The 113,685-nt window shown below is 43.3% G+C and overlaps 1 protein-coding gene across 5 annotated transcripts; it reads right to left on the bottom strand.

The window, feature by feature from the left end:
- Positions 1-2,618: 2,618 nt before the first annotated feature.
- On the bottom strand, positions 2,619-97,784 carry tspan18b (tetraspanin 18b). Of its 5 annotated transcripts, none has more exons than XM_068007374.1 (10): positions 97,613-97,784; positions 58,909-59,019; positions 20,471-20,719; positions 14,623-14,723; positions 14,070-14,264; positions 11,187-11,261; positions 10,995-11,093; positions 9,965-10,144; positions 6,924-7,007; positions 2,619-5,601 (listed from the first exon to the last, which is right to left on the bottom strand). In XM_068007374.1, the coding sequence occupies exons 4-10, from the start codon at positions 14,680-14,682 to the stop codon at positions 5,554-5,556; spliced, it is 741 nt and encodes a 246-aa protein (XP_067863475.1). In that variant the 5' UTR covers positions 14,683-14,723; positions 20,471-20,719; positions 58,909-59,019; positions 97,613-97,784; the 3' UTR covers positions 2,619-5,553. The 5 variants fall into 5 exon arrangements, with proteins under 5 accessions (XP_067863475.1, XP_067863477.1, XP_067863474.1 ...); XM_068007376.1 differs by lacking the exon at positions 20,471-20,719 and adding an exon at positions 15,165-15,446; XM_068007373.1 differs by lacking the exon at positions 20,471-20,719 and adding an exon at positions 84,572-84,621 and having other exon boundaries at positions 97,613-97,783.
- Positions 97,785-113,685: the final 15,901 nt, after the last annotated feature.

Below are 113,685 nucleotides of genomic sequence, written 5' to 3'. Positions count from 1 at the left end.
GTTATAAATTGTTTTAACCAACAGCCAAAAATATTATAAATTACATTGCAATTACTGAAATGAATTCAGAGTCATCAATTTCATAAATGTGATCACAACCTAGAGGGAGGTCAACGATGGCCCCATTTCAATGGAATTTTAAATGAGTATTCATCGGCCTTCAGAGTCAGACTGGACGGTCGAGGCTGGCTGCACTGGTGTATTCAGGATCAGGAGGCAGCACTGCTGCTGGGGCCGGGCCAGGCCAGGTAGGAATGTAGCTGCTGGACTCCGGGCTGAATTGGGGAAGGGGAGCAGAGCTCATGGTGGGAGGGAAGGAGATGGAGCACTTTGTTGCGCCTGCGATATAGGAAAGAGTGGAGGCTGAAGCACTCTGGGAGGGAGGCAAAGCTAAAGCACTTCTTCCCTCCCGAAAGCCTCTCATTCTGAGTTATTTACATTATAAAATGTTATTATTCTACCTCCCACAGTAGATTTGCAGCATTTGCTTATTATACAAGAATTTGTTTGTTCTTCCCTCCTCTTTCCTCAGGCTTTCTTCTTTATTCTCCATTATTATTATAAAAAATGTTTTCATCTACCCCTTTATCCCATGAAGCTCTCATTAATGTAGCATTGCTGAGTTAGTCTCCGACTCAAAGTGCCTCTGGGGCCACACTTTCAGGTGTAACACCTTTTGAAGCCTGTGATGTAAAAGGTGAATACTAAATCATAGAATCATACAGCGCAGAAGGAGGCCATTCAGATCATTGTGCATGTGCCGGTTCTTTGAAAGAGCCAAACAATTAACCCCATTCCCCTGCTCTTTCCCCATTGCTCTGTAAATTTTTCCTTTTCAAGTATTTATCCAATTCCCTTTTGAAAGTTACTATTGAATCTGCTTCCACCATCTCTCAGGTAGTGAATTCCAGATCAAAACAACTTGCTGAGTAAAAAAAGAAATTACTCCTCATCTCCCCTCTGGTTCTTTTGCCAATTATCTTTAATCTGTGTCATCTTGTTATCGACCCTCCTGCCAGTGGAAACAGTTTCTCCTAATTTATTCTATCAAAATCCCTCATAATTTTGAGCACCTCTATTAAATCTCCCCTTAACCTTCTCTGCTCGAAGGAGAACAATCTCAGTCTCTCTAGTCTCTCCACATAACCAAAGTCCCTCATCCCTGCAAGACTTTAAAATCTATAGATTGTGAAAAGTCACAATTATACTTGTTTAACATGGCAGTATCATGGCCTTATTTTACAGTTCTCTTGTAGGGTGGTGTAATTCTTCCATTAGTCACATTGAGATTTTGCTTATGCTAGAAAAGGATATAGAGTTTCCAGTTAGCAATAGCCAGACTTGTCAATTTTTGCATTCAGAGTAAGATTTGCTCATTTTAAAAGTACGAGTCTAACTCCCCCGATGGCTCAGCGAGTTTATCCAGCCAATAGCTGGATTATAGAGACCAGGAAGATCTGTGGTTCAATCACCAGTCAATGGTGAATCAGATGATCTCTGCTATGGTAGCAATAAAGGTGCTACAATTAGAGAGGGGAATATCAGCCAGCATTCCCGCTTCTGATCCTAATGTGTGACTTCTCCTGGAAGCAAGCCCGTGTGGCTATCCGATGAGGACGGGACCCCCCAGAAGTTGGATAGCCTGTTGGCACTCATTGTCAAAGCTCACACATTAATGGTCACTTGGGCGGGTTATCAGAAGATATCTGGAGCCTGTGAAATTATTACCGAGCAAGGAGTCAAAATCTTCAGGAGAGATGGGGATGGCACAAAAGTGGAGAGGGGAGAATTTATTAAATGTGACCATATTCAACCCACTCTGGAAAGTGAAGATTACTCCATAGTTAAACAGAGCGTAAATGGGACTACTATCTATGCCACTTTTTTCTGGTCATAAATCTCACTCCTAACACTTCCCTGCTCTGATAGCTCTGAGTACAAACACAAAGCTCTGCTTTCACCAAAGCCAACTTCTGTTAAGTTAGATACTGGGCTTAAAGCTGTAATACTTACTGATGCTGTCAGTGAGAATAGACGGCATCAATAAGTACTAATAAACTGAGTGATGGTTATTTTTTAGGCCAATTATACTGCACATTTTGTGTTGATCCAAAGCATCTTTGCTTGAAGTCACTAAATCAAGTTTAGGCAGTACTGCAAGGCTTTGTGCTCCACACCAACTGCAGTGTAACCAGGCCCAGGAACTTTTTAAAACAACATTTTAACCTGTCTACTTTTAGCAAAATGCTGGCTGACCCAATGGCTCGCTGGTAACATTACAGTTTAATTGGCATTTGGGTGCACAAACAGAGCTCCATTTTCACTGGCCAGAGAACATTCCAAATTAGATTGGCTAGGTGAATGAAGGAAAAGGGGTTAAAGGGATGTGGGACAGGGTGGGTAAATATGATCAGGACTATTTACTCGCATGGAAGGTAAATGCAGACATGGATTGAGTGGCCGAGTGACCATCTCTTGTGTTGTATCTTCCATGTATGTAGTTATTCATGGTAACGAACAGAGAACCTTTACAGATTACTTCAGCTCCTGATTCTATCCCGTGCCTTCACGAAATCTTCTATACCTTCCGAAGGCAGCAGAATAACACTACACTATAATTTGACTTAAACTTTATCTGCTTAACAGATTTATTAAACAGTAATACAACACGTGAATGGTAGCAGTAATACAATGTATATTTTTACAATTGTTGTTAAACTTAGTTAGCACCTGTATAGTAAAATATAATAGTTTGTAATTGTGTGAAACTATGATAAAAGTAATTTCCTTACATAGTGTTTCCACTCTTTTTCTCGCCATCTATGGAAACTATCTGGCTTGATTAACTCTCTTCGAAGGTTCCAGGCGGACTTACTGATTTGAAAAAGACAGGTTGATAAATACTTTCAAAAGCATTAACAGGGACCCAGTGAATTAAATAATGGAATATTAAAAGGAGCTGTTAATCAGTAATGTATTTGAACAAATCACACAACATGTTTGTATTTGAATTGAATGACTTAGCTTCTATCTTTGCCAAATGCTAGACAACAATTTAATTTTTGCAAGTAATGTATCAAATTAAGCTGGCACATGATTTCCATGAGTGCCCCCTTATGTACCATTAAAGAAGTCGATAGCATGCTAAATCTTATAGACTGAAATGATTCTTATATGTCGCTGTTCATTCAATACAGATTGAGCACTTTTTGTGTGAAATACCTCCTGACATCATTCCTAAATTTGCCTTTTACTAGTTCAAACCTATATCCTCATATCCGACTCTCATAATTTAGTTTGAAGTAACATTTTGGGGTTTACTCTGAATAAGGTCAGCTGGAGAATCCTATAGATATAATTGCAGCACAGATGAAAAGTAAAGAAGGGCAAGACAAAACCAAAATGGCTAAATAGTGATGTCCAAAACTAATTAAACTAACATAGAAATATTTTATCAGGTGCAAGGTAAACAACTCTCAAATGAATAAGGATGGGATTCTGATTCAGTTGAGGACAACAAAATCTGTTACCAGATTTGTGAAAAAAATTAATGGAAAAGAAGATAGTGGATAGGAATGGCATTGATAGCTATGTTTTTGAGCTATGTTAGGAGTCAGAAAGCCATCAAGGATGGTATAGGTCCACTGCAGGATTCTGCAGGGCAGATTTGGGTCGAGTCCCAAGTAATTATGATCTGGAATGCCTGAAAGGGTGGTGGAAGCAGATTCAATAGTTACTTTCAAAAGGGATACATACTTGAAGGGGAGAAAATTGCAGGGCTATGGGGAAAGAGCCGGCGAGTGGGATTAATTGGATAGCTCTTTCAAAAAGCCGGCACAGGCACGATGGGCTGAACGGTCTCCTTCTGTGTGTTGTAAGATTCTATGATTCTATATGGGTGAGGTTATAAATGGTAACTTTGTATCCGTCTCCACTACTGAAGAATGATGCTGAGCCAGTGCTGTACTTGGAGATGATGCTAAAATTTAATATGGAGAAGTGGATGTAGAAATAATTCTCATCTCGTGAGAATTAGGGCTCTTAAAACAGATCGGGCTGCTGGGCCCTGACGGTATTCACCCTAGGGTGCGCGAAGAAGTGGGGGTTGTATTATGCATGCCATCAGCTCATGTATTTAACAGCTCCCTAAAGTCTTGGATTGTTCCATTGGACTGGAGAGAGGCCGTGTGATGTCTGTATTTAAAAAGGGCAATAAGTCAATCGGAAAATTATAGGCCCACGAGTTTAACTTCAGTTATAGGTAACTTGTTACGAGAGAAGAGACATACGATACAATCATCCAGTATGTTCTGTTAGTTTTTAAAAATCCAATTGATAACCCTGATATCAGACACCTGAGAGCCCTTGCTGCGCTGTACATGTCATCAGAAAATACTGAGGCAAGAATTCTAAAAGAACATTTGTGATGTCACTAGAAATATTATAACAAGGAAATCTTCACAAATCTATTTCTGATGTTGTTGCCCATGGTGACCAGAGGAATGCTTACCTCATTATGCCCTGGTCTGAATTTTCTAGCCATTTTCAAAAGCGTTTATTACTCAGAGGGCTCTCCAGCCTTGGGAACAAGGTTCCATTTGCATAGCATAATAAATTAGTTTTAAAATGTGTTATCCTCTACTGCTTTTATATACTCTACACAACAGCTAGTTTTCAGCCGTTTGCAAACCAAGACAATGGAATACAACCAGTGTGTGAAACAAATAATAGAATTCTCCATTAGCACTGAGAGAAAATCTCAATGGGAAAACACAGCTCCCACAGTGGCAGTAGGAAACATAAAGTAGGGTCCTTGCTGCTTGTTACTGTCGAGCACGGAGTGATGGTGCACGGGCTGTATGATGGGATTCTTGGAATGGCAAGTCTCCAATCCCAGCAGGCAAGCTGGCGTGGGGAAGTTGCCAAGCTGAACTCTCACCGGGAGGTGGAGGGGTGGTGGGGGAGCTGAAGTGGACAAGATGACCCATATCACCCGTGTCCTTCTCATAACCACCTCAAAAACAGAAGGCTGGGAGCTGGTCATCTGTTGCGGGGGGGAGGGAGAGAGGGGAGGTCTAAGTTGCAAAGTACAGGGGGATAATAAATTAAAAGGGCAGCTTTAAAAAGATGTTTCACTACAGACTTTCAGGTTTAAGGTCAAAAATACAATGGAGATATTACAAATATTCAAACAGAATTAGCTCCACATTACATTAGTGCCTCACTACACAACCATTTAAATAGGGCCAGTAACACAAAAAGTTAAGTAGCACATTCTTAATGGGGCTAAAACAAAGAATATAAATGTGTAGACTGAAATATAAAAATGGTTTGGTTTTATCTTGTGTGTTTTTCTTTGTTGGAGTTTGCGTCTTTCCTTCTCAAACCCGATTTTAGCCGTTATTTGAATACAGTCTCAGTAAATCACTGCGGGCTACGCACAGCCACCCAGTCATTGTCCAGCAAACGTAGGGTGTTTCTTGCTGCCTGTTTCTTTTTATTTTGTTCAACAACCAGTGGGTCTTTGCCCCTTCCTCCTGACGATGGTCAGTACTAGTTATAGGTCCGGTACACGAAGATTGCAAAAGCCATAGCGCCAAGCTGCAAAGGAAAAGGAAAACCGGATTTGTTCTACGTCGTAACACAAAGTTTGCTCTGAGTTATTGAACTTTTCTCACACATTGCTTCCCCGGGGGACAGGGGATGTACAGTTTGTGGTGCATAACAGGAAGTAAATAGGGAAGGAAGAAAATGGGGCAAAGCATCCACATCACACAATCTAATTGGAGCTGAGCACCTCAATCGGACGTAATTGTGCTTTTCTGAAAATGAATTCATAACATCAAATTTCCCAGAGATTATTATATTTTAATTTATTGCTAATCTTTTCCTGCCATTTTTCTCTCACCATGGGATAAGTTTGATTTTGGACGATAGTGTAAAATGGGTAATATCTGATCAGCCGCCCGTTATACATCTCTCCTGATTTTACTTTCCTCTAATAGGGAGAGATTGCACAGAATGAAAGGAAAGGGGAAGATTTCCTTTGTCCTCTGATCTGACATCGCCCGTCTTACACTATCGCATAAAGTCAAGATCTGCTTCCCTGTGTCTGTCCTTCCCCTGCTTGAAAGGTGATCTGCCAACAGGAAAAGTCACTTAAACACAGTGCGGACAAAAAAAAAACCCTTTAGATAGTGCAAGTCAATTGCACAGTCTACTACGTAGAATTGGAAAAATTCACCCAACTGAGGCACAGCAGTTTGAGTTACAGGCACCTTTCTATTTGGGAGACCTTTCTATTTAATGCTTGGAGCTACCAATTTCATAGTTGCATAAATCAATTTCTCTCCCATCCTCTCCTGAAGACACAAACTCTTGCTGCAGTTCCACAAACAGCAGCCATCCTCTGGTATCTCTATGGCGCCGCTGTTAAAGCACATTTGGAAGGAAAGTGCTTTGAGCAGAAATGCCTCCAAGGGACTTTGCACAATTGTTTTTTTTACAGTTTTGTTCGATGTGACAGTCATGACAAAACAACCCAGATGTCCAGAGTTGGTCTTTTGGTTCATTAATACTTTGGCTACTGGTCTCAGGCTGGTGCCATAAGGCTTCCAGTCAGGCAGTGCCCCATTTATACTGCCTGACTCAAACCACAACTCTCCCGCCCGTGCATGTACAGACCTCCTCACCCAACGATTAACATGTACATGTTTAGACAGCAACAGGAAAGCTCCTTTTATGCAATGATGGTGATACCAGAACACCTTGGAGAAAGATTTCCTCATTTGCCATTTGTAAACGTATTTGTAAAAAACATGCTTACAGTTTCACGACAAGCAGTGAACAGAGGAAATCTTCCACTTTCCTTTTAATCTGTGCAGCATTTCAAGGTTTTTATATCTGCATAAATGTGACCTTACCTCAATTAAAAGCACTATTATACTGAACGTTCCAATCAGATGAACGTAATTCCGAAAATTCTCTGCAATCATTGAGAAACATCCCTGAAACAACAAAGGAGAATGAAAGCTACAGCTATGAAGAGTCAACATTGTGCTATAATCTCTAATTTACTTAAAGTCTTGAATACAGCAAGCATTTCCTGTATATGTCACACTTCCTGTAAGACTTTCCCACGACACTTTGTTGATAATACCCCCATTGCTCTAAAAGTATGACCCCCCCCCACCAATTCACCATGAGAAATGCCGCAAGAGATCTACTAGTGTCATCAAACAACCGCAGGTAAAATTTTCTTTCTTCCTGTCTCTACCTGCAAACGTGTATGTGCTTCCAGTTATGTTCATTACTATTCTTCTGCTGTTTCTCTCCTCATACTGGCCTTCTTTCTATTTGTCTGCAACCACAGAAGAGTAACTCATTGGGGTAGATTTTCGGGTGTAAAACGGGTGCAAAGCATACCAATTTAGCAGTGGGACGGCTTGCACCCAATCTGCACAGGCATTGCTCCCGCTCCTAAATTTGAGGGGACCATTTAAAAAAATTTTTTAAGTGTTCCAGGCAGACGCCTAAAACAGGCATTAGGCCCTTCATTATCATATTTAAGGGGACTAACACCTGTTGATGTACTCCTCTATAAAATGTGTTACTGAAGAGTGAGGCAGGCATGGGGCCTGCGGCCACAAATGGAACATGAGTTTTGAAAACTTTTTTTTTAAAAAACCTTTCTGTGGCACCAGAAGGAGCAGGAGCATTCCCCCGAATCTGCAGTCCTGGTGATCGCCCCCCCATCCACCCCCAAGTTGTCCGATCCAAACCCCCTCCCACCTCCCGAAATGTACATGAGGGCCCTTTTATCTTGTGGGGCGAGTTGCCCGTGGAGGAGAAATAGGCGCCGGCAGCACCCCCGAAGAAGTAGATGGGGCCCATTTTCAGCTCGTTTTACATCAGTGGACTTTACACCTCTGATTGAAGAAACAAGGATGCCAATTTTGATCCTCCTACCGCCTTGTTTTTTCAGCAGGAACGGTAAAAAGACTTATCACCCCGTTGCCACTGACGTCTGGCCTGCCCCTGATTTTGTCCAGGCCGGGAAATAGGCAGCCAAGACTCCAGCCGGAAATGGAGCATGCCATTCTAGAGTTCCATTGGGCACACGTGTGCTGCTCAAGCCCCACCCATTGGAACTCTACGTAGAGCAGCCTAACTAGCGGTCCTTAAATCCGAACATCAAAGGCAAGTTAATTTAATGATTTTTGTGGGCCCAGGTGGAGCATTATTAAAATTTGGCCTGACCATGAAAATGGTTTAGGACTCCATAGAAGTTCAACAGGCAGGCAGCGAGCTTACGTGGAAATCGACCACAAGGTTTCATGTGACTAGTAGAGTCCCGCAGGGATCTGTCTTGGGGCCTCAATTATTCACAATATTTATTAACGACTTAGATGAAGGCATAGAAAGTCTCATATCTAAGTTTGCCGATGACACAAAGATTGGTGGCATTATAAGCAGTTTAGATGAAAACATAAAATTACAAAGGGATATTGATAGATTAGGTGAATGGGCCAAACTGTGGCAAATGGAATTCAATGTAGGCAAATGTGAGGTCATCCACTTTGGATCAAAAAAGGATAGAACAGGGTACTTTCCAAATGGTAAAAAGTTAAAAACAGTGGATGTCCAAAGGGACTTAGGGGTTCAGGTACATAGATCATTGAAGTATCATGAACAGGTGCAGAAAATAATCAATAGGGCTAATGGAATGCTGGCCTTTATATCTAGAGGACTAGAGTACAAGGGGGCAGGAGTTAAGCTGCAGCTATACAAAACCCTGGTTACACCGCACCTGGAGTACTGTGAGCAGTTCTGGGCACCGCACCTTCGGAAGGACATATTGGCCTTGGAGGGAGTGCAGCGTAGGTTTACTAGAATGATACCCGGACTTCAAGGGTTAAGTTACGAGGAGAGATTACACAAATTGGGGTTGTATTCTCCAGAGTTTAGAAGGTTGAATGGTGATCTGATCGAAGATTATATATTAAGAGGAACAGATAGGGTGGATAGAGAGAAACTATTTCCGCTGGTTGGGGATTCTAGGAGTCGGGGGCACAGTCTAAAAATTAGAGCCAGACCTTTCAGGAGTGAGATTAGAAAACATTTATACACACAAAAGATGGTAGAAGTTTGGAACTCTCTTCTGCAAACGGCAATTGATACTAGCTCAATTGCTAAATTTAAATCTGAGATAGATAGCTTTTTGGCAATCAAGGGTATTAAGGCATATGGGCCAAAGGCAGGTATATGGAGTTAGATCACAGATCAGCCATGATCTTATCAAATGGCAGAGCAGGCATGAGGGGCTGAATGGCCTACTCCTGTTCCTATATTCCTATGCTGGCAATTGTAATGTAGACCAAAGATAGATTCTTTCATACAACCCTTTTGAAGGGTTTTGATAGAGTAGATAGGGAAAAACTGTTTCCACTGGTAGAAGGGTTGGTAACCAGAGGACACAGATTTAAGATAATTGGCAAAAGAACCAGAGGGGAAGTGAGAATTTCTTTTACGCGGTGAATTGTAATGATCTGGAATGCACTGCCTGAAAGGGTGGTGGAAGCAGATTAAATAGTAATTTTCAAAAGGGGAATTGGATATATACTTGCAAAGGAAACATTTGCAGGGCAATGGGGAAAGAGCAAGGGAGTGGGACTATTTGGATAGCTCTTTAAAGGAGCCAGCACAGGCACAATGGGCCGAATGGCCTCCTTCTGTGTTGTATGATTCTATGAACCCAACTTGGTCTCATAGACCCCTGCTTAGCTTACTGAACCCCATCAAAAATGTAATCATATTTACATAATTTAAGAGATAAACACATCGTATAAATCCTGAGATCTGACTGGTTGGAGCTACCAGTATGATTTGTAACAATCCTACCAACTTGTTTGGTAAGAATTAGTGCCTCTTTACAACAAATGCTTCATGGAGATATTCCATTTACCTTGTTGTTCATGTAGCCAGTGTCTCCCTGTAAACATTTGTTCTTGTCTAGAAACACCTCCGCAAGGATTGTGCTGTTCCTCTTACAACATGCTTCAGGTAATAGCATACGGGGGAAAAGCTCGTGAAAAGTGGAATTCTGTCCAAAATCGCGAGGCCCATTTACACCACAGCAGGAAAACTGAAACGACAAGTCATCAACTTTGATACTAATAAGTCTTTGATACAAATTCTACTTCACAGTGAAAGGAACATTAAAGGGTACAGGAGGCAAGCAGGAGTCTGGGTGGAGAAAAACACCAGCACACAACTTGATGGGCTGGATGGCCTGTTTCTCTGCTTGGTCAGGCCGTGTACCACAGCAGGGTTCAACTCTATTGTCACCCGACACCCACACACAAGCACTTTCCAGCAGGGCTCACTGGATAATAACACTGAATCCAGTGGAAGAGGTTCTGCAACATAAACAGTAAGGTACCCGAGGTTGTGTACCCTGTGACTCTTAACATAGGTGAGCCAACAGGTCAAGGAGATCCAGATTCAAACCCACGCAGTACTGAGTTAGTTGGTCTTGCCCAAGGCATCAGTCAATGTGCTACAACCAGCACCACTGCTGCCGTGTTAGGGAAGAGAGAAAGGTTCTTGCCCCAACACACCATCCTGTGACCCTGCTGAAGAGTACAAGTGTGGGAGTAAATGAATATAGAATCACACTCACTTGTGATGCATCACGTGGCCAAGCAGCCTGTTGTCACTCACTCGTGGTGCATCACACGGTCAAGCAGCCTGTCAATTCTCATTTTTGTGATGCATCACACGGCCAAGCAGCCTGTTGGCTCTCATTTGTGATGCATCACACGGCCAAGCAGCCTGTTGACACTCACTTGTGATGCATCACACGGCCAATTAGCTGGTCAGCACTCACTTGGGTGAGGCACAAGTTGGCAACTGGTGCCTGCGGAACTATAGGCAGCATAAATCAGTGTCTTTGGGTGGTGAGGAGGAAGGAGAGAATTTTTTTTTAAACTTACGCCTATCATAATGGTATTCCAGGTCTTTGAAAAGGCATCTGTAGAATTGTCTCCTTTATACTTCATCTGCAATTCCTTTAAGAAATAATCCTTTCTTATCTGAAAATAAATGACAGTATTAGTATACGGTGCACGGTAATTTCTAACAAATAGCTGAAAAGTAACAGTTTTATTTCTGGTCATTGTACTTACCTGCTTTCTGAAGACTAATGCAAGGGCAGCTGCAACCAACTCCAGGATGAAAATGATCAGAATCAGCAGCAAAAACTGCAATTAACAGCACACAATCAATTAATCCTAATGCCTTTAACTATCTGTTCGAGTCGCGATGTGGGGAATATTTACGCTGTTTGCCATTTATAGCAAAGTCTTAAATATGCAATTACGATTTCACTAACACCAGAAATCTAAAATCTGACACTTCAAACCAGAGATATTGAACCTGATGCACTGCTTCTAGTTTCTGGGTATTTGCTGTGATGCTTTACACAGGCGCCTTGCCTTCGATTTTCACGAGGCTGTGTGATTCTGAAGGCGTTCGAGCCAGGCTGGAGAAATTCAGTTATAAACTGACTAGCAGTTACCTTGTCACATTTACTCATTTATTTAGGGGAGGACTTAAAACAAACTCATGAACATTATTGAATTATGGGCGTAGCACACAGAATTCATTTTTTTATTCATAAATATACAATTTGGCTTGAGCTCAGTGAGTTTTAGAAAACGCAAGGAAGTGATCCTCGTTTTTTTAGTAAGTTTCTCTCAGTATAGGATGGAATACTGTGTAAGAGAAGCAAGACACAGTGTGGATGAACTGGAATCACCAGCAGGAGCTGCTCACAACCTAGGTCATTGATACACTCAAGGACAAGCTTTGCATTTCTGCTTTGTAAAGGCAAGCCCCCAAGTACGTAAGCGCATGAGCTCGATAATTTCAAATTACTCAGGTTTGCTATTCAGTCAAATTCATTTTGTAATAATATTGGGCCTTGGATGAAGGGTCGAGAGCCACTGAAGAATTCAGCACCAAAGAAGAAAAGAGTAGATGACAAAGAAAATGAAGAAGGGCTGGTTAAACTTTGTTTAAAAGCTTGTTGATTGTAGGAGGAAGGGAAGACTGAAGGGACAGGAGGGGAAGGAGTCCCACAGTTTTGAGGCAGTGGGAATGAATGAATTAAGAGTAGGAGAAGTTGCAGTAAGTCTTCATTTCAACACAGTGATGATGTAGAAAAGAATGTGGGGACGGCTCATTTGCAGTTTTTAAAATAAGCACAAACGGAAAGTTCAAAGGAAAAATTATCCTAGTTACATTGACACATTGATAAAGAAACATCACTTTATATGGAGTTATGATACAAGGGGCTTTAAAAATACTTTAAGGCTGGCAAATCTTACAAAAAAGATAGGACTAATGCAAATCTGTAAAACTAGTATGGCACAAGTCTTTAAACTGGAGGTTACAGGTGGTCTCAAAGAGTTGGTTATTTGTTAAAGAAAAAGAAAAAGAAAAGATTTGCATTTATATAGCGCCTATCATGACCTCAGAACATTCCAAAGCACTTTACAACCAATTAAGTACTGTTGTAATGTAGGAAACGCAGCAGCACACAGCAAGGTCCCACAAACAGCAATGAGATAATGACCAAGTAATCTGTTTTAGTGATGTTGGTTGAGGGACAAATATTGGCCAGGACATCGGGGAGAACTCCCCTGCTCTTCTTCAAACAGTGTCATGGGATCTTTTACATCCACCTGAGAGAGCAGATAGGGCCTTGGTTTAACATCTCATCCAAAAGATGGCACCTCCAACAGTGCAGTACTCCCTCAACATTGCACTGAATTGTCAGCCTAGATTATATGCTCAAGTCTCCAGAGTGGGTCTTGAACCCACAACCTTCTAACTTTGCAGTGACAGTGCTATCAACTGAGCCAAGGCTGACACTTAAGATGATTCCTGGGAGTGTTTCAATATTTACACGGGTCCCTGAAAGTGTCAATATTTACAGAGCATCCGTGAGAGTGTGACAATATTTTGCAGGGTCTCCCTGGGAGTGTGCCAACATATTACAGGGGGTCCCTGAGAGTGAGTCAATATTTACTGGGGGCCCCTTAGAATTTGTCAGTACTTTACAGGGTATCCCTTGGAGTGTGTCCATATCTTACAAGGGTCATTGGAAATGTGCCAATATTTACTGGGGGGCTCTTGTGGTTTGTCCATATTTTATAGGGGTCACTGGGATTGTGTCAATATTTTACAGGGGGTCCACCAGTCAGAAAAGTTTGAAAGCCACCACTTTCAACAATTATCAGACCACCAGAAAAGATCCGTGTTGTGTGCGGCATCTTAGAATGAAGGAGTGTGAAACGTAAATATGGTGCAGCATTGATTCGTATTTCTAGAGATGAGCACACTACATAATCACCTTTAATTTATTAAAATAATTTTGTCCAATTGGCTGGTGAGCAGACACTAATCCCTGACATAATTCTAATTCGTATGTTAAGAATCTGAATTAAATTTAAAAAGGCAATGTTCTTACATTACCTTTTGATTATCTGAGGTAATGATGCATTCGAGACTGATTTGGAACCAAGGCCTGTACTGAGCCAACAGCATAGCTACTACAAATAGCCTCAATGCTCCTGGACCAGAGAGGGAAAACCTCAGCCACATGGTCCTGGTCCTCCTTGCTACCCAGTGAATGCTTGATGGGAAGTGCAAAGGTGCAGACTTCAGACCTGGACCTGATTGGGTTTTGGCTATGATGCTCCCATGGCCAAATGCTTGCCGCCACTCACCAGGCACAAATGTGACGAATGGCCAGCTGGGCAAGGGACCGGAGGGCGGATGGCGTATGTGGAACAATACCCTTGGAAACCTAGCACCTTCAAAAGAGAAAATTGGGTGTTGCACATGTTGGTGTTACCCTATTGAAGGAGTAATTTGCAATTTATCTCATTGATTATAAATTTCGGGGTGGGAGGGGGTGGGAAATTAAGATTGAATTTTAAGCATTCTCACACCTCTGTACATCAATCAAAAAAAATCTGAAAGAATCAAGTTGCTGTACGTACAGTCATAAGCAGTTGTTTGCTCTCTCGGATGGCTCCCCAGCAACCTAAGAACCCTAGGAAGAAGAGAATTACCCCGACTGACAGGATGATGTAAGCCCCAGTATAGATCAAAGGGTTTGCGGTCACAATGTTCTTGAAGCCATTAGGGTTGGTTGTAACCCAGATGCCAACTCCCAGCAGACAAATACCCCCTGCCTGTAACAGACCATAGCAAGGTTATTACAGTGAGTTGCAGCATCCTGCATTAAAATTCATCAAGAATCCTGCAATAATCTCCACAGCTCCTGGATATTATTTCATGACTGTTTTTAAGATAAAGTACCCTTTACCTCATAATACAATTAAGCTGCATTCTAGACTTTAATAAAATTACACGGCATGTATTTGATTAAAGTTATTGAATAACATTGCCTGTTGCCATAGACACAGGTTTTAATATCATCTCTTGTAATTACCAATCTCATGAATATTCCCAGAGTTTTCTACCAAGTGCCTGTCTCCATTCAAATAGCCATTCTTATCTCTCCAGAAATATGACCAGCCAGTTACTTACAAAAATTAAACTATTGGACAGAAACATGAGGTACTTGATACAGGTCCGAGATTTTTCCATTTGGAATCCAGTAGTTTCAATCTTTTTAAACAGCTTTCGGTCTGAAATGATAAGTGAAAGAACGTTGCAGTTTATACTTTGCAATCATTTAGTTACCAATTGAGTTCAGGTTAATGCCTTTACAATCAACCTCCTAGTGAATGGATTACCACGATAGTAAAAAGACTAGTCAATTCGTAACAGGTCAAAAAATAAATAGAGAAACTGTCCTTTAATTTATGAATTTCAATACAGTTAGGAATATGGATATGATATGGGGCTGAAAAGGTTGTTTCAGACAGCTGGTCGGTGGCAAAATTCCAAAGAAAACATCGCAAAAGGGATGATGCCAAGTTAATTTAAAGTCTTTTTAAAGCTCCATCATCCCATAATTTTCATCAATTCTAAAGTACTTCTGAAAACAACCTGAAGCTGGGAAATGTCAGCCTCCAATTTTGCTTAATACTCCTGAGACATAACAAAATAAAGTTTGTTGTACTTACTTATTCCTAAGACTCTGTATTCACAATGTGGATGTGATTAGGACCACAGGTCACTATCAGATTGGAGAGGTGGGCCCCACATGTTTGACTGCCAGTTGGTCAGATAACACAAAACAAACTTTCCATTATCAGATTTTGTACTAGACATGGAAGGTGATTTATTTGTCAAGTTAGGATGATTTTGGTTCTTCAGAATATAAATTAAATGGCACAGATTGAATGGTAGTCAGCCTCCTCCATCCTGTTATAAAAACAGAAAATACTCAGCAAGTCAGGCAGCATCTGTGGAGAAAGAAACAGAGTTAACGTTTCAGGTCGATGACCCTTTGTCAGAATAATTTCTCTCTCCACAGATGTTGCCTGATGTGTTGAGTATTTCCAGCATTTTCTGTTTTTATTTCAGGTTTCCAGCATCCGCAGTATTTTGATTTTCCTTCATACTGTTCTTGTGGCAAGGGATTTCATTGCCGATTGATTTCAGCCCATGATTCACCATATAATGAGTTCCTAATCTCAGGCAGAATGTGAGCAAAGGAACCAAACAAGAGGCAAGCCATCTCCCCCAAAAGTGGATCATCTCCAGAGAGAAATGGGGGCCAATTTTCATCCCCCTTCCCCTGCTCCCCACTGGTCGGGGACGGGGCTATAATATGATGAAAATAGCAGCACAGTATTTACTGCCCCCGTTCCTGGGCCGCCCATTTCAAGCCCCCCACCAAAATGGCGGCGATCTGGATCGCCGCCATTTTGGTGGGGGGCTTGAAATGGGCGGCCCAGCTGCCTGTCGGGAACAGGTGGGAGCCTCATTAGCCGATTCGAAACATGGTCCGATGACATCAATAGGACCCTAATGCAATTAAGGTACCAATGGTAGAAGCATGCACCAGGCACACTCTTCACATTGGTATTTGACGTGGAATGGCCTAACCAGCGGTCCTTAAGGGGGCCACAGCAGGCCGCTGAATTTTTTTTTTTAGAAAAAGGCTTTTAAATGATTTTTGTGGGGCTAAGAGGAGCAGTGCTTTTTGCTAATATTAGCAGAGGAAAATATACTCTTCAGTTATAACCCAAGAGTAACGCTTCAAATCAACCCCCCACCCCGCCCAATGCCCGACTCTTCCCCAGGATCGCCTCTCTACCCACCTCCCTTTAACTTACCTGGCCTGGTTGGGTTCCATGGTGTGCTGCCAGATTTCACGTCTCCCCCTAAAGTGTAAACAGCTCACAGATGGAACGCTAATGAGGCCCGACTATGAAAATGGCTCAGGTGTCGAACTGCTTCCACTCGCTCCATCCGCCTCCCGCTCGATGGAAGCGGTCACGTGAAAGCCAACCCTGTGGACCGTATATTAAGCCAATTTAACATTCCTTTCTGCTTCGATCAGTTTGTTTCCTGGAATTTTAGTCGTACACGGTTTCCGTCCTCAACAACAAATTCCTGTGAAGCTTCAACCATCTCCCCTTATATGGACAATGACTAAATATAGCCTGAAACGTTTTTGTAACTTTTTTTTTTATTCGTTCATGGGATGTAGGCGTCGCTGGCAAGGCCAGCATTTATTGCCCATCCCTAATTGCCCTTGAGAAGGTGGTGGTGAGCTGCCTTCATGAACCGCTGCAGTCCGTGTGGTGAAGGTTCTCCCACAGTGCTGTTAGGTAGGGAGTTCCAGGATTTTGACCCAACGACGATGAAGGAATAGCAATATATTTCCAAGTCAGGATGGTGTGTGACTTGGAGGGGAACGTGCAGGTGGTGTTGTTCCCATGTGCCTGCCGCCCTTGTCCTTCTAGGTGGTAGAGGTCGTGGGTTTGGGAGATGCTGTTGAAGAAGCCTTGGCAAGTTGCTACAGTGCATCCTGTGGATGGTACACACTGCAGCCACGATGCACTGATGGTGAAGGGAGTGAATATTTAGGGTGGTGGATGGAATGCCAAAGCGACCTGCTTTGTCCTAGATGGTGTCGAGCTTGTTGAGTGTTGTTGGAGCTGCACTCATCCAGGCAAGTGGAGAGTATTCCATCACACTCCTGACTTGTACCTTGTGGAAAGGCTTTGGGGAGTCAGGAAGTGAGTCACTCGCCGCAGAATACCCAGCCTCTGACCTGCTCTTGTAACCACAGTATTGTGGCTGGTCCAGTTAAGTTTCTGGTCAATGGTGACCCCCAGGATGTTGATGGTGGGGGATTCGGCGATGGTAATGCCGTTGAATGTCAAGGGGAGGTGGTAGAGCTTTGAGCTATTTTCCTAAATATAACTGTCTGTTTCATTTCTGATTATTATTCAGTTAATTGATACTCAATAACGCACCCTTCCAGACTGTGTGCAGCCCATCACTCCTAAATTGGAGTACCAATTCAAGTTGCTGGTAGGGTATTGGTGTTATCCGAGTACAGAGCAGATCTTCAGCACCATTTTCCTGTGCACACAGGAAATTCTGGGATGTTGGAAAGCACTGACTGTGTTGCTGATGTCACAAAATCCCACTAAGTGCTGGGATGACCCTGAAGTTATGCAGCTTGTGGACCAGAGCACAGGCAGGAAGCCTTGGTTTGATTCACCATAACGTTCCATATCATACCGCCATAATGTTATAACCACTCACATCTCTCCATCACCATATTCTTCAGTAAGACCAAGTTTTAGAAGCAAATACTTCATTTTTATCTTTGATTTGAAGCGTTATTCTTGGGTTATAACTGAAGAGTATATTTACCTCTGCTAACATTAGCAAAAAAGTTGATGCAATTATAAAGCAGGGAAGCCTATTTTTTCACTAACAGGCTAAAATATTCCTTGAAGTGGCTTTGATGTAAATATTTTGCATCCAATGTTAGTCGATCTGAATTGCAACTGTAAAAAAGTTTATAAAAGGCAAACCATAAGAACAGAGATATCTGGCTATAAATTCTTACCATTCAGGGAGATAAATCCATGAACAAAAAGTATCTTCTAGAAAGTTGAAATTTGACTTTTATAAACAGATTTTGAAGAATATGAGGGAGCACTCTTATAAAACATAATAAAAATCCATAGAATCTGATTGATGAGCAAAGGATAATGCAGACTCTTCACTGGAGAACAGAACTAATTAAACTGGAAGCTATTTGCTTCTGTAAATGAAGTGCAAAGATCTCCCTAAATCTAAATTCATAAAATCTATGCTAGCAAAATGTTAGAATCTTTTTTGCCTCTTGTGCAACAAGGATATTGGATTCTATGGATTTGAGTTAGGTTTATATTTAGATTTGTACTGTAGTTCAAGTGTCACAAACTGCTGCTCTCATTGAAGTTACTCCTCAACAAATGGCTTTTGTTCTGCTTAAATTGTCTATCTGGTTCTGCAAATGGGTGGTGGTCGAGGTTTGTGATTACAAGATGTGTGTGTTCCTAGTCACAGCATAGTGATCCGTTGAGTAATAGAATCAAAAAACTTGGGAACCCTATGAAGGCAACATAGAAATTTTTAGAAGCGGGGAAAAGCCATTAAGGCCCAAAAAGCTTGTTCCACCTACCTGCCTCTCACCATATACTTCAATCCCTTCTCTCTCTAGAAATGCATCTAATTGCACCTAGAACCCATTATAGTGCCTGACTCAATAAATTCCTTCTTGGGTGAAAAATTCCCATTTGACTTCCTTTCCTACTCAAACTTCCTAATTTTTAAACTTGTGTTCCCTGGTATTTGAACACCTCCCCCCTCCCCTGCCTCTTCCCCCCGCTCCCCCACCTCTCCCCACCCCTCCCCCTCACCATGGTGAACAGGTTACCTGGATCAACTTTGTGAATTCCCTCCATAGTCCTCAAAGCCTGAAAACTGAGGGAAGGTTGAGTCTTGTCTCAGACCCAATATGTAAATAAAGAGGTTTTAGTCAGCAGATTGATGTTTTCACATCTTCACACTCTTCCCTTGGAGCATAGTGTGAAGATTCATGGGCTGATTAACAGTCTGACACGATGTGACCTCACCTACCACGGCCATAACCATCTTTACACCAGCCGCTGGGGTAGTTAGTCCTATACAGCGGGAGGGTTTTATGGACTCTCACAACCTATGCGATGAGGGGAGGCCATCCACACCCACTGGACACAAGTATCACGCTGGATGTCAACACAGAATTCAGAGCCAGAGCTCCAGTCTCCACTCGCCAGGACTGTCTGGACTTCTGATTTAGGAATAGGTATACTACCTAAGCCAAAGACTCACTCCTTGGGCAGTGTGGTGACTTGGTGCTTTGACCTGCTGAAGCCCAGCACCACAGTGCAGTGAGACAGAGGCTCGTCACTTTGGGGAAGCAACAAGCAAAGCCCAGTTCCATATCCATGGGGGGAGAGGGAAAATTGGAGGAAAGATCACCCCTGCCCTGGCTGCTGGTTCACAGGAGCATTGGTGGTGATGGAGGACCAGGTTACCCAAGTGTCTCGCCTGGAGTTAGGACATGTGGTGAGCAGAAAATGAAATGGGAAAAAATAAACAGGATGGACACATTTCATTCTGTCCCCTATTTTCCTTTTCTCAGTGCTGGAAAATAGGCACCTAGAAATAAAAGATTAATTGTGATGGGGGAGCAGGTTAACATCGGGACACGGCTTGAAGGCAATGGGACCAGAAGGGGCAAGTGACTGCCAGGAGGTTGGGAGGGGGGTGGAGGAAGAGTTAAAATCGGGGCCTGGAATCATTGTAGTCCCTCAGTGATGCCTTAGATGAGATAAGCTAGCTCAACAGAGACTGGAAATTAAATCGGAAGCATTCTGACTGCATGGTACCCTTATGAAGTGAGAAACTGGGGGAACTGCTTGACTGTCCTTTTCTATCTCTGCACTTTGTTGTCCTCCGCGCTCATCACACTTGCGTGTTCCTTTTAAAGGCGGGGGGAAAATTTGGTTCGCAACCCCCCCTTACTGTGCCCCCTCCCCTATATAGCTGCAAAGCTAGCTGCCAACCAACACCTCTCTGGAAGAAAGAAGGTTCCAGACGTTCAAGCAGATAAAAGTGAGTAACTTCAAAGCTGTAACAATCTTACTGTTTATATGATGTTTATAAATCACTCGTCTAAAAAAAAATCCTGTTTTTAAAATAATCACTCAAGTTTCACTTGTGATATAATCTGACCCATTCCTCCCACATCTCTAATAGGCTTACAGTGTACTCACAGGTATCCATTGTCTGTGTAATTCACTTGTATCTATTATCTCTTATTTACAATCTATGTATATAATTTTTGTAATATTGTAGTGTGCCAATATTGGTCCACTGTGTCATGCTGTTAGTATAAAGGAGAAAGAAAGAACTTGTATTTATACAGCACCTTTTACGACCTCCGGACATCCCAAATTGCATTACAGCCAATGAAGTACTTTTGAAGTGTAGTCACTGTTGTTATGTAGGAAACATGGCAGCCAATTTACACACAGCAAGGTCCCACAAACAGCAATGTGATAATGACCAAATAATCTGTTTTTTTAGGTGTTGATTGAGGGATAAATATTGGCCAGGACACCAGGAAGAACTCCCCTGCTCTTCTTCAAAATAATGCCATGGGATCTTTAACATCCACCTGAGGGGGCAGACAAGGCCTTGGTTTAATGTCTCATCCAAACAACAGCAGCTCCAACAGTGCAGCACTCCCTAAGTACTGCACTGGAGTGTCAGCCTAGATTTTGTGCTTATGTCTCTGGAGTAGGACTTGAACCCACAACCTTCTGACTGAGAAGGCAAGAGTGCTACCCTCTGAGCCACAGCTGACTCCAATCCAATCTCACTATTGATCCAGGTTACACCACAGATTGTTTTGACCCACTGTGATAATTCTCCCCATTCCTTGGTTGATTAATCCCCCACTCACTCTGCCTTGCCTCTGCTCCCTCCCCATATTGAGTGCTCCAGCTCTGGCTTCCCTCTGCCTCTCTCCCACCTTCACAGTAGTTATGGGAACAGCGTCATCCCTTGCCACTATCCCAGGTTCTGTGCCCGCTCTGCTACTCTTTGTGGCCACAAGCCCTTCTCCCCAAGCTGGAAGTGTAGCAGGTGATGCAGGAGACCAGGGCTACAAAAATACACACCAACCTTGAAAACAGGCATCGGCTAACTGACAGCCCCCAGAAAAAAGGCTGGCAGACCAAGAATAGGCCTTCTGACATATGAAGACCAGGAGTTAGACTGAAAATGGAGTAGGATACAGGCTTATCATAACTCGATCTGCCGTTACAGCCAACATTCCATTACTTTTAACAGAAAAGTGTAGTGGATTGAGAACTTACTGAAGGGAGATGTGAGCGCTGAAGGCAAAAGATGTCTTTTCCAGGGGGCCCTGGGACCATCTCCAAAAAATTTAGATTTTGATACATTTTCTGACATTTTGGAGCCTCCTGTAACTCTGCCAAAAATAATTTCTCCTGGAAGAGCTACAGATAACTTAAATAAGAAAATGAAAATAAAAGTAGTTGTACAGACTTCAATACAACCATGCAGGCTCCAGTAAGTCTTACCACTATCACATCTGCCCCTTGTTCCTGTCCCAGACCCTAGTGAAGCCCAGAGGCAGGCATGAGTTTACAGGAATTGTGGCTGTACTGATTTAGCTAGTTTAAATTAACAACTTTTATTTTTTAAGTACCTTCAGATGGGGGATAAGGGTAAGTCAGTAACATTAAAACTAAATCGTGGAATGGAATTCTGGTGAAGGGCCGCACCCAAACATTTCCCCTTCGAGATGCTGATCAACTCACTGTGCATTTCAAATATTTGGTACCAGTTGAGGCTTGAAACAGTTGGTGATAATAGCGGATAACTGCTTAACACACTCATCTGACGGTCCTCTGTCCTCTGTTTGAACAGAAGGGTTAACCTCGTTAAAACAAATGGATTAATGCCCTCCAATAAAACTAGCAGAGAGAGGAAAGTCAGTCAAACGTGTCGAGCATTCGTCTCCTATTATCACTGTCAGTCATTTCTGGCCAATACTGCTCTTTCGCCTCTTGTCAAAAAGATTTATTTTCTTCTACTGGAAATAACAAACCCTTTTCATTGCAATCATTAAAAACACTATCAAACGTACAAAAAACATGGTTTGTAGGAGTGGGAGGCTGTATTTTGTGCTCTCAGGTTGACCTGACTGACTGCCTCCAGGCCTGGGTTTGTGATCTATTATATTTTCATTGATTATTAATGTCACTCCTTACATACTTGGGCTAAATCATTGACTTTTAAAATTCATTCATGGGGTGTGGGCTTCGCTGGCAAGGCCAGCATTTATTGCCCATCCCTAATTGCCCTTGAGAAGGTGGTGGTGAGCCACCTTCTTGAACCGCTGCAGTCCATGTGGTGAAGGTTCTCGCACAATGCTGTTAGGAAGGGAGTTCCAGGATTTTGACCCAGCGACGATGAAGGAACGGCGATATATTTCAAAGTCAGGATGGTGTGTGGCTTGGAGGGGAACGTGCAGGTGATGGTGTTCCCATGCGTCTGCTGCACTTGTCCTTCTAGGTAGTAGAGGGTTTGGAAGGTGCTGTACAAGAAGCCTTGGTGAGTAGCTGCAGTGCATCTTGTAGATGGTACACACTGCAGCCATGGTGCCCTGTGGTAGAGGTAGTGAATGTTTAAGATGGTGGATAGGGTGCCAATCAAGCGGGCTGCTTTGTCCTGGATGGTGTCAAGCTTCTTGAGTGTTGTTGGAGCTGCACTCACTCAGGCAAATGAAGAGTATTCTATCACACTCCTGACTTGTGCCTTGTAAATGGTAGAAAGGCTTTGGAGATTCAGGAGGTGAGTCAATCGCCACAGAATACCCAGCCTCTGGTGACCCACAGGATGTTGATGGTGAGGGATTCAGTGATGGTAATGCCGTTGAGTGGCATGGGGAGGTGGTTAGACTCTCTCTTGTTGGAGATGGTCATTACCTGGCACTTGTCTGGTGTGAATGTTACTTGCCACTTATCAGCCCAAGCCTGGTGATGTCCCGATCTTGCTGCATGGGGGCACGGACTGCTTCATTATCTGAGGGGTTGCAAATGGATCTGAACACTCTGCAATCATCAGCACACATCCCCATTTCTGACCTTATGATGGAGGGAAGGTCATTGATGAAGCAGCTGAAGATGGTTGGGCCTAGGACACTGCCCTGAGGAACTCCTGCAGCAATGTCCTCGGGCTGAGATGATTGGCCTCCAACAACCACTACCATCTTCCATTGTGCCAGGTATGACTCCAGCCACTGGAGAGTTTTCTCCCTGATTCCCATTGGCTTCAATTTTACTAGGGCTCCTTGGTGCCACACTCGATCAAATGCTGTCTTGATGTCAAGGGCAATCACTCTCACCTCACCTCTGGAATTCAGCTCTTCTGTCCATGTTTGGACCAAGGCTGTAATGAGGTCTGGAGCCGAGTGGTCCTGGCGGAACCCAAACTCAGCATCGGTGAGCAGGTTATTGGTGAGTAAGTGCCGCTTGATAGCACTGTCGACGACACCTTCCATCACTTTGCTGATGATTGAGAGTAGACTGATGGGGCGGTAATTGGCCAGATTGGATTTGTCCTGCTTTTTGTGGATAGGACATACCTGGGCAATTTTCCACTTTGTCGGGTAGATGCCAGTGTTGTAGCTGTACTGGAACTGCTTGGCTAGGGGCGCAGCTAGTTCTGGAGCATAAGTCTTCAGCACTACAGCCGGGATGTTGTTGGGGCCCATAGCCTTTGCTGTATCCAGTGCACTTACAGTTTCTAGATATCACGTGGAGTGAATCGAATTGGCTGAAGACTGGCTTCTGTGATGGTGGGGATATCAGGAGGAGGCCGAGATGGATCACCCACTCGGCACTTCTGGCTGAAGATGGTTGCAAACACTTCAGCCTTGTCTTTTGCACTCAAGACTGGCAAGTTTACAAAGCTGGTGGTTGGCACGCACGTGCGAATTTTAAGTGGGCTCGGTCCTGGCAGTTCAGCGGATTTGCAGGGTGCTCAACCTGCTGCTTCTAAAAAGTGAAGTTCGAGGAGCAGCAGGTTCAGCACTTGTGAAATCACCGTCGAACAAACTGTCCCCACACTGTCTGAGCCCGTGTGCCTTCTTAAAACTTTCTTGCTGCCAGTCAACAGTGGTATCCTGCTATGTCTCCCACCTCATCTGCTGGCATCACTCCCCTGGTCCCCAAACACAGAGGCCAATGTCACAAAACCTCCCCCTCCCTCCATTTCATCTTTGGCCCTCGAGCTCATCTTCCTTCCTATACCAGCTTCAGGCCTTGGGCCTCCTGCGCTCCCTCTCCGCTCCATCTTCAGACATGCACTGGCCCATACCCCTAGTTTCTCTCTCACCTGCGTGTGTTACATAATTCCTAGATGTCAGCAAAAGCGACACATGTAAGATACTGACTGATACAATGGGAAAAGCAACAGGAGACCAAGGGGAGGGCAGACTTGCAGAGAAATGGAGAGAGAAAGAAGTGTTACAGACAAATGGAGAAGTACAGAGAAGACTAGAGGAAGTGATTGAGAGCATTAAGGCATAGATAAAATGTGGAAGCCAGAAAAAAAAGACAGTGGAAGAGAGAAGGCGAGACAGTTACAGGAAGTGATACCAAATCTTATTTTCATTTCTATCCATGAGCAATGCCACTGAAGATTGACTGGTTTTCTGTACAATTCATGCTCAAGGACCACTAGTCTTTGTGTAATACATTCCCAGGTACCCACTATTCTCTCTAATATATTCCCAGGTACCCACTATTCTCTCTAATACATTCCCAGGTACCCACTATTCCCTCTAATACATTCCCAGGTACCCACTATTCTCTCTAATATATTCCCAGGTACCCACTATTCTCTCTAATACATTCCCAGGTACCCACTATTCTCACTAATACATTCCCATGTACCCACTATTCTCACTAATATATTCCCAGGTACCCACGATTCTCTCTAATACATTCCCAGGTACCCACTATTCCCTCTAATACATTCCCAGGTACCCACTATTCTCTCTAATACATTCCCAGGTACCCACTATTCCCTCTAATACATTCCCAGGTACCCACTATTCCCTCTAATACATTCCCAGGTACCCACTATTCTCACTAATACAATCCCAGGTACCCACTATTCTCTCTAATACAATCCCAGGTACCCACTATTCTCACTAATACATTCCCAGGTACCCACTATTCCCTCTAATACAATCCCAGGTACCCACTATTCTCTCTAATACAATCCCAGGTACCCACTATTCTCTCTAATACATTCCCAGGTACCCACTATTCTCACTAATACAATCTCAGGTACCCACTATTCTCTCTAATACAATCCCAGGTACCCACTATTCTCTCTAATACAATCCCAGGTACCCACTATTCTCTCTAATACATTCCCAGGTACCCACTATTCCCTCTAATACAATCCCAGGTACCCACTATTCTCTCTAATACAATCCCAGGTACCCACTATTCTCTCTAATACATTCCCAGGTACCCACTATTCTCACTAATACAATCCCAGGTACCCACTATTCCCTCTAATACAATCCCAGGTACCCACTATTCTCTCTAATACATTCCCAGGTACCCACTATTCCCTCTAATACAATCCCAGGTACCCACTATTCTCTCTAATACATTCCCAGGTACCCACTATTCCCTCTCATACATTCCCAGGTACCCACTATTCCCTCTAATACAATCCCAGGTACCCACTATTCTCACTAATACAATCCCAGGTACCCACTATTCCCTCTCATACATTCCCAGGTACCCACTATTCCCTCTAATACAATCCCAGGTACCCACTATTCTCACTAATACATTCCCAGGTACCCACTATTCTCACTAATACATTCCCAGGTACCCACTATTCTCTCTCATACATTCCCAGGTACCCACTATTCTCACTAATACATTCCCAGGTACCCACTATTCTCACTAATACATTCCCAGGTACCCACTATTCCCTCTAATACATTCCCAGGTACCCACTATTCTCTCTAATATATTCCCATGTACCCACTATTCCCTCTAATACAATCCCAGGTACCCACTATTCTCACTAATACATTCCCAGGGACCCACTATTCCCTCTAATACATTCCCAGGTACCCACTATTCTCACTAATACATTCCCAGGTACCCACTATTCTCTCTAATACAATCCCAGGGACCCACTATTCCCTCTAATATATTCCCAGGTACCCACTATTCTCACTAATACATTCCCAGGTACCCACTATTCTCTCTAATACAATCCCAGGGACCCACTATTCCCTCTAATACATTCCCAGGTACCCACTATTCTCACTAATACATTCCCAGGTACCCACTATTCTCTCTAATACAATCCCAGGGACCCACTATTCTCACTAATACATTCCCAGGTACCCACTATTCTCTCTAATACAATCCCAGGGACCCACTATTCCCTCTAATACATTCCCAGGTACCCACTATTCTCACTAATACATTCCCAGGTACCCACTATTCTCTCTAATACAATCCCAGGGACCCACTATTCCCTCTAATACATTCCCAGGTACCCACTATTCTCTCTAATACAATCCCAGGGACCCACTATTCCCTCTAATACATTCCCATGTACCCACTATTCCCTCTAATACAATCCCAGGTACCCACTATTCTCACTAATACATTCCCAGGGACCCACTATTCCCTCTAATACATTCCCAGGTACCCACTATTCTCACTAATACATTCCCAGGTACCCACTATTCTCTCTAATACAATCCCAGGGACCCACTATTCCCTCTAATATATTCCCAGGTACCCACTATTCTCTCTAATACAATCCCAGGTACCCACTATTCCCTCTAATACAATCCCAGGTACCCACTATTCTCACTAATACATTCCCAGGTACCCACTATTCTCTCTAATACAATCCCAGGGACCCACTATTCCCTCTAATATATTCCCAGGTACCCACTATTCCCTCTCATACAATCCCAGGTACCCACTATTCTCTCTAATACATTCCCAGGTACCCACTATTCCCTCTAATACATTCCCAGGTACCCACTATTCCCTCTAATACAATCCCAGGTACCCACTATTCCCTCTAATACATTCCCAGGTACCCACTATTCCCTCTAATATATTCCCAGGTACCCACTATTCCCTCTAATATATTCCCAGGTACCCACTATTCCCTCTAATATATTCCCAGGTACCCACTATTCCCTCTCATACATTCCCAGGTACCCACTATTCCCTCTAATACATTCCCAGGTACCCACTATTCCCTCTAATACATTCCCAGGTACCCACTATTCTCACTAATACATTCCCAGGTACCCACTATTCCCTCTAATATATTCCCAGGTACCCACTATTCTCTCTAATACAATCCCAGGTACCCACTATTCCCTCTAATACAATCCCAGGTACCCACTATTCCCTCTAATACAATCCCAGGTACCCACTATTCCCTCTAATACAATCCCAGGTACCCACTATTCTCACTAATACATTCCCATGTACCTGAGATCCTTGGCTTTATAGGAAACATAGGAACATAGGAACAGGAGTAGGCCATTCAGCCCCTCATGCCTGCTCTGCCATTTGATAAGATCATGGCTGATCTGTGATCTAACTCCATATACCTGCCTTTGGCCCATATCCCTTAATACCTTTGGTTGCCAAAAAGCTATCTATCTCAGATTTAAATTTAGCAATTGAGCTAGTATCAATTGCCATTTGTGGAAGAGAGTTCCAAACTTCTACCACCCTTTGTGTGTAGAAATGTTTTCTAATCTCACTCCTGAAAGGTCTGGCTCTAATTTTTGGACTGTGCCCCCGACTCCTAGAATCCCCAATCAGCGGAAATAGTTTCTCTCTATCCACCCTATCTGTTCCCCTTAATATCATATAAACTTCGATCAGATCACCATTCAACCTTCTAAACTCTGGAGAATACAACCCCAATTTGTGTAATCTCTCCTCGTAACTTAACCCTTGAAGTCCGGGTATCATTCTAGTAAACCTACGCTGCACTCCCTCCAAGGCCAATATGTCCTTCCGAAGGTGCGGTGCCCAGAACTGCTCACAGTGCTCCAGGTGCGGTCTAACCAGGGTTTTGTATAGCTGCAGAATAACTTCTGCCCCCTTGTACTCTAGTCCTCTAGATATAAAGGCCAGCATTCCATTAGCCTTCTTGATTATTTTCTGCACCTGTTCATGACACAGCAATGATCTATGTACCTGAACCCCTAAGTCCCTTTGGACATCCACTGTTTTTAACTTTTTACCATTTGGAAAGTACTCTGTTCTATCCTTTTTTTGATCCAAAGTGGATGACCTCACATTTGCCTACATTGAATTCCATTTGCCACAGTTTTGCCCATTCATCTAATCTATCAATATCCCTTTGTAATTTTATGTTTTCATCTACACTGCTTACAATGCCACCAATCTTTGTGTCATCGGCAAATTTAGATGAGACTTTCTATGCCTTCATCTAAGTTGTTAATAAATATTGTGAATAATTGAGGCACCAAGACAGATCCCTGCAGGACTCCACTAGTCACATCCTGCCAATGTGAGTACCTACCCATTATCCCTACTCTCTGTCGCCTTTCGCTCAGCCAACTTCCTAACCAAGTCCGTACTTTTCCCTCGATTCCATGGGCTTCTATCTAAGCTAACAGTCTCTTACGTGGGACCTTATCAAATGCCTTCTGGAAGTCCATATAAATAACATCCATTGACATTCCCCTGTCCACTACTTTAGTCACCTCTTCAAAAAATTCAATCAGGTTTGTCAGGCACGACCTAACTTTCACAAATCCATGCTGGCTCTCACCGATTAACTGAAAATTCTCGAGGTGTTCAGTCACCCTATACTTAATTATAGACTCCAGCATTTTCCCCACAACAGATGTTAGGCTAACTGGTCTATAATTCCCTGGTTTCCCTCTCTCTCCTTTCTTAAAAAGCGGAGTGACATGTGCAATTTTCCAATCTAGAGGGACAGTTCCTGAATCTAGAGAACCTTGAAAGATTATAGTTAGGGCATCTGCAATGTGCTCACCTTCTTCCTTTAAAACCCTGGGATGGAAACCATCTGGTCCTGGGGATTTGTCACTCTTTAGTGCTATTATTTTCTTCATTACTGTTGCTTTACTTATGTTAATTTTATCGAGTCCCTATCCCCGATTCAATATTAGTTTTCTTGGGATTTCCGGCATGCTATCCTCTTTTTCTACTGTAAATACTGACGCAAAGTAATTGTTCAACATGTCTGCCATTTCCCTATTGTCAATGACAATATCCCCACTTTCAGTTTTTAAGGGGCCAACACTGCTCCTGACCACCCTCTTTTTCCTAATGTAACTAAAAGTTCTTCGTATTGGTTTTGATATCCCTTGCAAGTTTCTTTTCATACTCTATTTTTGTAGCTATTCTATTGAATATATTTCCAATTATCCCCTGTTGAAAGTGCATTTGCTAACACAATCTTTAGTTTTTCTTAATTCTTCTTAATTTTGAAATGATTTTCTCCAAAACTCTATTATGAGAAAGCATGGGAATCCCCTCCAGCAGGCGGGAATCCCTCCCAGTGGCCAGGAATCCCCCCCCAGCGGCCGGATATAAAGGAGCAGCGGAGGGAGAAAAAAATAATCAAGGAATGACGTCACAGGACAGCAGGTAGCTGACTGGTTGGTGAATATTACCGTTTATTTCTCCCTAAACTAGGGCAGTGGGTTAAACTAAGAGCTAATAAAACTAAAAATATTAAATGAATAAAAATTTTAACTAATTAAACATATAAAAGAAGGTTAGACAGAGGTGGCAGGGCAGGTAATATGTCGTAACGGCAGCATGTGGGAATTTGTGGAGACCAGCGTGATCCCAGGCAACCACATCTGCAATAAGTGTCTGCAACTTGAGAGGAACTTCTCAGCTCAGACTTGTTGGGCTGGAGTCCGAGCTGCAGACAATGCAATGCATCAGGGAGGGGGAGACATATCTGGACACCTTGATCCAGAAGGCAGTCACGCCCCTTAGCTTAGGTAGCAGTTTAGATTTGGTTAGTGATCAGGGACAGGAGGATGTGACTGTGACTCAGGCAGGTACGAGGGAGGAGCCTCAGCCTTTGACCTTGTCCAGTAGGTACAAGGTACTTGCTACCCGTATGGATGAGAACAAAGACTGCAGAGAGGATGGGCAAAATGACCACGGCACCATGGTATAGGAGGCCATTCAAGTGGGGGAAGTAAAAAGGAATGTGGTAGTGGTAGGGGATAGTACAGTCAGGGGAATAGATACTGTTCTCTGCAGCCGCGACCGGGAGTCCTGAAGGCTGTGTTGCCTGCCAGGGTTAAGGATATCTACTCGCAGCTAGAAAAGAACTTGGAGCATGAGGGGGAGGATCTAGTTGTCGTGGTCCACGTAGGAACCAATGACATGGGTACAACTAGGAACGAGGTTCTACTGGGGGAGTTTGAGGAGCTAGGGTCCAAATTAATAAACAGAACCTCAAAGGTAATAATCTCGGGTTTACTACCTGAGCCACGCGCAAATAGGCATAGGGACAAACAGATCAGAGAGTTAAATGCGTGGTTCAAAGAGTGATGTGGAAGACAGGGATTTCAATTCATGGGGCACTGACACCGGTACTGAGGAAAGAGGGAGCTGTTCCGTTGGGATGGGCTCCACTTAAACCGAGCTGGGACCAGTATCCTGGCGAATCATATAACTAGGGCTGTAGATAGGGCTTTAAACTAAAAGTGGGGGGAGGGTTCAGGTGAGGGGAAATTTGTAAATCTAAAGAGAAAAGTCAAGGCCATGGAGCAGTGTAGCGATTTGGGTAAAGATAAGCAGAGTGTGACAGGAAGGGACAGAGAGTTTAATGGTAATAGTGCATCAGTGAATAAAGTCAAATCAGGGAAAAATAGTAAGAATAGTAAAATAGTAAAAAGTTAAAAGTAAAGGCGCTTTATATGAATGCATGAAGCATTCGTAACAAGATAGACGAATTAATGGCACAAGTAGAGATAAATGGGTTTGATCTAGTAGCCAATACTAGATCATGGTTGCAAGGTGAGCAAGGTTGGGAACTAAACATTCCAGGGTACTTGATTTTTCGAAAAGGCAGACAAAATGGAAAAGGAGAGCGGGTGTACCACTGATAATAAAGGATGACATAAGAATAGTAGTGAGAAAGGATCTTGGCAAGGAGGATCAGGATATAGAATCAGTATGGGTGGAGATAAGAATAACAAGAGGCAGTAGTTATACTGTTGGACAGAGTATTAATCAAGAAATAGGAGGAGCTTGTAACAAAGGTATGCAATAATCATGGGGGATTTTAATCTCCATATAGACTGGGCAAATCAAATTGGCAAAAGTAGTTTGGAGGACAAGTTCATGGAATGCATTCGAGGCAGTTTCCTAAAACAATACATCATAGAACCAACCAGGGAACAGGCTATTTTAAATCTTGTCTTGTGTGAAGAGACAGGGTTAATTAGTAATCTCATAGTAAGGGATCCTCTGGGGAAGAGTGATCATAATATGATAGAATTTCATATTGAGTTCGAGAGCGATGTACTTAAGTCCGAAATTAGAGTCTTTAACTTAAACAAAGCCAATTACATAGATATGAGTTGGCTAAGGTAAATTGGGAAAGATTGGAATAAAAGAAATGGTGGGTAGATAAGCAATGGCGAACATCTAAAAAATATTTCATAATTCCCAACGAATATATATTCCATTGAGAAATAAAAACTCCACAGGAAAAGTGATCCATCCATGGCTAACTAAAGAAGTTAAGGATAGTATTAGATTAAAAGAAGAGGCTTATAATGTTGCCAAGAAGAGTAGTAGGCCTGAGGATTGGGAAAGTTTTAGAAACCAGCAAAGGATGACCAAAAAACTAATAAAAATGGAGAAAATAGAATATGAGAGTAAACTAGCAGGAAATATAAAAAGATTGTAAGAACTTCTACAAGTATATAAAAAGGAAGTGAGCAGCGAAAGTAAACATGAGTCCCTTAGAGGCTGAGAAGTTATAATGGGGAATAAGGAAATGGCAGAGACTTTAAACAACTATTTTGTATCTGTCTTTATATGAAAGTAGAAGACACAAAAAAAAGACCAGAAATAGTAGGGAACCAAGGGGCTAATTAGAGTGAGCAACTTAGTTATTAAATTAGTAAAGAAAAAGTACAGGAGAAATTAATGGGACTAAATGCCGACAAATCCCTTGGATCTGATGGCCTACATTCTAGGGTTCTAAAAGAGGTGGCTGCAGAGATAGTCAATGCATTGGTTGTGATCTTCCAAAATTCCCTAGATTCTAGAACGGTCCTAGTGGATTGGAAGGTAGCAAATGTAACACTGCTATTCAAGAAAAGGAGAGAGAAAACGGGTAACTACAGGCCAATTAGCCTAACATCAGTTATCGGGAAAATGCTGGAATACATTATTAAGGATGTGGTAACAGGACACTTAGAAAATCATAATATGATTAGGCAGACTCAACATAGTTTTATGGAAGGGAAATTGTGTTTGACAAATCTATTAGAGCTTCTTAAGGATGTAACGAGCAGGGTAGATAAAGGGGAACCAGTGGATGTAGTATATTAGGATTTTCATAAGGCATTCGTTAAGGTGCCACATAAAAGGTTATTACACAAGATAAGTCTCTAGGGTTGGGGGTAATATATTAGCATGGATAGAGGATTGGTTTACGGACAGAAAACAGAGAGTAGGAATAAACAGGACATTTTCAGGTTGGCAGGCTGTTACTAGTGGGGTGCCGCAAGGATCAGTGCTTGGGCTCAGCTATTTACAATATATATCAATGACTTAATGAAGGGACTGAGCGTAATGTAACCAAGTTTGCTGATGATACGAAGCTAGGTGGGAAAGTAAGCTGTGAGGAGGACACAAAGCGTCTGCAAAGGATATAGACAGGTTAAGTGAGTAGGCAAGAAGGTGGCAGATGGAGTATATTCACTTTGTGAAAATGTGAGGTTATTCACTTTGGTAGGAAGAATTGAAAAACAGAATTGTTTTAAATGGTGAGAAACTATTAAATGTTGGTGTTCAGAGGGAATTGGGTGTCCTTGTACATGAAACACAGGAAGTTAACCTGCAGGTATCGAAAGAAATTATGAAGGCAAATAGTATGTTGGCCTTTATTGCAAGGGGGTTGGAGTACAAGAGTAAGGAAGTCTTGCTGCAATTATATAGGTCTTTGGTGAGACCACACCTGGAGTACTGTGTACAGTTTTGGTCTCCTTACCTAAGGAAGGATATACTTGCCTTCGAGGCGGTGCAACAAAGGTTCGCTAGATTGATTCCTGGGATGAGAGGATTGTCTTACGAGGAGAGATTGACTAGAATGGGCCTTTACTCTCTCGAGTTTAGAAGAATGAGAGGTGATCTCATTGAAACATATGAGATTCTGAGAGAACTTGACAGGGTAGATGCTGAGAGGCTGTTTCCACTGGCTGGAGAGTCTAGAACTAGGGGGCATAGTCTCAGGATAAGAGGTTGGCCATTTAGGACTGATATGAGGAGATCCGGCACAGACTCGATGGGCCAAATGGCTTCCTTCCCTGCTGTAACCTTTCTATAAGTCTATAAATTCCTTCACTCAGAGGGTTGTGAATTTTTGGAATTCTCTACCCAGAGGGCTGTGGATGCTCAGTCGTTGAGTATATTCAAGGCTGAGCTCGATAGATTTTTGGACTCTAAGGGAATCAAGGGATAAGGGGATTGGGCGGGAAAGTGGAGTTGAGGCCACGATCTTATTGAATGGCGGAGCAGGCTCGAGGGGCCGTATGGTCTACTCCTGCTCCTATTTCTTATGTTCTTCTGCTCTTATTATCAAACATACAGAGACCATCTACACTTTGTACTTACTATTCCCTATTGTTGCCTGCGAAAGAAATGGAACCTGTTTACATGGGATAACTGTTTTGGCTCAAGCCTTTGTGAATTTGGCATGCACGACTATTGTAGCCATTTATTTAGGCTGGTAACAGTGCCTGGGGAGCTTATTTTACTCCAGTTCTACAGTGCCTTTCAGACTGAATATATTATATTTCAAAAGCTTGAAATAATCAAAGCCTCAGATTTTGGCAGAGATGGAGCAATATAATTCCATTATGTAGATGCATAGATCAAGATATCGAAAACAATCATATTTAAATGTTTCCAGTCTGCACATAACCACTGAGCAGGCAAATTGGGAAATGCTGAGGGCCGGTTTTTAAGTTTTCTTTCCAGTCTAGTTTCTCCTGACACTGAATCGCACTTTGTTAAACAACGAATATACTTCACCATTCTGAACGTTAAATTTCATTTTTTGTTAATGTGTTATTGTTCGGTTATTTGGGAGACATTTAAGAAAGAAAGAAAGACTTGCATTTATATAGCGCCTTTCACTACCTCAGAACCTCCCGAAGTGCTTTACAGCCAATGAAGTACTTTTTGTAGTGTAGTCCCTGTTGTCATGTAAGAAACATGGCAGCCAATTTGCGCACAGCAAGGTCCCACAAACAGCAATGTGATAATGACCAGATAATCTGTTTTTTAGTGATGTTGGTTGAGGGTCATGTTCCTCCAAAAGGAGTAATTCCGAACCAAGGGCAGGTAGTGGAGATTGAGAGACAGCGGTCCAAGGTACCAGGCCCTCAGGAATGAAGAGCTGCACCTAGAAGGGGACATTTCCTTCCATTCACTAACATTAGGGAAGTCAGTGTTAGTATTAACATGGGGCTTCCCTGCTTTACGTTCACACCGACTTTCTCATTATCATTAGCAAATGGAACAGAATATACCCAAAGACTCATTTCTTATTTAATTACTTAAAGGTCATTTTACCTTTTTGATCCCTCACATATCCCCTTCCCTCCTGACTCATGCTGAAGTACAGCTCTACCGGTGCTGGTTCTGCTCCAGTACACCTCATCCAAGGGGCTATTCTTCATGCGAAAGTCTGCACAGTGAGTGTCAGCAGGCTATTTAACCATGGAGTGCATCACAACCGAGCTCGTTCCTGTCCCTGCCTGATGTCCACACATGTGGGGGTTGTGGAGGGGGGGTGGGGGAGGTTATCAGAAAGCAATCAGGAGCATGAACCTTGGACACTTCGACAGCTCGTGGCCCACTAATTGAGGATAATTTGTACCTTGAACCTAGCTAGGATCAGATAACTCAGTGCACACTGGGGATCGAACCAACCTGGGGCCTTTCGGGTTTGTGTGGTTCAGGTTCACAGCCAATGGTGCATTTACCCACTGAGCCCTTTTATCCCATCTTTTTAAAAATAATATACATTCCTCCTCCTCCCTTCTTTTATGTTTTACTGTGCCTTTACCAGGTCCACAAGGTAGGCAGGCAAACTGCTCCCAGACCCTATGTGATGGCACTTTATAACCAGCTGCTGATCCCACAGCTGTATGTAGCCAAGCTGACCAATAAGAGTTATTTGTTATGATAATGAGGTGAAGGTTTAGGGAACACAATCCATCGTTCCATTCAACCATAGTGAGTAGGACTAGTTTGTACAAATGTTTTTACAAACTCAATACTGTACACAAAAACCACTGGCATTTCAGCACAGAAGGAACCCAGTCAGCCTATTATGCCTGTGCCAGTGCAAGCCGCACATTGGACAGACTTGCATTTATACAGCATATCTCTCAGAAAATCCCAAAACGCTTTGCATACAATGAATTACAATGCAGTCACTGTTAGGCAAATGCAGCAGCCATTTTGCACACAGCAAGATCCCACCAACAACGAGATGAATAGCAGTCTTTGATGGTGGGTAAGAGAGGACACCAGGTGAACTCCATGCTCTTCTTCAAATAATGCCATGGGATCTTTAACCTCGACCTACTCTAATATAATCTCTCCTTTGAATCACTTATCCAGATATGCTTTTAGAAAGGAACAAATGAGAGGCCACTGGTCGAGTTTTATATGAACAGAAACACGGGCAGTTAATCAATTGCAGTGACAATTATAAAGTGGGAAACTTTAGACAGGGTTCCTATGTGGTTACGATGAAGGTACTAACACTTCATTAATACAGCGGTGTTAGTCGAGAGGTGCCCATCATTACATAACAACATCCAAAAACCAGCATGAGATGTCACTGTCACTGAACATCCTAGCAGTTGCATTTAATCTTTTCACTTCTGGTCATGCAGATTGCCCTCAGCCCCACACAGAGAGTTCTGCCTGTTGTGAAGTTACCTCCAAATATTGATTTCTTACATCAATTATTGATGACCTATTTTAATTTTGCTAAAACCCCTGCGGAAGTACATGTGTTTGAGCACAGCTGTGCTATGTTATCGCCTAAAAAGAGAGCTGTCTAACTGCACCTCTCACCGTGTAATCGCAGCACTTGTAATTTTCCCACCCAATGCACAGCCCCACAACTTCCAGCCATAAACATTCATCCCTCAGTAGTGCAAGACTCCAGATGTCACTATTAAAATCAGCAGTGATTGCTTCAGTGACCAGCATTCACAACACAGGGATTTCACACCCTATCAGTCACCGATAGCAAACAGTGGATGTTGTAAATGATGTGGAGATGCCGGTGATGGACTGGGGTTGACAATTGTAAACAATTTTATAACATGTAAATGACAGTACTCGAAGCAGTCACTGCAAGGATTTTCAGGCACTGGTAATTTTTGATCCTTGCATCACTAAAATAGGTTAACTTGCGCAACATCCCTGCACTCACCCTCCCAACTCAACTCTCCGTCCCAGACTTTTTGAATCTGATACACTGGCAGTTAAGGAAATATTGCTAATGCTGTCTGCAGAGCAAACCTACAAGTACAAGTTTGTGCTGGGGAAAGGTTTTGAGAAAATTAGTTGCCATGAATTATAAAGGTAACAGAATCAGCAGAAAATCCCTGTACATTCTACAATATTTGATTAATAGGAATAGTAGAATAAAGGGAATATTTTAGTTGATACAGGGTGTTCCTTTTCAGAAGTCACAGACTCAGAGTTCACACAAGTACCTCTCATACATTCAATATTTTATATACCAGTAAAATCCCAATAGCTTTAGAAAAATAGATTATTACAAATGCATGATATTTCACAGCTAAATTACATCCAGTTCAACTTACCTTTTTGTTGACAGCAGTGTCCTTGGTGCTGGGAGTCTAATGCTTTCATACAGTTGTAAGCGCCTAGAGGGCAAGCATAACACTAACTACACGCACATGGCTAACCCATCCATCATATAGTAACAGAACAGGACACGGGGCAACATCGAGGGTGACAAGTGGGCAGTGCTTTCCCTCGATGCTGCTGCACTCTGTGGCCAAGCCCACCGCAAGGAATTCTGCAGAGAGAAATATGCAGAGGAGGAGATAAGGAGATAAGGGTGGAAGTTGCTGTGAGCTCAAGCCTTTTATTAACTGCAATAAAAATGAAAACAGCGTTTACAAGGTGTTTTTCCTTAATGCAGGAGGACGTAGAGACTGACCTAGTTGATTAAAGTGGGTAATGTTTTTATCCCTGGAGAGAAGGAATGTTTTTTTTCTCTCTGCAGTTGGTTTTTTTTCTATATAGGGCTCAGGGGAGACTTGTTCAATGTCTTTTTACAACAAAATTCAAGCCACTCACTTGTACTGCATGAGGTTTGAGACCCAGTAATCCTGCACTAGAAAAAAATGCAGCTACTGCCGAGTTATTTTTCCAGTTCTATATACATGCCATGTCTACATAGTCACTCTGGGGTAATCCTCAACTTCCTTCTCCTCCTCGCCCAACTCAGTAACTCCTTGTAAAAAAATTCCGCAAGATTCTTGAACATCTTTGAGGCCAGCATTGCATGACAAAATCGCAGAGAATTGACTCTCTCTTGTAGATTTTACAGGGTCCTGCACGGCAAAGCATAAATCCTCCTGGGCTTTTCGTAAGTAGTCTGCCATGAAAAGGTTCTTCGCAGCCTGAGGTGGACTCCCCCCCACACCCCCCACGTGCACACTCTCCTTTCAACACAAGTCACCGATACCTAATCATGAATTCGCACGACATGGTTGGTTCCAGGTTTCAGGTTGCTGAGTTGTAAAGAGAGGCTGAGGAAGGTAAATCTATTCCTATTGGAAACTGAAAAGTTAAGGAAAGGGGGCAGGGTCTAAGAATTTGTTTTACAAATTTCTTCCTTCCTTTCCTGAAGGTGTTGACTCTTACTAGGTATGGTTCCACAGGCACTGGCCACTCCCTGGTCAGCTAAGTGACCGTTGTTCATGTGTGAACCTTGACAATGAGGCTATTCATTGACAGGATGGGGATCAGGACTAGAGCCAAACGTGATCATGTACTCAGCAGACACCCACACGCACAGACTTTCCAGCACAGATCACTGGATAGGGTCAACAGTTGGAGCCTTCGGGTTTACAACTCTGGTCAGATGTATTCCTGGAGGTTTCATCGATGACCTCCCGCCTCCAACTCCCCGCCCAGTCGAACAGCTCTTCCCCCCCCCCCCCCCCCACCCCCCCCCTCCAATATTTTTATAACTGATAAACAAAAGAAAATGAAAGAAAGCACACACTTTTTTTAAATGCTCCAACGATTTTTCTCCCGGGTTGCTTGCAGCAGTGGCAAGGAGATTAATCTTTAATTCGGGACAATCCTGGAGAGTTGGCAACCTTATTTTCACAACCCCCTCCTCACCCAGGACATTTATAGTGTCCCAACTGTATAGAAGTATAGAACTGTATAGAGTATGGAAGATTGAGGTGTTTAAGATGATTAAAGGAATTGATAGGGTAGAGAGAAACTATTGCCTCTGCTGGGGGAATCTAGAACAAGGGGGCATAACTGTAAAATTAGAGCTGGGCCATTCAGAGGTGATGTCAGGAAGCTCTCCTTCACACAAAGGGTAGTGGAAATCTGGAACCCTCTCCCCAAAAAGCTGTTGGGGTCAATTGAAAATGTCAAAACTAAGCTTGATAGATTTTTGTTAGGCAAAGGTATTAAGGGTTACAGAACCAAGGCGGGTAAGTAGAGTTAAGATACAGATCGGCCTAATTGAATGGCAGAACAGGCTCGAGGGGCTGAATGGTCTATTCCTGTTCCTATGTTCTTAACTTCTCTCCTAGCTGAGATCACCTAATTCAGCATAGGTGTTAGTATGTCCTGGTCAGTGTGGCTCCTTGGAGCAGTTACCCACTAGATCATCCAAGTTATTTTTTTCAGAAAGGACTCAATAACGTGGATGTAGGAACGTATTTTACTAAAAAAAACAGAGGATGTGATAAACTAAAGAAGCTGTGAGTTAAAGTTAACGGAGAAGGAAAGTCGGGAGTGGGGGTCGTACTTTGTGTTCTAAATACTTCCCCAGCTCGCTCTCAAAAGATGAATGTATAAATCAGATATTCAGCAGTACCTTGTATTAATATCCTCGAGTTTTTGCACCCTTCTGGAAGAGATTTAATGGCTGTGTTTTCCTCCTCAGCTGCTCCGTTATCCTTCAGTAATAATTCCTTCACAGTTAAAGTATTTTACTTTCAGAAAGCCCTTCTTCTAACAGAAAGAATTGGCTTCCTTGAAGTATCTGGGAAGGAATTGGATCGATTGCTGATTTGTTAAAAATGAGAAGAGACATGGAGTTGGCTGAACTATCGAAATACTTTAGAGATAAAAAAAGAACAAACTGGAAACCTGAAATTAAAAAAATCTGCTCGAAATGCACATCAGGTTCAATAAACATATTTTAAAAGACAAAAGGCAGGCCAATATTCTGATGAAAGGTCTCTACCCGAATTTAACCTTTTCCCCCTCTCTTTTCAAATGTAAACAATTTTACAACACCAAGTTATAGTCCAGCAATTTTATTTTAAATTCACTTTTACAATTGTCAACCCCAGTCCATCACCGGCATCTCCACATCATGACTTTTCAAATGTGATCTTTGTACCTCGTTTTATTTTCTTAAAAGAATAACAATAGCGTGAGGTCAGGGCGGAGATGCAGATACATGGGGATGGAGGAATATTCCGGAGTTTTGCATGATTGCCTTTGGGGGGGATGAGGGATTACTGGTGTAGAATTGTCCCTGAGGAGATTCAGTAGATTACACGAGAGGATAGACTGAAGGCTCGTGAAAGGAACAGGTTTGATGGCCCAAATGGCCTTTCTCACTGCGCACTAATGTTCATGTATAATTGAACTGTTCTGAGCCAGCACATCACTGGGAATTGCAAAAATAATTCTGATGCACTGCAGGTACGGTATGAGTTTACACAAGATCATCAATATTAGTCTCCAGAAGTTCGATGGATTCATAAATTAACTTTATCCTGAACTGTTCACATCTTAAGTCAAATGCGAACCAGTTTTAACCATGAATTGTTTAATAAATTCTTGACATTTGAGTTTTCAATCGTAGTGTCGCATGATTCAAGAAAATAAAACTTACAATTTGAGTTTGACCCACTGTAAGGATCACACAAGCCTTGGCCACAAGTAAAGGGTTTCTAAACCATCCTAGGATATTGCACTATTTTGCGTGGTACAGGAATTGGTATTGGTGCCCTCTGGTGGCCTTAAACTTTCTCCAGCTGTCTGCTACCGTTCAGCTTATTTCCAATTCAAACAAAGTTTCATTGATGATAAATAAGAGGGTGTTAGCTCTGTTCCCCCCAACACCATGGCTTAGTGGGTAAATGTATCACAGGGTGTTTGTAATAAGGCATCTCTGGTCTGTGCTGAGTTAACTATGGTCAGCCGCCACACTACATGAAGTCTTAGAACTCCTAGGCTAGGAAAGAGAATATTTTTCCTCCTTTCTCCTCCCCCAGAGGCATTGATTCTTGCTGGTGTCCAGTCATATGGCTGCCCTCAGGCACTGTCAGTTTAGACAGTAACTGTTAGCAAGCCATTTAACCACAGTGGATATCAGTCAATAGCTGATCCTGTTCTTACCCAATGGGCACATGCATGCACATTGCAGCAGGGATTACTGGATAGCCTGCCTAGCCCAGTGGAACTGAGGCCAAATTCGTGGTGTCCCTACCCCTGTCCCAACAGGAATCAGCTAACTTGCCACAGACCAGCAATGCAGACTGGTTTATACAATGTACGCAGGCTTATACAATGTACACAGGTTTATAAAATGAGTGCAGCTGCACACATATTGGGGGGAAGAGGGTTATAAAAGTAGAAATTTTGAAGGACAGCACCTCAGACAGTGCAGCACTTCCTCGGTACTGCACTGAAGTGATGGCTGAGATTTTGTGCTCAAGTCTCTAGAGTGGGACTCTAGAAATAAGAGGGTGTTAGCTCTGTTCCCCCAACACCATGGCTTAGTAGGTAAATGTATCACAAGGTGTTGTAATAAGCCATCTCACAACCTTCTGACTCAGAGGTGAGAGTGCATCCACTGAACCACGGCTGACACCGAATAGTTATGATAAGCAGCAGGAAACTCAGCACAGACTGGGATCGCATATGGTCCATTCTACAACTGTGAATTTACGCACTACAGCCCCGGTCCATTGGAGAGCATTGGCTAAGTGATTTAAAGAAGATTAAAATAGATAACTGTACACATTTTCCAGAATTTCATTCATGAATATTTAAAAATGCACAAAACAATAATTTTCTTTTCCTCGTTGTGCTTTGCCCCCTCACACTACAAATGGGCACATTTCTCTCTACGTCATTGTTTAAACTGCAAGATATCACAACTGTCACAATTTTATGATTGCAGTTATTTTTGACAAGAATTATCAGTAACAGAAGAAAAAGCAAAGTTTAGGGCAGCTTCCCCAAGACGAAAACTTAGTGCCATTTTGAGAAGATGGGCATGAACAGAACTTGACAGGGAGGCCTTGGAAAAACAAAGGCCAAGTTGTTTTAAAAGTATTGCTATGCAGACGTTATTTTGTGATAATTCTAAAGAAAACCCTTAGTAAGTTCTGGTATTGCACAGAAATACATAGAATGTACAGCACAGGAGGAGGCTATTCGGCCCATCATGCCTGTGCCAGCTCTTTGAAAGAGCTGTCCAATTACTCCCATTCTCCCACTCTATGGGATCTTGGAGGGTCTGGGTAATGTCCCCCCTGCCCCAATGGTAGACAGGCACTGGGCTTTCTTGCCACATGGGTCAGGTGAGCACCTTAGTAGCATAGGCACCCACCAGTACCATGTAATCTAGGTGCCCTCCCACTGACCTTGCCAAAACCAGCAAGGCAGTGCTGGGTGGGCACCAGTAGGCGTGATCCCGGCATAAATGCCAGAATGCACCACAAAGAATTTCAGGGCCATTGTACATAGCACAATATCAAATGTGTTCATTTACCTGGAACTGAAGAACAGAAAGAATAATAGGGCACAGGTTGAGCCCTTTCATTTAAAATTATTTTTTAGGAGGGTGAGAAATTTGTATTATTCATAATGGAGGACATCAATGCTGGAAAGCATTTCTCACTATTGGCATCCAGTCTCAACCTGAAGTGTTCCCAAGTCAGATACTTCACAGGTCAGATGAGAAGTAAAGCTTCCTTTTTTGGGTGAAGTAGTAAAAAGCATTCTAAAAGAACAGGTTTAGAACTTCTGTAGAAATAGCAACCAAGGAAAGCGTCTTAAATGAACCTCAGAACAGTGGCCCCTACTTCATCAGTATGACATTTTTCCATTTCCCACACTTGCCAAGCTTGTGGCCTCTCTGACCAAGGTTGTCAGTTTTGTGCTGATAGTTGCTGAATTATATTGGAGGTAATTTGAACCTAACTCACCAGGAAGGAAACCCGTGGGTTCGGGTGGTACTCTGGTTTTGCACCCCACCCAATATTACTCCCTGTTGACTTCAATGGAGAGTAAAATCGGGCAGGCTGTAAAGCCAGATTACACCCAATTCCGTCAGTTTCCCGATGGGCGTGTTAGGTTAAAATTGCCCCGATCATGTAGTTTTATGCTGTGGGCCTTTGTCCACTTAAAAACTGGGTTGAAACTGCCCAAATGTATTTCCAGTAAGACTCTTACAGCTGGCAAAGAGGGGGAAGAAACTTTGGTCCCGCCAATCTAATTCACTCCGCCAAGCGTCACCTGAGATGAACGATTTAATTTGGACTTTGTTTAAGTTTTGGTACATAGATGGATTGCCTTATTATTTAGAGAGCACAGCTTTTGAATCGGACAGAAGCCAATTTAAAATTACTTTCTAGTAAATAGAGTTACAAAACGTGAAATAGCACAATAAATTCGAGCTGCCATCTCCACTTTTCAATAATCCGCTTGTCTTGTCAATTTCAGGTTGACTTTTTCAGTACAGAAGAAGAAAAAACAACAAATGATTTGTGTTCAGATTTAGACGTAGAATCGTCTGTGACAAACCAGTTTCAGAAACTCTATAAAAAGAACGGTAATTAGAGAGGAGGTTTATTTTGTCACCACAGCATGGCGCCATGAGACGTCACCAATACCCATTTCTATCGTCAACGGTCAGGAACGTCCAAAGATTATACTGGTGACGGTAGCCTATTCCTGGGCACAGTCCCTGCAGTCAGCTCTCCCCTCCCCCCTTCACCCAGTAACTTAGATTAGGTACTCATTTTATTCACCACGGAAGGCTAAATGAATTCAATTCACCACTCAACCTAACCTGGCACTCATAAAGAAACGTAATTAAAAGAGTCTAATTACAGGTCTTCAATTGAAGGGGGTGAGACAGTTTAAAACATTCCCATATGGGTCTATAAAAATAGCCAGGAAAAGGCATACAGCACCTTTTAAAGCCAATAATATAGTATTAGAATGAAATAATTCTCGCTGCCTCTAAACAGTCCAGTATCATTTCCCTCTCACTCAGGGTTTGTCTCTCTCTATCTAACTTTTTCTCTACATCCTGCTTCTTCCAGCATGTTTCCCAGTATAAAGTACAGACACTGCAATTTCATTCACCACATCACCTCGTGATTCAAACGATAACAATCTTAACCTCAGGAACAAAAAAAGTGATTTTACAACAGAAAGGACAGTGATCCAAGTGTCAAAGCAGTGAATAAACTTACAAGTAAAGCCTAAATATGACATATAAATTTAGAGTGGTGACTCACCGACCGTAGATTTCGTCCTAATATTGGACAAACATCACCCACCCTCCTGAGACTTGCAGATTACGTAAACCAATAGCTTTCGATATTTTATTGTTTGATAAACAAACAAACAAGGAAAAATTTGCAGGGCTATGGGGAAAGAGCAGGGGAGTGGGACTCATTGGCAGCTCTTTCAGAGTGCCGGCACAGGCACGATGGGCTGATTGGCCTCCTTCTGTGCTGTATGATTCTATGAAACAGTTGAGCCTTCTCTTTAACTCTATGACAAAGTATAGGACAGTTCATCCTTTCTGTATGTTATATTCCTGCGAGAAGACTAGAACTAACATAATCCTGTGCCCTGAAGCCGTTGTATTTCAGCAACATCAGAATTCAACCAAACAGTGATTTACAGCAGCACCTGCCCTTTGAGACCCGCTGTCTGGTTCTACAACCTCCTGTGATGTATGGCTGTGAACACTCCTGCTGACCAACTATCCAGACTCTAATGGTCCATACACAATCTCTTTAATAATATTCCTTCCAACATCCTTAACAAGAAGAAAGAAGTCATTGATCTATTGGGAAATGGGGTCAAAAGTGGAACTAACTAATCACTAAAAGCTTGTTGGTCTGAATGGTTTCGGTTCAACAAAGCGAAGCACTGCCTATTGCTTCAAACTCAAATAAATTGCTTCTTTAAATTAACCAGGGATGTTAACAGTTGGATGGGTGAGGTTCAATCTTTGGGCCGTGCTGAGGTGATGGGTCTGCTCTGTAGCAGATCTTAAGGATCTCTATATTGTATATTTTTAAGTAAAATTTTAACCAGGCCAATGTCCTGGCATTTTTAAAATGGACTTCAGCCTGCAATTACCAGAAACAGCCCTTGTTTCTGTCATTGAAATACAAAGTCAGGTCATCTGGTTTGATGCCCGTTTCCACTTTGAATTCTGTTAACCAAATTACACATTTCTTGCAAAACAATGGATGTTTCATTTTGGGAACTCCTATCAGAGACCATCAAAGAATGCAGGATAGCAGTCATGGCCATTGCTGCCCCATCAAAGGGTCTCTTGCTAGGATCGACAGCCATTCTCTCTGAAGGCCAGTTGAGTCTTTGGACTCCCTGGGCTAGAAATTGGCTTAGGCCCATTTACGGACCCGAAATAGCGATCATCAAAAGCCGGAGGCCTGAGGCTTGTCTGAAATTGGGCCTTGGGCCTCATTGGCATAATTCCAGCAAGCCGATGACGCCAACCGGGCATCCAGAGCTTACCTGTTGCCCCCCCCCCCCCACCAATTAGAGCTGGTTGCCACACCGGCAGTAGCCCTCGGGTAGGTCCTGGGTGGAGAAGGACAACTGGAGGGAGGCGAATGTGGCTCGATCCTGCTCCTCCTGGCTTCACATCAAGGTAAGTTTAAAAAGAAGAAACATACCTTTTTGTTTGCAGCCTCCAGCTGGTTAGGCTGCAGCAAGAACAGGAAAACCTGAACGTAGCATGCCTGGCCATGATCAACTCAGCGTTGACCAATTTCCGAGACAGGTCCTTAAGCAAGCATTAGGCCCCTCATTTGCATATGCAAGGAGCCTAACGATTGTTGAAGGCGGTCTCCAGGGCATGGCATCACAACCTGATCATATCCTTATGCAATGTCCACACAGCGCACTTACTAACAGGAGTCGTTGGGTCGTGATCAAGGGTGGAAACCCTGGATAATTTTACTGCTGCCTAGACCAAGGCTGCTAATTACGGCCTCAACCGTTGCCTGAGGTGACATCAACCAACTCATTACTGTATGGCTCAGTATCACACTGGACAGTTCATTTCCCCAAGGCATCAGCGAGAAAGCTTGTCGAGCTACTGTGATTCTTTTGAAGTTAGTGAAATTCTCAGAATCTTATTTTAAAACTGATTCAACTAGGACAGCAATGGGTTACTGAAGCTGGCAAGAGAGACAAATCTGCTGTGGTTGTACCATTGCTGTCATTGATAAGACATATGCAAAGGACAGCAAGTCCTTTACTGCAACAAAGCTAACCTTTGTTTCTGTGTACCCTTCATTTTTAAATAAGCTGCTGATGTCGGCTAGAGGTTTGTGTCACCTATTGGCACAATTGTGCACTGATCTGCTGCAGTACCAGTGATGGGACATTGCCCAGTATTCGTAGCATGCCAAGTTCTCAAACTGTCCTGCACTGTCAGGGAAAAGCACTGAGCTCTGGCTTGCCATTTGTACAGATCAGGATGGTCCCCAGTCTGTGCTGAGTTAGCTGATCTTGGCAGTAAGGGTGTTACAGTTGACCTCGTGCCTTTGGCAGCTTGTCCCAGCCCAGTTGCAAGACTGCTACAGCCCCTCTAACAGGCCAGTATCAAGTCCCAATATATTAAATGATCAATACGTACCAGCATTATCATTTTAACAGGATGTACAAAGTCAACAACTTTAGTTTACAAAGCAACTGCATTTCACTGCGTATCTAAATTTTCCAGAATTCTACTAAATTACCCTCCCCACTATCAGCTTGAAAACACATCTCTCTGTGGATGGATACATATATAAACACACACACACACACACGCACACACACATATATATAACATTTAAATTGGGTATAGCAGACAAAAGAACAGCAACTGGTGAAACAACATCGGAACAGACAGCGGTTTTTCTTTTTTAAATTATGCAAAGAATAAATAAATGGTGGCTTGATGCAGGAACAGGCTTTAATGCAGAAAACATTAGAAATATACAGCACTGGTAAAGACAAAACATAGGTTAATGTTGTGGATTTGAACTCTGTAGGAGCTGGAAAATAAGTGAGTCCTGTATTGGAACGGAACAGAATAAAACAAAAGGATAAGAAGGGCTCACATCTTTCAATTTCAAGCTCTGAAAAACAGTCAACACCAGAAGAGTGAATCAACCACCGTTCCCATTCTTCATTGTTGTAACTTGATAGAGTTTTTTGATTAGGTAACAGAGAGGGTCGATGAGGGCAATGCGGTTGATGTGATGTATATGGACTTTCAAAAGTCGTTTGATAAAGTGCCACATAATAGGCTTGTCATCAAGATTGAAGCCCATGGAATAAAAGGGGCAGTAGCAGCATGGATACAAAATTGACTAAATGACAAGAAACAGAGAGAGCAGTGAACGGTTGTTTTCTGGATTGGAGGGAAGCGTACAGTGGTGTTCCCCAGGGGTCGGTACTAGGACCACTGCTTTTCTTGATATATATTAATGATTTGGACTTGGGTGTACAATTTCCCAATTTTGCAGATGACACAAAACTTGGAAGTGTAGTGAACAGTAAGGAGGACAGTGATAGACTTCAAGAGGATATAGACAGGCTGGTGGCATGGGCGGACACATGGCAGACGAAATTTAACACAGAAAAATGTGAAGTGATACATTTCGGTAGGAAGAATGAGGAGAGGCAATATAAACTAAAGGGCACAATTTTAAAAGGGGTATAGAAACAGAGAGATCTGGGGTTTATATGTGCACAAATCATTGAATGTGGCAGGGCAGGTTGAGAAAGCGGTTAAAAAAGCATACGGGATTCTGGGCTTTATAAATAGAGGCATAGAGTACAAAAGCAAGGAAGTCATGATGAACCTTTATAAAACACTGGTTCGACCACCACTGGAGTATTGCGTCCAGTTCTGGGCACTGCACTTTAGGAAAGATGTGAAGGCCTTAGAGAGGGTGCAGAAAAGATTTAATAGAATGATTCCAGGGATGAGGGACTTTAGTTACGTGAATAGACTGGAGAAGCTGGGGTTGTTCTCCTTGGAACAGAGAAGGTTGAGAGGAGATTTGATAGAGATATTTAAAATCATGAAGGGTCAAGACAGAATAGATAGAGAGAAACTGTTCCCATTGGCAGAAGGGTCAAGAACCAGAGGACATAGATTTAAGGTGATTGGCAAAAGAACCAAAGGTGACATGAGGAAAAACTTTTTTACGCAGCGAGTGGTTAGGATCTGGAATACAGTGCCAAGAGGGGTGGTGGAGGCAGATTCAATCAAAAGGGAACGGGATAAATACTTGAAAGGAAAACATTTGCAGGGCTATGGGAATAGGGCGGGGGAGTGGGACCAGCTGGATTGCTCTTGCATAGAGCCAGCACGGACTCGATCAGCCGAATGGCCTCCTTCCGTGCTGTAACGTTTCTATGATTCTATGATTCTATATTCTGACACATGAATAATGCCCAACACCTTATAAACTGTGCCCCAGCAAGGAGTCTATGCTTTCAAGAATAGATAAAATTACCTAGAAGAAAAATAAATACAAATGCAAAAGTTTCCCAATCATAGCATTGACATCTGTCACATTGATGAACACACATAAAAAAGAGAATACTAAAGGTTGTGATGCAATACATTGTAGAGAGCACTGGTGTTATTAGGGAAATTAATGACTATTATTGCCTTAGCGCTCCACCAAAGACCATGTATTGTAGTACCACAGACTGCATTAGGAACTTTTCTATTATCTGTTGAGACCAAGTAGGTTACTGCCCTGTCCTTTCATGCCTAGAACCTGGACCTGTGTTCACCCAAACTGTTGGAATGAAAGTCCCCTCTCTCTGCTGGCTGTAAGGTTCCCCATGAAATGCGTTTGTGGAAACCTTAACCTAATTCTTGGTAACTGCACAGCGTGAAATTGTCATCCACCATTCTTAATGAACAAAAAGAAATTTTAAAAATATGTTACTTGTGATTGAAATTCCAAAGAGCCATAGACATTTACATAAGAGAAGGAGGCCATTCAGCCCAACATGTCTGTGCCAACTCTTCGCTCAAGAGCAATCCAAAACTAATCCCACTGCTCTGATCTCTGCCCATAGCCCTGTATCTTCCTCTACTTCAAATATTTACCTTCCCTTCCCTCAAAAGATGCAATGGCCCTTTCACCACCTATTCCATGCTCAAACAACTCTCTGCATAAAAACAAATTCTGCTAACCTCTCTCTTCACTCTGTAGAACCACTTCCAATTCCATCTAAAATGGTTGGAGATAGAATGTAGCCATGTTTGGTAGTTTACATTATAGCTAATATAGTCTTGCTGTACAAGGAAAACAACAAAATATTTGCAATTTTCAATTAACTTGAATTCTGATTCAATAATAACTTGAAATCAACTAGAACGGTCCTTTATTTAAGACGACAGCAAGTGATTGTTGTTTAAATGATGCACCAATTTTAATTTTTTGTCCTGTCACTTTTAACTGCTATATTACTGCATGCTAGTTCTTGCTGCTAAAATAAATGGTTTGATACATTGAACGCAGCACACTGACTCACACCAATTATGATTTAGCAAACATTTACCATAATGGTCTTTATAACTAGCACGAATCTCAGGGGTATTTGTAAATGACCTGACAATTTAATTAAAATGCGATAACACTGAATTGAACTATTACGCTTTTGCTGTGCAGAAAAATGTGAACTTAGCTTCCACCACTTCACCCCAACAAGGTTCCTTAACCCTCACCTCAGTAAAGCACCCCCAACACTGTGTTTAGATGTGTTTGTGATGTGCCTATGATTGGGATCCTTGGAAAGGGGCAACTGCTTTAGGTTTATGGCTGTCAAGATGTCTGAACTAAATTTTTATTAGCTTTCCTATGGATTCTATTAAGGGACGATTTATTGACTTTTTTAAAAGATGTAATCTTTTTTCGATTGCATGCACATTCCAAGGACTGTCCACGAGGTGACTAGGGTTAAATTAGTATTCTTAAAATGTACATTTTATTATTTATCATTATTGATAAAACTATGTAAAAGGCCAATGCCCATAATAAAGAAAAGCATGAAAGAAAAACTTGCATTTATATAATACCTTTCACAACCTCAGGACCTCCCATAATGCTTTAGAGCCAGTGAAGTGTAGTCACTGTTGTAATGTAGGAAACGTGGCAGCCAATTTGCACACAGCAGGTCCCCTCAAAACAGCAGAGTGATAATGACCAAGTAATATATCTTAATGATGTTGGTTGAGGGATAAATGTTGACAAGAACACCTTGGATAACTCTCCTGCTTTTCTTCAAAATAGTGCCATGTGATCTTTTCATAGAATCATAGAAAGGTTACAGCATGGAAGGAGGCCATTCAGCCCATCGAGTCCGCGCCGGCTCTATGCAAGAGCAACCCAGCTAGTCCCACTCCCCCGCCATTTCCCTAGCCCTGCAAATTTTTTCCTTTCAAGTACTTATCCAGCTCCCTTTTGAAGGCCACGATTGAATCTGCCTCCACCACCCTCTCGGGCAGTGCATTCCAGATCCTAACCGCTCGCTGTGTAAAAAAGTTTTTCCTCATGTCACCTTTGGTTCTTTTGCCAGTCACCTTAAACCAATCACCTTTTACGTCCACCTAAGAGGACAGACAGGGCCTCCATTTATTGTCTCATTCAAAAGACATTTGAACTTTTAAAAAATTGCACGCTATTAACCCAGCCTCTGAGCAGCATGAGTTTACAAGGCTGGAAAAATCTGTGAGGAGAAGACACGCCCACAAAATCTGTCAGGAAGAGAAGTCACGCCCACAAATTCAGCCTGTATTGCTGAAACAGGCAAACAGACTTCATTCATTGAAAGTTACTATTCTGTATGTAATTGTAAATAAAAATTTATTTTTTTATATAAAAAGCCAAAGAAATAATTGAATTAAATAAAAGAGACAGAAGGGAAATGTAAAAGAAAATTTTAATTTTTTAATTTCAATTTTTTTTTAATGACCAAAAACTATTCAAATAAAAAGTAGTACGAGACTCCACATTTTTAAAAGTTAATTTTTAGTTGTTTTGGCAGTCATTAAGACTTACTGCACAGTTAAAACTTAGTTTAGACCTGGTATTTTTAAGCATACCTGTTTGGTGGAGTAATTAGTTACTTTCCAGTTGGGCAGATAAGCAAGTTGGTGCTTTTTCAATGATTTCCCTGATTGCAGCGTGCGAGGTCCCTTTAATTCAAAGCTGTCATATCACTGGCGAACAACTAGGAGCGAGTTCTGGATTTCTGCGTTTCACTGCGCACGTGCAAACGCCAGAACTTGCTCCTTCAATTCGTCACTAACAACGGAGAGCGCTGTTAAGCTCACCGTTAGTTCGGGAGGATTTGTGCCCCAATGTCTCGTTTTCTCTTCCTGCGCTCACAGGAGGTGGAAAGACATGCTTCCGACTCCTTTGCCATTCAGCAACCAAAGTGACTCGCCTAAGGGTATATTCTCAGCAGACATCTGGGTTCACATGAATAGAATCATCCCCACCATAATAGATGTGGATGTTTGTTAAGCCATCTGAGATGAGATTTTAAAAAATCGCTTAATGTCCTCCATCATTGTGGAAACCTCTTTAATGCCGAGCTCATTAATATCTCAAACCCCCCCTCCCTCCCCCGACTCAGTGGCTGCAGCCTGTGGCTTTTTAAACCAGTGGGAATTCATTTAGTTTTAAAACACACTTAAATGGAACTCACTTCCAAATGCTTTCAGCAGAAAAAAAATGGTCAAACAATTCTGAAACATGACAGTCCCATAAAGGAAATCTGCCTTTGCAGATAAAGCTCCATTTAATGTTATCACTGAATCAGGTTTGAAGGCTACGGACAGATTATAGTTAATTAGAAATTGCGAATCCATTTGTTATTTTCCTTGCATAATGAGGCTATACAGAGTGTAATGTAAACTATCAAACACAGGCTTTTCTCCATACCTACAGGGATACTTTTTATTTTAGAAATTATAATTAACCTACTGGAGCCCCTAATCTATCTGATCTTGGCTCGTTGTAGATAAGCTGTCCTTGTGCATGGGACAGTGAGCCCATTACATCTGTCACTATCCCACAGGAGAAGTAAGGTCAGATTGCAGGTGGGCTGCGAGAGACCACCCCATTTAAAATGGTGACCTTGGAGGCTACGATGGAGTATTATGCTTCACACCTTTGTTTCTTTTTCAGCAGTTTCTTTTGGAACTACAGATTATCAATTGGTAGAGCTACTGTTGGTGATAAAATTATTAATATTAATACTTTCAACACCCCTGCATCAGCCAAAAATTGGCCTGTCTGACTGCCTGAAGACCTGCAGAGAAAGGCACTGAATGCAAGGAATGGATCAGGGTCAGCATTTACTAAGCATGATGCAAACTGGCGTGTTACTAACCAAGATCTTTTCCAAACTGCAAGAACATGTTTCAGTACAAATGCATTATTTTGGGGTCAGCCCTAAACTCGTGAGCATTTTTGAACGATGCCCTGTTCAATGTTAGTAACTGTGGGACATTGCAACTTTAACTGAACTCAACATCTGATTCAAATTGAGCTTCACAGTGTTTACAACAGTGTGGCAGTATTTGTTTTTTTGCAACAACTGCTTATTTCCTATTTCTTTCATATAGCATCTTATCACATCCTCAGGATGTTCCAAGAAAGAAAGAAGAAAGACTTGCATTTATATAGTGCTATTCACGACCTCAGGATGTCCCAAAGCTCTTCACAGCCAATGAAGTACCTTTTAAGTGTAGCCAATGTTGTCCAAGGCACCTCACAGCCAATGGATTACCTGTGAAGGGCAGTCACTGTTGTTATCTAGGTGACAAACGCAGCTAAATTTCTGTATGCCACCAAACTTGGTTTTATATTTGTTGATGTTAGCGTGGATTGAGGATTGGTTAACGGACTGAAAACAGATAGTAGGAATAAATGGGTCATTTTTGGGTTGGCAGGCTGTAACTAGTGGGGTGCCTCAAGGATCAGTACTTCGGCCTCAGCTGTTTACAATATATATCAATGACTTAGATGAGGGGACCGAGTGTAATGTATCCAAGTTTGCTGACAATACAAAGCTAGGTGGGAAAGTAAGTTGTGAGGAGGATGCAAAGAGTCTGCAAAGGGATATGGATAGGTTAAGTGAGTGGGCGAGAAGGTGGCAGATGGAGTATAATGTGGGGAAATGTCAAATTATCCACTTTGGTAGGAAGAAAAGAAAAGCAGAATATTTTTTAAAAGGTGAGAGACTAAGAAATGTTGCTAGTCAGAGGGTGTCCTTATACACAAATCATAAAAAGTTAACATGCAAGTATAGCAAGCAATTAGGAAGGCAAATAGTATGTTAGCCTTTATTGCAAGGGGGTTGGAGTATAAGAGTAACGAGGTCTTGCTGCAATTATATAGGGCTCTGGTGAGACCACACCTGGGGTACTGCTGTCCCCTTGCCTTAGAGGGGGTGAAACAAATGGTCATTAGATTGATTCCTGGGATGAGAGGGTTGTCCTTTGAGGAGAGATTGAGTAGAATGGGCCTATATTCTCTGGAGTTTAGAAGAATGAGAGGTAATCTCATTGAAACATAAAATTCTTAGAGGGCTTGACAGGGTAAATGCTGAGAGGCTGTTTTCCCCTGGCTGGAGAGTCTAGAACTAGGGGTCATAGTCTCAAGATTAGGGATCGGCCATTTAGGACCAAAATGAGGAAAGATTTCTTCACTCAGAGGGTTGTGAATCTTTGGAATTCTCTACCCGAGAGGGCTGTGGATGCTCAGTCATTGAGTATATTCAAGACTGAGATCGCTAGATTTTTGGACACTAATGGAATCAAGGGGTATGGAGATAGGGCAGGAAAGTGGATTTGAGGTCAAAGATCAGCCATGATCATATTGAATGGCGCAGCAGGCTCGAGGGGCCGTATGGCCTACTCCTGCTCCTATTTCTTATGTTCTTATGAGAAGGTGGTGGTGAGCCTCTTCCTCTTGAGTAGCAATTGTTTTTATAACTGAGTGGCTTGTCAAGTCACTTCAGAGAGAAATAAGAATCAACATATGCAGAGTGGGATGACTGGAGTCACAGGTAGACCAGACCACTGGAAGGTTCCATCCTGGAAGGACATTAGTGAACCAGTTGGGCTTTTAGTACAATTCTTCTTTCTTGGTACCAGCCACAAATTACCATACTTACTGAATTAAGTTTGAAAACTTGTCATGGGAGTTGAACTAACAACCATCAAGTTTACTAGTCTAGTGCCATAACCATTACTACACTATCCTTGGGACAAATGACCAGTTAATCTACTTGTGGTGGTGTTAGTTCAGAGAGGATTGTTGGCCAGGAGATCAGGCGAACTCTCCTGCTGCTCTTCAAATAGTCTTGTGTCCACCTGAACAAGTAGACAAGGCTTTGGTTTTAACGTCTCATTCAACATTGCAGTCTCAGTATTGCACTGAAACCTCAGCTTAGCTTTAACAAACCAACTTAAGTGGCAAAAGTTTTTTTGGGGGGACGTTCACATTTAATGTTTGATGTCATTTGAGCAATGAACATAGAAGACTCCAAAAGTTTTAGTTATTTAGAAACAGCTAACTATTCAAATAAAAAGGTCAATAGGTAGGACCTCTTATCCTCACCATCCCAGCTGCTAAATATGTGCTTCCCCCAGCGTATATATAATCATGACAACAAACCTAATGTGCCACTATACTCTCCCACAAGCACCATGCAATCAAAAAATAAGTATTCTACCTGTACATAGAAGTTGAAAATGTTTTTAAATCATCAAGTTATAATAACTACTCTTTTCACTCTATTGCATTCTACTACCACAAGAAGCAGTGCATCAACCATATCTTAGATTTCAGCTTGGCTTAGTCAGCAGCATTCTTGTCCTTCAGTTAGAAGGTTTTGGGTTCGAGCCCTGCTCCAGAACTTGTACACATAATCAAGGCTGATGCTTCAGGAGATTGGTGCATTGTCAGAGGTTCCATTCTTTGGATAGAATGTTAAGCTAAGGCCATCTATCGGCCTGTTCAGGATATTAAATATCCTCTGGCACTATTCAAATAAGAGTTGTCCTGATATCCTGGCCAACATTCCTTCCTCAACAAACACCACTGAAACAGATTAACTGGTCATTCCACACATTGCTGTTTGCTGCACTTAAAGTGATTAACACTATTCCCTCTACAGTTAATCACTTTGAAGTGCAGCTCACAGTAAGATGTACAACACATTATACGTGAAGCACTTTGAGAAAGATGCAATAAGCACAATTTTTTCTTTCGCCTTCAGATGATACATTGTTACCATCTGTATTACCATATCTATCGCACCATTTGTGAACCTCACTGCCAAAAAATAGCAGCTAAAACTGGTAAGTACAGTAAAGAATGGAACCACTATCTGGTGTGAGTACATATAAAAATGGTTGGCAGCAATTGTATTTCTCACTGTTGGTGAACCCCTCAATTCAACTGTGCATCTTGCTGCTAATCATCTGGGATGTCATCCACAGAGTGGTTGAAGTCCTTAGTAATGGACCCCTGGACAATCCATCTCATCGTCCTAAAAATGTCATTTCAAATACCATTAATCAATATAAACCGTGCAAGGTCTGTATACCATTAGTATTAGTGACGGTTCAACGGTTAATGAACCATTAATCAACCAACTTTCTGACCAAGATTTCCAAATTCTATTGGAATAATTAAGAGCACACCTGCAACAATATAATTCATCAGAAGATCGATGATTAAAAACAAGTGATCTGATTACATGATAAGAGACCATCAATCATGAAAGCTTGAAGCAAGTACCACAGGGGGTTCTTAACTTGCTCTGCCCTATTTATGTTATAATAAGCATTCCCTTGCACTGGGATATGAGGCCTTAAACTAACCAAATAATTTGGCTGTTCCTTATTCATTTATCAGATCCATGTTGCTTATTCCAGAACAAACAGATTGGAGTTTTCATTAGAACCTGATATAAATTAAAATATTCAGAACTCTACAATGGAATTGAAATTAGAAGGGCTAGATTGGTGCAATGAGTTATACATTGGCCTTTCACCCAGATTGATGGGATGAAATGCCTTCTCCGTCTGCTGATTGTAGGGACACATGTGAATTTGGGCAGTCTCACTCCAATTCCTAGTGGTTCATGCATCCACAGCACAAAATTGTCCCTAATTTAAGACAAATTGGCATCAAATCAGTGGTCAGAGAAGCCACAGGCAGTTAGTCCGACAAACTGAAATGTCACTCTGGAGTAATGCCCCTTCTGAAATTGGAACTTAGGTAATCGTTGGGGCAGATCGAGGGAGCTGAGGTACATCGCTGGGGCAGATCGAGGGAGCTGAGGTACATCGTTGGGGCAGATCGAGGGAGCTGAGGTACATCGCTGGGGCAGATCGAGAGAGCTGAGGTACATCGCTGGGGCAGATCGAGGGAGCTGAGGTACATCGTTGGGGCAGATCGAGGGAGCTGAGGTACATCGCTGGGGCAGATCGAGAGAGCTGAGGTACATCGTTGGGGCAGATCGAGGGAGCTGAGGTACATCGTTGGGGCAGATCGAGGGAGCTGAGGTACATCGTTGGGGCAGATCGAGGGAGCTGACCTTGCAATATCTGACTTGAGAGTGTTTGATGCTGACACTAGTGCCAAAACGGAAAAGTCTTTCATATCCCAGCACCACCATCCCTCACTTTGACAAGCAGAAAAGTTCATACAAAAAAGTAATTTAAAAAATGAATCACCAACATCACTTTTGAAGCAAAAAATGTAAAAAAAGGAAAATTGCAAAGGGGGGCCAGCATTTTATTAGTTTATAAATGTAGAGGTTATGGTAATCAAAGGAAGAAAGAAACATTAATAATAATACAACATGAAAAGAAAAATGTCCCTGTGTCAATTCCTTAATTCACCTTCACTTAAGGCATTGTCATATTGCAATACTAGTTTGAGGCCAGTAGCTTTGAGAGTAATGTGGGGCCAGTAGACCTAAGGCATACTACCAGCTCCATGTTGCTCTCTGACCAGGCAAAGCAGAGTTCTGTGCATGCATGCACGCTTCCAAGTGCAGAGCTCCACTCACTCCACTCACTAATGCCAGTTAAATCTTAATGGCAAACAGAGAGGAGATGGACAATTGGCTCTGCGAATGTTAAAATTATTAAGAATAATGGGAGGGAAATGCATCTTGGGCAGTTGTGCAAAACGGGCGATAGTGAATTGGTAGCTCCTTTTATACTCCACCCAATTTTCTCCATTGAAGTCATGGAAAAGAAAGTCGGGCGGAGCATTGAACAGCTGCTGATTTGACATCGCCCGTTTTTGCACCACTGTCCAAGTGTAATTTTTCTAAAGTTCCCATCCATTCCATTGGACCACCCGGGAACCTTATAGGCTTGCTACAGATGTGCTACAGCAGCTGTGAAGTTGAATCAGAACATGTCTATGTCCTGTAGGGGGCCTGGCACATCTCACCCAAGTGCATTTCAAGCGACTTCACATCCATGGTGCACTGCCCGGTCTTTTGTTTTGATTGGTTTATTTTTAAGTCAGTCAAGTTCCATTTTCTGAATTACTTTCTCTTAAGTTTACAATTAAAAAATAGCATGTGTGCTATTTTTTAATTGTAATTTAAAGGTCATATGCCTATAATGTTATCAAGGGCTTACACTTTGGTGGAGTCTATATATACTATGTTGTCCTGGAAAACTACTTTATGAAGAATGTTGCTATTTTATATTTACAGAATATTTAAAAAGCTTCAGTATGATATTGGGCTGATTTTAGCTATAATATCCAGATTATTTAAAGATAAACACTTGGAGCATTAGCACTGTGCATTATTTCTTCATTGTTACACATTTAACAAAAGAGGTTCCCATGAACAGTACATGGCTCCAACATGGTGAATTGTGGAACCATATTCACAATTACCCACATGCTCCGCCTTGGAAGGAGGGATAACTGGAGAGAACATAATTTCCAGACTGCGCTCAAGCAAGCCCTAAAGCAACATCCGGATGAGACCTGGAATAAGTCAGTCACCATAGAATTACATAGAATTTACAGCAGAGAAACAGGCCATTCAGCCCAACTGGTCCATGACAGTGTTCATGCTCTAAACGCTCTTCATCTCACCCTATCAGCATAACCTTCTATTCCTTTCTCCCTCATGTGTTTATCCAGTTTCCCCTTAAATGCATCTATGCTATTCACCTCAAATCCTCCTTGTGATAGCAACTTCCACATTCTAACCACTCTCTGGGTAAAGAAGTTTCTCCTGAATTCCCTATTGGATTTATTAGTGACTATCTTAACCAACCCCTTTGGGCATGAATGGTGTGTGGTACAGGAAATCTAGGAAAAAGGAAGAGAACAGCTTAAAGAGTCTCACCTTCAGCACATCGTAAAATAGCACAAGCTCCCAGTGTACAAACAAATGGTAAACTGACACATTTAACAAGTACAGATTGCTGGACATTTTACACAGACAAGTCCATTTGTTGATTATTCAGGTCCCAATAATTACACATCCTTTGCAATGCTTTAGCATTTATTTAATATCAAATGGCTATTAATCAGCTTTTTTGCCAGAGGAGACTGTTTCATAAAATGCAGGATTAACAATAATTAATCCAAACTGGTTCTTTTTCAAGCCTAATTGGAATGAATCTGAACTGGTCTAATATTTTTTTACAGCATTGGAACCTTTTAATATTATTCTTCTCTGAAGATGTTTTCCACTCAATGTGGCTTCAACATCAGTTGTATTTAAATGCAGAACTAAGGAAAAAATTTAAATAGTAATTGTAACATTTGATTTGTCTCCTTCAAATATTAATTCATAAAAAACACTATTTTGTTTCTGTTTTTCAATTACGGTTGGCGGATAGTCTGAAGGATTTACCTACCGGAAGGTGTTCGATTGTGTCTGTGCCCTTCCTGCTCCTATCACTAGTAACCAGCATATGGCAAGCGCCCAGAGGAGCAGAGGTGATAATCGGTGTCAACGTAACAGCCTCCTAAACAGCAAAAGAAAGGAGAATCATTAATTGCACTTCAAAGGACAAGAAATAATTAGTAAAGAAATGTAAGTTTGCACAGCAAAATATATACGTAACCTATAGAATACTATGTCAGTCTCAGTTACACTGGTCCTCTTGTATTTTCGAAGATATCTGAATCGACCACTTCACTGTGAGTTTAAGTTGGATATTTGTGATTGTTGGCTATCTGCTTTCACTGTCCCTTTGAGAGCTGCCTTCTTTTTTAATGCCCTGTGGCATATTGGTATGATTTGCTTCTAAAGGAATGCCAAACACTTTAACCTGTCAAATGTTAACACTGAATTTAATTATCTCTGAAGAAGTTACCCCCCCGGTCTTTTCACGAAGGGAAATAAATGTCAGATTCCATATTTTGAAAATGTTCTTACAATTTATTATTCCCATAAAAATGCTTTTTAAAAATACTTTCTTTTGTTGAAGGAACGTTTATGAGACTGTGACCAGCGCAGTGATATTAAAATATACTAAAGATCAGCGTTCAAGCAGTTCCAAATCTCAACTGGGCCAATTTGGATTTGTTTTGATATTCCTGAATTTGGCCAAATGAATTGAGTTGAATTGAATTTTGACAACGAACCTGTCAGATGAGGGGAATGAGGTTAAAGTTTTTTAAGCAAAATTACTGTGGCTGCACAATCCAGAAGTTGCACTATGGAAAGAAACTGAAGGGTTCTCTGAACCCCAGCTTTGGATTCTGATATCTGAGGAGTGAGCTTCTAATTATTTTTTATATTTCAAAATATACTTTATTCCATAAAATTTAAAAATACACATTTCAATGTAAAAAGACACAATTTCAAGCAACATAGTTCGAACCAATACAATATAAAACGTACATACCACGATCTCATTATTACAATTCAAAACACAGTACATATCTTCTAATACATTCTGTACAATACAAAGTGGGGTGGCCTTACACGGTGGCCTTTCCCCATAGACCCTTTGCGTAGGCCGCGCTTCACTTCAGTGCGTCCCGCAGCACGTACTCCTGGACCTTGGAGTGTGCCAGTCGGCAACACTCAGTCGTGGACAGCTCCTTCAGTTGGAAGACTAGCAAGTTTCAGGTGGAACAAAGGGCCTCCTTCATTGAGTTGATGGTCTTCCAGCAGCAGTTGATATCTGTCTCGGTGTGCGTCCCAGGGAATAACCTGTAGAGCACAGCATCCTGTGTTACCGAGCTGTTGGAGATGAACCGGGGCGGATACCAATACATCGCTCTCCACACCTTCTGCACAAAGGGGCAGTCCATCAGGAGGTGGACGACAATCTCGTCTCCACCGCAGCCTCAAGGGCAGCTCGCGGTGGAGCTGAGATTCTGTGCGTGTTGGAAGAACCGCACTGGGAGGGCCCTTCTCACCACCATCCAGGCTATATCCTGGAGCCTGTTGGTCAGTTCAGGCGACGAGACGTTCTGCCAAATGACATCGACCGTCTGGTCGGGGAACTGCCCGATTGGATCCACCCTCTCCTTTCCCTCCAGGACTCCCAGAACGTTCCGTGCTGACAACTGTCTGACGGCTTTGTGGTCGAAAGGGTTCCTCCTCAGGAACTTCTCCACCTGGGACAGGTGGTAGGGTACGGTCCAGTTGGACGGGACGTCCTGCGTCTGCTCGGCCACCGTGACCAGACCCAACCGTCTCAGGGTGGTGGACAGGTAGAAACTCAGCACGTAGTGACACTTAGGGGGTGATTTTAAAACAGAGCCGGGAAGGGGACGGGGGGGTCAATTTGAGGTCGGGAAACTCAATAGTACGGGTTTCCTGGACGTCCTTACGATTTTGACGTAAGGACGTCTTTTTTTTGTCGGTTTCCTGTCCGACTGACCGGCTGATTGACAGGCTGGGAGAGGACATCTTCAGGTAAGTCTGCAGGTAAGTCTTTGTTTGCATGAATGGGCATGAGGGGGCATGGATGGACAAGGGGCCTGGGTGGGCAAGGGCATGAGTGGGCAAAGGCGGGCACGGGGGTCGCGAGTCATGGGGGATGGGGTCGGGGGTCAGTCATGGGGGGGGAGCTGAGATCGGCAGTAATCGCGGGGGTCCACGATCGTTGAGGGGAAGGGTCGGGAGTCGGAGAATCGGGGTCAGGGTCGGAGGGGAAGGATCTGGGTCGGAGGATCGGGCTCAGGGGATCGGGGTCGGGGGGTTGGGTGTCGGAGGGGGAGGATCAGGGTCGGGGGTCGGAGGGGGAAGATCGGGGTCGGGGGTCGGAAGGGGAGGAACGGGTGATCGGGGTCGGAGGGGGAGGTTTGGGATTGGGGGTCAGAGGGGAAGGATTGGGGTTGATGGATAGGGGTCGGAGGGTGAGGGTCGGGGTCAGGGGATCGGGGGTCGGAGGGGGAGTATCTGGGTCGGGGGATCAGGATCGGGGGTCAGAGGGGGAAGATCAGGATTGGGGGTCGGAGGGGATGGATTGGGGTCGGGTGTCAGAGGGGGAGGATCGGTGTCGGGGGGAGGATTGGGGTCAGGGGATTGGGGGTCAAAGGAGGAAGAATGGGGTCGGGGTCGGGGGTCCGCGATCGGGGTAGTGGGTCCACGATCAGGATGAGGGGGTCCGTGATCGGGGTGGGGGACGGTCGGTGCAGGTAGGCTTGTTGGGCCTCGGGGAAGCACTCTTGCTCCTCTGGGCCCACAAGCTGTGCCTTTCTAGGCACCCACCTGTAAGTCTCGGGCCTTCTCGCCACCTTTCATGAGGCATAAAACACAAGGCTCGGGAATCCCGGCACCTCAGAGTTGAAATCAGGAATTAGTGAAAAATGGAGGCCTGAAGCCTCCATGAAAGGATTTAAGGCCCGACCCGCCTCCTGGGAGCAGGTTGGGAGCCCGTCTCTTGTCCCGCCCCTGTAAAAAACGGAAATGGGCGGGTTGGAGGCGGGTTGGGGGCGGGTCTGAATTGACGGCAATTTTCAATGCCCCCCGTCCCCAACCCACCTATTTTTTACTTTTAAAATTGAGCCCTTGGTGTTTGCACATAGGGGTGCTACACACAAAGGTGGTCATCAGGATCAGAGTGCCATTGGGGCCGCCCTTCCCCACTTTGTATGGGGGCTTGTATATGGTGTCCCTGCGGACGCATTCTATCTTGGACCTCCAGACAAAGTGGAAGATAGCTCGGGTGACCGTGACGGCAGAGCAGCAGGGAATAGGCCAGACCTTGGCCATGACGAGCAACGCCGCGAGTACCTCACACCTTATCACCAGGTTCCTGACGATTATGGAGAGGGAGCGCCCCTCCCTCCACATACCAAGCTTCTGTTTGGCCTTGATGATGCGCTCCTCCCATTTCTTGGTGCAGGCTTGGGCCCCCCCAAACTAGATCCCCAGCACCTTCAGGTAGTCAGACCTGACAGTAAAGGGAACAAAGTATCAGGTCTCCCACCTGCCAAAGAATATGGCCTCACCCTTACTCACCCGAGGCCAGTTCGAAACGGTCGCAGATGCCCATCAGTCTGTGGACCGACTGCCGATCGGAGCAAAGGACGGCGACATTGTCCATGTACAGGGATGCCTTAAGCTGAAAGCCTCTGCTGCCTGGGATCGTCACCCCCTGGTACCTGCGTCCTTCCTGATGGACGCGGCAAACGGCTCAATACAACATACGAACAAGACTGCAGAGAGAGGACAGCCCTGCCTGACTCCAGATCTGATTGGAAAGCTCTCCGACTCCCACCCACTAGGACTGCACTACGGATGTCCATGTAGAACAGTCGGATCCAATCGCGGATTCCCTCCCCAAACCCCATTTTGGAGAGCACGTCCATCATGCACGTGTGGGATATTCTGTCGAAGGTCTTCTCCTGGTCCAGGCTGATGAGGCAGGGGTTCACCCCCCTGTCCGGCATGTAGACAATTGTATCCCTAAGCAGCGCAAGTCCATCAGCGATTTTCCTGCCGAGTACAGCACAGGTGTGGATCACCAGCTCCAGAGCAGACTTGAGCCTGTTGGCGATGGCCTTAGACAGAATCTTGTGATCGGCATTTAGCAAGGAAGTGGGTTGCCAATGCCTGATTTCTTCCCTCTCCCCCTTCTGCTTGTAGATGAGGGTGACAATGCCTTGTCTCATGGACTCTGACATGTGCCTGCCAGAAGCATGCCCCCGTACACTTCCAGTAGATCTAGGCCTATCCAGTCCCACGGGGCCGAGTACAACTCAACCAGTAAGCCATCACTTTTGGGAGTTCTACTCTTCTCGAAGGATCGGACGGCCTTTGTCACCTCGTCCAAAATCAGCGGCCGATCCACGCTCTCCTGCTCGCTGTCCTCTAAGACTTTCGTGATAGAAAACAGGGAGACCATGCTGTCTGTGGGCTTCAGGTCATACAGACACGCATAAAAGGACTTGCTGATCCTCAGTATGTCGGCCTGTGAAGATGTCACTGAGCCATCTTCCTCCTTCAGGCTGCTGATCACAGAAGTCTCTGTGCAGTTTCTGTAAGAAGAAGCGCGAGCACTTCTCGCCCTGCTCCATGGAGCGGACTCTGGACCAGAAGATGATCTTTGAGGCCTCGGAGGTGGAGAGCGAGGCTTGCTGGCCCTTCACCTCTCTGAGTTCCTCCCCGACATCGACCCCCATCAACTGCAGCTGGAGCAGATCCTGCATGCCTTTCTGGAGCTGTGATACTTCCCTCTGTCTCTCTCTCGCCTTCTGAACACCTTTGAGGATGAAGAACGTCTTGATGTTGGCCTTGATCGCTTCCCACCAGTGCACCGCGGAGTCGAAGAGGGGTTTCACAGTCCTCCAACCTGTGTAATTCCTCTGTAGTTCCTCGATGTTCTCCGGGGTCAACAGCCTCACGTTCAGCTTCCATATCCCCCTGCCCGCCTTCTGGTCCTCCTGCAATTGACAATCAGCCAGTAGGAGGCAGTGATCAGAGAAGAACACTGGCTGGACGTTGGTGGATCTGACCTTGAGCATGGGGGACACAAATAGGAAGTCTGTTCTGGAATGGACGGACCCGTCTGGCCTGGACCAGGTACATCTCTGCGGCGCTCCGTCTGCAGGGTTGCTGATGACACCGCGAAGCTTTGCATCTTTCACCACTTCTATCAGGAGTTTGGACGTGGTGTCCAGTATTCCGTCGCCCCTGCTGGATCGTCCAGCCACATCGATGATGCAATTGAAGTCTCCAGCGAGAACGACCAGCCTGGAGGTCGCCAGTATAATCAGGAGATGTTGGAAGACCTCCAGCCGCTCACTCCTGAGGGTTGGGGTGTACACATTGATCAGCCGGAGCGGGGCGTTCTTGTACAGAAGGTCTGCTATGAGCAGGTGGCCCCCCACCACCTCCTTAACCTCGGCGGTGGGTGAATTGGCCTCCTCGCAGCAGAATCCCCAGGCCTGAGAACCAGAACATGAGCTTCAGAATCCACCCTCTCTGAAAAAACTCAAGTCAACAGCATGCCAGTATCTTCACAAGACACATCACAGTGCAGCTTTCTGGACTTCACCTATAGGTTCATAAGGTTCAATCACAATAGTTTGATTTCTGATAACACTAAGCTATTGCTCCAAAGGGTGAATCCAGTTATGAGGCCTAATATATGGATTAGGGTTGCCAACCCTCCAGGACTGGCCTGGAGTCTCCAGGAATTAAAGATTAATCGCCAGGACCCTGCTGCGAGCAATCCTGGAGAAAATTATAGGGGCATTAAAAAAGATTATGTTTTTTTCATTTCTTTGAACACTTCTGTTTATTAGTTATAAAAATATTGGAGATGGGAATAAGGCTGTTTGACTGACAGTCAAGCATCATCCAATTGGGTACTGAAGTCTTTTTGCTCTCCAATTGGCGTGGGAAGACGGTGTGCCATGAGATTGGACGTGTTGGGCGACCAATGGCAGGAGCGTGGGAGCGAGTCATGTGATGAAACCTCCAGGAATACATTCAACCAGAGTTGGCAACCCTAGTATGGATAAGAATTCAACTTAGGACCATCCAACTTTTATCCTTAGCTAAAGCTGAACTTCAGATGACTATATCGGAAGTACACCACTAGGCACTTTCCACATGTAAAATATACTTTTCAATACCAAATATAAGATTAGAAAGTACAGTAATTAGCACCAGGATTGTGACCTAGAAAAATGATTTTTGCCCAGATGCTTGAACAATTGCCAATACAAATAGTACATGTGGGACCATGCATAGACTGCTCTCTACAGCTTTCTCATATTCATGTGGCAGGTTTTAATTTGGAAATGTGGTTATATTTTTGTGTTTCGTGTACAGTATTTGCTGATTATTTGTAAAATTCTGGACTAAACTCCAATTTTGCAATATCTGCCTGTGTGTTTGTAGCAGTTACTGCAGAGTTACGGCTTGGTGTCCACTTTGGTTCAGGATTACGACATAATATTTTTATGTTATTACCCACAACAGTACAATGGCAATATTGTTGATATAGCATCAGCCAATCTTACCAATTATGTTAATGATCTGAAAATGCTTGTATAATGAATACAAATGTCGTGTTTAGCATTATAAATGTGCAAGGTCAGATCTACAGCTTCATACAATATAGATGTGAGAAGTGAATGATGAAAGGATCAATTTACAGATTAAAAAGCATTTGGACAGTTACATGGGTAAGATGGGTATAGAGGGATATGGGCCAAGTGCAGGCAATTGGGACTAGCTTAGTGGTATAAACTGGGCGACATGGACATGTTGGGCCGAAGGGCCTGTTTCCATGTTGTAACTTCTATGATTCTATGATTCTATGATAATGAAAATGAAATATTTGGTATTTGAACTCAATAGTCCCATTCAAGTGTATTTTATAGAATCTGGTGGAGTATTGCCAAGCGACACAACAATAATTAGTGTGAAGTAGTCAACCAGGTTGGAAGCCAGGGTCCATTTGTTTTTACAATTGAGTCCATCACAATATTTGTTTAGATATAAAGTGCACTCAATGTAATATTCACCTGTACCATTGTACAACTGTACTTCTGCTTTGGATAAGTTTGTGTATTTGACACAGGTGTGATGGGCCATGGCTTCAGACCGTAGCTTCTCTCATCTGACAAATAGGGAATATCATAAAGTACACACAACATGAAACGTAACATCAGGCTCAGCCACCAATGAGTTGTCTTTCCTGAAACCTCTGCTCATTGCTCAGAATTGCAGTAATTATTTAAAAATAATTTGGGCATTAACAGATTTAGGCACCCTTATTAGGTTTACCTTTACTTCTTCTTGGCTTTAAATGTATCTTGCATCAGCAATATTATATTTTTTATATTAATGTTCCACTTTTCCTCAACTGAGATATCTGACGACAATACTTAATTTATTTTAATTCGTCCCTCATTCCGTTGAAGTTTGTCTTTTTAAAGTCATATATTTCTGTCCTGGTTCTTGTAGTGATCTTGGACTTGGAATTCCATACGGTGTTCCCCAGCTTCCTGCCCTGACTTTTGCGGAAGATCAGCAGAACCCCAGAGAAACGGCGGAGGTCGCTGTTTACACCGTTTCTCTTGTAATTCCACCACTTTCCCATCGGTTATGGTGGGACATGGGGAGAACTCCATGGAAAATCCAGCATTAAATGATGAAGAAATAACATTGATATTTACTATGGTTGAAAACAACTTCATATTCAGCAGCTCATTGCTAGTTTATAGACTCCATCTTGCCGACTGACTGCTTTTTCCCAGCTGGATCGAACTGGTTGTTTAATTGAAACAATGACAGTTAAGGGAACATTTCTAAATATTCATACTCAAACCGACATTTGATTAGAGTCCTTAATGGTGCTGACTGTAGGAAATCTTAAATTGTGATCACTAATCTTCAGGCTCTGTTATTATTTTGTGGCTGTTGTCCTGATCAGTCATACATAATAGACACTATCAACCAATAGATCCTCTAGTGATTAGCTTCTAACCTAAATCTCCAGGTTGTAGCACATTGAAAGCCCTCCCTATGCAATGGTACATACTGGATCTTTCACTAACTAGGTGGTAGAAACAGAAAACTAAAGTTGCTTGTAATTCTATAGAGATAAAAAAAACAATTTAAAATAATCTTATTTCTGTTAAACAGTCTGCTTCTAGGTAATATAAACACCCAGAATTATCAAAGGAACAATTCCATTACAAAGTACTAAACATTAAAAATACTGCACACTACTGAAGAAAAACTTATGAGGAGTTGAAAGGCATGACCTTTTGAAACAAAATGGTTATTCATTGCACTGGAGAGTCCTTAACACTAAAGTCTGTAGCTCTGGTAATCTACTGTAGACATTGTACCCAAATTTAATGCTTATCAAGGTAACAGAATCAAACGTCTGAAAGTTATGTTTCTGGGCTTTTATGGTTTTCCTCCACTGACTTGAAAAGCGTCAACATTTACTTCTTCCTTTGGAGCCCAATTAGACAATTAAATCCTTGGCTTTGTCAAAACATTTCAAAATTAGTTAATAGTTGAGAACTATCGAACAAGAAGATATGTAAACAGATTGATTTAAGGGATAATGTGTTTAGACATCAAAATTGTTTTTAATCAGAGGGTTTTTGTTCAAAGTACTTCCTCATTTTACAGTGCAAAATAATATAATCAGCAGAATTTTGTTCGATATTTTAGTAAAAGCATCTATTTTCTTACCACCATAGAAACCGTCAAGTTAGATCTCCCTCCCCACTGGGCCACTCACTGATTGGGAATTTTCCCATGCAGCCCGGAGCTGCTCCATTGAAAGCAGTGGGGGCCCAAACTTCACACTGAGGTGAGAGCCACTCCAGACCAGCAGAACCCCATCACCTTGTATACTCTGTATCCCTGGCCGGCAGTCACCACTCCACTGTTTCCTAAGGAACCATTGTGAGACACAAAGGAGTACTCGGCACTGTTATTAAGGGATATGGGCCAACGGCAGGTATATGGAGTTAGATCACAGATCAGCCATGATCTTATCAAATGGCGGAACAGGCACGAGGGCCTGAATGGCCTACTCCTGTTCCTATGTTCCTATGATGTTACTGCAGCAGCTAGCATGGAGAAACACGGATCTCCATGCCGATAAGAAAATTGACCTTTTGTTAATCAAAGTGACAAACAAAATTTGACTCTATAAAATGGGAACACAGGAGGGAAGAGGTAAACAAAAAGTAGTCCCCTTAGGTTTTATATTTTTTAAATTTCTCTCCATGGGACTGCACCTCAGCCTTGTAGAATTTCTAACACTTGTATTTAAAGTACGTGCAATTTCTAAACATCAGCATCAGATGTTTACAAAACCCTGTGAGTCCACCAAGAACAAAGCTTGTTTTGTTATCACCCCGGGGCTACTTCCCTGTCCATATTAATCATTTTGTCTAGAAGGACATGCTTGGACAGAGACTCCAATGGGAACACTCTCTGTTCTCAAATCCTTCCGCAGCCAAAATATAATCGTGTGAAATTCAACATGCCAGCTATGTGGAGAACAAATTTCTTGCGTCTGACCAATCGAATATAAAGTTTCCAGCCTCAAAACTAGCAGAGGGACTTCTCCCTTCTATATTTATATTGGTGCTGTTACAGTGAGACAATTAATGCACTTTAACGATTCTGAGTTTTGGTTTTATTATTAGGGTCAGTATAAGAAATGATTAAGAATGCATTTGGAGCAACTTTATCTGTATATCTAGCTACCTACTATTAGACTTAGATTTCTCTCTCAAATATTAACTTCACATCTCATTATAAACATGCCAATTTTCTCGCGGAGTAACATCAATGTCACATTTGCACCTATTTGGCTCAAATTTCACACAAATTACTGTGAACTAATAAAATCGCCGCAAGTTCTTTTTAAAACTCCTTGCACCTGCCATCCGGTTATCTCCACTAAGTTGCAGACTGGATATAAGGTTAATAACATAATAAAGACATTAAAAATTACCACAGAATATGATTAACCGTATCTGCACAATAGCCTTTGCTGCGTTTAAAATATAACAACATTTTCCATCAGAAGTCTGTAGCTGTCTGGGAAACCTAGGACTTGAGTTAAACGGACTTCCCAGAGCAATCACTGAGGAAAATCAACAAAATCATAAATTACAATTCCCAAGAATCATCTTTACTTACAGCTCCCAACAATATCTTATGGTCGATTTCAAGATCGGCTGTTCACAGAGCATGCCAGGATTTTCTGTTTGTAAAACCAACCCCTCTCCCCATCAGTGTAAATGGTCTTGTGAGTTGGGAGAGAGCCTGTTACAATTCAGGCCGTCTCCCAATTCTCCTTTTTTGGGGTCACAGTAAAAGGCGCTTTTCATAAACAGATCCCTGTATCCTGTGATCTGGAATTTACAATCTTAGTCTTCTTGTGCATGAGAGTAGAATGCTACAAAATTAACAAGTACTGCCCACCATACAATTCTGCCTACTCCAGAAGGTGGAAAACATCACACTATCAAACAATATCATTCAGGGTGCAACTCTAAGTCGAATTTATTTGCAAGAATTATAATTAAACACAAGCAAAAGAAGCTACCAAGAAACTGGTAGTAGAAACACTCATAAAGCAGCAGAGATTGAATCAGTGCACAAGAGTTTAAATGTCTTCTTCAGAACATATTTCTCACACAATCTGATACTCTGCAAGGTTTTAGGTTTTAGGTTTTAGGATACACAAAGCCAACACACCCGGACGTCCCATCGTATCAGGCAACGGAACCCTGTGTGAGAACCTCTCTGGATACATCGAGGGCATCCTGAAACCCATCGTACAGGGAACCCCCAGCTTCTGTCGTGACACTACAGACTTCCTACAAAAACTCAGTACCCACGGACCAGTTGAACCAGGAACACTTCTCACCACGATGGACGTCTCGGCACTATACACCAGTATCCCCCACGATGACGGCATCGCTGCGACAGCATCAATACTCAACACCAACAACAGCCAATCTCCGGAAGCCATCCTACAACTCATCCGCTTCATCCTGGATCACAATGTCTTCACCTTCGATAACCAGTTCTTTACCCAAACACACGGAACAGCCATGTGGACCAAATTCGCACCCCAATACGCCAACATTTTCATGCACAAGTTCGAGCAGGACTTCTTCACTGCACAAGACCTCCAACCAACACTATACACCAGATACATCGACGACATTTTCTTTCTATGGACCCACGGCAAGGAATCACTAAAGAGACTACACGATAACATCAACAAGTTCCATCCCACCATCAAGCTCACCATGGACTACTCCTCAGAATCAGTTTCTTTCTTGGACACACGAATCTCCATCAAAGACGGGCACCTCAGCACCTCACTCTACCGCAAGCCCACGGACAACCTCACGATGCTCCACTTTTCCAGCTTCCACCCTAACCACGTCAAAGAGGCCATCCCCTATGGACAGGCCCTGCGAATACACAGGGTCTGCTCAGACGAGGAGGAACGCGATGGACACCTACAGACGCTGAAAGACGCCCTAGTAAGAACGGGATATGACGCTCGACTCATCGATCGACAGTTCCGACGGGCCACAGCAAAAAATCGCATAGACCTCCTCAGGAGACTAACACGGGACGCAACCAACAGAGTACCCTTTGTCGTCCAGTACTTCCCCGGAGCGGAGAAACTATGCCATGTTCTCCGCAGCCTTCAACATGTCATCAATGAGGACAAACACCTCGCTATGGCCATCCCCACACCTCCACTACTCGCCTTTAAACAGCCACCCAACCTCAAACAGACCATCGTTCGCAGCAAACTACCTAGCTTTCAAGAGAACAGCGTCCACGACGCCACACAACCCTGCCACGGTAACCTCTGCAAGACATGCCAGATCATCGACACAGATACCACCATCACACGAGATGACACCACCCACCAGGTGCATGGTTCATACTCCTGTGACTCGGCCAACGTTGTCTACCTCATACGTTGCAGGAAAGGATGCCCCAGAGCATGGTACATTGGCGAGACCATGCAGACGCTGCGACAACGGATGAACGGACACCGCGCAACAATCGCCAAACAGGAGGGTTCCCTCCCAGTCGGGGAACACTTCAGCAGTCACGGACATTCATCCACCGACCTTCGGGTAAGCGTACTCCAAGGCGGCCTTCGAGACACACGACAACGCAAAATCGTCGAGCAGAAATTGATAGCCAAGTTCCGCACCCATGAGGACGGCCTCAACCGGGATCTTGGGTTCATGTCACGCTACACGTTACCCCACCAGCGAACAAATGTTATCTGTTTTTAATATAATGGGTCATTTGCTGGCTCTCTCTGCCTTCCGGATGTTTCTGCCTCTCTCTGTGTTTTTTTTTCTCTGTTTTTTTTCCCTGTTTGTTTTTTTGTTGAATGTGTATTCGGGGGTTCTGCAGGTGACACCTCTCTGTCTGAACACGGTGATTGCCTTGGCAACGGGCAGTTGCAGGGGCAGTCTGTAAACACCATGTATTGTTCAATATGTATAAATGCGTAGGCTTCAAGGAGCTCTTGAAACATTTGCCTGAGGAAGGAGAAAATCTCCGAAAGCTTGTGAATTTAAAATAAAATTGCTGGACTATAACTTGGTGTTGTAAAATTGTTTACAATTGTCAACCCCAGTCCATCACCGGCATCTCCACATCAGGTTTTAGGAGGACACTGACTTTCATAGGCCTCCACAGGTGATGTTTGTATGTGAATGAGGCTAGATTCCTGCATTGCTGCACAGAGCCTAGCTGTCAACCTACAACCACTGAAAACTAATGAAACAGAGAAAACCCACATCTATTACACCATTCCAATGGTCCTCTACGGTAGAATACAACACACAAGATCAAAGACGTTCTCTCCTACTGGGTAGGTAATTATGTTAAGCAACCGTTCTAATGTGTTTGAAGAATGATACCGTTTAGTTGTCTGTGGCTTTTGTTTACCTTTGATGTTTGATTTGCATATCAAATACCTTGGTTCCAGGAAGAACGTTAAAGTGTTCAATAGTCTTCTGCAAGTTTCGCCCACATTTAAACAATTCAAAAAACAGGAAGGAATTACGGATGCAATTAACTTTCATGTATGGGTAATCAATGGCACTGTGGGAAATTTGTTGGCGACTCCTCTCAAAACCACTTGGGCTAGAAATTGGGCCGTGTAACGCCCATTGTTTCGGCAGGCAACATCTTGGTAAAGGGGTTTGCGCAGACACAGATAACAAAGGCCGGCAGCATGTAAAGGAAGGAGGATATGTGTTAGATTAGTGTGCAACGCTGATTTAAAGGCATAGACACCATTTGGACACTTAACGCTACTGCCAATGTCTTAACCACGACCAGCTAAGCATGTCCTAGACGGCCTGGAGGACAACCCACCAGAGTATTTAAAGGGACCATGCAGGGTTTACAGGTTAGTTGCTGGATTATTGCTTCTGGCTGCTGATGCATTTGTACCTGTTTTTGGAGATCTCCTATACTTGAATACTAGGACTAGAGGACATAGCCTGAAAATTAGAGCCAGAATTTGCAGGAATGAAGTTAGGAAACGCTTCCATACACAGAAAGGGTGGGAGAAGTTTGAAATGCTCTTCCGCAAACGGTAGATGATGCTAGCTCAATTGTTAATTTTCAGTCTGAGATTGATAGATGTTTGTTAACCAAGGGCATTAAGGGATATGGGGCTAAGGCGGGTATATGGAGTTAGGTCAGAGATCAGCTGAATGTCAGAACAGGCTCGAGGGACTAAATGACATGCCACTCGCTGCCTCCTGTTATGCGCTACCTTCTCCTACAAGAAAGCGGGATGTGTTGGTGAGTGTCCTGCAGGATGTTTGGGTGATGGGCCTGTCATGGTTGAATAGCTGCCAGTGTGTGTGAACTGTGACTTTGTGGGCGTGCGGCTTACAACAGTGATAATGTGTGAGGGTGAGAGAAAGCATCTGATTGCAAGAGTTGAGTATTGATTGAAAGAGTTTGTTGATATGTGGGTGATGGGGGTTGTAGTGCGTGGAGCAGTGGATGCGGTTAGTGGTGCAGTTGGTGGGAGATGCCACCTGATAGTTGACCTCATTCACCTTGACCACTCGTGTCAAAGCATTGAACTTCTTCCTGCACTGCATCCATGTTCATGGTGCTATGCTCCTGGCATTGACTTTGTCCCCTAGTGCCTCCCACTGCCTTGGGAGCATGTGCCTAGAGGGCTTCTTGCCCTCCTGCGTATGTAGGATGCCCCTCTGCTGTCCACCTCTTGCACCAACACCGCTAGTGCATCAACAGAGAACCTTGGTGCATGCTCTCTTGCAGGCGTGGCACAAACGCAGGTTGGCAGATTGGTGAGGTCTGACGTGCAGATTGGAGGATGTGGGATTTAGCAGTGTGCAACCTTTATTCAATGTTTTACCATAACAACAGTTTGTAAACATAGGGATGAGACCTGCATCTGTGTTTTACGTGTGCGATGTCTGATCTCTGTTCAGACTCCGGGTGGACCCGTATCTTATTTTTTGCAAATAAGAGGTGCAGGCTGCCTTTAAGAGGTGCGAGCAATTCACCCAAGATTTGGGCTCCCCCTGCTGGTGACAAGTGGCAAGAACGGAGAAAATGGAGAGACGAACGCAGTTAGGGCTTCACGCTGCGCATCAATCCGGTAAATAAAGTTGCAGCATAAATCTAACGTGCTGGCTGCGTCAGTACCACTCGGCACGGGCTAATCATGCACCACGATGCCTGCGCCCAGATTCGGGGGTTAGCCAACTTAACCCCCGTTATATCTAGACAGATTTATATATTATCTTACTTCTCCACATGAAGACAAAACAATTCTTTTAATACTACAGCTAACTACAGCGAATTTTAAAACACATTTTATCTTAAAAAGTACAGTACATATTTTTATTATGTGAGGCATGACGGAGACCTTACAAAGTCATTATTAGAAGCAGTTAAAGTAATTTGATTTTGGTCTTGTTTGTAAAAATTCAAAACAATGTAAAGCATTAACTTTGGAACTTTATCTGAGGTAACTTTAACAGGAACTCAATGTAAGTTAATATCCTCAAAGGATTGTTTAGCAAGTTACGTGTGTGACAAGTGAATCTTGATACGCGATGTATTCTAAAAAAATAAACCCCAAACATTCCCCTGTTTCTACATTACTCGTAAGAAATGTGGAGGAGAATGCCTCTAGTAATATTCTAACATTTCCCACTGATGCATCAGAGAGGTTCCAGAAAGAAGCAAAGAGGAACTGAATTAGTTTTCATTGAAGAGGGAAAGATTGGGAGGATACATGAGCTGGATGGTGGGAATACAGGGAAACATGGATACTATGGATCTAAGCTGGTGATTGCAAAACTAGAAGGAATTGGTACAGAATTAAAGAAACCTCAAGCAAAATGAGAGATCAGAAGACATTTTAAAAATCTGTGGACATGTGAGATAGATTTCCTATAAATGTATCTAATGCTATGTCAATTAATTCCTTTAAAAAAGAGCTGAGAAAATGTTTAAGAACAGGACTGAAAGTTATAATAAGCATGAACATAAATGAACAAATACTCCAAGGAACACAATGGTTCCCATGATGGAAAATTCATCTATGAATACAGCTGGTCAGGGTTGAATAATGTAACTTGCACTGTTAGACTGATGTCCTGAAGTTTTGCTAGATTCCTTTAGAGGGTGAAAGAGAAAGTTCGCACAATTTTATGTTTTGAAACTTTTTCCCTGGGCGATTAATTTAGTAGGCCCTGAAATTTCGATCCAGGGCCAGGGCAAAGATTGCCTGGCTGCAGCCAATAATGCCAATACTGTGGTAATGCCTTAAGCTGTTGTAAACCTTTACTGTAATCATCATTTGTATTCATTCAGGACAATAAATGATACTTTAAACAGTATAAAAGAAGTCAATGGCAAGGAAAATCGAGTGGGGTGTGTAACGGGCGGCTGATTTGCAATGGTCATCTTTCCGCCCGTGTCCAATGTGAACATTACCCCTGAGGGATTGTTGTATTGGGGAGCTGTGTATTCATGGTCTTTTACAGTTTACATAACTTCTCCCACCAGTGAGGCAAAAAAAATCCAGTTTTCACAGTAACTGAACATCCTACTGGACACCCATTACGTCAGGTCCTGTTTGGCAGCAGTTGCATCTGCCATTATATTCATTAAAAAAAATATGTATTTCTGAAGAGATTCTAAGAGGCAATTCTTGATCACATCCTAGAAACTCAGTGGTGTTACAAAAGCTGTGATGAACTTCATGGTTGTGAATTTCTTTGCAGAATAATGTACCTCGTTTCAAGAAACATGATAGAAGTAATTAAAAATGTCAAATTCTTTGAAACCGCACAACGCTCCCCGAAACCAGCATTTTATAAATGTTACCAATTATTTCCAGCTAAAATGATGAGACTTCAAAAGCAAATGAGTATTTCAGTTTCATTTCGAAGCTTCAGGGCTCGCCTTTACTGCATCATTGCTGCAGTGTGCATGATCCACAGCATGAACAGCATGCAGACTATAGGACTAATAATGATTCCATGGTCTCTGTAGGCTTCAAAAGTACTGTTGCTTATCAAGCTGTGTAAGAAATACACGGTAGATTTTCTACTTCTGCACTCCAGATGTGGAGCACCATCCACCAGGAGCTCATATCAAAACATTGCACAGGCAAAGCCCACACTTATCCAGCTGGGAACTCATTGGTTTCTGGTGGATGAGGCTCCTTGCCAGGAGTGAGGGAGCAGAAAATTTGCTCTCACACTCCAAGAAGGATAATGAAACACCTTGCAGACTCACTTCTTTTGAGTATTGTACTTTAGGTATCATGCTGTGCCTCACTGCCTGGACATGTAGGTCTAACAGCATGTTACTTTCCACCATTGGAACAAGATAGGAGAATGTGGTGGGCCTCCCACCTGATCTCCAGTGGACTGTATATTGCTATAGGGAGTAATTGTTAATCACAGCCATGCTACTTCACACACAGCACATAGAAAGAAGTAGGTTTTGGATCATTGGAGACTCATGTGTGTTAGCCGTGGCTCAGTTGGTAGCACTCTCGCCTCTGAGTCAGAAGGTTATGGGTCTCAAGTCCCATTCCAAAGCTCAAAATCTAGGCTGACACGCTAGTGCAGTACTGAGGGAGCACTGCACTGTCAGAGGTGCCATCTTTCGGTTGAAACGTCTGCCCTCTCAAGTGGACGTAAAAGATCCCATGGCACTATTTCGAAGAAGAGTAGGGGAGTTCACCCCGGTGTCCTGGCCAATATTTATCCTTCAACCAACATCATTAAAACAGATTATCACATTGCTTTTTGTGCGTAAATTGGCTGCCACGTTTCATACATTACAACAGTGACTACACTGCAAAAAAAAGTACTTCATTGGCTGTAAAGCACTTTGGGACATCCTGAGGTTGTGAAAGGCGCTATATAAATGCGAAGCTTTCTTTCACGCTGCTTTCAGAAACCACCTTTTTCACTGTCAACACAAGACGGGAGTCAAACCATTCCTACTGAAATTTAAATGTGATGCTTTGTGGAAATTGGGCAGAGAATTTACCAACATCTGCTACTGCCTCTATAGCACTATGATATTAAACAATTCAAATTCTAGTATTTTATCCTGGATTTTACTGAAACTAAAAGGCAATAAACATGTGTGGTACCAGACAGTCGGTGACTCAGTGAATCAGTCATTGCATGGCTAATCCCATAATTATACTCTTCTCAATTTTCTCACCAGTTAAACTGGCTTTACACACAGAAATATCCTTTATTTTCAAAAAAATGTTCCAGAACTGGTAACTTTAATGAGCTCTCCTGAGATTATAAAATGTCACAGTGAAGGTGGGGTTGGCACCTCTCTGGTTTTCAGCTGGACAGTATGAGCAGGCTGTCAGGTTTTTATTTTATTTTTAAAATGTAAACAGAGCAGCTAAAGTCTGGTTTTCCAAGCTTAGGTCCATTTATTGTACAGTTTTCAGTGGATTTTTTAAAAATCTCGTATTGAGGGATTTACAGCAAAATAATTTTTTTTTACTGATTTGAACTGCTTCTGCTGCTACGAAACCAATCGGGCCTCAAAATGAAGGTCAGCGCCACCAGCAAGGAGAGGAGGCGCACTGCGTGCCCCCTGTAAATGAAAGAAAGACTTGCATTTATATAGCGCCTTTTATGACCTCAGGGCTTCCCAAAGCGCTTTACAACCAATGAAGTACTTTTGCAGTCACTGTTGTAATGTAGCAGTTGAATATTGACCCCACACAATAGTTTAAATAATTTTCCTTAATACAATTTTTTTCTCACTCTGTCCTTGCTCTCCGTTAGATTGGACTTGATAAAAGCTGGTAATCCTGAGTGGGATCATGCGGGCTTCATGTTTTTGAAAGTTCCAATACGGGCCGATGGAAAGCCAAGGAATGTGCAGCACTGACTGAAGAATTTCACTCTGACCATTTCGCCCTCACTCTGCTCTGCTCCATAATAGCTAGATTAATCTTTCATGATTAGTCTCGTCACTCTCCTGCTCTTCATCAAGCAGCTACCCTCTCAGAGTTCATGACCATAATTAGTTAGTAGAATTCTCAAAATAGCTTCACTAACCTGGTAACTCAGTAATTGTTGGAGTTATATCACACACATTTTCAGAGAAATGTAGAAACACAGTTGTTGCTCCTGTGTGCACAGTATATTGTGTGCAATGGAAAATCTTGGCCAGCATTGCAGGTTTTAGGCACTAGCTTCGAAGCATGTTTAATGATATTTTCCTGTTTGCTCTGTTTATTTTGGCAAAGTATACACTAGTTCTGTAGAAACGATCTTTGAAACAGATCTCTGTAAAGTTATATTTATGGTACTGCAGCTGACCAGTTTTCAGGACCCTGTCCAAACTACAGCAAAGTTAGAATGTTTCTACTGTGTCAAAAATAGCTGGAAGAAAGTTTCATATACCTTAAGTGGTTGAGAGTTTAACTTTGAACAAGACTGTCACCTACACTCACCCACTTAAGGCGGGCAAGTTTCTGACCTCCTCTGCCTCTGCTGGATGAGTCCCTGGACTATCTGCCATTCTAAGTTCCCCTGCCTCTGCTGGATGAGTTCCAGGACTATCTGCCATTCAAATTCCCTTGCCTCTGCTGGATGAGTCCCTGGACTATCTGCCATTCTAAGTTCCCTTGCCTCTGCTGGATGAATCCCTGGACTATCTGCCACTCAAATTCCCTTGCCTCTGCTGGATGAATCCCTGGACTATCTGCCACTCAAATTCCCTTGCCTCCGTTGGGGATGTTCAACCAATTGTCAGTCTCTTGGAGTGAAGAGGGAGGAATAATTCTGTCTGCTGTGTCTTACATTTCCCACATCAAGGAGTAAAAATTTCTAAATTTGAAATTGAGCCCAAAAGTCAGAGAAGAAAGAGGATGTTCTTTTTCTAATGCAAATTCTTTGAGATACAACATATTTAAGATCTGAAAGCCAATGATTTGTGCATTAAAATCCAAAGTTGACATCAAAACTTGAGATTTATTGGATGTGATGTTGCCATCACTCTTCAATGTGATATATGCCACTGAACTTTACTGTGAACTGAACAGAAAGTACTATACCACTGAGAATCAGCTCGAGACATCATCTGTGGGACAGTTCAATGAGAACAGGATGAACAGCATAATCTAAGCAATTACGTTTTTTTGGACAGTATTTGGGATTTGCAATTTTATTATTTTTTCTCCTCACTGGGAGGCATTGATTCTTTACTGGGATGCGGGCTGTGTGTTGTGTGTGTGTGTGTGTGTGTGTGTGTGGGGCTGTGTGTGTATGTATGTGTGTGTGTGTGTGTGTCAACATTGAGTGTTGGCAGGCTATTCTACTATGGGAGACATCATCACCAACATTCATCCTGTCTTCATCCACATGTATAAACATGTATTTTAAACAAGGGTCACTGGATGACAATTAGGAGAGGATTTCCCTCACCACCTGATCTAAAATCATTTATATCACCCCTTCCTCTGCCCTGGCTGAGATCAGCTAACTCAGCAAAGACCCTCACTTGAACCTGGAATCTTCCTGATCTGAATGGTCTCACTACTCAATAGATAAACTGATTTAGCCATTTGGAATGGTATACTCTCATTGTGGATCTTCCGTGACGTAAGCAGAAGTTTGTGAGAGATGAGGTGAAGTAAGAGGATAGTGATAACATGTTTTTAATTGGCTCTGAGCTAACAAGAAAATTGTGACAGATTTTATAACACACAACATACACACACAACACACAAGACACCACATCACACACACACCACAGACAACACTGACACAACACACAACACAGACACACCACACAACACAGACAACACAGACAACACACACATGCAGACACATCGCACAACATACAACACAGACACAACGCGTAACACAGACACACCATACAACACAGACAACACAGTCACACCACACAACACAGACATAACACATACAACACAGTCACGCCACACAACACAGTCACACCACACAACACAGACACAACACACAACACAGACACAACACACAACACAGACATAACACATACAACACAGACATAACACATACAACACAGACACACCACGCAACACAGACACACCACACAACACAGACACACCACACAACACAGACACAACACACAACACAGACACAACACACAACACAGTCACACCACACAACACAGACACAACACACAACACAGTCACACCACACAACACAGACACAACACACAACACAGTCACACCACACAACACAGACACAACACACAACACAGACACACCACACAACACAGACACACCACACAACACAGACACACCACACAACACAGACACACCACACAACAGACACACTACACAACACAGACACACCACACAACAGACACACTACACAACACAGACACACCACACAACACAGACACACCACAAAACACAGTCACACCACACAACACAGACACAACACACAACACAGACACACCACACAACACAGACATAACACATACAACACAGTCACACCACACAACACAGACACAACACACAACACAGACACACCACACAACAGACACACTACAAAACACAGTCACACCACACAACACAGACACACCACACAACACAGACACACCACACAACACAGACACACCACACAACACAGACACACCACACAACAGACAACACAGACACACCACACAACACAGACACACTACACAACACAGACAGAACACACAACACAGACACAACACACAACACAGTCACACCACACAACACACAACACAGACACAACACACAACACAGACACACCACACAACACAGTCACACCACACAACACAGACACAACACAGACAACACAGACACACTGCACAACACAGACACAACACAGACAACACAGACAGAACACACAACACAGACAGAACACACAACACAGACACAACACACAACACAGTCACACCACACAACACACAACACAGACACAACACACACCACACAACACAGTCACACCACACAACACAGACACAACACACAACACAGACAACACACAACACAGACAACACACAACACAGACACAACACACAACACAGACAACACACAACACAGACACAACTACACAACACAGACACACAACACAGACACACCACACAACAGACACAACACCAACACAGACGCACCACACACACACCATATACACAACAAAGACACACCACACATATAACACAGACACGCCACACACAACACAGACACATCACACACACATACACACATTTTATGTTAGGGTCTCTAGCCTTTCTCCTGCACTACATGCCAATTCCTGGCTGAGACAGAAAGCAGGTGACCTGTTCCCAACAATAATCTGCATCTCTGGTCTGTACGGACCTCCATCAACCATCACGTCAAGATCCAGCAGCCAGAAATCAAGTAGCAAATCATGGTTGTCAATCAGCCTCCAGTGCACACTTGCTCCAGTCCCGTGTAACCCACCCTGGGCCTGATTCTTCAGTCTGGAGTCCAGGATATGGCAGAATCTGCTTCTTCTTGAAATGGTTCCAAAATGTAAAAGAAGCATCAGATTCACAGACCGCTTTGTTTGCCTGAGCAGGTTATGAAGATTTTCCGCAGTTCTAGCACAGTTATCCCATAGGTATTCCTCTTATGCAATTCACTCAAAACCTAATACTTTAAAGCTCAGTGGAGGGTTCAATCGTTATTTGTTTTTGTAAAAAATAAATATTTTACTGGTGCCAAAATTGGAGAGCTGTCTCACAGACTAGTCAAGCAACAGCCTGACATAGTCATACTTACAGAATCATAGCTACCAGCCAACCTCCCAGTCTCCACCATCACCATCCCTGGGTACATCCTGTTCCACTGGCAGGACAGACCCACCAAAGGTGGGGGCACGAGGGTATACAGTTGGGAGTGAGCAGCCTGGGAGTCCTCAATGTTGACTCTGGACCCCATGAAGTCTCATGGCTTCAGGTCAAACATGAGCAAGGAAACGTCCTGCTGATTACTGCCCTCCCTCAGCTGATGAATCAGTACTCCTCCATGTTGAACGCTGTGAATGTCCATCACCACGAGTGGCTCGGTAGCATCACCCCTGACCAAGCTGGCCACGTCCTGAAGGACATAGTTGCCAGACTGGGCTTGCAACATCTGGTGAGAGAACCAAAACAAGGGAATAATGTACTTGACCTCGTCCTCACCAATCTACCTATCACAGATGCATCTGTCCATGACAGCATTCTTAGGAGTTACCACCACACAGTCCTTGTGGAGACCAAGTCCCATCTTCACACTGAGGACACCCTCCATTGTGACATGTGGCACTACCACCATGATAAGTGAGATAGATTAAGAACTAATCTAGCAGCTCAAAACTGAGGTGCTGTGGGCCATCAGGAGCAGTAGAATTTTATTCCACCACAATTTGTAACCTCATGGCCCGGTATATCCATGACTCCTCCATCACCTTTAAGCCAGATGACCAACCCTGGTTCAATGAGGAGAGTAGAAGAGCATGCCAGGCGCAGCACCAGGCATACCTGAAAATGAAATGCCAATATGGTGAAGCGACAACGCAGGGCAATGTGCGATGCTAAACAGCGGAAGCAGCATATGATAGACAGAGCAAAACAATCCCACAACCAACGGATCAGGTCATAGCTCTGCAGGCCTGCAACATCCAGTCGTGAACAATTAAGCAACTAGCGGGAGAAAGAGGCTTCATAAACAGTCCCAATGATGGAATAGCCCAGCATGTGGGTTGAAAAGACAAGTTTGAAGTGTTTGCAACCATCTTCAATCAGAACTGCCGAGTGGATGATCTTTCTTGGCCTCATCCCGAGGTCCCCACCATCACAGATGCCAATCTTCAACAAATCTGATTCACTCCATGTGACATCAAGAAATGGCTGAGTGCACTGGACATAGCAACGGCTATGGGCCCTGATAATAACCCGGCTGTAGTGTTGAAGACCTGTGCTCCAGAACTAGCCGCGCCTCTAGCTAAGCTGTTCCGGTACAGCTACATCACTGGCATCTACCCAACAATGTGAAAAATTGCCCAGGCAGGAAAAATCAAACCTGGCCAAATACCACTCTGTCAGCCTACTCCCAATCATCAGCAAAGTGATGGAAGGAGTCATCAAAACAGTGTTATGAAGAGGCTGTTACTCACCAATAACCTGCTCACCTATGCTCAGTTTGGGTTCCGCCATACCTCATTACAACTTTGTCCAAATATGGACACAAGAGCTGAATTCCAGAGGTGAGGTGAGAGTGACTGCCCTTGGCATTAAGGCAGCATTTAACCATGTGTGTCACCAAGGAGTCCTAGTAAAATTGAAGTCAATGGGGATCAGGGGGAAAACTCTCCAGTGGCTGGTGTCATACCTGGCGCAAAAGAAAATGGTAGTGGTTGTTGGAGGCCAATCATCTCAGCCCCAGGACATCTCTGCAGGAGTTTTTTAGGGCAGCGTCCTAGGCCCAACTATCTTCAGCTGCTTCAACAATGGCCTTCCCTCTATCATAGGTCAGAAGTCGGGCTGTTCGCTAAAGATTGCATAGTGTTCTGCTCCATTTGCAATTCCTCAGATAATGAAGCAGTCCATGCCCGCATGCAACAAGACCTGGACAACAACCAGGCTAGAGCTGATAAGTGGCAAGGAACATTCATGCCACACAAGTGCCAGGCAATAACCACCTCCAACAAGAGAGAGTCTAACCACCTCCCTTTGACATTCAATGGCATTACTATTGCTGAGTCCCCCACCATCAATGCCCTGAGGATTCACCATTGACTAGAATCTGAACTGGACGAGCCACATAAATGCCGTGGCTATTAGAGCAGGTCATAGGCTGGGTATTCTGCGGTGAATGGCTCACCTCCTGACTCTCCAAAGTCTCTTTTCCACCTACAAGGCACAAGTCGGTAGTGCGATGGAGTACTCTCCACTTGTCTGGATGGGTGCAGCTCCACAACACTCAAAGAGCTCAGCACTATCCAGGACAAACCAGTACGCTTGATCGGCAAAAGCTTAAACATTCACTCCCTCCACCACCAGCGCACCGTGGCTGCAGTGTGTATTGTCCATAGGATGCACTGCAGCGACTCGCCAAGGCTTCTTTGGCAGCGCCTCCCAAACCCACGACCTCCATCACCTAGAAGGACGAGGACAGCAGGTGCATAGGAACAACACCACCTCCACGTTCCCCTCCAAGTCACACACCATCCTGACTTGGAAATATATCGCCCCCCCCCCACCGTTCCTTCATTGACTCTGGGTCAAGATCCTGGAACTCCCTTCCTAACAGCACTGTGGCAGCACCTTCACCACACGGACTGTTGCGGTTCAAGAAGGGAGCTCACCACCACCTTCTCAAGGGTAACTAGGGATGGGCAATAAATGCCAACCTTGCCAGCGACACCCACATCCCGAGAATGAATTTTTAAAAATATGTTAAATTGAACATATTACAGTCCTATATTTTGTTCTCCACATTGTACATAAAGGTCTGGACAGTAGCAAAAAAAACACTTGGCACAATTATAAATAATGTCATACAGAAACAAAAAAATATTCACAATTCGCAGAACGTAGTGTCTCCCATGTATTAGTGGAACGTAAAACTCTTTAATTATTTGCGAGTATGAAACTCGGGTGTACATACCCCCAAATAAAAGGGAGAATTGAGAGGTGGATCCGTCATTGACAAAGTCAGCGTCCCTGGTCAGTGATAATTACAGTACTGTGGATTTGCTTCGTGAGGTGCAGGTAGCTGCATGCATTTCAAACGATGTCATTGTCATGGGAGAGTTATCACCACATCCATTGAACCCATGTTATTGGCAACAGGGGTCTCAGTCAGCCTGAGGGTAGCAACAAGCTGTTCTAGGGAAAGGAGCTGGAAAGCACAGCAAGATGTTAACAAGGCTGTCGTTTGACATAGCAAGTGGACTGCATTCAGTATCAAGACATTCTAATGTGTTATTTACAGTGGCAAGTGGATGCCAAAATTGGTAGGCTTGTCACCCCGTCTGTGTTACTACCTTCTTGCAGCCAAAATAGCAGTAAGACCACTTCACTGGGCCTCAGCACCCTGAAATAGATGAAAAAGGCTCTTCAGTTAACATGATCTCATGTTTCCAGAAAACCAACTCTACCGTCTTCACATTACAGTTTTTTTAATGTGCACCTGAATAGGTAGACCAGGAGGCTCAGTTTAATGTCTCATCCAAAGGACAACACCTCTGGCAATGCAGCACTCCCTCAGTAGTATACTTGAGCATCAGCCTAGATTATGCGTTGGTGTGGGTCTCAAACCACACATTTCTGAAACAATAACAACTGGCATTTATATAAAACCTTTAATTTAGAAACATATCCCAACTCATTTCACCGAGCAGAAAAGGAGAGGACTACCAGCCTTTCCGGGAGGGTTGGGAGAGGTGACTAATAGCTTTGTCAAAGAGATATGTTTTGAGAAGGCTTTTAAAGGTGAGGAACTAGGTTGAAAAGGGAGTTTCAAGGGGTAGCATTGAGGCAGCTGAAGACCCTGCCCCTGAAGCTGGAGTGTAGGGAAGGGAGAATGTACAACAGGCCAGAGACAGAGGATCAGAGGACATCAGAAGTGGGTGGGGAACCAATGTAGTTCAGTGAGGATGGAGGTGATGGGTGAATGGGGCATACAGTGGAATAGGGTGCAGGCAGCAGAGTCTTGGACAATTTGAAGTTAATGTATGCTAGACGCTGGGAGACATGCAAGGAGGGCATTGGAGAAGTTGAGTCTAGAGGTGCCTAAGGCATAAATTAGGGTTTTTGCAGCAGTGGTGAGCAATATTACAAAGGTGGAAGCAGTCCATGCCCGCATGCAACAAGACCTGGACAACAACCAGGCTAGAGCTGATAAGTCTTACTTCTAGATAGGATATGGGGCTTGAAACTCAATTCTGGGTCAAACAGAATGTTAAGGTTGAGAGTGGAAAATTATGGTTTTGGTGTTCCCAATGTTCTATTGTAGGAAATTCTGGCTAATGGCAGCCTTAATGTCAGACAGGCAAATAGATGGTCATTGGATCAAAGTTAGTGGTGTAGAGGTTGAGTTGAGTTGAGTTAGGTCAGCATACATGTGGAAGTTGACCCCATGTCTATGGATGACGTTACAGGGACAACATGTAGATGAGGAAAAGGAAGGGGCCAAGAATGGATCTTTGGGGAACTTGAGAGGGGACCGTGAAGGATATGGAGGAGAAGCCATCACAAGAGATGTAATGGGACTGGTAGGAGTGGAACCAAGCAAGGGCAATCCCATTGAGGTGGACCACAGAGCAGAGGCGATGGAGGAGGATGGCGCGATCATCCATGTTGAATGCTGCAGAGAAGGCTGGAGGACAAGAGAGAATAAAGTGCCTTAGTCACAGTCACAGAGGATATCATTAGTGACTTTGACCAAGGTGGCCTCAGTGCTGTGAGCAAGGTGGAAACAGATTCGAAGAGTGAGTTGTGGAAGAGCTGAGCACACAGCTGGGAGGCAATGTCACATTCAAGGACCTTGAACAAGAAGGGGAGTTTAGGGATTAGGAAGTTGTTAGATGAGGCAGACAGACCAAGGTTGGACTTTTTGAGGAGGGATGTGATGATGGTGGTATTGATTGAACAGAGGAAGCCATTAAGAATGTTGGTTAACACTGGGCTAGAGAAAGATAGTTGAGTGGTTAGCAGTTGGGTGGGGTTGACACAGGGGTTGACCCAGAGGCGAAAGTGCTGCCAACTGAGTCAAGATGCCACTCAACCAATTGAGCCAAGTTGACACTCACCAACTGGAACAAGTTAACAGCCCTGTATCACCATCTAGTGATCACTACTGGAAAGTGTACATTTGTGGATATCAATGTTAGTATTTCCCAATCTCCTGCCATCACTGAAGCGGATGATCTGCAGAAACCCCAGAGAAACAGCGTGAACATCTGTTTCTGCCAATTCTTTGGGGTTTCCACCAATCTCCCACTGAAGTCATGGTGGGAGATGAGGAGAACCCCCACTGAAATTCTACTCCCAGGACTGGATCCCCCATTCTCAAATAGACAGCCAGCACTCACTGCTTGGGCTCATACATGAATAATAGTCACTTGGGTAAGGTATTGGAGGGAATCCGGCAACCTTGGAGCCATACCCCAGCACTAGTCAATGCTTCAAGAGAGGAGGGGAGAAGAGGCTAGAAAATTGGGAAAAAATGCACCTCTGCAAATCTTGGTTGTGAAAATCACATCAGACTTACATTCCAGGACTGTATTTGCTTATGCTAAGCTGATGCAGTTGCTATGGTGACGTCTGAGGCTGTTTTGCACTGTTACTATAATCATGCTTGAAATGTACAAGGAAAGGGTAAAAGCATTCTCAAGGGAAGTGTTCATAACGTTCACTGGCAAGTATTCAGAACACATTGGCAAAGAAAACTGCTGTCATAAAGTTCTAGTAGCCTGCTCCTACCTCCGGAAAAACACAATGTCAACATTACGGTGTAATGTTTTGGTAATTACACAGCCATTAATTCAATGCACATGTGATCTGAATCATTTCTGTAATCAAACAACTGCTGTTCTTCTGAACTGATTGTTCTTCAGCTGTGGGACTGACTTTTTTCAGTCTGGTAACTGATAGCAATTTTGGACCATCCTGTTGGTGTCACACAAACTTCAGTTGTTCTGTGAACCAGATTAGGACATTCCAGTTGGCTAGCTTGTGCTATTTATTCTTGGCAGGCATTTTGATTTGAGAATAATCTTAAATTCTTTAACAGGCAAAAGAAAACCTGCAAAAAATAAAATTCTATTTATAACAGTCAAAAGGAAACAATAAATGTTCAAAATATGGATACAAAAAAAGGGTCAGCGTCATCCACTAATGACTATACAGAAAGAATTTACACTCAGGCAGCACCATTCACATCCAAAAGCACTTTACAGCCAATTAATTACTTCTGAAATGCAGTCATTGTTGTTTTACAGGCAAATAGGAACAGGAGTAGGCCATTCAGTCCGTCGAGTCTGGTCTGCCTTTCAATTAGATCATGGCTGAGCTGTACCTCAACTCCATTTACCCGCCTTTGCTCCATATCCCTTGATACCCCTACCTAACAAAAATCTATCTATCTCAGTCTTGAAAATTTCAATTGACCCCCAGCCTTTTGGGACACAGAGTTCCAGATTTCCACTAGCCTCTGTTTGAAAAACCCCTGCTTTCTGATTTCACTACAAAATGGCAGAGCTGTAATTTTAAGATTATGCCTCCTTGTTCTGGATTCCCCAACCAGAGGAAATAGTTTCTCTATATCTACCCTAGCAAATCCCTTCATCATTTTAAACACCTCGATTAGATCACCCTTCGACCTTCTAAACTCAAGGTAATACACACCAGGTATATGCAACCTGTCCTCGTAATTTAACTGTTTAAACATTTGTATAATTCTGGTGAATCTGTGCCATACTCTGTCCACGGCCAATACATCTTTCCTGAAGTCTGGTGCCTAAAACTGAACACAGTACTACAGGTGGGGTCAGGTTCTGTACAACTAAAGATAAGAAGATAAAAAGATAAGAAATAGGAGCAGGAGTAGGCTATATGGCTCTTTGAGCCTACTCCACCATTCAATAAGATCATGGCTTCGACCTCAACTCCATTTTCCCGTCCGATCCCCATATCCCTCAAGTCACCTAGAGTCCAAAAAGCTATCGATCTCAGTCTTGAATATGCTCAACGACTAAGCATCCACAGCCCCTTGGGTAGAAAATTCCAAAGATTCAATACCCTCTGAGTGAGGAAATTTCTCCTCATCTCAGTCCTAAATTGCCGACCCCTTATCCTGAGACTATGCCCCCTAGTTCTAGACACTCCAGTCAGGGGAAACAACCTCTCAGCATCTACCCTGTGAGCCCTCTCAGAATCTTACATGTTTCAATGAGATCACTTCTCATTCTTCTAAACTCCATAGGGAATAGGTCCATTCTATTGAAACATCACTTCCTGAATTTTGTATTCCAACATCCTTGAAATAAAGGCCAACATTCCATTAGTATTTTTGATTACTTTGTGTACCTATGCACTAGCTTTTAGTGATTTGTGCACATGGATACCCAAATCCCTTTACCCCTCCACAGTTCCCAGTCTCTTACCATTAAAATAATATCTGATTTGTCTTTCTCAGATCCAAAATGGACGACCTCACACTTCGTCACATTGAAGTTCATTCACCACAGTTTTGCCCAGTCACTTAGTCTACCTCTGTCCCTTTGTAACTTCCTGCTCTCACCTACACAATTTACTATGCCTCCTAACTCGGTGTCATCTGCAAACTTGGATATGCAACTCTCTATCGCTTCATACAAGTCATTAATGTACATGGTGAAAGAAAGAAAGAAAGAACTTGCATTTATATAGGGCTTTTCACGACCTCAGGACGTCCCAAAGCGCTTTACAGCCAATGAAGTATTTTTGGAGTATAGTCACTGTTGTGATGTATGAAAAGCTGAGGCCCCAGAACAGATCCCTGGGGAACACCACTTGTCACATCCTATGAATCAGAGAACATTCCCTTTACCGTACTCTCTGTTTCCTACTGCCCAACTGTGTGATTTCAATTTTGCTAATAATCTCTTGTGCGGAACCTTTTCAAATGCCTTCTGGAAGTCCATATAGACAAATTCTGTAGACACTTTCCTATCCACCATGCTGATGGCTACCTCAAAAAATTTAACTAGATTAGTCAGACATGACCTACCCGTCACAAATCCATGATAACTCTCTTTAATCAGCTCATACTTGGCCAAGTGCTTAGTCACTCTGTCTCTGATGGTAGATTCCAATAACGCTGTTCCAAAAACGGCAGTTGATGCTAGCTCAATTGTTCATTATAAATCTGAGATTGATAGATTTTTGATAACCAAAGGTATTAAGGGATATGGGGCTAAGGCGGGTATATGGAGTTAGGTCACAGGTCAACCATGATCTCATTGAATGGCGGAACAGGCTTGAGGGGCTAAATGACCTACTCCTGTTCCTTTCTTCCTATGTTCCTATAATAAAGTTTCAATACTCTACAGGGAGTGGGCTGGCTAGCTGACAGGCAACAGCAAGGGCACTGGTAGAGTGGCAAGGGTGGGAGTGTGGCAGCAGAGAGGTCAATAACCAGGGCGCATAGATTTAAATTAATTGGTAGAAGGATTAGAGGGGAGTTGAGGAGAAATGTTACCATCCAGAGGGTGGAGGGAGTCTGGAATTCACTGCCTGAAAGGGTAGTAGAGGCAGAAACCCTCATCACACTTAAAAAGTACTTGAATATGCAACTGAAGTGTCATAACCTACAAGGCTACGGACCAAGAGCTGGAAAGTGGGATTAGGCTGGATAGCTCTTTTTCGGCCAGCACAGACACGATGGGCCGAATGGCCTCCTTCTGTGCCATAAATTTCTATGATTCCATGGGACAGGGATGCTGTCATCCTGAGAGAGGACAGCAGGTTCATGTTCCATGGAGCCATTGCCACTTGCTGCCTCCTATTATGCACCACCTTCTCCTGCAAGAAAGCAGGATGTGTGTCGGTGAGTGTCCTGCAGGATGTTTGGGTGATGTGGCTGCCATGAGTTTTAAAATAGCTCATCAATTTGTAAACATAGGGACAGGACCTTCATCTGTGTTTTACATGTGTGATGTCTGGTCTCCGTTCAGACTCCATGTGGACCCATATCTTATATTTTGCAAATATCAGAGTCCCACAAACATTGAGCAGCCCAGTTGTTGCTCATTAAAAATTCCAAAGGTCCCAATATCACCGTGCTTCACTATATTGCCGCACAGATTCACTTCCCAATTGACTTCCACCAATTCCTGCAGCCGCACTGCACCTCCCCTTTAAGAGCTGCAGGCTGCCTTTAAGTTGTGCTAGCCACTCGTGATATCTGGGCCCCCTGCTGGTGAGCAGCCAATCAACAGTGCAGGTAGTGCTGGCTGGACACAGCAACCAGGTAAATCACGAATGTTGCATTCTGCCTGCATCTCAACAACCGGGCGTGGGTTAATCACGCACTGTGACCCCCGCGCCCAGTTTCGGTGGTTATCCAATATAACCCCCATTAACTTCCTCCCCTTGACTTATTTTTAAGTTGCCGTGTACCACTGATATTTTATCCTCTTTCTCTACTAAAAAATGGATACAAAGTAGTCATTTAACAAATATGTCATTTTCTTATTGTCCATTATGGTCTTGCTGCTTCCGTCTTTACTGGGCCCAAATTGTCCTTTACCACTCTTTTTGTCTTAATGTATTTATGAAACTTTTACTTACAGCTTTGATATCCCTTGCAAGTTTTTTTCATATTCTCTTTTTACAGCTCTCATTACTTTCTTTATATCCCTTTGTTGCTGTTTTTTTAGCTCTCCCACTCCGCTGGATTTTCACTTTTCTTTGCATTTGTGTAAGCCTTTTCTTTTAGCTTGATACTGACTCTTAACTCATCTGTTGACCATAGTTGCTTAACTGCACAAGTGAAGCCTTTGCCTTTTAGAGGTATGTACTGGTTTTGTATCGTACCAAATACTTTTTTGAATCCTTCCCACTGATTGGCTTTAGGTTTACCCGCTAACAGCTCAGCCCAATTTATTGTGGTCAATTCATTTCTCATCCCTTTGAAGTTTGCCATACTTTAATTTAAAACCTCAGTTTGTGACTCTCCCTTCTCCCTCGCAAACCTAATATCAGATTCAATCACATTATCGTCACTATTTGCAAGATGTTCCCTTACTGTCCGATTAATTAATTCTAGTCCGTTACTCATCACCAAAACTAATATGGCCAAATCTCACAAGAATGTGATAAATGACCAGTTAATCTGTTTTTGGTGGTGTTGGTTGAGGGATAAACGTTGGCCAGGACACTTCACTGCTCTTCTTCAAATAGTGCTATGGGATCTTTTACATTCACCTGAATAGGCAGATCATCATCCAAAAGACGGTGGGGTAGAATTTTTATGGAGTTTTTCAGATCACCTGCCATAACAGGCGGAAACCCTGCGGGAAAAGCGCAGACAGCCATCTCTGCCGTTTCTCCGGGGTTTGCGCTGACATTCCGCTGAAGTTAGGTTGGGAGATCGGGAGAAGCCCTGCGGAAACTCCAGGTGAGGGCCTCCAACGACACAGCAATCCCTTAATGCTGCACCAAAGTGACAGCATCGAATTTGTGCTCTGGAATAGGATGAGCCCCCAATTTTCTGACTCAGTGGCAAGAGTGCTACCACTGAGCCAAAATTATATTTAGAAGAGCCGTAACTGAAGCATAAAGAACTTTGAGCTGTTTCAAGCAATTTAGCCAATGCTTGTACTTTTAAGGAGGCAGCTGTATAAGTAACTGCCTTTGGTATAAAGCACTGATTAGCCACAGTTTTACTGATTTGCCTCTATATACATCTTGTTCTGTGGTTTTATTTGACATATTTTGCATTATATATTGCTGCTTGACAAGAGTCCAATTGCATTTCTTCCCACACTGGTACATTTTACTGTCTGTCCATGAACTCTGTAAATCGGTAAATTTATCATATAGGCTGCAGTCAACAGCATTAAACTTCCTGCTATCTGGATCAATCATGACTCCATTCTTTGTTTTGCTTATTTCAAAATGGCTGATGACCCTCAACATTGGTAGTGTAGTAGACACACTACAGTTATGGAAATAAAGTTTTATTGATCAGTTAGGCACTATTGTTGTAGAAATTTCAGGGGGAAAGATCTTCCTGTCAAGGTGAAAGATGTTGCTGCTCTACAATGGAACACTTCTGCTTTTTGCACCCACTGTAAGCAAAAAGCATGGTCAAATGCAGAGTAAAGGTCACATTACTCTGTCTCCACAGTGAGCCTTAATCACAACCACCTTACAGCACTTCCTACTGCACCAGTGTGAAATTTGCCATTTCCCACACCAGCAATTCTTGCGGCCTCTCTAAGCGAGATTACAGAATTGCAGGCAATTTTGTGATGTGGACCCATGAAAACTAGGAACTGGATTGAAAAATGCCCAAACGCATTTCAAGTAGGACTCTTGCAGCTATTAGAGAGAGAAAACTTTCATTCTATCAGCATGGACTGGATTTGAACTCATGTCTCAGAAACAAAAGTGAGCGTGTTACCACAGTCACCACCCATTTAGAGCTCTGGATTTAATAAGTAAAATTTAATAATGTACAATGAATCAAAAGAGGATTTGAGGTCTCAGAATTTGCCCAAACTATGTACCGGGATTGGCATGTTTTGGAAGATCTTATGGAAAAGTCAAGTGTTAGAGAAAGTGACTGAAACACCCACTGTCTGTGTTCCTGTCATCTTTCAGATCCCTGCTGGACCAAGCATGGATATTGGTCATCAATGTCCTAATAAAATATCATGTCAAACTGAAAAAAGAACTATTCTCGACCAGGGTTATGGTTTCCATTAGCTGCAGTCGCCTAGTCATGCATCTACTTTCCAGGGTTATGGTTTCCATTGGCTGTAGTCACCTAGCCATACATCTACCTGCTGGAATACATGGGCAACCTCTATTAAAAACAAACACAGCAAAGACAAATTTACCCCATATGAGCTTTACACTGTTACTCAAGTATCTTCCTCATTCCAATTAGCAGGGACTGAATTTTAAAACAAAATGGCTTCCAACAAATGTTGCTCCTAACTGGTTTGAAAAGAGGCCAAAACTACAATTAAGTCAAAGGACACAGCTCTGTGAAATATGACATCGCCAGAGCACACCTTCTTTGAAATGGATGTCTCCCAGGCTCATAGAAAGACAGGAACATAGGAAAAGGAGTAGGCCATTCAGCCCCTCGAGTCTACAAGGATGCCCTTTAGTTGCCGTTTCCTCTTAAAGATAAATAAACAGAAGATGTTGAAAATGCTCCCACTATAGGTACTCTGGAGGATATTATCCTCTGTGTGTAAAGTTAAAGAAATGTCCTGTTACTAAACTGCACTTGGTTTATAGTGACAGGATAGTAGAAATATCTTTCTTTAACTTTACACCTGGTCAAGTATAAACCTATCTCATTAACATGGCATCTGCTTTACAACACTTGCACTGCAGGTTCCAGTTTGGGACAGATACCTGCTGAAAAGGCACTTTGCTGATTCTGTATCATTCTCTAACCAAGCGAGCAGAGCCCATCGGTGCATGAGCAGAGCTCTGCTCACCAGTGTCCAAATCCAAGTTAAAGTTTTAATTTTAGACAAGTGTTAATAGCTTTTTGATAATACTAAAAATTTACTTCATAGCAACTGCAATTGTCTGGCAGTTATACTAGAGCTAGTGAGAAGCAATGTGAAAGTACCTCCCCAAGGTGTCATCACAATGCTCGTCAAAATGGGCTACACTGTCGATTCAGCAACTTTTCTCCCCACATCGCATCAACACAAAAACTACAGTGTAATTGGGCTATAAATCAACTCAAAGCATAACGTCTACTCACTCATACAATGAAGCTGAGAGTTAACAGTTCAGCATAAAATAGTTTTAGATTTATTCAGCCAAGCATTTTTTGTTCAGATACCTGTACAAGCTGACTACTTACTAACTTACGTTACTCTTAGATCAAAATGTCTGCCAGGAATTGGTTGGAAAATCAAAATCTTAGATTTAACTCAGCAATTTACTAATCTAGGGGGGAGAACTGTCCTGATCTCACTGTAATGTTGGACTATAACCTGGTGTTGTAAGATTCCTTACATTTGTCAACCCCAGTCCATCACCAGCATCTCCACATCCTGATCTCTCTCAGTAGCTTTGCAAACATGTTCTTTATGGACACATTTACAATATTGCTACACGTGGTGATCAGAGCAATTCTTCGCTCCCTCCCAGCCACACCCCTCAGTTCACAAAACAGCTGAAATTTGTGTGAATAATTGAGGTAGCCCAAAATCCATTACTAGGCAATAAAAGGCCAATCGCACGGCCGTAGGATAATTAGTTAAAAAAAACAGTACTTATTTGATCACAGAAATGATCTTATTAATGTGTACTGCTTTAATGGCTGTGTAATTGTCTCAATATTACACTGTAATGTTGACCTTTTTTTCATTTTCAAAGCTAGGAAGGGGCATGTTAGAGAAGTTTATAATGAGAAATCATTTTCTTTGCAAATGTGTTCTGAATGTTTGCCTGTGAACATTATGAACACTTCCCTTGAGAATGTTTTTACTCTCCCCTAAGAGTTTCCAAAGCATATACATTTCTCATCACAAGACTGGAAGATCTGGCATCCACCTCAACATCTGTAACTATTTTAGAACTGCATACAAAATAGTCAGGCAGGAAATACTTTTGAAATGATATGGCAGGAGAAGCACATTTTAGCACCAAATTGCAGAGTTTGTTAAACTACTCCTTGTAACAGGGGCCTTTCAGCATAGATATCCACACAAAAGAATCTGCTCTTGGTGCTTGAGATAATAGCACAGTAAAAGTTTTAACATCACATCCTATCTGCCCCATGTCCAGATGAGACAATAATGGGACAATAAATCTGCAATGTTTTGCTACTTGCACATCCACATTTACGAGTTACATTTACATATGAATAATCTACCAGTTCGTGCATGCATTCGAACCGACATCTTTGTACCTGGGGTACAAACCATCCCTCTTCTCACAACTGTCATGTTCTTCATGAAACAAGTTTGCCTAATCTCAACCAAGTTAATAGTATTTAATTTACCAAAGATGAGCATATCTTACCCTCACAATGGCGACTTGAGTTAATACAAAAATTGTCTCAAGGTGCTTCACAGACAGTCATGGTGACCAAAAGCTTGGTCAAGGAAACAGGTTTTGAGAAAGTTTTTAAAGGATTAGAGAGAGGATTGGAAAGGCAGCAAAGTTTAGGGAAGGAATTCCAGAGAGTAGGACCTGGGCGGCTGCGCCAACAATGTTGGAGCAAAGGGAGAGGGATGTACAAAAGGCCAGAGTGGGTGTAAATGAGTGTTTGCGAAGGGATATGGAGCTGGAGGAGATTGCAGAGATAAAGCGGGGAAAGGCCATGGAGCAATTTAAGGCAAGAATGAAGATTTTAAATTGAATGCATTGGTGGGCAAAGGTAGGTCAGCAAGGACATGGGGCAAAGGGTGAGCAAAATGTGCAGCAGAGTTATATGGAGGATGGAGGATCGGAGGCCAGTATGGAGGGTGTTGGAGAAGTCGGGTCTGGAGGTGACAAAGGCATGTACAAGGGTTTCAGTGACAGAGGGGCTGAAGTAGGATTGGTGGCGGGAGATGCTGCAGAGATGGAAGGAATCGGTCTTTGTGCTGGAAAGGAGGGTTTAAAGCTCAGCCCAGACCAGGCAGGACACCAAGTTGCAAACAGCCCAGTTCAGCCTGAGACAGTGGCCCAGAGGGGGATGTAAGCAGTAGCAATGAAGCAGAATTTGTGGCAGGGGGCTAATAACAATGGCTTCAGTTTCCCTTATGTTGAGCTGGAGGAAATTGTGACTCAACCAACACTGGATGTCGAATAAGCAGTCTGACAGTACAATAGCAGTCGAGGGTTCGAGAGAGGTAGTGGAAAGATAGAGTCTCATAAGCATACAAGTGAAAGCTGACCCCATGCCTGCGGATGCTCTCACTGAGGGAGGATAAGGAAGAGGAGGGGGCCTTCAGACGTGTCATGAAAGAAGCTGCTAAATTCGGATTTCTGTATTGTTTCATTCGACTGCTGAAACATCTTTTACCTTTAAAGAGGCTCTTGTTTACAAACCTTCTGACGCAATGGCACCTACCTGTGTCTAGTTGTCACTACACAATCTATTAATAGTATATCATGCAATATTTACAAAATATTGGTTGATGACATCTGGTGGCCAAAGAAGGGTATTTAATGTTAATGTTAATCAATAAAAGATGCAAAAATAAAAATAACAATTGTTGGAAATTTGAAATAAAAGTAGAAAATGCTGGAAATACACAGTAGGTCAGTCAATACCTCAAAGAGAAAGGGTAACATTTCAGGTGGAGCCCTAAATCAAAACTCATCTATTAACTCATCATTAACAATTGCAACTTATATTTCGAAAGCACTCCTCGCATACACAGAGCTGTCTGACAGCTGTGGACAAGGTGGTGGACAACAAATACACAGAGGAAAAGAGTGGTTGGGATGCGGCAAAATCACGGTTGAAGAAATGTTTTTTTTAGAGGCTTATGAAAGCAGGGACAAAGATGACACAGCAAAGGATAAAGGAGGGAGCCCCAGAGGGCAGGGATACAGTGGCAGAAGGACCACTGTCAATGAGCACAGAGGGAATGGGGAATAAGCAATAAGAGTGTGTCAGAGGTCCAAAACATGGATGAAAGGCATGGAAGAGCCAGCACAGGCACGATGGGCCGAATGGCCTCCTTCTGAGTTGCAAGATTCTATGATTCTATATAGCTGGAGGAGATTGCAGAAATAGGGAGCGGTGAGACCATGGAGTGATTTGAAGGTGAGGACGAGGATATTAAAGGTCTCTGGGGCACAGGAGCCAGTGGAACATGACAAGGATGGACTGAAGTGGGTATGGGTCACAGCAATTCTTATTTCAAGTCGGAACATCCTCAATGTGCAGCCCCTTTAGCATCTGTTTCGTTATTGTTCTCAGCCCGTGTGAACCATATTTTAAAACATTGTTCTTTCACCTCTGGGATCTTAATTTGAAACTATGTAAACCCACGGAGCTCAACACGTCCAATTTAATGATGTATAAAAAATACAGTGACTGGAGTTTGAATCATTTAATGTCATATTAGCACACACATATATCGAAACAGATTTAGAAGAATAAGGGGCTTAGATTGCAGTGTTCAAGTAAGTTGTACTTAAAAATCTGTACTGTGTTATTCTGACAGAAGGAAAAGTCTTGAGGAGATGTCTACGAGAAGCTTTTGTTTGCTTTTACAAGCTGTCTGGCTTGTCCCACATCAGCAGGCTTCCTGTTCAGCCACAACAACTAGTTTAAAGTTAGCAAACACACACAGTCAGTCAATCAACAGCTTGCACCTAAGAATAACACAAGCACAACTCACCTGCACTGCTGGCCCTGTTAAACTCGAGCTCTTGTAGTACGTCCGATTTCTTTTGGCACCTCACGATTTGCCTGTATGTTCCACGGATGCTTGAACTCGTCTGTGCCATAACTGGCTCCAACAGCATCTGGGAAATAAGCAATGCCATAAAATAGATTTGTTTGGCCTGCTCGCTGCTGGGACAGTGGGAAAGGCACGTGACACAGGAAATGATTCAGTGCAATTCCAACCTCAAAGAAATTACTACAGAATCCAGCTATTCCTTAGCTGGGATTTTACACCAGGCCCACTTTACAAAGCCGCATACTTTACCAAGGGAACTAGGGGGCACATTGCGTTATTCTCACTGGTGTCCTGTTACCTCTTGACCCTGGGCTACAATACAGCCCAGTACAAACTGGATGAAATAAAACATAAACATTCAAGAAATGCATAGCAAACCCATCAGCATTTGAAAAGAGAAAAGACAGGTTAGGAACATAGGAACATAGAAACAGGAGTAGGCCATTCAACCCCTCGAGCCTGTTCCACCATTCAATTAGATCATGGTTAATCTGTATCTTAACTCCACCTTTCCACCTTGGTTCTGTAACCCTTACTACCCTTACCTAACAAAAATCTATCGATCTCAGCTTTGAAATTTTCAATTGACCCCCAGCCTCAACAGTTTTTTTGGGGGGAGAGAATTCCAGATTTTGGGTTAATGTTTTAGGAGCAAAACCCCAGAATCTGAGTTGTGACAAAAGGTGCCCACCTAAAAACTTTAACCTGCCTCTTCTCTTTCATATGTTGACCGACCTGCTTTGCTTTTCCAGCACTTTCTCATTTTATTTCAGATTTCCAGTATTCGCGGTTTTCAATTCATCTCAAACTCAATGAAATTTCCCACTGCCTGATAGCTATGAAGAATCGTATACGAAGCAATTTCAGGGTACCTCACTCCAGTTCCAAGTGAGTGCCCAGCACAGAGCTACCACGGTTAACCACACAATCAGAATGGAATCCGTTTCACAGTGAGCAATGCCGTTATTAACTGAGCCACCGAGACAGCTTCCTGAGCCTGCGATTTACCTTCAGTTCGCCTTAAGTGTCAATTCTCAGATTACCACCTTGATCTTTTCCCAGCAAGAACCACGTGGATTGGCATTTTTAATGTGCCAAGAACCATTATTTACCCTGATTCAGCTCTCTGAAAGGAGCAGTCGCCAAATTATAACTGTATAAAAGTCATACACACTGGCGGTAATCTGTCACTTCAGTGCCAGGTGGGATCCTGTCGGAGTGGATCGCCCGCTCGTTGTAGAACCTGCCCAGTTTTCATCCCGTGAAATCAAAGAGGTGAAAATCAGGGGGTGGGGCGAGGGGTGGGGGAGTTCTACAGTGGGTGAGAGACCTGCTCCATCAGGATACCGCCCTGGCGGGAAAGTTTAAAATTACCCCCCATTAAGTTGCTTACATTAAGATACTGATAATTAAGTTAGGTTGGATTTTAGACTCACTGGGGTTCATTTTAACTTTCGGCGATAGTATAAAATAGGCAATAATCAGATTGGCTGCCCATTATACCCTTCGCCCGATCTTCGTTCCCAATCCGATATATCTCCTTTTACACTATTGCCACAAGATAAAATTACCCCCACTGTCAGAGGATAATGTAAAAATTTAAAAGTAAAGCACCAAAAATGCACAGTAGGTCAATTGGCGCTCGAAAGAAAAGGATTGGTTAATGTTTTGAGCGTGGCCCTTCATCGGAAGAAACAAACCCAAATGGCTTTTATTTGAGTTTTATGTTTGTGTTTCATACATTGTGGTGGGATTTTGCCCCTTGGCGTGATCTGAACTCTAAGTTTGGTGGAGCATGCTTTCCGCGTGCCAAAAGTGGGCAATAAAGTGTTGCTGCTGAGGAATTTAGACATCTGCAACAGCTTAAAGGGTTGGGCAGCCTCAAGAAGAAATTGATGTTACTGCATCCAATCAAGATTCAATGAAACAACAGTGTGGGATTGTCAACCTATAGTCACTCTATTGATTTGACTTTCTGCAGCGGAGATTTGATTTGTTTTACTTGTTCTACATTGCTTAGCATGTCTGGATGCCTGTTGTGTACACGCAGAGGTAACGTCCAGTGTTACTGAGATGGTAATGATGGAACTGTATGACATCACATGGTCATTATTGCCTCATTTAAATGCACCTGTCCATATTCGGGCAGGTACTTCTGGCATCAGCAAAAGTAACACTGGAAAACCTGAATGGATGCAAAAATGGGTAGCAATCCAATGTAATGAATCCCTGCCCAATTTGTTCTATCTTTTACAGCCCACCATCAATAGAAAAATGTCAGTAATATAGAGAAAAATCCTGCCCCCTGGTTCTGTGCATGAATATCAGAATCTCAATGTAAACTATTGCTGATAACAACTTCAGTAAATCAAGGCTGTTGTTCCCTTTATCAACACTGTTAACAACTGCTTGAATAATCCACCCTCACAGTGGCTTGAAGACCCAACCATCCAAATTCTGCCCGTTCATTAAGGTGACTTCCCCCCCACCGCCCCCCCTCCTCCCCGCTTCCTTACAGAGCCTCGAATTTACTGTTATCAATATTAGAGTAACATATTCATGTTATATTCCTTTGTTGGCTCATTTAGTGGAGGATTTAACCCATTTAAAATAAAGTAATGCCTGTGTTAAAATCGTGGACAAGGGAATAACTCCCAATATCATCAACAGGGTAATGAATCCTGTTTCTGCAAATGTCGTGAATAAGAAAGGACCCGAAATAACCAAGTGCTTCTTTTCAGACGAGTGCAAGCTTTACTTGTAAAATATTACTGCATTTTTAGTTTGATTTATAACCTGTCAACCACCCCAAAAGCCTCTCAGGATTTCTGGGATTCTCTCTTAATGTTCCTTGACTCTGATCCAGATCCAAGGAATTTTTTGTTGACAGTATCTAGCTGTTCTGTGCAATGCAGAGGCTGTTCTGGATTGCAACATGACAGGATAATTACAGATGAGGACGGTCAGTAAAGTCCATTTTAGGTCATTCCTCCAGATTAAAGAAAAACTTACATTCCCCTCTAATGGGCCAGAATTTACTGCAGCAGTCTAGCTAACGGCATCTACCATTAGTTAAACTTGCCCTTGCACCGTTCAGCTCAAAAAATTTTTGCCCACAAAGTTGCTGAAAGTGTGAGCTGATAACGACGCAGCGAGGGAATCAGGGCATCTGGGACCTGAGTGAACAGGGCAAGCAATAGGGTATCTCATCAACCAAAGAGATTTAAGGATTGGGAAATAAACACAGAAAGGACTGAGAAGGAGAGTGAATTAAAGGAGGTGGTTTCAATGTCAAATCAGGTACAGTAAGAGAAATAAAGAGAGGGAAAGAAAGACTGGATTAAGAGAGAGAGAAAAAAAGAGACCGAAAGGAAAAGTAAGAAAAAAAATTTACATTTAAAATTTGACATTTTTAAAATCTCCCCAAAAAATTCAAAAGCTGAAGGAATGAGACTCCACACTTGTAATAGTTAATTTTCGGTGCCCTGGGGTTGATTGGCAATAATTAACACTTATCACATTGTTAAAAGGGTACTTGTGCTTGTAATGATAAGACTTAACTTTCTGTGGCACGTTTAATTAGCAAATACAGCAAGTTTCTAAACAAAATGTGGGGACTAAGGATGAGATGATGTTTTCACGAAGCTAATGGCAGAGCGGCGCAACTTTTGGATATTCACATTTAACCGCGCATCTGCTCCTCGCCTGAAGTTGCTGTACCATTTACCCATAAATAATGATGAGCGCCATTAGCCTTGCCATTATTATGAAAGCATATTCTGGCCTCATGTCATATAACAAATTAGATAACTCTTGAATGAATCTAAAATTTTCGCTCCCGCTATGCTACCTGGAATACAAGGCAATGTTCATTACCTTTAATATGAAGATGTGCTTCCTGCTACCTACTGTAAATATCCCTTTCACTGGTTTTAATTTATGCCCCCGGCCTAATATCTTGACATACCTTGAACTAGTGTTCCAGATTTACCTTATCTATGCCATTTAGTACCTTCTATATTTCAAGAAAGTCTACTTTCAATCTCTTTTTAAGGCTAAAGAGTCCATTTTCTAATTTTTCTTCCTAATCTAATCCTTTGATGCTAGGGATCAGCCCCATGGATCTTCTCTGCATTCCATAGCTTGAATGATTCCATAAGAACATATGAAATAGGAGTAAGAGTAGGCCATACGGCCCCTCAAGCCTGCTCCACCATTCAATAAGATCATGGCTGATCTTCTACTTCAACTCCACTTTCCCATCCTATCCCCACATCCCTTGATTCCCTTAGTGGCCAAAAATCTGTCGTTTTCAGTCTTGAATATACTCAATGACTGAGCATCCACGGCCCCCTGGGATAGAGAATTCCAAAGATTCACAACCCTCTGAGTGAAGAAATTTTTCCTCATCTCGGTCCTAAATGGCCAACCCCTTATCTTAAGACTATGACCTCTAGTTCTAGACTTTCCAGCCAGGGGAAACAGCCTCTCAGCATCTACCCTGCCAAGCCCTCTAAGAATTTTATACCTTTCAATGAGATCACCTCTCATCTTCTAAACTCCAGAGAATAAAGGCCCATTCTACTCAATCTCCTCAAAGTACAACCCTCTCATCCCAGGAATTAATCTAGTGAACCTTTGTTGCACTACCTCGAAGGCAAGTATACCCTACCTTAGGTAAGGAGACCAAAACTGTACACAGTACTCTGGGTGTGGTCTCACCAGAGCATTATATAATTGTAGCAAAACCTCTTTACTCTTATACTCCAAACCCCTTGCAATAAAGGCTAACATACTATTTGCCTTCCTAATTGCTTGCTGTATCTGCATGTTAACTTTCTGTGATTTGTGTACAAGGACACCCAAATCCTCTGAATACCAACATTTCTTAGTCTCTCACCTTTTAAAAATATTCTGCTTTTCTTTTCTTCCTACCAAAATGGATAATTTCACATTTCCCCACATTATACTCCATCTGCCACCTTCTCGCCCACTCACTTAACCTGTCTATATCCCTTCGCAGCCTCTTTGCATCCTCCTCACAGCTTACTTTCCCACCTAGCTTTGTATCATCAGCAAACTTGGATACATTTCACTCGGTCCCTTCATCTAAGTCATTGATATATATTGTAAACAGCTGAGGCCAAAGCTGTGGTCCTTGCAGCACCCCACTAGTTACAACCTGCCAACCTGAAAATGACCCATTTATTCCTACTCTCTGTTTTCTGTCCGTTAATTAATCCTCAATCCATGCTAATATATTACCCCCAATCCCATGAGCCCTAATCTTGTGTAACAACCTCTTGTGTGGCACCTTATCGAATGCCTTTTGAAAATCCAAATGTACTACATCCACTGATTCCCCCTTATCTACCCTGCTAGTTACACCCTCAAAAAACTCTAATAGATTTGTCAAACATGATTTCCCTTTCATAAAACCATGTTGACTCTGCCTAATCATATTATGATTTTCTAAGTGCCCTGTTACTACATCCTTAATAATAGATTCTAGCATTTTCCCTACTACTGATGTTAGGCTAACTGGCTTGTAGTTCCCTGTTTTCTTTCTCCCTCCTTTCTTAAATAGCAGTGTTACATTTGCTACCTTCCAATCCATGGGGGCCGTTCTAGAATCTAGGGAATTCTGGAAGATCACAACCAATGCATCCACTATCTCTGCAGCCACCTCTTTTCAAACCCTACGATGCTGGCCATCAGGTCCAGGGGATTGTCGGCTTTTAGTCCCATTTATTTCTTCAGTACTTTTTCTTTACTAATCTTAATTATTTTAAGTTCCTCACTCTCATTAGACTCTTGGTTCTCCACTAGTTCCGATTTGTTTTTTGTGTCTTTTATTGTGAAGGCAGATACAAAATATTTGTTTAATGTTTCTGCCTTTTCCTTATTCCCCATTATAATTTCTCCTCTTTCTGCCTCTAAGGGACCCACATTTACTTTTGCTAATCTCTTCCTTTTTACATACTTGCAGAAGCTCTTACAATCTGTTTTTATATTTCTTGCTAGTTTATTCTCATATTCAATTTTCTCCCTCTTAATCAATTTTTTGGTCATCCTTTGCTGAATTCTAAAACCCTCCCAATCCTTGGGCTTACATTTTTCAACATTGTAAGCCTCTTCTTTTAAGCTAATACTATCCTTAACTTTTCTAGTTAGCCATGGTTGGATCACTTTTCCCATGGAGTTTTTATTCCTCAAGGGAATGTATATTCATTGAGAATTATGAATTATTTCTTTAAATGTTCGCCATTGCTTATCTACCGTCATATCTTTTAATCTAATTTCCCAATCTACCTTAGCTAACTCGCCCCTCATACCTACCTAATTGGCTTTGTTTAAATTTAAGACCCTAGCTTCGGACTTAACTACATCACTCTCAAACTCAATATGAAATTCCATCATATTATGATCACTCTCCCCAGAGGATCCTTAACTATAAGATCACTAATTAACCCTGTCTCAATACACAATTCGAGATCTAAAATAGCCTGTTCCCTAATTGTTCCTCAACATATTATTCTAAAAAACTGTCTCAAATGTATTCCATGAACTTGTCCTCCAAAGTACTTTTGCCAATTTGGTTTGCTTAGTCCATATGAAGATTAAAGTCCCCCATGATTATTGCATTACCCTTGTTACATCCTCCTCTAGTTTCCTGATCTATATTCTGTCCAACACCATAACTACTGTTAGGGGGCCTATAAACTACTCCCACCAGTGTTTTCTACCCCCTTGTTATTTCTTAGCTCCACCCACACTGATTCTACATCCTGATTTTCTGAGCTAAGATCCTTTCTCATTACTGCTTTTTTCTCGTCCTTTATTATCAGGGCTGCCCCCCACCCTTTTCCATTTTGTTTATCTTTTCTAAAAGTCAAGTACCCTGGAATATTTAGTTCCCAACCTTGGTCACCCTGCAGCCATGGCTGCTAGAACAAACCCATTTATCTCCATTTGTGCTGTTAATTCATCTATCTTGTTACGAATACTTTGAGCATTCAGATATAGCGCCTTTAATTTTAACATTTTACTATTTTTCCCTGAGGTGACCTTAGTCACTAATGCCCTATTACCTTTGTTAAACTCTCTGTCCTTTCCTGATGCAATCTGCTTGTTTTTACCCAAATGGCTACTCTGCTCTAGTCCTGATTTTTCTCTTTAGACTTATAAATTTACCCTCACCTGAACCCACCCCGCCACCCCTCTTATTAGTTTAAAGCCCTATCTACCGCCCCAGTTATTTGATTTGCCAGGACATTGGTCTCAGCCTGGTTTAAGTGGAGCCCGTCCCAACGGAACAGCTCCCTCTTTCCCCAGTACTGCTGCCAGTGCCCCATGAATTGAAACCCCTGCTTCCCACACCACTCTTTCAGCCATGCATTTAACCATCTGTTTGTCCCTATGGCAATTTGCACGTGGCTCAGGTAGCAATCCAGAGATTAATACCTTTGAGGTTCTGCTTTTTAATTTGGACCTTAGCTCCTCAAACTCCCTCAGCAGAACTTCATTCCTAGTTCTACCTATGTCATTGGTTCCTACATGGACCACGACAACTGGATCCTCCCCCTCACGCTCCAAGTTTTTTTCCAGCCGCGAGAACCCTGGCACCGGGCAGCAACATAGCCTTTGGAGCTCCTGGTCATGGCTGCAGAGAACAGTATCTATCCCCATGACTATACTATCCCCTGACACTACCACATTCCTTTTTGCTCCCCCCACTTGAATGGCCTCCTGTACCATGGTGCCGAGGTCAATTTGCCCATCCTCCCTGCAGTCTTTGTTCTCATCCACACAGGTACTAAGTACCTCGTACCTGTTGGACAAGGGCAAAGGCTGTGGCTCCTCCACCAATGCATCTGGGGTCTCCTTACCTGCCTGACTCGCAGTCACAACCTCCTGTCCCTATCACTAACCAAATCTAAACCACTACCTAACCTAAGGGGTGTGACTGCCTCCTGGATCAAAGTGTCCAGATAACTCTCCCCCTCCCTGATGCATCGCAATGTCTGCACCTCGGACTCCAGCTCAACAACTCTAAGCCGAAGTTCCTCGAGTTGCAGACACTTACTTTTTTTTTCAAAAAATATACTTTATTCATAAAATTTGCAGCAGTACATACAATACAGTTCTCATATCACATTCCAAACCTACGCAATACAGATCATACAATTTGCAGGTTACATCAACTACAGTTCAATGAACACATTGGACATAATTACAGTTCATGACACTCTAGGGTGCCTCATTGCATTACACACAATACAGATTATTGATAACAGGTACGTTACAGATTCTTTACAGGTTCATTACAGATTCATTACAGTTACATGACATCAATTAGAATTTTACATTCTGCCCGAGGGAGTTTCTCCCTGATTTCAGCCCTTCGGTATACAATGGCGGGAAGGCATTAAACGGTTGCCTTTCCCCACAGAGCCTTTGCGGCGGCCGCACCCAGCCTCAGTGCATCCCTGAGCACGTAGTCCTGGACCTTGGAATGTGCCAGTCTGCAACACTCGGTCGAGGACAGCTCCTTGCACTGGAAGACCAGCAGGTTTCGGGCAGACCAAAGGGCGTCTTTCACCGAGCTGATGGTCTTCCAGCAGCAACCAATCACCAACACTGATGTCACTCTTTCACATTTCTGCTTTTGTTTGAGTTGGTCTCAGTTTTATGTCCCCGCTCTGCTCCCGGGCCTCCGCTTCTGTTCCTTTATATTCCCCGCTCTGCTCTCGGGCCTCCGCTCCTGTTCCTTTATATTCCCCGCTCTGCTCTCGGGCCTCCGCTCCTGTTCCTTTATATTCCCCGCTCTGCTCTCAGGCCTACGCTCCTGTTCCTTTATATTCCCCGCTCTGCTCTCGGGCCTCCGCTCCTGTTCCTTTATATTCCCCGCTCTGCTCTCGGGCCTCCGCTCCTGTTCCTTTATGTCCCCGCTCTGCTCTCGGGCCTCCGCTCCTGTTCCTTTATTTCCCCGCTCTGCTCTCGGGCCTCCGCTCCTGTTCCTTTATGTCCCCGCTCTGCTCTCGGGCCTCCGCTCCTGTTCCTTTATTTCCCCGCTCTGCTCTCGGGCCTCCGCTCCTGTTCCTTTATGTCCCCGCTCTGCTCTCGGGCCTCCGCTCCTGTTCCTTTATTTCCCCGCTCTGCTCTCGGGCCTCCGCTCCTGTTCCTTTATGTCCCCGCTCTGCTCACAGGCCTCCGCTCCTGTTCCTTTATGTCCCCGCTCTGCTCTCGGGCCTCCGCTCCTGTTCCTTTATGTCCCCACTCTGCTCTCGGGCCTCCGCTCCTGTTCCTTTATGTCCCCGCTCTGCTCTCGGGCCTCCGCTCCTGTTCCTTTATGTCCCCGCTCTGCTCTCGGGCCTCCGCTCCTGTTCCTTTATGTCCCCGCTCTGCTCCCAGGCCTCCGCTCCTGTTCCTTTATGTCCCCGCTCTGCTCTCGGGCCTCCGCTCCTGTTCCTTTATGTCCCCGCTCTGCTCTCGGGCCTCCGCTCCTGTTCCTTTATGTCCCCACTCTGCTCTCGGGCCTCCGCTCCTGTTCCTTTATGTCCCCGCTCTGCTCTCGGGCCTCCGCTCCTGTTCCTTTATGTCCCCGCTCTGCTCTCGGGCCTCCGCTCCTGTTCCTTTATGTCCCCGCTCTGCTCCCAGGCCTCCGCTCCTGTTTCTTTATGTCCCCGCTCTGCTCTCGGGCCTCCGCTCCTGTTCCTTTATGTCCCCGCTCTGCTCTCGGGCCTCCGCTCCTGTTCCTTTATGTCCCCGCTCTGCTCTCGGGCCTCCGCTCCTGTTCCTTTATGTCCCCGCTCTGCTCCCAGGCCTCCGCTCCTGTTCCTGTATGTCCCCGCTCTGCTCCCAGGCCTCCGCTCCTGTTCCTTTATGTCCCCGCTCTGCTCCCGGGCCTCCGCTCCTGTTCCTTTATATTCCCCGCTCTGCTCCCAGGCCTCCGCTCCTGTTCCTTTATGTCCCCGCTCTGCTCCCAGGCCTCCGCTCCTGTTCCTTTATGTCCCCGCTCTGCTCCCAGGCCTCCGCTCCTGTTCCTTTATGTCCCCGCTCTGCTCTCGGGCCTCCGCTCCTGTTCCTTTATGTCCCCGCTCTGCTCTCGGGCCTCCGCTCCTGTTCCTTTATGTCCCCGCTCTGCTCCCGGGCCTCCGCTCCTGTTCCTTTATATTCCCCGCTCTGCTCCCAGGCCTCCGCTCCTGTTCCTTTATGTCCCCGCTCTGCTCCCAGGCCTCCGCTCCTGTTCCTTTATGTCCCCGCTCTGCTCCCAGGCCTCCGCTCCTGTTCCTTTATGTCCCCGCTCTGCTCTCGGGCCTCCGCTCCTGTTCCTTTATGTCCCCGCTCTGCTCTCGGGCCTCCGCTCCTGTTCCTTTATGTCCCCGCTCTGCTCTCGGGCCTCCGCTCCTGTTCCTTTATATTCCCCGCTCTGCTCCCAGGCCTCCGCTCCTGTTCCTTTATATTCCCCGCTCTGCTCCCGGGCCTCCGCTCCTATTCCTTTATATTCCCCGCTCTGCTCCCAGGCCTCCGCTCCTGTTCCTTTATGTCCCCGCTCTGCTCCCGGGCCTCCGCTCCTGTTCCTTTATATTCCCCGCTCTGCTCTCGGGCCTCCACTCCTGTTCCTTTATATTCCCCGCTCTGCTCTCGGGCCTCCGCTCCTGTTCCTTTATGTCCCCGCTCTGCTCTCGGGCCTCCGCTCCTGTTCCTTTATGTCCCCGCTCTGCTCCCAGGCCTCCGCTCCTGTTCCTTTATGTCCCCGCTCTGCTCCCAGGCCTCCACTCCTGTTCCTTTTATCCCCGCTCTGCTCTCGGGCCTCCGCTTCTGTTCCTTTATGTCCCCGTTCTGCTCTCAGGCCTCCACTCCTGTTCCTTTATGTCCCCGCTCTGCTCTCGGGCCTCCGGTCCCATTCCTTTATGTCCCCACTCTGCTCACGGGCCTACGCTCCTGTTCCTTTTATCCCCGCTCTGCTCTCAGGCCTCCGCTTCTGTTCCTTTATGTCCCAGTTCTGCTCTCGGGCCTCCGCTCCTGTTCCTTTATGTCCCCGCTCTGCTCCCAGGCCTCCGCTCCAGTTCCTTTATGTCCCCACTCTGCTCACGGGCCTACGCTCCTGTTCCTTTTATCCCCGCACTGGTCGCTGGTCCTGTTCCTTCTGCCCTTGGGCCTCCGCTCCTGCTTTATTGTCCCTCTATATCTTGGTGACCAAAACCCAACACAATACTCAAAGTGAGGTCTGATCAGGGCACGTACAGTTTTAGCATGACATCTCCTAACTGATGTGGCAATATAATTAATTGTTCTATTTTGCTTTGTTTGTTCCTGTTCCCCAGCGAGTTGACATTTTAATTTCAATATCTATTATCACCTCCAATTCCTTTCTACTTCACCTTTAGCTATTTTGATATAGACTCACAGAATCATAGAATCGTACAGCACAGAAGGAGGCCATTCAGCCCATTGTGCCTGTGAAGGAGCTATCCAATTAGTCCCACTCCCCTGCTCTTTCCTCATAGCCCTACAAATTTTTCCTTTTCAAGTATTTATCCAATTCCATTTTGAAAGTTACTATTGAATCTGCTTCCACCACCCTTTCAGGCAGCGCATTCCAGATCATAACAACTCGCTGCATAAATAAATTTCTCCTCATCTCCCCTCTGGTTCTTTTGCCAATTACTTTAAATCTGTGCCCTCTGGTTACTGACTCTCCTGCCAGTGGAAATAGTTTCTCCCTATGTGCTCTGTCAAAACCCCTCATAATTTTGAACACCTCTATTAAATCTCCCCTTAACCTTCTCTGCTCTAAGGCTCTTTTCCAGTCTCTCCACATGACTGAAGTCCCTCATCACTGGCACCATTCTAGTAAATCTCTTCTGCACCCTTTCCACAGCCTAGACATCCTTCCTAAAGTGTGGTGCCCAGAATTGGACACAATACTCCAGCTGAGGCCTAACCAGTGATTTATAAAGATTTAGCATAATTTCCTTGCTTTTGTACTCTATGCCTCTATCTATAAAGCCAAGGATCCCATATGCTTTTTTAACAGCCTTATCAACTTGTCCTAATACCTTCAAAGATTTGTGTACTTAAACCTTCAGGTCTATCATCAAACTTATCTGAAAATTCTGACTTCAAAGGCATTAAGAAGTTAAAAAATAGGAGGGTTGTTTCAGTTTAACAGCGTTACCAAAATTCTGGCAATTGTTTCAGATGGGAAACTTATTTTTAATTCCCAGTTTGAGAGAGATAATTCAAAGCAATACACCCATAGCAAAGTAGTACAGAGGATGTTAATAGACTGGATTTGTCATTCAGAGCATAACTCTTTCTAACAAGTTTCAGAGATTTTGGGGCAGATATTCCTCTTTACTGCTTGGGCACAACGTTATGCCTGGGTGGAACACATAGTGAGCTTGTGATAACAATTTTTTCTTTCCAATGTATGGAACACTGCACGAGGGGTTAGTTGTAACTTATGGCGATAGTGTAAAATAGGCAATATCGGATCGGCCGCCCGTTATACACTTCTCCCGATTTTCCTTTTCATTTGAGTCTGGAAAGTAAAATCGGGAGAGATATACAACGGGCAGTTGATCTGATATTGCCAACAAAAGTTAAAATTGCCCCCCACTTGTCCGTATTGAATTTCATCTGCCACTAACTTTCCCATTTGCACATTTTACCTACCTCCTTATGTAGGCCCTTGACTGCTTCCTGTGGCTTGACTGTCCCCCACTGTAGTGTCACCTGCAAGTTTTACCAGTTTGTATTGGGTTTCTGAATCCAAGTCATTGATATAGATTCGGAAAAGAAGTGTCCTCCAGTGTCAATCCCTGGGACGCTCCACTCAATGTCTGGCTAATATCACTCTCATATCAAGTGCCCACTGCTTTCTTTCCTCTAGCCAATTCCCTGCCCACACCTAGATTTGATTTTGAATTTCGACTGCTTTCAACTTCAGTAGAAGCCTTTTATGAGGAACTTTATCAAAGGCTTTTTGGAAATCTCAGTACATCACATCATATGCTTTTTCACTTTTAATGGCACATTGTTATTGGGAATTTCTGATGCACCCCATTACTGTTGTTACTTTTGATATGTCCAAATTGTCCTTTGTTCTGTAAGCTAGAATTTCTGTTATCCTTCATTATTTTCACTTCTGTGACCTTAGTTTAAGATCATTCTAAGGATATAAAATGCTTAATCTCTCTCTCTGCCAGTTATAAGGGACCTGTGTAAAATGAGCTTGGGGCTTCTCAAAACATTCTCTAGTAAGCACAACACAAAGGTTCCCTGAATTTGGAACAAGTGGTAATCTGTCTCAGAGAGGTAATTAGGATGGCTGGTGTGGGAAGTGGTAAATTCACACCAGTGCAGTGATGAGGTTCGGACTATGCCATCTTATTGTATTAAAGCAATGGGATCTTTTTTTTCCCTTCCGTGCTATGTCTGACCTTGGCGTGCTTTATGCTGACTCTGGATGTCAAAAGTATTCCATTTTCCAGCACTGACATTCCTTTCATCTTATCACTTGGGGCTGTGTTCAAATCCAGGAGTCCCACAAATGAAAGCACATCATACTAATCCACTTTGTCATGCAGACTCCCACCACACTTAGTTTTCCCGTCATGTTATAAACTCCAACTTTCGATCTGTAAAAATCTTACAATCTCTCAAACTGAACAGCAGAGCAAATGGGTGCTCTGATGCTCTGTGTCAAAGTGATTGGGCCTGCAATTTGCCATTTGCTAAGTCCCAGTCTTGTCTGTACTATCAAAGGGGAGATTCAGGAGGCACACCTCCTGACTGAACTGCTCGCACACTTTCAGTCAGCTCAACAGGACGCTCAGCAAAGACATGGCAACAGATCACCCACCTTCCCACTCAATCAGAAGGTACATGATGTGGAGAAGGTATTAAAAAGTCTATCTTCTGTTGATTTTACAGAAATTAGGACTTAATTTCATAGAATCATAGAATCTTACGGCACCGAAGGAAGTCATTCAGCCCATCGTGCCTGTGCCAGCTCTTTGAAAGAGCTATCCGATTAGTCCCGCTCCCCTGCTCTTTCGCCATAACTCCGCAAATTTTTCCTTTACATGTGTTTATCCAATTCTCTTTTGAAAGTTACTATTGAATCTGCTTCCACCTCCCTTTCAAGTAGTGTATTCCAGATCATAACAGCTTGCTGCATAAAAAAAACTCCACAATTCCCCAATGATGACTTCAGCACCTCTCTGTAGTCCTTTGCTAAAATAAAGAGTTTAAAAAATCAGAACAGAACGCAGCTGCAGTTCATTCTTTGAACATTAGATGTCACTGTTCAGCTGTTTATTCACCTTTGATGACCATTTCTTGAAAGACCCTACGGCACACTCTCAAGCAAATAAAGATAGAGCAAGGGATTTATTGCAGGGTGTTATTTCATACTATTCAAATCCTCTCACTGCGTTTGGGACTCTTTATGCAAAATTACGGAATTAATGGGCCAGAAATCGTGCAGAGCGGTGAGGCAATGCAAACCATAGCTCCTGCGAATTTAATTAATGAAAATACTTACTGCAGGCTCTTTTTTTTATTTGTTCGTGGGATGTGGGCGTCGCTGGCGAGGCCAGCATTTATTGCCCATCCCTAATTGCCCTTGAGAAGGTGGTGGTGAGCCGCCTTCTTGAACCGCTGCAGTCCGTGTGGTGAAGGTTCTCCCACAGTGTTGTTAGGAAGGGAGTTCCAGAATTTTGACCCAACACTGATGAAGGAACGGCGATATATTTCCAACTTGGGATGGTGTGTGACTTGGAGGGGAACGTGCGGGTGGTGTTCCCATGTGCCTGCTGCCCTTATGGTAGAGGTCGGGGTTTGGGAGGTGCTGTCGAAGAAGCCTTGGCGAATTGCTGCAGTGCATCCTGTAGATGGTACACACTGCAGCCACGGTGCACTGGTGTGAAGGGAATGAATGTTTATGGAGGTGGATGGGGTACCAATCAAGCAGGCTGCTTTGTTCTGGATGGTGTCGAGCTTCTTGAGTGTTGTTGGAGCTGCACTCATCCAGGCAAGTGGAGAGTATTCAATCACACTGCCCTTGTCCTTCAAGGTGGTAGAGGTCGCAGGTTTGGGAGGTGTTGTCGAAGAAGCCTTTGCGAGTTGCTGCAGTGCATCCTGTAGATGGTACACACTGCAGCCACAGTGCGCCGGTGGTGAAGGGAGTGACTTGTAGATGATGGAAAAGCTTTGGGGAGTCAGGAGGTGAGTTATTCACCACAGAATACCCAGCCTCTGACCTGCTCTTGTAGCCACAGTATTTATGAGGCTGGTCCAGTTAAGTTTCTGGTCAATGGTGACTCCACTCTTGCTTGTCCAATTGTTTGAATTTGAACTTTAGACAAAATGTGCTCGATCAACCCAGCCTCTGAGCAGCGTGAGTTGCCACGTGGCTGGAAAAGTCTGTGAGAGGAAGACACACCCACAAAATCTGTCAGGAAGAGAAGTCACGCCCACAGATTCAGGCTGCATTGCTCAAGCAGGCAAGCAGACTTCATTCATTTAAAGTTAGTATTCTGGATGTCATTGTAAATAAAAACTTTAAATTTTTTAAATAAAAAGCCAAAGAAATAATTGAATTAAATTAAAGAGACAGAAGGGCAGATAAGCAAGTTTGCGCTTTTTCAATGATTTCTTTGATTGCAGCATGCGATGGCCCTTTAATTTGAAGCTGCAATATCGCCAGCGAACCACTAGGAGCGAGTTCATGATTTCCACAATTTACTGCGCATGCGCAAACCAGGACATCTATGCTCTTATGATAAACATGACCTCATTGTCAGCAGGTTTGCTGCACTCAAAAATCTTGCAGTGGTAATTTTTGTCCTGCCACTTGACATGAATGATGAACCTCAGGTTTTGGAAGTGAAATTTGTCAAGCTACCAAATCTGATAACACTAACACTTTCATCTAGAACGGTATGAATGACAAAGCCCCATCACGCTTTTTAAGATTTGTTGTGATCTTGATCCGG

The sequence above is a fragment of the Heptranchias perlo genome, chromosome 27, assembly GCF_035084215.1.
Source record: "Heptranchias perlo isolate sHepPer1 chromosome 27, sHepPer1.hap1, whole genome shotgun sequence".
NCBI lineage: Eukaryota > Metazoa > Chordata > Chondrichthyes > Hexanchiformes > Hexanchidae > Heptranchias > Heptranchias perlo.
The sequence above is the reverse complement of the archived record's forward strand: the minus strand, read 5'-3'. Positions and strand labels throughout refer to the sequence as shown.

Excerpts from the sequence above, each read along its gene's own strand:
- tspan18b (XM_068007374.1), bottom strand. The coding sequence starts at position 14,682 with ATGGAAAAATCTCGGACCTGTATCAAGTACCTCATGTTTCTGTCCAAT. Across the intron at positions 10,145-10,994 it reads GGAATACCATTATGATAGGC|TTTTCCTGCTGTGGTGTAAA; the intron begins GTAAGTTTAAAA and ends TTGTCGTTTCAG. Across the intron at positions 5,602-6,923 it reads TAATAGTGCTTTTAATTGAG|CTTGGCGCTATGGCTTTTGC; the intron begins GTAAGGTCACAT and ends TTTCCTTTGCAG.